The following is a 144,179-nucleotide window of genomic DNA, read 5'->3' as shown; positions in this document are numbered from 1 at the left end:
TCTCTTCGTGGGACCCGTGGCTTGGAGCAGGAGGCTCGGCCCAGGTTCCGGATAGCAACCGAGGGACACTTCACTAAAAGACTTTCACGGGCATCGGCGGTGACTGCTTACTACCCGAGATCAGCTGGAGCTCATCGTGGCAGAGATTGGTACTCTGGGGCAGCGCCTGAACTACCAGTGCTGGAACTGCAGCTGTACCGTCCCGCGGGCTCGGCTGCGACCGCCGAGCCGCTCGGATCCGTGCTCGTACTGCGGGTGGTAGCTTGAGCCTCTCACAGACCCGGGGGTCACGTCGCTCTGCAAGGGAGTTGGCGTTACATGCGGGGACTTGGGTGAGGAGTTCCACGGCCGGGGCCACGGTGGGTTAGTTTGGAATGTAAGTTCATGACACCACCCACGGGTTGTGGTGATTGTAGACACCACCGCTGCGGTGAAGGTGCGGGGATCCCGGGAGCGGTGTAATGGTGCAGCTAGATGTTGACCCCTCTGTGGCTAGAGGGTGTTGGTCCCGGGGCCAGGTAGGCGAGGGCCGGGGTGCAGGGTGAAGTGTTGCGGTGCGGTGCGGTGCCTGATGGCACTGGTGTGCTCACTCTGACACAAGACACTGGAGTCTCTGGTAAACCAATCGGAGTGATGAACGGGGCCCGCAGCCGGCTGCAGCTTCTCCCAGAATAGGTTGGTGGTTTCCGACCTTTCTCCTGCACCTCTGTGTGTAAATGTTTGACTCCTATGCCTAGACACCGGTAGTCTGCTCCCCGACTTGCATATGCCGTTAGGAGCCCGTTTGCCCGCAGACACTGGCCCTTTGGGTCTCTATGCCTTGGCGGTGGCTTTACCCTGTATGGTTGGGCTGTTGTCTTCTAACGGGGCTTGTGTGGGATAGGTCCTTAAGTCCAGTCCGCAATCAGTTGATTCGACTTGGCCCTGTCGATTCAGGGCTTTGTACTGGGTCTGAGTACCCCTCCTGGTGCTCCGGTTTCCAATCGGTTCCCTGGTTCGGTACAGGCGGGCCACCACCCAACCATGGTCCCTACGGTTCCACCGGCTGTAATCCCAGCTCCTGCTGGCGACCACCACCGTCTGCCTCCTTGCCAATGGTAACTGGGCTCCGACCCAGCCACCTGGTAGTCTCTTGGCAGGCCTGGGCACTTGTCTGCTACTCCCTCCTCCAGACTACTCTCCTCTAGAGCCTGAACTTAACTAGTTCTGTGTGTTTTTCCTGCCTCCAGGCCTGTGAACTCCTCGGTGGGCGGAGCCAACTGCCTGACTCCGCCCCCTGGTGTGGACATCAAACCTGGAGGGTGGTGACAAGGCTTTTAGTTTGACTGATGTCACCTAATCGGGAGGGGGTGTGGTGTTGTGTGTGACTACCTGGGACGACCTGACTAGTCCAGGGCATCACACAAGCCCCTGCCTCTCCTTTACCGGTGCCGTCGCCCAGCGCTGCGGCGCCAACGGGGACTACCACAACCCCCGTCCGACCTCCATCATCCTCCCCGGGGTAATCCCGTTCTGTCTGTGGGGAGCGACACTATCCCGGCTGTGACCTTCATCATCAACTCCAGAGATCCAGAGAGCAGCACCCACAGCGGCGGCCCATCCATTGCCGCGTACCACAGGTGGCGTCACGATCATAAAAGACTTTCCTAACCCCCAACTACCACCTACATCCTTCCTACCACCCTCCACCCTTCTTTCTGTATGCCTTGGGGAAACGGAACCGGGCCAGACCACCCCGTGACATCGCAGAGGATTGGCAACTCCGGCCTGGCAACGAGTAGGTTAAAACACCTACCCCGTGGGGCGCTACACAAACATTACAGAAATCTTGTCTAAACACCTTCCTAATAATAGTGTGTGATAAGATCTTGGCGGATTTTTAATTCTTTTGGTTTTTTCGGGCACAGTTTAAAAATCCAATATGATTCTCGGTTAAGGATTTTTTTCTGGAAGTCCCCTCCTATCTGATTTTATTACTTTCTCTATGGCTCTCAATTTCAGACCTGAAGTGTTACTTCCATGCACCTGGGAAAAATGTCTGGAGATTGCTGGACAACCGCATAGATTAGTTGTACCTGAATCTACAGTATGTGGGATGTATGGTGCGGCCACGGTTTTTCAGTGACCACACCGTACAGCCCACATATTGTACAGAACATATAATGCAACCTATCAGATAAATAACTCCTTCACTATTGCAATTAAGATGTCTATTGATCTGGTATTTAATACCTGTGACAAAGGACGTAAAACTCTCACCTTTAGCAAAATGTGAACAGGCCTTACAAGAGAAATGTCCACACCTAAAAAAAAACTTTATATAGAAGCCACCTTTTTCTACTTTCTTGTGGCTTCTCATGTGAAGACTGGGACATAAAATGTCTCCTGATGTAGGGGCGCGGCGTTTAGACACAAAGCGTGTGGGATTGTTTCTCAGTGATTCAGCTAATGTAGTCTTCTGATTCAAATAGGTAAATATTTATTTATCATCTGAACAATAGCCGTAAACTGTGGACTAAAGGTTCTCGAGAAGGTCATAGATGTATTATCCTCTTTATTCCTACAGTATTTTTTAAGATTTTTATCTTCCGTTACTGTGTTTCTATCTAATTTACTCACATGATTATTGGCCCTGTTTAAAGGGAACCTGTCACCAATTTTTTCCCTATTAAACCAAAAAAAAATCACCTTTTGCAGCTCCTGGGCGGCATTCTAGGAAGGTGCACCTTATTGCTGACCCCCCTTGCAGACCCCTAAAAGAACTTTATAAACACTTACCATTTCCTATGCAAATTAGTTTGGTTGGCCAGATGGGCAGGCTCTAATTCGTCTCCTGTCTCCACTTCCTGCCGCTATTCGCCGCCATCCCCTAGGCATGATTTAAATAAATGACACTGCCCCCGTCTTCGTGCAGCTGCTGGAGTCTTGCGCAGGCGCATTTCGCTGTGTTCCCTTGCGCGAGCATTGGTGATGTAGTTGCACAGGCGCAAGATTATGGGCGGGTATGAGGATGACGATAGTGAGATCATACACAGCGCCGCCATAATCTCGCGCCAGCCCAACTACATCACCGGCGATCGCGCGAGGGAATTTTTATGCTCAGCCCCGCTATAGGGGCACAGCGAAATGCACCTGCGCGAGACTCCAGCAGCGTGGACGATGACGGGGGTGGCGTCATCCATGTAAATCATGCCTGGGGGATGGTGAACAGCGGCAGGAGGGGAGACAGGAGACGAATTAGAGCCCGCCCATCTGGCCAACCAAACTCATTTGCATAGGAAACTGTAGGATTTTATAAAGTTCGTTTATGGGTCTGCAAGGGGGGCCAGCAACAAGGTGCACATTCCTACAATGCAGCCCAGGAGCTGCAGAAGGTGATATTTTTAGTTTAGTAGGGAAAAAACTGATGACAGGTTCCCTTTAAAGACCATCTAGGATAGCCTCTAGCTAACGGCCTCTCACAGGTTAAATCCCTCTCCTCAATATAATCCTCATCAGAGCTGCAGTCCCTCCTAACCCTTATTAGTCCTCCTACAGGCAAGTTTCTTATAACATGTGCTGATGACATGATTGTGCATGTAATATTGAGTTATTATCTGTCGGCTTCCTATATGATTTAACCTCTACTGTCTCTTTATCAATATTTCCCATGAGTTTAATATCCAAAAATTTGATGACATGCTCCTGCAAATAAGTAGTAAATTTTAAATTAAACGAATAGTTGTTTAAAGCGCACCAATCACCAGGATTTTCGTATATAAGTTACAGCCAGTGCTATACTGGCGCTATCAGGCATATTATATACATACCTTTAGTGGTCAGCTCGGATGTTTAGGCTTTCAAAGCCAAGAAAGTAAAGTTTATAAAATCAGCAGCTTCTTGATTGGCAGTTGCAACTGTACAGATAACATCTGGGTGGGTATTCATCTGGATTCCCGCCCCCCTGCCGCCTGTTGTTCCTCCTCTCTATTCGCTATGCAAATTTTACTATTCACTAAGATGGTGTCAAAGCTGGCGCCTGCGCATAGTACTTATCTCCGGCGCCATCTTTGTGAAAATGTGTTACCCCCTGCTATTCTATAACTGTGTATGAGAGGATGACGCATGTGTGGCGCCCCTGACCTGGTCAGGCACCACTGAGTGCTGCACCCATGCTGGGAACAGCACAATACAGGTAATCCAGATGGCTGACTGGGGTGTGGAACACAGGCGCATAGTGACCAGGTCTCACACATGTACCCATGAGAGGACCCCTGGGGATCCCAGGAGGGGGCAAGCCTTCACCTTCACTGGAATAGTGGAGGGGGTAGAGCCTCCATCTCCTCTCAAGGGGTGTGGTAAGAGAGTCTGGTTGCTAGGTGGCGTAGGCAAGAACAGGAGAGGAGGAGCAGTGAGCCAGTTCAGTGTAGAGTCCAGGGAGCTCAAGTGAGGAGCAGATCCCTGGAGCTGTGCAATCTGACAGCGTCCGCGCAGTGGCTACAGACGGGGGAGAACGGTCAACTAGGAGTGCTGCCTGAAAGCCAGCTTCAGCTAGCGAGTGCAACGGAGTGGGAAGTAAGGAGACTGCTAGAGAGCACCAGGCCCAACCGGGCGGCAGATCCCGAAGCGAAGATAGATCCAGCTTTCTTCTGCTAAACCTGCCGGTGTGGGGCTCTTAAAGCCCACACCACAACACTACAAAAGCCGCAGCCACGTAACCACAAGTTAGGGCCCATAGGTCATAGGAGGCAAGAGGCTGGAGTGGCCTGGTCCGGGGAACAAGCAAACGGCAAATGAAGGGGAGAGAGGCTTCAGCATCTTCCCTGGGTGACCCCCATAGGGACTAAAAGTCGGGGTCACCCCAAACCACCAAGGGCTAAGGAAGGCGAGTCAGTAGTCACCCTCATAAAGTCAGCCTGAAGGATACCTGGTTCCCATCTGGTTCATCCCAGCTACGCCCGGGCTACTCACCCTGCCATCAAATGTGAGTAAAGCCCTTGAAAGACATTCCTGCCTTTGTGGTTATTCTGCGACTTGTGGTACTACAAACCTACACAGGGCTCTGGGGCTTGCCTCACTCTCAGGAGGCTACTACATCCGACTGCACCCACCATCAGCCCCAGGCGTCCCCTAACCTGCAGTGGCGGTCCCCACTGACCGCAATACTGAGAGTGGCGTCACGATCAAACAAGAAGATTTCCTACCAGTGACGGAGATCCAGCAACGTGGAGTCCCTGAAGGTATGCACCGACACCGACACAGCACCGGCGGGGCTTCACATCTGGCGTCACGAACAGGATAAGGACTAGACCTGTTCAGACAGGTGACCATGTGCCTGGGCGGTCCGCTTGAAAAATTGGAAGCGCCGCCATATTGCCACCATGAAAAGCGCGCTGAAAAACAACAGCAGCCCGCGCTGGAAGAAGTTACCGCCCACGAAGAGGTGTGGCTACCCAGAGATCCCCCAGAGAGTTCTGACCTTGCCAGCTATGAGAGTGGAAGCGTCGAGAGACGGCGGGAAGGAAAGAGAGCCACCAGCCTGCTGCTGGGAGAGGAGCTGCTGAAAGAGGCAGAGCAGAAACTGGACAGCTTGTTACAGGAGGCAGCGAAGAGTCCACTGCTGGGAGATCGTGCAGAAGACGGCGCAGAAGAAATGGCGTCTGACCGCAGGAACCCAGAACCAGGCTCCGCTGCCTGGTGGTATCGGGAGCTGGCCCAGTTCTGTGACCGACTGGAGACCCGGGTCATGGAGCAGATCAGGGAAGAACGCACGGAGCTCCTGGAGATGGCTGCGGCGGTACGGACCTACGAGGGGGGAGCCGCGCGACGCCTGCCAGACCGAGCGGCGACGACGCAGACCCCGATGCTGCTACCGGTGGGTGAGTCCAGAGATGCCCCGGCCAGCGCAAGTGCCCCGACCCCTGCTGCCACGCCCGCGGTCCCAGAAGAGGCGCCCGGCGCGGCGACGCTGGACCAGGCCGCAGCCACGCTTGAAGCGGCCCGCCAAATCCAGGCTGCTGCAGCCATGCCCCGCCTGTCCCGCAGGGCTCCGACCACCACGGCAGTGCTCATCCGTGCTGCAGGTGTGACGCTGACCCAGGCTGCCACCCTGCTGAACCCGGTCCGCCAAGACCCCAACGCAGCAGCGACGCTAGTCCGCGCCGCAAGTGATATGCTGAACCAGGCCGCAGCCCCGCCGGGTGCGGCCCGCCAAGCTCCGATCGCTGCAGCGACGTCCAGCCCAGCCTGCACAGAGCCCCCTGCAACAGCGACACTGATCCAGGCCGCCGCCATGCCGGGCGCGGCCCGCCAAGACCAGGCCGCCGCCATGCCAGGCGCGGCCCGCCAAGACCAGGCCGCCGCCATGCCGGGCGCGGCCCGCCAAACCAGGCCGCCGCCATGCCAGGCGCGGCCCGCCAAGACCAGGCCGCCGCCATGCCGGGCGCGGCCCGCCAAGACCAGGCCGCCGCCATGCCGGGCGCGGCCCGCCAAGACCAGGCCGCCGCCATGCCAGGCGCGGCCCGCCAAGACCAGGCCGCCGCCATGCCAGGCGCGGCCCGCCAAGACCAGGCCGCCGCCATACAGGGCGCGGCCCGCCAAGAAGAGAAGACTACCTTATCATTTTCCCCGGCCTGCAAGGCCAGAGCAGACACCGCTCCCCGGTCCACAGAGGTCCCTGATAGGCAGCCCACGGTGGGTGAAGACCCTGCATATTGGCAGATGAAGGCTGACCTGGAGGCCAAATTTCCACAATGGTTGGTGAGCCAATACATACCCCCTCCGCATACCCCAAAGAGTCTCCTGCTAACTCCTGCAGCAGCTACACCAAGGAGTCCCTCACCTGGGCCGGCTGAAGAGCATCCATCCCCGGCACTGCCACAGCTGGAGTGCCAGGAAGAACTAAGGGGGAGAGGAGGCCAAGGAGCAGAAGGGTTGACTCCGACTCCAGTGCCACCCGCGGAAGATGTGTATTCGGAGCCAGAAATGCTGCCATACTCCCGCTGGGATGAGGAAGACCCGACACCGTCTGTTGACGAAGATCAGCCCCAAGACCTCACCTGGGAGTTTGTGAGCTGCCCTCTACAGAACCCAGCCCGCAAGACACGGCGCCACAGAACACAGCGTGCTCCAGCCCCACAGTCTCCAGAACAGGAGGAAGTCACCGCCAGAGACCTACAGGAGAAACGGTCCCTGAGAAGGGCCAAAAGCCAGGCTAGAGGACCCCTGTGTTATGGCGTAGTGGAAGACTTTAATCTGAGAAGCGGCTATGGATTTATTGTAGCACCTGGCATCAAAAAGGGAATATTTGTTAACAGGAGAGATGTCAGCGCACACCTGCCTAGAGGACACCCTGGCAGAAATCTGAAAATGGGAGATTCGGTACAGTATACCATGCACCAAGGTGAAAGGGGATTGTATGCCCTGGACGTAGCGTTATGTCCCAGCAAACCCTACAGCCATCCCATGCCACAAGAAAGACAAGAAAGACAAGAAAGACAAGAAAGACAAGAAAGACAAGAAAGACAAGAAAGACAAGACAGAGATAAAGAAACAGATACAGAAAAGGAATCAGATTCAGACCAAGAAAGGAAAGACACAGAACCTACAGATGAGGCAACCACAGATGAAGAAAGAGACAAAGAGCAAGAAAGTCACAGGTGCCAGTGCCCAACGTGCCCTCGCCCTAGTGAAAAAGAGGAGTAGAGTAGAGAGAAGTAAAGAAATACAGCAAGTTACCAGTTGAAGTTTTGACAAGTTTTGTTTGCAACGTTTAAGAAATGCGCCCACAAAAACTATTGTGAGAAATAAACTTTAAGGCTATGAACTTGCTATAGCCACAAACTCTCGCAGTGTAAATAGTTACACCAGTGGCACCACCACCAGGGCCAGCCTGTTTAGGGGCTTGGCTCGTCTGCAACCAGGGGGGGCCCGTCCGTAGAAAAGGGCCTTGGCTCACCTGCGACCAGAGAGCACGCCTGTTTATGGGGCCTTGGCTCACCACCACAAAGAGGGTACCTGGTCAGCACCAACTGTGGAGGCCGCCTCTGCATCCTGCCAGAAGAGGCTGACGGCGCGGATCCACCAGGCCAGGTATACCCTGAAACCACCAGCCCATGAAAGCCGCCTCTACATCCTGCCAGAAGTGGCTGAAGTCGCGGCCAACGGGAGAGGAAGATTGGAGGAAAGGTCTGGGGAAGTAGATGGCACAGATCTGGTTACCAAAAGGACCGGTGACCTGCCTCCTGAGAGGGTTTTGGGTGGGTTAACGGACTTGTGGGTGGAGGGTGGTGATGTCTGATACCTGGTGGTTTTAAAAAAATGTTTTACATGTTTTAATGTTTTATGCATTTTAAAATGTTGTCTTGCAGCCCGAGGACGTGCTGGTGATAACTAAGGGGGAATGTGGCGCCCCTGACCTGGTCAGGCACCACTGAGTGCTGCACCCATGCTGGGAACAGCACAATACAGGTAATCCAGATGGCTGACTGGGGTGTGGAACACAGGCGCATAGTGACCAGGTCTCACACATGTACCCATGAGAGGACCCCTGGGGATCCCAGGAGGGGGCAAGCCTTCACCTTCACTGGAATAGTGGAGGGGGTAGAGCCTCCATCTCCTCTCAAGGGGTGTGGTAAGAGAGTCTGGTTGCTAGGTGGCGTAGGCAAGAACAGGAGAGGAGGAGCAGTGAGCCAGTTCAGTGTAGAGTCCAGGGAGCTCAAGTGAGGAGCAGATCCCTGGAGCTGTGCAATCTGACAGCGTCCGCGCAGTGGCTACAGACGGGGGAGAACGGTCAACTAGGAGTGCTGCCTGAAAGCCAGCTTCAGCTAGCGAGTGCAACGGAGTGGGAAGTAAGGAGACTGCTAGAGAGCACCAGGCCCAACCGGGCGGCAGATCCCGAAGCGAAGATAGATCCAGCTTTCTTCTGCTAAACCTGCCGGTGTGGGGCTCTTAAAGCCCACACCACAACACTACAAAAGCCGCAGCCACGTAACCACAAGTTAGGGCCCATAGGTCATAGGAGGCAAGAGGCTGGAGTGGCCTGGTCCGGGGAACAAGCAAACGGCAAATGAAGGGGAGAGAGGCTTCAGCATCTTCCCTGGGTGACCCCCATAGGGACTAAAAGTCGGGGTCACCCCAAACCACCAAGGGCTAAGGAAGGCGAGTCAGTAGTCACCCTCATAAAGTCAGCCTGAAGGATACCTGGTTCCCATCTGGTTCATCCCAGCTACGCCCGGGCTACTCACCCTGCCATCAAATGTGAGTAAAGCCCTTGAAAGACATTCCTGCCTTTGTGGTTATTCTGCGACTTGTGGTACTACAAACCTACACAGGGCTCTGGGGCTTGCCTCACTCTCAGGAGGCTACTACATCCGACTGCACCCACCATCAGCCCCAGGCGTCCCCTAACCTGCAGTGGCGGTCCCCACTGACCGCAATACTGAGAGTGGCGTCACGATCAAACAAGAAGATTTCCTACCAGTGACGGAGATCCAGCAACGTGGAGTCCCTGAAGGTATGCACCGACACCGACACAACACCCGTGGGGCTTCACACATGCGCCCTCGCTTCTTCTGCTCTCGTGACCGCGGGAACGTGCACGGTTACAACGAGAAGTGGAGAGCAGCTGATCATAGCGATTAGCTGCAGGAGAGGACGCTGTGCCAGCACAGCAGGATTCATCTCACCGTCCCGCAGGTACGTTTCAATGCCTGTTTCAGGGGGCAGTCTCAACTTCTGTCCTGGCAGGCTGCGGTGCTGGCACGGTGTCCTCCGCTGCAGCTAATCGCTGTTCTCCACTTCTCGTTGTAACCGTGCGCACTCCCGCGGTCAAGAGAGCAGAAGAAGCAACATCCTCTCATCCGCAATAATAGAATAGCAGGGGTTAACACATCTTCACAAAGATGGCACCGGAGATAAGCACTAGGCGCAGGCGCCAACTTCGACGCCATCTTAGTGAATAGTAAAATTAGCATAGAGAATAGAGAGAGGGAGGAACAACAGGCGGCAGGGGGGCGGGAATCCATATAAATACCCACCCAGATATTATCTGCTTAGTTGCAACTGCCAATCAAGTAGCTGCTGATTTTATAAACTTTACTTTCTTGGATTTGAAAATCTAAACATCCGAGCTGATCACTACAGGTATGTAGATAAGCAGCTTGATGTGTATATGTGTATAGCACTGGCTTTAGGTTAGATACGAAAATCCTGATGATTGGTTTCCTTTAAATATTGAATAAAGGAATGAGGTGAGATCATCTCCCTCCCACACAAATATCATATCATCAGTATAATGACCGCAAAATAAAATATTAGCACAGAAGGGGTTAAACTAATTCACAGTATATTGTTCCTCCCAAACTGCTACGGTTATATTAAGTAACGAGGGGAACGTTTCCCCCCATACTCACTCCTTTCTCCCGCGAAAAAATGTTTTTATCACAAGTGAAATAATTGTGCACTAACAGAAACCGTTCTGAGAAAAGCAGAAAATCCTTAATGCAAACTGTGCGTGCCCTGTACTTATCCAAAAATAAATAAGACGATGGATGACGACGTTGTGTGGGAGGGGGATACGGACTCCATATCGCAGCTTAACCATTGATATCCCGGTTTCCAAACAAAATTCTGCATAGCCTTAATGATGGATTTTTTATCTCTGACATAACCAGGTAAAGAAACTACTAAAGGATGAAGGTAAAAGTCCAGCCATGATCCTAAACTCACATTAATGGAACCTAGTCCCCCAATAATAGGCCTAAATGGAGGGGAAATATCTCTTTATGCACTGTCGGCATAGCATGATGTATGGGGATAATAGGATAATCACTGAATAAATACTTTTATCTACATCAATAGCTCCCGTATACGCACCCTCATCCAATAATTCATTAACTTCCTCTTGGTACAAAGCGGTGGGATCAATTTCAATTTTTTATTGTAAACTAGCTGTAGTACCCGGCATTGCCCGGGATAGTAACTGTCTCTCTGTCTCTCTCCTAGTCTCTGTCTGTCTGTGTCTCTTTCTGTCTGTCTCTTTCTGTCTGTCTGTCTCTTTCTGTCTGTCTCTGTGTGTCTGTCTCTGTCTGTCTGTCTCTGTCGATCTCTCTCCCTGTCTGTGTCTGACTCTATCCATGTCTGTCTGTCTGTTTCTATCTCTCTGTCTCTCTGTGTCTATCTCTCTGTCTGTCTCTGTATTAGTCTGTCTCTATCTCTGTGTCTGTATTTCTGTCCCTCTCTGTGTCTGTCTTTCTGTCTCTCTCTATCTCTGTGTCTGTCTCTCTCTGTCTCTTTCCCTGTCTGTCTCTCTCTGTCTCTTTCCCTGTCTGTCTCTGTCTCTTTCCTTGTCTCTGTCTCTTTCTTTGTTTCTATCTCTTTATCTGTCTGTCTCTTTCCTTGTCTGTCTCTTTCCCCGTCTGTCTCTTTCCCCATCTGTCTCTTTCCCCATCTGTCTCTTTTTCTGTCTGTATTTTTTCCTGTCTATTTCTGTCTGTATGTCTCTTTCCCTGTCTGCTTCTTACTCTGTCTGTGACTATGTCTGTATTACCTCACACATAAGCTTCTTTTACTATGAATGTCCTTTGTTCCTACAGCAACCAATCACACCTGCTATTAACAACCTTTAGCTCGCAGCTCAATTCACTTTAATGGAGACAGGTTTTTTGGAGAGTAACTGTAAAGCGCGGGGTTAAATTTTCCAGTCAAAAGATAGTGTATGACGTTCCCTGAGTCACATGGGGCGGCTGTGCAAAATTTCGTGATTGTTAATGCGATGGTGCGGTTTCCTTTAGCGGGCATACACACACACATACACACATATATACACTCAGCTTTATATATTAGATATCGCTATTATTCAGCATATCATGATTGCACTTATAATATAGTGCCGTATCCAGAACTACAATCCCACCCTCCTTGTCCGCCGGCCTTAACATAAGGTCCTCATTATTTTTCAATGGATTTAATGCATATTTTTCTCCTTTACTGAAATTACTATATACATCACTGGATGTTTGACCCAGGGCCATTAGTAGTGATGAGCAGGTGTATTCGTTACTATTCACCATTCGCAGAATATTACGCTACTCGCTCATCTCTATTAGTTCTTTTTCTACTAGTTCTTGGAATTGATCTAATGCGCTAGGTGTGGATTTCATGGGATAATAATAAGGGTTAGATTTAGGAAAAAAATATTTAATTCTACATCTGATTGCAAACTTTCCAATTCCAACTGTCTCAATGTTACTGCCTGTATTAACCCCCTAAATTCGTAAGTATTATTACCAACTCCAACAATATACTCCTGAGAAACATCCGACATATTCACAGAACAATCATTGTCCTTATGACATTGGTCAAAGTGGCATCTATGGGTGAAGTTTCTCGCCAACTTATTAGCATCTAATAATGTATGAAATATATCAAATTTATTAGATGGCGAAAAACCCGAACCCCTAGACATTACCCAAAATCTGGTAGCGAGATGTATCAGCGCGCAGCAATAAGGATAACTTACCCACCCCCATTGGAAGTCACGTAATGTGATCACCTAACTTCTGGTGGTTCCCATGGTAGCACAGGGTCATATGATGACTCCTATAGCTATCATGAGTCACGTCCTATTACACCCGGCCGGCTGCCGTTTGTAATAGGAGAGCTTCTTTTCTGCAGATCTCAGCTGTATAGCTGTGATCTAGAGAAATGGAAGAGCGATCAGACAGCTGATCCTTATAGTTCCCTAAGGGACCTAGTAAAATAAAAAAAGTTAAAAAAAGTTATAAAAATTTAAAAAAAAAATAAAAAAAACCTTAAAGTTCAAATCACCCCCCTCATGTCCTCCATTGAAATTTAAAGGGTTAAAAAAATAAAAAATATACACACATTTGGTATCGCTGCGTTCAGAAACGCCAAATCTATCAAAATATAAAATCAATTAATCTGATCGGTAAACGACGTAGTGTCAAAAAGAATTCCAAACGCCAAAATTATGTTTTTTGTTCACTGCAAATTTTGCGCAAAATGCAATAATAGGCAATCAAAACGTAGCATCTGCACAAATGTGGTACCATTAAAAACGTCAGCTGAAATGCAAAAAATATGCCATCATCGAGACATAGATCCTGAAAAATGAGAATGCTATAGGTTTTGGAAAATGGAACAAAACATACGCCACTTTTTTTGGACAAATTTGTGATTTTTTTAACCCCTTATGTAAAAGTAAACCTATTCATGTTTGGTGATTATGAACTTGCACCGACCTCATACATCACACCCACACATCAGCTTTACCATATAGTGACACGGTGAATAAAATATCCCAAAAACTATTGTGTGATCGAACGTTTTTTGCTGTTTTCCAGTACACTATATGGTAAAACCTATGGTTTCAATTAAAAGTACAACTCGTCCCGCAAAAAAATAGTTTTCATATGGGAAGATTGACAGAAAAATAAAAAAGTTACGGCTCTCGGAAGAAGGAGAGGAAAAAAAACCCTCGAAAAAACGCCCGGTGGTGAAGGGGTTAAGATGTAGTGACTGTTTTATCGTCAAAACGCATTGGATCGTGGGGTTTTTCTTGTTCTTTGTGTGAGCCTGCACCGCTAGTGTTTTAATTATTTGCAAATAAAAGGGGTTTTTACATGATTGCCTGCCTATGGTCCTCTGGATTCAACATTTCCTCCTTTGTGTGTCTGGGAGTCCTGCAGCGGCCAAATGTGATGAACCCCAGACACAGAATGTGGTGAGATGGACTGTTTTTCTTATAAAAATCTCTCAGGACATGTGTGACATCTAGACTGAAGACCAGCACAATTTGGCTACAACCATGGCTAACACAGGAGTGCTGATATACGCTCATATACGCTGATATAGGCTGATATACGCTCATATACGCTGATATACGCTGATATACGCTGATATACGCTCATATACACTGATATACGCTCATATACGCTGATATACGCTGATATACGCTCATATACGCTGATATACGCTCATATACGCTGATATACGCTGATATACGCTCATATACACTGATATACGCTCATATACGCTGATATACGCTTATATATGCTCATATACACTGATATACGCTCATATACGCTGATTTACGCTGATATATGATCATATACGCTGATATAGGCTCAAATACGCTGATATACGCTTATATATGCTCATATACACTGATATACGCTGATATACGCTCATATACGCTGATATACGCTGATATATGCTCATATACACTGATATACACTGATATACGCTGATATACGCTCATATACGCTCATATACGCTGATATATGCTCATATACGCTCATATACGCTGATATACACTCATATACGCTGATATACGCTTATATATGCTCATATACACTGATATACGCTGATATACGCTCATATACGCTGATATACGCTGATATATGCTCATATACGCTGATATACGCTGATATACGCTCATATACGCTCATATACGCTGATATATGCTCATATACGCTCATATACACTGATATTCACTCATATACGCTGATATACGCTGATATACGCTCATATACGCTGATATACGCTCATTTACGCTGATATACGCTCATATACGCTGATATACGCTGATATATGCTCATATACGCTGATATACGCTGATATACGCTGATATACGCTGATATACGGTCATATACGCTGATATATGCTCATATACGCTCATATACGCTGATATCCACTCATATACGCTGATATACGCTGATATACGCTCATATACACTGATATACGCTCATATACGCTGATATACGCTGATATACGCTCATATACGCTGATATACGCTCATATACGCTCATATACGCTCATATACGCTGATATACGCTGATATACGCTCATATACGCTGATATACGCTCATATACGCTCATATACGCTCATATACGTTGATATACGCTCATATACGCTGATATACGCTCATATACGCTGATATACGCTTATATATGCTCATATACACTGATATACGCTGATATACGCTGATTTACGTTGATATATGCTCATATACGCTGATATACGCTCATATACGCTGATATACGCTTATATATGCTCATATACACTGATATACGCTCATATACGCTGATATATGCTCATATACACTGATATACACTGATATACGCTGATATACGCTGATATACGCTCATATACGCTCATATACGCTGATATATGCTCATATACGCTCATATACGCTGATATACACTCATATACGCTGATATACGCTTATATATGCTCATATACACTGATATACGCTGATATACGCTGATATACGCTCATATACGCTGATATACGCTGATATATGCTCATATACGCTGATATACGCTGATATACGCTCATATACGCTGATATATGCTGATATACGCTCATATACGCTGGTATACACTCATATACGCTGATATACGCTGATATACGCTCATATACGCTGATATACGCTGATATACGCTGATATATGCTCATATACGCTGATATACACTCATATACGCTGATATACGCTGATATACGCTCATATACACTGATATACGCTCATATACGCTGATATACGCTCATATACGCTGATATACGCTGATATACGCTGATATACGCTCATATACACTGATATACGCTGATATACGCTCATATACGCTGATATACGCTGATATACGCTGATATACGCTCATATACGCTCATATACGCTGATATACGCTCATATACGCTGATATACGCTGATATATGCTCATATACGCTGATATATGCTCATATACGCTGATATACGCTGATATACGCTGATATACGCTGATATACGCTCATATACGCTCATATACGCTGATATACGCTCATATACGCTGATATACGCTCATATACGCTGATATACGCTGATATACGCTCATATACGCTGATATACGCTCATATACGCTGATATACGCTGATATACGCTGATATATGCTCATATACGCTGATATACACTCATATACGCTGATATACGCTGATATACGCTCATATACACTGATATATGCTCATATACGCTCATATACGCTGATATACGCTGATATACGCTCATATACACTGATATACGCTCATATACGCTGATATACGCTCATATACGCTGATATACGCTGATATACGCTCATATACGCTGATATACGCTCATATACACTGATATACGCTCATATACGCTGATATACGCTCATATACGCTGATATACGCTGATATACGCTCATATACGCTGATATATGCTCATATACGCTGATATACGCTGATATACGCTGATGTCAATTGGTTCCCAGCAACTCTCCTAGAGCTTAGGCTTGAGTTTTGAGTATGAGATCAACCAAATTCTGAACTGTAGGTTGGAGCATGGGAATCATTGATACGTAACTGGCTGGACAGGACACGTCCCGCAGTATGGCAGCTTCCTAAATGGAATATTGATTGTCCATGTTGTTAGCCTCGCGATACCATCCTGGCTGCACCCGACATCTGCCCCGGTGAGTGACCTTGCAGCGTCGGCCCCCATCCGCGTACCACAGGTGGCGTCACGATCACCTTAACACACTTTCCTAACCGTGACTTCCACCCCCATGCTCCATCCTCCCTACCACCTTCCAATCCTCCTTCCTGTACGCCTCAGATCACCCCATTGCGACGCAGAGGATCTGCACCCCCAACCCGGGGACGAGTAGGTTTAAACACCTGCCCTGTGGGGCGTTACAATACCCCTTATATTACAGCACCAGCTCCTCATCTATTACTGCTGACAACAAGCCTATACCAAGTGTGAGAAGTTGTCAGCCCCGCCCACAGACGATGACATCACTGATACAATATGTGATCAGAAATGAGACCACGCCCCTTATATTACAGTAAATTGTTATAGATGTAGCAGAGTTGATTTTCTATTTATGTGGATGATGTGATGTGGTATCAGGACTGCATTCTGCTATCACATCTGGGATGTATTGCACTTTCAAGTCTGTTACATAGCCTTTAACACCTCAATGTACCCCTATATGTCCAACTATATGTACACCTGTAAGTACCCTTGTATATACCCCTATATGCACCCTTGTATATACCCCTATATGCACCCTTGTATATACCCCTATATGCACCCTTGTATATACCCCTATATGCACCCTTGTATATACCCCTATATGCACCCTTGTATATACCCCTATATGCACCCTTGTATATACCCCTGTATGCACTTCTGTTTGTACATCTGTATGTACATGATGGCTGGGCAGGCTCTTTGCCTATGTCGCAGGCTGTAGTTACATCACTGGGCACAGGTAGGACGCACCTTCCCCAGGAATGTATCACTGTGATTATACAGCATCCTGACAGCTGGAGACACTGCGGACTCCGACCATGGCACGGTGCAGGCACCTCGTCCTCATAGTGCTGCTGGTGCTGACCTGCTACAGCTTCTACCAGACCCTACAGCACCGGATACAGGCCGCACACCGGTAAGTCACCACTGATGGGGAGCAGGAGAAAATGTGTGTGAGAGATGGGGAGGAAGAAAGAAAGGAAGAAAGAAAGAAAGAAAGAAAGAAGGAAAGAAAGAAAAAAAGAAAGAAAGAAAGAGAGAGAAAGAAAGAAAGAAAGAAAGAGAAAGAAAGAAAGAAAGAAAGAAAGAAAGAAAGAAAAAAAGAAAGAAAGAAAAAGAGAGAAAGAGAGAAAGAAAGAAAGAAAGAAAGAAAAAAAGAAAGAAAGAAAGAGAAAGAAAGAAAGAAAGAAAGAAAGAAAGAAAGAAAAAGAGAGAAAGAAAGAAAAAAAGAAAGAAAGAAAAAAAGAAAGAAAGAGTGAAAGAAAGAAAGAAAGAAAAAGAGAGAAAGAAAGAAAGAAAGAAAGAAAGAAAGAAAGAAAAAAAAGGAAAGAAAGAAAGAAAGAGAAAGAAAGAAAGAGAAAGAAAGAAAGAAAGAAAAAAAAAGAAAGAAAGAAAAAAAGAGAAAGATAGAAAGAAACAAAGAAAGAAAAAAAGAAAGAAAGAAAAAGAGAGAAAGAGAAAGAAAGAAAGAAAGAAAGAGAAAGAAAGAAAGAAAAAGAGAGAAAGAAAAAAAAAAAAGAAAGAAAGAAAGAAAAAAAGAAAGAAAGAGTGAAAGAAAGAAAGAAAGAAAGAAAAAGAGAGAAAGAGAGAAAGAAAGAAAGAAAGAAAGAAAAAAAAAGAAAGAAAGAAAGAAAGAGAAAGAAAGAAAGAAAGAAAGAAAAAGAGAGAAAGAAAGAGAGAAAGAAAGAAAGAAAGAAAAAGAGAGAAAGAAAGAAAGAAAGAAAGAGAGAAAGAAAAAAAGAGAAAGAAAGAAAAAAAGAGAAAGAAAGAAAGAAAGAAAGAAAGAGAGAAAGAAAGAAAGAAAAAGAGAGAAAGAAAGAGAAAAAGAGAGAAAGAAAGAGAGAAAAAGAGAGAAAGAAAGAAAGAAAGAAAGAGAGAAAGAAAGAAAGAGAAAAAGAGAGAAAGAAAGAAAGAAAGAAAGAGAGAAAGAAAGAAAGAAAGAAAAAGAGAGAAAGAAAGAGAAAAAGAGAGAAAAAGAGAAAAAGAGAGAAAGAAAGAAAAAAAAGAAAGAAAGAGAGAAAGAAAGAAAAAAGAAAGAAAGAAAGAAAAAAAGAAAGAAAGAAAGAGAGAAAGAAAGAAAGAAAAAGAGAAAGAAAGAAAGAAAGAAAGAAAAAGAGAGAAAGAAAGAAAGAGAAAAAGAGAGAAAGAAAGAAAGAAAGAAAAAAAAGAAAGAAAGAGAGAAAGAAAGACAGAAAGAAAGAAGAAAAAGAGAGAAAGAAAGAAAGAAAGAGAGAGATAGAGAAAAAGAGAGAGAAAGAAAGATTCAATGAGAGTGAGAGATTGAGAGAAAGAGGTAAAAAGAAGAAATAGAGAAAAAAGATGGAGAAAAAGAAACAAAGAAGGATAAAATATACAGTGATAAAGAGAGAAAAGAGTGAGAAATAAAGTGTAATAGAGAGATAAAGATAGAAAGATAGGAACAGAGAAAAAGCAGAGAGAAAAACTAAAAGAGGACAAGAAAATAATGTGTGAGAACAGATAGAGAAAAAGAATGGCTATATGCCAAAAAGACAAAAAGCACAAAACAAGCGTTCTCAAGACGAGGCTTTTTGTTATCGGATATCTGCTCACCAATACGGAGATATTAGGAGATAATGTGATTCTCCCGATGTGCACACTGGACACATCAGGAGGTAGAACGCTTCTCCCAATGTGGGGATGTGCCGCCCCTGCAGCATTCGCACTGCTCGGATCAGGGGTTGCTGTGGCTCGAGGGTCTCCGGACCCGGGGGCTTGCAGCCACTTAAAATGTTAGGGGTATTTACAGGGGATGAATGTTCGTAACACCACCTGTGGATTGCGGTAAAGGGGAGTACCGCCGCTGTTGATGAGAGTACCGGGGCAGATGGTGTGGGGGCAGCCAGGTGTCAGTCCCTCCGCAGGTAGGGAAGGCCCCGAATAGTGGGGGTTTGGTGTATGGGTGGCTTGCTTGCCTTGGGAAGCAGGGTGCAGGGGCCAGGTTACTCACTGCGGTCATTGTGGTGCTGCATTTGGATGGATTAAGCAGACATTCACACAGATGGTAAACCAAAGTCTCTAGGCACCGCAGTGTCTATAGAGGGGAGCCCGTCCAGATCTCGCTCCCACCAGTGTCACTTAGTAAGTCTGGAGCCCTACCTCCATGCACAAATTGATTTTACCGGTGTGACCGCTCGGCTTGTAGCTTTCCGGACCCCACTATCCGTGTGTGTGGTAGCTATGCTCTTGGTGGCTGGCACTCGGGATTTTAGTGGGTTGTGTTTTTTGGAGAACCCTATCCCCCGCGTTGTGCTGATGCCTCCAATCTCTGAGCTCTTGGGGAAAGGTCATAAAGAGACTATCCTCCACAGGTTAATTACCAAGGCGCTTGAAGCTCTTCCCTGATCTAGGGTCCTGTACCCCCTCGTGCTCAGTACCGGTAAGGTAGCTGGGCTTTCTGGTGCCAACAGTCCTCCTAGACTGCGTCTGTTACACTCCTGTTCAGTATTCCTAATACCGGTCCCCGACTCCTGTTGCCCCGGACCACCGTCTGCGGCCCAATCTGTCGCCTCCCTGGGAGCTTCAACTCCCTAGCTCCTCACTTTCTGAGGGCTACTACTCTATTGACTCTGCTCTCCACTTCCTCCCTCCCACCAGTCTGCCTGATCCCTAGGTGGGCGGCCGTGCTCCGACTTGATTAACCCACTGGTGTGTCTTTCCAGTTCTGGTGTGAGGTGTGGTTGGGATTTGTAGTGCGGATGTTAGTGACACTGTTGATGGGAACCTGGAACCATGGGGGGTAGGCCCTGCACCCTGGGGTTACATGACGCAGTTCCCTGTAGCACCCTGATGTAGTCAGGGGCGCTACAGGTACTCAAAGCACATCAGGAGGCAATGGGTCTCTCCCAGTGTGGGTACACTGGGCAGATCATCAAGCAATGGGTCTCTCCCAGTGTGGGTACAGTGGGCAGATCAAGAAGCAATGGGTCTCTCCCAGTGTGGGTGCACTGGGCAGATCAGGAGGCAATGGGTCTCTCCCAGTGTGGGTGCACTGGGCAGATCAGGAGGCAATGGGTCTCTCCCAGTGTGGGTGCACTGGGCAGATCAGAAGGCAATGGGTCTCTCCCAGTGTGGGTGCACTGGGCAGATCAGGAGGCAATGGGTCTCTCCCAGTGTGGGTGCACTTGGCAGATCAGGAGGCAATGGGTCTCTCCCAGTGTGGGTGCACTGGGCAGATCAGGAGGCAATGGGTCTCTCCCAGTGTGGGTGCACTTGGCAGATCAGGAGGCAATGGGTCTCTCCCAGTGTGGGTGCACTGGGCAGATCAGGAGGCAATGGGTCTCTCCCAGTGTGGGTGCACTGGGCAGATCAGGAGGCAATGGGTCTCTCCCAGTGTGGGTGCACTGGGCAGATCAGGAGGCAATGGGTCTCTCCCAGTGTGGGTGCACTGGGCAGATCAGGAGGCAATGGGTCTCTCCCAGTGTGGGTGCACTTGGCAGATCAGGAGGCAATGGGTCTCTCCCAGTGTGGGTGCACTGGGCAGATCAGGAGGCAATGGGTCTCTCCCAGTGTGGGTGCACTGGGCAGATCAGGAGGCAATGGGTCTCTCCCAGTGTGGGTGCACTGGGCAGATCAGGAGGCAATGGGTCTCTCCCAGTGTGGGTGCACTGGGCAGATCAGGAGGCAATGGGTCTCTCCCAGTGTGGGTGCACTGGGCAGATCAGGAGGCAATGGGTCTCTCCCAGTGTGGGTGCACTGGGCAGATCAGGAGGCATTGGGTCTCTCCCAGTGTGGGTGCACTGGGCAGATCAAGAAGCAATGGGTCTCTCCCAGTGTGGGTGCACTGGGCAGATCAGGAGGCAATGGGTCTCTCCCAGTGTGGGTGCACTGGGCAGATCAGGAGGCAATGGGTCTCTCCCAGTGTGGGTGCACTGGGCAGATCAAGAAGCAATGGGTCTCTCCCAGTGTGGGTGCACTGGGCAGATCAGGAGGCAATGGGTCTCTCCCAGTGTGGGTGCACTGGGCAGATCAGGAGGCAATGGGTCTCTCCCAGTGTGGGTGCACTGGGCAGATCAGGAGGCAATGGGTCTCTCCCAGTGTGGGTGCACTGGGCAGATCAGGAGGCAATGGGTCTCTCCCAGTGTGGGTGCACTGGGCAGATCAGGAGGCAATGGGTCTCTCCCAGTGTGGGTGCACTGGGCAGATCAGGAGGCATTGGGTCTCTCCCAGTGTGGGTGCACTGGGCAGATCAAGAAGCAATGGGTCTCTCCCAGTGTGGGTGCACTGGACAGATCAGGAGGCAATGGGTCTCTCCCAGTGTGGGTGCACTGGGCAGATCAGAAGGCAATGTGTCTTCCCAGTGTGTGTATACTGGACACATCAGGAGTAGGGATGAGCGAATGTATTCGCCACTATTCGGTATCCGACGGATAATGGTGTATTTAAGGTATTTGGTATTCGACGGCTAATATGGTATTTGCTCCGGTACTTTCATTTTCATTTCTGGACTTCCTGGCACCTTTTTCCAGCCAATGAACACATCTGACGTTGCTTGCCCTCACAGTAACGCCGCAGTCATCTTTGTTGTGGTGTTACTGTGATTGGCTTGGCCGCACAGCAGCATAGGGGCTATATAAGGCTGCCGCCATTTTGGTCAGTCGGTTTCTCCCTCTCTGTTTCTTACTCACCAATCACGGGCGTGGCGCTGCACAACTGTCACACTGTGGCGGGTTCTACAGCTTTTGAAAATGCCGGCCGCACATTATTCCATTTTGTATTCCCTGCTTCCCCCGCCCACCAGCGCCTATGATTGGTTGCAGTCAGACACGCCCCCACACTGAGTGACAGCTGTCTTACTGGAACCAATCACAGCCGCCGGTGGGCCAGTCTATATCGTGTAGTAAAATTATTAAATAAATAATTTAAAACAACGACGTGCGGTCCCCCCCAAATGATACCCAGCCGAGGTAAGCACACAGCAACGGGCCGGTATTCTCAGGCTGGGGAGGGCGAGTGCCATGGTTACGGCCCCCCCTCTTGCAGCCAAGAATATCAGCCCGCTGCTACCCCGAGAATGTCGCATCCATTAGATACGACAGTCCCGGCGTGTTATCGGCCCTTCCCGATTGCCGTGATGCGGTGGCAATCGAGGTAATAAGGAGTGAATAGCAACCCATAGCTGCCACTAAGTCCAAGATTAGTAATGACAGCGTCTATGACACGCCATCACTAATCTGTAAGTAAAATAAATAAACACAACATCGAAAAATCCTTTATTTGAAATAAAACACCAAAAAGCCCCTCTGTCACCACTTTATTAACCCCCCAAATATCCAGGTCTGGCATAATCCACACTGATTCAGCGACGTCTGTGAGCGAGTGCTCAATGCAGCCTCATTCCGTGAACAATGCTGCAGGGGTAACTCCAGGTCATTTCTCACGGTCGATGATGTCAACACATTACCACTCACGAGAACTTCAGTGCTGCCGTAAAGCACAACTCAGAGTAACGTCACTGACCGGCAGTGACCCTGCGGGAACTCAGATCCAAGCTTCCGCAGGGTCACTGCTCCATCACACATACTGTTGGGGGTGGAAACACATACATCACAAATAAAAGCTGTAATATCATCTATCTATCTATCTATTATCTATCTATCCCTCCCTCTATCTATCTATCCATTATCTATCTATCCATCTATCTAATCCCTCCCTCTATCTATCTATCTATCTATCTATCCCTCCCTCTATCTATCTATCAGCCTGTAGACCACAGCTTGCAGATTTACCTTGGTTGGGGATCACATTTGGAGGGCCCCCAGGCTCTTTTTTATAATTATTTATAAATAAATAATAAAAAAAAAATGGGGTTCCCCCCAAATTGGTTCACCAGCCAAGGTAAAGCGGACAGCTGTGGTCTGGTATTCTTAGGGTGGGAAGATCCATAGTTATTGGCCCTTCCCAGCCTAAAAATAGCAGGCCGCAGCCGCCCCAGAAGTGGCGCATCCATTAGTTGCGCCAATCCTGGCGCTTCGCCCCAGCTCATCCCGTGCCCTGGTGCGGTGGCAAACGGGGTAATAAATGGGGTTGATACCAGATGTGTAATGTCACCTGACATCGAGCCCAGCAGTTGTTGGTGTCATGGTGCCTATTAGATACCCGACATCACCAACTGTCAGTAATAACAAAATAAAAAAAAGTAGAAGACAAAAAAAAAAAAAATTATTTGAAAAAACCCTCCCCAAAACATTCCCTCTTTTATCAACTTATTGTAAAGAAAACTAAATCCCCTGTAATCCATTTTGGAAGTCCCACGACGACTCTGGACCTTCTAGAATATGGGGGGGCATGCTCAGGGAACATATGCCCCATCTTCTAGGAGTGCAGACCCTCCATATGATGAGTGTGGGTGCAATGAATCTGCACCCACTCTCCCCGGGTCACAGCAGCAGTGTCTGTGCAGCCAGCACAGCTCCACAGCTCTCACTGAACACAGGAAGTTGAGCTTACAGCTGAGCTCTGCGCATGCTCATAGTGTTCATTGTGAAGGAGGAGGGATGCGGGTGATCAACGCTGCAAAAAGGTAAAAACACCAGGGGAACCCTGGGAAACACCGGAGGGGGGTGGGGGGTACTTAGCTGGATCCGGGGAGGAGTTTTCTGTCGCATGTGTCATCAGAGGAAGAGGGTGAATGCAGGCGGCGCGTTAGTGTGCGTCCTGTCATCTTGGATGAATCGGGAGGAGGCAGAAATGCAGTGAGGCACCTTCTGTAAGCTGCACCCATACTGTTTCTGCCTTTTCCCATCCATTTCAGCCTCTTCCTCAGTCACCACAGCTCACCGATGGGTCCAACATGAAATTATTCTGGTTTTCCAAACTTGCATTGGGGGTCGAATATTTGCGAATACTCGAATAGCTGCAAGAAAGTCCATAAAATCACATGGATTGCTAAATCAGACGGAGGACGCGTTTCCAACATCTAGTTCTTATTCAGTCTTTAACAATACTGAGGACTAAAGCCTGCTTTACATGTTATGATTTTGCATACGATATCGTATGCGATCGTACCCGCCCCCATCGTATGTGCGGCACGTTCAATTTTGTTGAATGTGCCGCACAAACGATTAACCCCCGTCACACGTACTTACCCGTCCATACGACCTTGATGTGGGCGGCGAACGTCCACTTCCTGGAGTGGGAGGGACATTCGGCGTTACAGCGACGTCACGCGGCAGTCGGCCAATAGAAGCGGAGGGGCGGAGATGAGTGGGAGGTAAACATCCCGCCCACCTCCTTCCTTCTGCATTGCTGGCCGGGATGTAGGCAAAATCTGTTCATCGTTCCCGGGGTGTCACACACAGCGATGTGCGCTACCCCGGGTACGATGAACAACCTGACGTTCAATTTTTTGGAATTGAACGATGCGCGTGCGATGAACGTTTTACCATTCAATCGCAATCGCACGTAGCTGTTACACACTACAATGTAACTTACGATGCCGGATGTGCGTCACTTACGTCGTGACCCCGTCGATATATTGTAGTGTGTAAAGCAGGCTTAAGGCACTTTAAAAACATGACTCCGATAAGACATTGGCTCAGAAAGGAAGGGGGAGGGGAACAGCTCATGTGTGGTAATAAATTAGATTCTGAACAAAAGTCACACCAATGCGCACATGGTTTACAAAGGAACAAAGAGTAGCTGAAAAGATACTATAAGGATAGAACAAAGAAAACCATATAAATGCATGTTATATTATATACAGTTAGGTCCAGAAATATTTGGACAGTGACACAAGTTTTGTTATTTTAGCTGTTTACAAAAACATGTTCAGAAATACAATTCTATATATAATATGGGCTGAAAGTGCACACTCCCAGCTGCAATATGAGAGTTTTCACATCCAAATCGGAGAAAGGGTTCAGGAATCATAGCTCTGTAATGCATAGCCTCCTCTTTTTCAAGGGACCAAAAGTAGTTGGACAAGGGACTCTAAGGGCTGCAATTAACTCTGAAGGCGTCTCCCTCGTTAACCTGTAATCAATGAAGTACTTAAAAGGTCTGGGGTTGATTACAGATGTGTGGTTTTGCATTTGGAAGCTGTTGCTGTGACCAGACAACATGCGGTCTAAGGAACTCTCAATTGATGTGAAGCAGAACATCCTGAGGCTGAAAAAAAATAATAAATCCATCAGAGAGATAGCAGACATGCTTGGAGTAGCAAAATCAACAGTCGGGTACATTCTGAGGAAAAAGGAATTGACTGGTGAGCTTGGGAACTCAAAAAGGCCTGGGCGTCCACGGATGACAACAGTGGTGGATGATCGCCGCATACTTTCTTTGGTGAAGAAGAACCCGTTCACAACATCAACTGAAGTCCAGAACACTCTCAGTGAAGTAGGTGTATCTGTCTCTAAGTCACCAGTAAAGAGAAGACTCCATGAAAGTAAATTCAAAGGGTTCACATCTAGATGCAAACCATTCATCAATTCCAAAAATAGACAGGCCAGAGTTACATTTGCTGAAAAACACCTCATGAAGCCAGCTCAGTTCTGGAAAAGTATTCTATGGACAGATGAGACCAAGATCAACCTGTACCAGAATGATGGGAAGAAAAAAGTGTGGAGAAGAAAGGGAACGGCACATGATCCAAGGCACACCACATCCTCTGTAAAACATGGTGGAGGCAACGTGATGGCATGGGCATGCATGGCTTTCAATGGCACTGGGTCACTTGTGTTTATTGATGACATAACAGCAGACATGAGTAGCCGGATGAATTCTGAAGTGTACCGGGATATACTTTCAGCCCAGATTCAGCCAAATGCCGCACAGTTAATCGGACGGCGCTTCATAGTACAGATGGACAATGACCCCAAGCATACAGCCAAAGCTACCCAGGAGTTCATGAGTGCAAAAAAGTGGAACATTCTGCAATGGCCAAGTCAATCACCAGATCTTAACCCAATTGAGCATGCATTTCACTTGCTCAAATCCAGACTTAAGACGGAAAAACCCACAAACAAGCAAGACCTGAAGGCTGCGGCTGTAAAGGCCTGGCAAAGCATTAAGAATGAGGAAACCCAGCGTTTGGTGATGTCCATGGGTTCTAGACTTAAGGCAGTGATTGCCTCCAAAGGATTCGCAACAAAATATTGAAAATAAAAATATTTTGTTTGGGTTTGGTTTATTTGTCCAATTACTTTTGACCTCCTAAAATGTGGAGTGTTTGTAAAGAAATGTGATAATTCCTACAATTTCTATCAGATATTTTTGTTCAAACCTTCAAATTAAACGTTACAATCTGCACTTGAATTCTGTTGTAGAGGTTTCATTTCAAATCCAATGTGGTGGCATGCAGAGCCCAACTCGCCAAAATTGTGTCACTGTCCAAAGATTTCTGGACCTAACTGTATACTGGCCTGGAACTTATTTTATAAGTGCACATAACTAAGTTCACAAGAAAGGTAAAATTCCAAATAAATGTGCCACAATAGATTCTAGAATATAAACTTCAATCTCCTGTTTCCAGAAAACAATTTTACTTTCTTACTGCGATAACGCACGCATGTTCCAGCCGAGGTCCGCGCATATATGGCGGTGTCCAATGATCGCAATGACGCCTCCGGATGGGTGCACAGATGGGGGACGCTCAGTTCTGGGCAGCAGCCGCCGCCCTCAGGCCACTGTCTCCTGACAGCATTCTCACTTCTCAGATGTAGTAACGCATATACGTTTTAATCAAAAGCATGAAAACTTATCAAAGGTGCTAATGATGAAAACAAAAAACACGTTAATTTATCATCAAGGAATTATCTCAAAATACAAAATAAAATTTGTTTATGTGTTACTTTTATCAAAAGAGCAGATAAGGCTCAGCTCAAAAATTGCATGTGAATGGGAGCTAAAAACCGAGTCCTCTTCTGAGCACAGGTTAATCTCAGTCATTGATTAATCATATTACCGCATGATATTCTCTATAACAACATATGGAAAAAACTCACTAGAAAATGAGACATAGTGGAAACGGTCATCCAGGGAAAAGGAGATCACAATGGAGAAGAAGAGAAGGGGAACACCCAAAAGAGAAAAATGGAGAAACAATTCATTTATATATATCATTAAATCTCTTCTATCCCCTCAAATGAATTCATTAGGAGGAAAGTGTCATCTGATCTCTCAAAAGTATCCAGGGGAAGTATCAGTTCTGTCACTCAAATTCACTAAAACAAAAGAAATAAACGGCAAAAAATGTTTTTCTTTTAATAGATGTATAACATATCACTCTTCAGATTCATTCCCGCAGGGAACCTCGTTCCCATTAGGAAGATCCACCTGGTTTCTCTCCTAAGTAGAATTTCCTTCAAATTACCGCCCCTGGTGGGCATTTTAACCTTTTCTATTGCGGTAACGCGCAAAGTATCTACCTTTCCCGCAAGTGCATTTAGGCTGAGACCACACTTTGCGTTTCAGCTGCTTTCTAGGTGCGTTTTGAGAAGCACCTTTTCATGCCAAAAGGCATGCGTTTTGATTTTCCAGCAAAGTCAATGGAAAATGGTGATTTTTCAGACCGCACTTTGCGTTTCTAAACGCTACGTTTAATTTGCATATTTTGTGGCAAAAACCATGCGTTCAAAGAAGCAGCATGTCAGTTGTTTTTGCCATTTTGCTGCGTTCTAAATCCATTGAAATCAATGTGTTGTAGAAAATCGCTGCCAAAATGTGAAGCCGTGCGCTTGCATTGCATTATTATTGCGATCAACATTTTTTTTTAACATAACTAAGGCAGGTCTTTCGGTCTCTCTCTCTGTCGGTCGGTCTCTCTCTCTCTATGTCTCTATCTCTCTCTCTGTCCATGTCGGTCTCTCCCTCCCACCCCCTCTCTCATACTCACCGATCCACGATCACTGGCACATCGCTGCACGGCGTTCACACTGTGGCAGCTTTTTCTCTTTTGAAAATGCCGGCCGCTCATTAATCCATCATGTATTCCCTGCTTTCCCCACCCACCGGCGCCTATGAATGGTTGCAGTCAGACACGCCCCCATGCTAAGAATTGCCTTGGTGCGGTGGCAAACAGGGTAATAAGCAGTTAATGGCAGCAGCCCACAGCTGCCACTAAGTCCTAGGTTAATCATGGCAGGCGTCTCCCCGAGATACCTTCCATAATGAACCTGTAAGTTTAAGTAAATAAACACACACATCCAAAAAATCATTTATTTGTAATGAAAGACAAAAAAACACCCTCTTTCACCACTTTATTAACCCCTCAAAAACACCTCCAGGTCCGATGTAATCCACGCAAGGTCCCCCGATGCTTCCAGCTCTGCTACATCGGAAGCTGACAGGAGCGGCAGTAGAACACCGCCGCTCCTGTAAGCTCCATGCAGCAACTAAAGTGAGTCACGCGATCAGCTGTGCTGTCACTGAGGTTACTCGCGGCCACCGCTCTCCGGTGGAGGAGGACTGCAGCTGTGGCCGCGAGTAACCTGAGTGAAAGCACAGCTGATCGCGCGGCTCACTGCAGTCACTCAGGGAATTTACGATCACAGGTGAGTCCTTCACGTGTGACCGCAAATCAAGCCGCTGCACATACACAGAGCCGCGCGATCACAATGAAGTCGGGTGAAGTTCATCCGAGTTCATTCTGATCACGCGGAACTGTCCCGCAGTCAGCCATGGCAGTGACAGTGCGATCCCACTTGGCTCTGCTTTAAGTCTATGGGGATGCTGCAGAGCCGAGTGGGTGCGTTCTGTGAAAAATGTGCAATCTGGATGCTTTTCCCACTCTGTCTATGGCAGAGAAAGCATCCAGAACGCATGAATTCTCACCAGGAATGTCCGCACTTTGCGTTCTGCCGAATGCGTCTCAGAACGCAGATCTTTCGACTGCGTTCTGAGACGCACACGCAGTGACTTACACGCTGCAGAATAGAACGAAGTGCGGTCTCAGCCTTAAAAAATGCTTGGAGGCGCCTAATAAGCTTCTGGTAGTAGTATTGCTGGCGTCGTAGATATGCTCTGATATTCTCTTTCTTAATGTATGTGATGCACTACCTACATATTGGGTTTTGGCATGTTATGCACGAAATCAAATATACATGATCAGAACTACAATTAATCATGGAATTTATGGTGACATGACTCTGGAATGTCTGACTGAAGGCCTTATCATTCACCCAACACCCCCTACCCACCAGGGTTCTTATCTAAAATAAACACAAAACACTGCGTGACATTGGATATAAAGGCCACAGCAGCCCCATTTATTAATAACAAAACATAAGCCATATAACATTACACATCTTCATTGAAGAACACGAAAAAGGAGGGGGGGGTAACTGAAGGTTGACCAAACTGTTCCTTGCAACATCGGCCCACCTCCTGACCCTCAGCCGCAACACACCGACTCGAGAGCCCTGGCCAGATGTTGCCCACACCATGTCCTGCTGAGACTCAACCCAGCAAGGACCCGCTTCACCAAACAATTGCACCGCTAGAGGTAACCCGCTCTGGCACTGGGTTCCGTCCTCTCCTCTGTGCAAACCCCCACCTTCAGACACCCCCCTCCTTTCCGCCGCTGCGACAAATTACGATCTTCCTCCTCTTCGTCGTCAATGTTGAATCCATCATCAGGGCGGGCGGGCGGGAACGATTCCAGTCACCGTCCAAGTAAAAATGCCCTCCCACCCTTTGACCTGACCTATATACAACCCCCAACAGCACCACCCCCTGACCAATCAAGCTGACCCCTAGTCCTAACTGCCCCTTAGTTCCACCCCCAGATTTCCCGCTCAAACTACTTTCTACATTAACCCCTTACTGACCCTATGGCCTGGCATCCCTCCTAGTCATGCTGCTCTCCCTTGAGCCCCTTTGGGGCAGCAGTCCGGGCTATTGCTTTCTGTTATTAGAATAAGAAAAAAAATCTTTAGAGTTAGTCATGTGCCTACAACATCCACAAGTTTTGTGTCCACATTTAAAGGAGCCCCTCATGGGCAGCCAGTTACCCGCGGTTTTATTAGAATTAATTTTTTCAAATCTTTTGGTGTGGTCATTGGGTGACAGAGACAGGGTGACATTTCTCCTGGATACGAATTTGACACCATTGTCAAGAATTTTTTGTAAAGTGTCATCTGACGATAAAACCGGAAGGAGAAACCTAGGAGAGAAACCAGGTGGATCTTCCTAATGGGAACGAGGTTCCCTGCAGGAATGAATCTGAAAAGTGATATGTTATACATCTATTAAAAGAAAAACATTTTTTGCCGTTTATTTCTTTTGTTTTAGTGAATTTGAGTGACAGAAGTGATACTTCCCCTGGAAAACTTTTGGGAGATCAGATGGACACTTTACTCCTAATGAATTCATTTGAGGCGGATAGAAGAGATTTAATGATATATATGAATTGTTTCTCCATTTTTCTCCTTTGGGTGTTCCCCTTCTCTTCTTCTCCATTGTGATCTGCTTTTCCCTGGATGACCGTTTCCATCATGTCCCAGTCTCCACTATGTCTCATTTTCTAGTGAGTTTTTTCCATACATTTTTATAGAGAATATCATGCGGTAATATGATTAATCAATGACTGAGATTAACCTGTGCTCAGAAGAGGACCCGGTTTTTAGCTCCCATTCACATGCAATTTTTGAGCTGAGCCTTATCTGTTTTTTTGATAAAAGTAACACATAAATAAATTTCATTTTGTATTTTGAGATAATTCCTTGATGATAAATTAACGTGTTTATTGTTTTCATCATTAGCACCTTTGATAAGTTTTCATGCTTTTGATTAAAACGTATATGCGTTACTACATCTGAGAAGTGAGAATGCTGTCAGGAGACAGTGGCCTGAGGGCGGCGGCTGCCCAGAACTGAGCGTCCCCCATCTGTGCACCCATCCGGAGGCGTCATTGCGATCATTGGACTCCGCCATATATGCGCGGACCTCGGCTGGAACATGCGTGCGTTATCGCAGTAAGAAAGTAAAATTGTTTTCTGGAAACAGGAGATTGAAGTTTATATTCCAGAATTTATTGTGGCACATTTATTTGGAATTTTACCTTTCTTGTGAACTTAGTTATGTGCACTTATAAAATAAGTTCCAAGTCAGTATATATAATATAACATGCATTTATATGTGTTTCTTTGTTCTATCTTTATAGTATCTTTTCAGCTACTCTTTGTTCCTTTGTAAACCATGTTCGCATTGGTGTGACTTATGTTCAGAATTCTAATTTATTATCACATGAGCTGTTCCCCTCCCCCTTCCTTTCTGAGCCAATGTCTTATCGGAGTCATGTTTTTAAACTGTCTTAGTCCTCAGTATTGTTAGAGACTGAATAAGAACTAGATGTTCGAAACGCGTCCTCCATCTGATTTACTACTCCATGTGACTTTATGGACTTTTTAATTATACTTCAATAAAAAATATAATTTTTTAAAAATTCTTGGATCAAGCTCCTGGATTTCCTCATGTTTCTCTGACCTGGTTTTGCCGACTTTTTCAATCCTTGCATGGTCCAAGGTTGGTGTCTCCTACACAGGTGAGCTGGAACACAACTTTTTTTGCTTCTCGAATAGCTGCGAGGTATTTGTCGGATATTCAGTGAAGCGAATAATAGGGTATTCGATCATCCCTAATCAGGAACCAACAGGTTCCTCACACTGGGCACATCAGGAGCTAACGGATTACTCACACTGGGCACATCAGGAGTTAACCGATTACTCACACTGGGCACATCAGGAGCTAACCGATTACTCACACTGGGCACATCAGGAGCTAACGGATTACTCACACTGGGCACATCAGGAGCTAACGGATTACTCACACTGGGCACATCAGGAGCTAACGGATTACTCACACTGGCACATCAGGAGCTAACGGATTACTCACACTGGGCACATCAGGAGCTAACGGATTACTCACACTGGGCACATCAGGAGCTAACGGATTACTCACACTGGCACATCAGGAGCTAACGGATTACTCACACTGGGCACATCAGGAGTTAACCGATTACTCACACTGGGCACATCAGGAGCTAACCGATTACTCACACTGGGCACATCAGGAGCTAACCGATTACTCACACTGGGCACATCAGGAGCTAACGGATTACTCACACTGGGCACATCAGGAGCTAACCGATTACTCACACTGGGCACATCAGGAGCTAACGGATTACTCACACTGGCACATCAGGTGACATATTAAAGCTGAGTATATGCTCCATTACTGGATTGATAAGGCTAAGTATAAAGTTGTATTAATATTAAAGGGCACCAATAATAGCTGTGCCAAATTTGCAGTATATGCATGTGTGACGCCCTGGCCAGCCAGGTAGTCACAGAAAGAGTTAAACCTCCTTGGTACCACCTGATTCCACACTGGTACAGTGAGGCAGCCGACCCCTCACTCCAGTGTAACAAAAAGAGCATGAGGGGAGGAGTTGAGTCAGTCGGTGGAAGGAGAAGGAGAGGAGAGCAGACAGGGGTTGTGGCTCCTCGGCTGCTGGGGAAGTGGAGAAAGGAGAAAGCCGAGTCTTGGAGCTGAAGTAGAGAGTAGGCTCAGGGGCACCTGTAGTGGACCGGGGCAGGGTAGTAGCCCGCCGGTAGTGTGCACGGGACCCCGGACTTTTGCAAAGAGAGGACTTCCCCCGTCCGAAACAGAGAAGGCGACTCTTAGCTGGAGTGCAGAGGAAAGAGGGCCTTGCTTCGTGTACCGGGTGTGGGATCCGAACACCCCCGTACCAAAGGCCTACGGACACCGGCAATTTCTGGTTAAGTACTGGACTCTGTGCTTCCTGACCCTACACATGAAAACAGCCTCATCCAACACCAGGACAACCGAATTGTCTCTGGGAGAGGGGTTTGTTTGTTGACGGAGGCGCATGGGCCGCCCCCATGGTGTCAATGTGGGTGAGGTACATTGATGATCTACTGATCATCTGGCAGGGTACCATCTCTCAACTCAGGCTTTTCATGGACCAGCTCAACACAAATAATTATAACATCAAATTGACATATAGTTTTAGCGACAGTGGAGTTGAGTTTTTGGATATTAAAATTACTGCAGATGAGTTTGGGGCTTTACAGACGGATGTGTATAGAAAACCAATAAATCGTATAGACCTGGCTCACTATATATATTCGGGTGCTCTGGGGAAACAGTCAACTGATCCAAATTCAAAATAATCCCCGGCACTCCAAGAGAAAGAAAAAACAATGTCTGGGTATCTTTGATGTTTTTTATTTCTTTGGATGATGTTCTATTCTTCTTCCTGGGTACATATATGCAATTACCCTATATGTTTGTACTTTTTGTACCCTGCAACTGTAATGTATATTATATGTTCTCTTTTGTACATTGTATATAAGCGACCGGAGCTGTGTCTCCTGGTAATTACCTCTTGTATTATGTATTAATTTTATTTTTATGTTCTTTTTCTATAGTCTGATATACTCTCTTGATAAAGGTCAAGGTGTGACCGAAACGTTGAGAAAAGACTATTACACAATAAAAAACATCAACGATACCCAGACATTGTTTTTTCTTTCTCTTGGAGTGCCGGGGATTATTTTGAATGTGTATAGAAAACCGACGTCTGTGAACTCCCTACTCCATGCCACCTCTGCCCACACCAACTCCACTGTACGCGCCATCCCAATTGGTCAATATCTCAGGGTGAGACGACTCTGCTCTCAGGACAACGTTTTTAAACAACAGGCAGATGATTTGAGGATGAGGTTTAAAAACAGAGGTTATGGGAATCGCACTTTGAAACAAGCTTATCAGAGAGCAAGGTCGGTGTCTAGGGACGATCTGCTTCACGGGAGGAGAGGTGAAATCAGGCCTGTGGATAACATAAGGTTTATCTCAACATTTAATGCCAAATGGCAGGAGATGAGAGAAATCCTAACCAAATTTTGGCCGATCCTTCAATCGGATCCCACCTTGAAGTCACGTCTACCCCCTGTACCCCTGATGACTGCTAGACGATGTAAAAACCTTAAGGACTACCTGGTCAAAAGCCACTATATACCACCTGTGACCAGTAGTCCTTTTGGCTCGTCTGGACCCATCAAAGGTTGCTTTCCCTGTGGTCGCTGTGTTTCCTGCCCGAATGTCTCTCGCTGCTCCTCTTTCCATACTAGTGATGGGAGGAAAAATTTCCCTATAAGAGAACATATCTCTTGTACTACCATCAACGTCATCTATTATGCAACATGTGATTGTAATAAGATCTATATAGGTATGACGTCAAGGGAACTAAGAGTAAGGGAACATGTGAGGGACATTCGGGCGGCAACCACAGCGACCAATGTGGCAGAATTAAAAACTATACCGCGCCACTTTAAGTTGGTCCATGGATGCAACCCTAGATCTTTTATGGTCAGGGGTATAGACGTGATTCACTGTGGGATTAGGGGGGGAAATGTTAAAAAACTTTTGGCCCAACGTGAACTAAAATGGATCACCATTTTGGACACAGCAACACCAAAGGGCCTTAATGAGGCTCTAAATTTTGCCCCGTCATGTACTGCACCATTCCTTTCCTTTTTAATTTAGGGTATTTTTTAATCATAATTTTTTATTTGGTTTCTTTTTGTCCCCATTTGTAATTTTCAGTGTTCCTAATTTAATTCTCTTGCCTTCATAGGACCTTGTCACAGTAATAATCCATTGTGGTTTGCATGTCGGACTTGGACCTGACATCGATTTTGGAAAATTGTTCGCATATGATTCCCCTATGATATGGACGTACTGTCACTTTAAGAAGATTACCTCATAATAATTCCCCTGTTCCTTTGTTTTTATGTATTATGACTGATGCCATTGTTATCTATGCTATTGCAGTCTTATCTATGGGATAGCATGGATACTTATTTATTGTCCACATTTTCCATTTCCAGCTATTAGCCTATCCCGCCCTCTGGTTGCTGTGCGCGCTCCCTTCGCGCGGTGATTTGTCCCCACTGCCTGCCCGGCGTCCTTCTGGGTGTGGGGGGGATGCTGTGGACCCCTGGGCCCGGGGGCCCGCCGCGTCCCCCCTCGCTGGACTGCCGGGGACTTGGTGTGGACTTTCGCCGCGCGTTTGGTGCGCGCCGTCATGGCAACCCGACTGGCTGTTTGACGGGCTCTAGCTGGGAGCTGTGTCCCGCTCTCTGATCTCCGTGCCCCATGCGCGCCGCTCGCCTGCCTTGCCCGCCCCTTGGCCGTCCTTGTTGGGTGGGGGTGGCCTTGGAGCACGTAGTTGCTGTGCTCCGGGCTCCCTCTCCCATTGGACGGCTGTGGGGCGTGTGATGTGGGGCGCGCGGTGCGCGTGTGCGTCAGCGGGGATCCGATTGGCTGGGACACATTTTCTAGGTCCTGGTCTGCCCAATGAAGTCATGTGACTTCCTATTTAAGGTCCTTGAACGGCAATTGCCGTACACCTTCCCTGATGAAGCCAGCAGACGTAATCCGTGCGAAACGCGCGTAGGAAGGCTCCTTTCACTGTTGTGGGACGCTCTGGTGATCACCCTCTTGACTATGTGTAAGTTATGGGTTTTTAGGGTCTTTTCCGTATGACTAGTCTGTTATTGGGTGGCCTCTTCCCTGTCTAATGGACCTATGCCGATTTGGCTATACATTTTCATGTGCCCTGTCAGGACAGAAACGCCATATCTGTTAGCTGGTCATTTTTTGATCTCTCTCCCATGATTAGTCTGATTTTTGGAACCTCTGCCCTGTCTAAAGGAACTTATACCGATTTGGCTATACATATTTATGTATCCTGTCAGGACAGAGGCACCATACTTATTAGCCAGCTACTTATGACTACTCATGACCCTTTGTCCCTGCTAGTAATTATCCTCTACTTGGGGTGTCTATCACCTTTGCTCCCCCACTTACATGTGGTAATTCACCTTGTCCTCTATTAGCACCATATATGTATATTTTCTATAATGATTGAAACCAATTTTTAAATTAAAGAAATTTATAATAAAGCTCTTTGATATTTTATACGAACAGCCTTTGTAAGCTCCAGTTCTTTTTTCCTTGTTCATGTGCCCTATGGAGTGGCGTTGATTCTGATGCGAGATGTGCCTTGGTTCAATGTTTTTGTTTCCTGCTCCCTGCAATCTCTTCCACCACCACAACTCCCACTGGGCCCCGGGACTACAACTCCCCTACCCGCGGAGCAGATCCCACCTTGCTGCCACACATCATCAGTCCCGGGCACGGTCCCCAGAGGCAGCGGCGGTGCCGCCATCTCATCACCAAAACCCACGGGTGGCGTCACAGACAATCTCCCCTGTACATATTCCCCTTTTTCTTTGTTGTGGAGCCTGGGATCACAGACCGGGTCACGCCACCATGACACCTCTAGAAGCGACCCCATTGGCCCGGCTCTGAGTATCCCCTATCCCTGGGTGACACAATTTGGCGTCACAACCGACATCCCACCACCAAACCTCCCCTGTTCACTCGTGGGTGAGGACGCGCTGCTCGAGCCCCCAGGTCCGGCCCCGTGCTCGAGCCACCGAGGAGCAGAAGCACCGGACCCGAGCATCAGCGATTCCCCAAGGCGAGCGGCGTTCCCAGAACCTTTCCGCCCGCGACACATGTAGCAGTTATCTCCAGCACATAGGACACTAGAATATAATGCCAGAGCCCTGGTGATGGATTATTAAAGTACATGAAAAAGCAGCAGTAATAGTTGCTAATAATTATACCCTTTTTTTTGATTATTAATAATATTTATTTAAGGAGCACCATTGATTCCATGGTGCTGTACATGACAAGGGGGTTACATACAGATTACAATAGACAGACTAGTACACAGGGAAGAGGACCCTGCCTTTGCGGCCTTACATTCTATAGGATTTTGGGGAGGAGACCGTAGGTGGGGTGTTGGTTGGGCTATAGTTCTGGCACGATGGTGAGGCGGCAGCTCCGGCAGTGGTGAGGCAGTGGGGTCATTGGATATTATAGGCATTTCTGAGTTTTCAAGTTCCGTTTGAAGCTTGCAAGTGTGGCAGATAATCTGATGTGTTAAGGCAGCAAATTCCAGGAGACTGGGGATGCTTGGGAGAAGTCTTGGCGGTTGCAGGAGGAGCGAATGAGAGAGGAGGAGAGAAGGAGATCTTGGGAGGACCGGAAATTATGTTTTGGAGAGTAGTGAGAGATTAGTTCAGAGATATATGGAGGAGACAGATTTGCACAGCTTTGTAAGTCAGTGTTAGTAATTTGAATTGGATACGATGGAAGATTGGGAGCCAGTGGAGGGACTTGCAGAGGGGAGAAGCGGGGTGGTAGTGAGGCGAGAGGTGGATAATTTGGGCAGCAGAATTAAGGATGGACTGGAGAGGGGCGAGCGTGTTAGCAGGGAGGCCACAGAGAAGGATGTTGCAGTAATTGAGGCAGGAGATTATGAGGGCATGCACTAGCATTTTTGTAGATTAAGGATTGAGGAAAGGACAGATTCTGGAAATATTTTTGAGTTGAAGACAGCAGAAGGCGGTGAGGGATTGGATGTGTGGTATGAAGGACAAGGCAGAGTCGAGGGTCACTTCGAGCCACTGAACTTTGGGTACTGGGGAGAGCGTGATGTTATTTATTGTAATAGATTGATCAGGTAGAGCGTGTAGGTGAGACGGAGGAAAGATGATCAGTTCAGTTTTGGCCACATTGACCTTTAGGAAGCGAGAGGAGAAGAAGGAGGATATGACTGATAGACACTCTGGGATTCTGGACAGCAGAGATATGACATCAGGGGAAGAGAGGAAGATCTGAGTGTCATCAGCATATAGGTGATACTGAAAGCCATGGGACTTTATGAGTTGTCCCAGGCCAAATGTATAGATGGAAAAGAGTAAGGGTCCCAGGACAGAGCCTTGATGCCAATAGAGAAATGAGGGGATGAAGAGGTTGTATGGGAGTGAGAGACACTAAAAGTGCGGCTGGAAAGGTATGAAGAGATCCAAGAGAGGGCAGCTTCTCTAACACCAAGGGAAGAGAGGATCTATAATAGGAGGGAGTGGTCAACAGTGTCTGAGGAAAGGCCTAGGAGGAGTATTGAGAATTGACTGTTAGCTTTGGCAGTAAGCCATTTGTGATTTTAGTCAGGGCAGTTTCGGTAGAACGATGTGGACGGAAGCCGGACTTTAGGTTGTCAAAGAGACAGTTAGAGGAGAGGTGGGAGGATAGTTCAGCATGGACGTGCTGCTCGAGGAGTTTTAAAGCGAACGGGAGTAGTGATATGGGGTGATAGCTGGTAGTAGAGGTTGGGTCGAGGGAGGTTTTTTTTAGGATGGGTGTGACTGTTTGCGTGTTTGAAAGCAGAATGGAAGGTACCAGAGGTTAAAGATTGGTTGAAAAGATGGGTTAAGGCTGGAATTAGGATAGTGGTGAGGTTGGGGAGGAGATGGGATGGGGTCAAGTGCACAGGTGGTGAGATGCGATTTTGAGATAAGATGTACAAACTCTCCTTCAGTGATGGTGGGGAGGAAGTTTATGGGGGAGGGGCAGTGGTCTGTTATATGAAGGGGTTGTGATGATTGAGCAGAGAAGACTTGCCTGGTTTGGTTGATCTTATCTTTGAAATATGTGTCAAAGTCTTTTGCAGAGATGAGGGAGGTTGGAGGGGGCAGTGGTGGGCAAAGGAGGGAGGTAAAAGTACTGAATAACTGTATGCGGTTGTGTGCTAAAGAGGATATGAAGTTTCTGAAGTAATCCTGTTTAGCGGAGGTGAGGGCCGAACGAAATGTATGAATTGCATTTTTGAATGTGGTGAAGTCTTCCTGGGAGTGCGTTTTCTTCCACCGCCGCTCTGCAGCCCTAGACACTTGCCAAAGCTTTTTAGTGAGGCTGTTGTGCCAGGGTTGTCTATTGATTCGTCTCGCTCTGCCAAGAGGAGCAACTGAATCAATAGCCGATGTGAGAGTGGTGTTGTAGAAAATGGTGGCACTGTTTGTGTCGTGGTGTGAAGATATGGAGGACAGTGGTAGGATAGAGTCAGAGAGGGTGTGTATGTTGATGTGTGCAAGGTTTCTGCAGGGGTGTGCTAGGTGCTGGACAGAGGAGGCAGGTGAGGAGGACAAGGCTGAAAAGGTCAGTATATGGTGGTCAGATAGGGGGAGAGGGTAGGTTGTGAGCAGTGGCGTAACTGTGACGCCCTGGGCAAGCCAGGGGTCACAGGTCACAACACCACTACACCCTACACCCCAGTTAGGAACACCAAGGCTAACCCAAAATCCTTGTTGCCTTCCTCCAGGGGCTGATGTTCACACCAGGGGGTGGGCCAGGCGGTTGGCTCCGCCCACCGAGGAGTTCACAGCCCTGGAGGCGGGAGGAACCAGGCAGTTAAGCAAGGGGAGTGAAGGAGTAAACAGTGAAGTGGTAGTGGAGCTTAGAGAAAAAGCTGAAGTAAAGTGGCAAGAAAGAGGAGTAAAGCCTGAAGTTAGTCCGGGTGTGTGCCCCGGACTGTGACAGCAAGGTCAGCAGACGGCGGTGATAGTCTGCAGGGGGACTGCTCGGAGGTTGCTGGAAGGACCGCGGACGGGTAGTGGCCCGGCGGTCTGGAGCAGTACACAAAGAACAGTCAGCACCAGGGCAGGGGCCTTTCGGATCCCGGCAAGGCTAGGAGTCGCCATAATTTACCAAATCCGTCAGTGAAGGGGACGTCTGTCTCCTAACAACCAAGTCCCGATTGAAGGCAACAGTCCGACCATTGAGGGGAGACACCGCCACCGCCAAGGCACCAGTTTCCCAGGGCCAGCGTCTGCGGGCAAAGTAGGGCTCCTCCGGCCCATATCCAAGCCGGGGAGCGGGTTACCGGTGGGAACCCATCGCAACCATCAACACTTTAGGTGCAGGAAAAAGGGACCGTCACCGTCACCTACTGGGGAAAGCAAGTGCAGCCGTCTGTGGGAACCGTCTTTCCAGCCGTGTGTTTTACCGAGAACTGTGTCATCGTCTCAGGCTGAGTGAGTACCACAGTGCCGCAAGGCACAGTGCTGCCCCCCAGCGTCCCTGCGCCCACCAAGCCCTGCATCACCCACCTCATCACTGGGCCCCGGGATCACCAACCCCTACCCACAGAGGGGCAACACAACAACTGGCTGCTCCATACCATCCTTCCCGGGATCCCCATACAGAGCAGCGGTGGTGTCAACAAATCACCACAACCGTGGGTGGCGTCACGGACAATAAACAATCCCCACACCCAAACAACCCCTTTCACTCACGGGCGAGGAGCGCCGCTCGAGTCCCCGGGATCCGGGCCATCGCTCGAGCCACCGAGCAGCGGCAGCAGGCCGCAGTGCCAGCCGGACCCGAGCAGTAGGGAGAGCGCGGCGTCCCCTCCTCCGTCCGCGACATAACTACCGCGGTCGGAGCGATCGCGACCGGGCCCGGGAGTTTAGGGGCCCGGAGGCCGCCAGGCAGATCAGCAGCCAGCTCCTGTCAGTGTGAGAGGAGCTGCGCTGATCTGTCACAGACCTTGCGGCCGCTATTTGACCCGCTGCCGCCGCCGGCACCGGGGCCCCCTGCCTGGTGTCAGCGGCTGCAGCATCTACCCCGTCACCGCGCACAGTAATGATGAAGCATAGCGCGGCCGGTGCTGCGCTATGCATCACCATTCTCCCCCTGTGCGATGACGTCACTCCTGAGCAACTGCTGTGCTGAGTGCACAGAGTGGAGGACGTCGACCGCAGCACCGGGTGAACGAGCAGCAGGGAAGACAGCAGCGGTGGAAGGAAGAGAGAAGGTGAGTACTTGTTTTTTTTTTTAATATAAGTGAGTAAACGGTGGCCAGAGGCTTGGGAAGGCAGTTCTGGGGAAGCTGCATTATTGTATATGGAAGCCAGGAGAGGCTGCTTTATACATGGAGGTCTGAGGAGGCTGCATTATATGTGGAGGTCTGGGGTAGCTGCATTATTATACATGGAGGCCTGGAGAGGCTGCTTTATACATGGAGGTCTGAGGAGGCTGCATTATATATGGAGGCCTGGAGAGGCTGCTTTATACATGGAGGTCTGAGGAGGCTGCATTATATATGGAGGCCTGGAGAGGCTGCTTTATACATGGAGGTCTGGGGAGGCTGCATTATATATGGAGCTCTGGGGTGGCTGCATTATTATACATGGAGGCCTGGAGAGGCTGCATTATATATGGAGGTCTAGGGTGGCTGCATTATTATACATGGAGGCCTGGAGAGGCTGCTTTATACATGGAGGCCTGTAGAGGCTGCTTTATACATGGAGGTCTGAGGAGGCTGCATTATATATGGAGGTCTGGGGTGGCTGCATTATTATACATGGAGGCCTGGAGAGGCTGCTTTATACATGGAGGTCTGGGGAAGCTGCATTATTATACATGGAGGCCTGGAGATACTGCATTATACATGGAGGCCTAGAGATACTGCATTATACATGGAGGCCTGAGGAGGCTGGGTGCATTGTTATACATGGAGGTGGTCTGGAGAGACTGGGTGCTATATTATACATGGAGGCCTGAGGAGGCTGGGTGCATTGTTATACATGGAGGTCTGGAGAGACTGGGTGCTATATTATACATGGAGGCCGAAGAAGGCTGGGTGCATTGTTATACATGGAGGCCTGGAGAAGCTGGCTGCTACATTATACATGGAGGCCTGAGGAGGCTGGCTGCATTATTATACATGGAGGCCTGGAGAGGCTGGCTGAATTATTATATATGGAGGTCTGGGGGGCTGCATAATACAAAATGAAGGACACCTTATACATGGAATATAGGGGTGCCTTATGCATGGAGGAGTATGGGGCTGCATAATGCAATATGAAGTTTTATGGGGTTGCGTTATAATACATATAGGACTATGGGGGCTACATTATAATATATGGAGGACTATGGAGGCTACCTTATACATGGACTATGGGGGTGCATTATAAAACATTGGGGACTATGTAGTGCAGTGTAATATATGGAGAACTATGGGGTGAATTATAATATATGGAGAACTATGAGAAATTCATTATAATAATTGGAGGGCTACTTTATACAAGGAGGACTATAGGGCTGCATTATAATACATGGAGGCCTATGTGGTGCAGTATAATACATGGAGAACTATGGGGTGAAATATAATACATAGAGAACTATGAGAAATTCAAGATAATAATTGAAGGGCTACTTTATACATGGAGGATTATGGGGGTGCATTATAATATATGGAGGACTATGTGGTGCAGTATTATATATTGAGTACTATGGGGTGAATTATAATGCATTGAGGACTATGGAAGTGTATTCTAATATATGAAGGGCTATGTGGGACCCTTTATACTATTTGGAAGGCTATGTGGGTGCCATTATTGTATTTGGAGAACTATATACAAGGGGGGACAAAGATACAAGCAGGGGATGGGAACGTTTTGTGCTGAGGGAAAAAGGCTCTTTTCCCTCAGCACCCAGCTTTCCCATGCTCTGCTATACATCTTCTCTCAGCACCCAGCTTTCCCATGCTCTGCTATACATCATGTCTCAGCACCCAGCTTTCCCATGCTCTGATATGGGAAAGCTGGGTGCTGAGGGAAAGATGTATAGCAGAGCATGGGGAAGCAGTGTGCCGAGGACAAGATGGATATCAGAAAATAGGAAATCTGGGTGCTGATAGAGGGATTTCAGATCATGGGAAATCTGGGTGCTGTGGGTAAGAGCCAAGTGTCAGCATCATTATCCTGTACCCCGAGTGTCAGTGTCATTATCCTGTACCCTAAATGTCGATGTACGTGGAGGGGGGCCCAGGTCTGAACTTTGCACCGGGGCCCATCAAACTCTAGTTACGCCCCTGGTTGTGAGGTTAGATAGAGAGCAGAGATGGGTGAAGATAAGGTCTAGTGTGTGTCCATCTTTATGGGTGGCAGAGCTGGACCACTGAGATAGACCAAAGGATGAAGTGAGGGACAGGAGTTTGGAGGCTGCCGACTGGCAGGTGTCAGTGGGGATGTTGAAGTCACCCATGATGATAGTGGGACAGTCAGCAGAGAGAAAGTGTAGAAGCCAGGCAGAGAACTGGTCGATGAAGGCAGTGGTAGCCCCGGGGGTCTGTATATGACGGCCACTTGGAGGTTGGAGGGAGAATAGATTCGGACAGAGTGTACTTCAAAGGAAGGCAGGACAAGGGAGGGTAGGGGTGGGATTGGGTTAAAGCTACAGTTGTTAAAAAGAAGAAGGCCCATTCCTCCACCCTGTCTATTGCCAGGGCGAGGAGTGTGGGTGAAGTGGAGGCCACCGTAGCACAGCGCAGCAGGGGAGGCAGTGTTAGAGGGTGTCAGCCATGTTTTAGTGAGGCTCATAAAGGATAGCTTGCTAGATGTAAAGAGATCGTGAATGATGTGCAGTTTATTACTGACAGAACGGGCATTCCAGAGCGCTCCAGAGAGAGTGGGCGGCGGAGTGGGTGAGAGGGGAATGGATTTTATATTGGAGAGGTTGCGGTAGTTTTTAGTAGGTGCGGAGTGATGATGGGGTGATAGAATGGTGGGTATCTTCTGTGGGGGTCCAGGATTGGGATATAGTCACCATGTTATGTCCCCACCAGAGTCCACTCCATCGACTTCTGCTTCGATCACCAGGCAACGCTGTGTTCCTGCCGTGGATAGTGCTTGTGGTGGGACTGGAGTCGATGCCGGCGGCGTCGGTGGGTGCAGGCTCTGCTCATCCACTCGGTTGGGTTTCCTTGGGATCTGCAGTACCACTGGCTGACTGTAGGTGGCGTGTGTCTTCCAGCTGAAGTTACCATCATTCAGCTATAACCAATGGGAAGACACCGCACCATTCTTATTCGCCTCCTGTCCGCTGACCACCGCTAGAGATAGTTCTGTACTCCTGGTTCCTGTTCTGTTTGTGTAACGCCCCGCGGGCTCGGCTATGACCGCCGAGCCGCTCGAATCTGTGCTCGTACTGCAGGTGGTGGCTCGAGCTTCTCACGGACCCGGGGGTCACGTCGCTCTGCAAGGGAGTTGGCGCTACATGCGGGGATTTGGGTGATTGATTTGGAATAACAGTTCGTGACGCCACCCACGGGTTGTGGTGATTGTGGACACCACCGCTGCGGTGAAGGTGCGGGGATCCCGGGAGCGGTGTAATGGCGCAGCTAGGTGTTGACCCCTCCGTGGGTAGGGGTTGTTGGTCCCGGGGCCCGGTAGGCAAGGGCCGGGGTGCAGGGTGAAGTGTTGCGGTGCAGTGCAGTGCGGTGCGGTGCCTGATGGCACTGGTGTACTCAGACACAAGACACTGGAGTCACTGGTAAACCAAACGGAGTGATGAACGGGGCCCGCAGCCGGCTGCAGCTTCTTCAAGATTAGGCTGATGGTCTCCACCTTTCTCCTGCACCTCTGTATAAATGTTTTGACTCCCGTGCCTAGACACCAGTAGTCCGCTCCCCTACTGGTATATGCCGGAGGAGCCTGTTTGCCCGCAGATGCTGACCCTTTGGGTCTCTATGTCTTGGCGGTGGCGTTACCCGGTATGGTTGGGCTGTTGTCTTCTAAAGGGACTTGTGTGGGGTAGGTCCTTAAGTCCAGCCCGCAATCAGTTGATTCGACTCGGCCCTGTTGATTCAGTGCTTTGTGCTAGGTCTGAGTACCCTGCCTGGTGCTCCGGTATCCAGTTGGATCCCCGGTTCGGTTCCGGCGGGCCACTACCCTGTCCCGATCCCTTACGGTTCCACCGGTCATATTCCCGGTCTCCTGCAGGCGGCTACCACCGTCTGCCTCCTTACCAATGGTGACTGGGGCTCCAACCCAGCCACCAGTAGTCTTTGGCAGGCCTCAGCGCAGGTCTGCCTGAGAACTCAACTTCCCTCCTTCAACTTGAACTTGACTCCTCCAGAGCCTGAACTTGACTACTTAGGTTCTGACCTCCAGGCTAGTGAACTCCTCTGTGGGTGGAACCAACCGCCTGGCTCCACCCCCCCTGGTGTGGACATCAAACCTGGAGGGTGGTGACAAGGGTTTTTGGGTTTGGCTGATGTTACCTAACCGGGAAGGGGGGTGTGGTGTTGTTGTGTGTCTACCTGGGACGGCCTGGATAGTCTAGGGCGTCATGTTTGTATAGTAATTCCTGTGCGCTGACTTCTTCTTGTTTCCTGACTACCCTCCTGCCTGTCGTTTTTGTATCTCGCTGCCTAATCCGGATTTGACCACTGCTTTGTTTCCTCATTACGCCCTTGCCTGCCAATTCTGTTCCTCTATTGCATCTCCTGGTTTTTGACCCTGCCTGACTTCCACGGACTACAGCCTACCACAGGTGGGGATCTCATGGCTCTGTGTAATTCCAGCTTTAACCATTGATGCAACTACCTTGAGAAAGGCTCTATGCCGAAACGCCGGTGATGTTGCTCTGGTTAAGGTTCACTTTTGACTTTTTTGTGTCAATAAATATACTTGTATCACACTAAAAAATTTTCTTGCCTTCATTTTTAGTGCTGGGGTTATATACTATTTATCTCTTTACAGCCAGTTTGAGTCTGTGGCTCCAGGCAGGCGTTACACTCCAGCAGTGAGGAGAAGTAGAGAAAGGGAGAGTAGGTAGGAGAAGGAGAGTGGATGGCATAATCTGCGTTTTAGCAGGAGAGATCTGAGGTTTAGCAGCAGGTCAGCAGATGAGGACAGGTGGGGAGGTAAGAGGGAAGGGGAAATGATATTTGTTTGGGGAGTGCTGGGGTTTGGGGATAGCGAAGGAGAGTAAGGATGAGTGGAGCAAAGACTGTAAGGCGACGCTGTGTTCCTGCCGTGGATAGTGCTTGTGGTGGGAGTGGAGTTGATGTCAGCGGCGTCGGTGGGTGCAAGCTCCGCTCATCCACTCAGTTGGGTTTCCTTGGGATCTGCAGTACCACTGGCTGACTGTAGGTGTTACCATCATTCAGCTACAACCAATGAGAAGACACCGCACCATTCTTATTCACTTCCTGTCCGCTGACCACCGCTAGAGATAGTTCTGTACTCCTGGTTCCTGTTCTGTTTGTGTAACGCCCCGCGGGCTCAGCTATGACCGCCGAGCCGCTCGAATCTGTGCTCGTACTGCGGGTGGTGGCTCGAGCTTCTCACGGACCCGGGGGTCACGTCGCTCTGCAAGGGAGTTGGCGCTACACGCGGGGATTTGGGTGATTGATTTGGAATAACAGTTCGTGACGCCACCCACGGGCGTGCCTAAGCACTAACAGACCAGTAGTTGCTGCCTACCTGCCTGTTGACGGTGCAGTTCTTCTCCGACGCAGAGCGATCACAGATAATTCCTACCGGCCATACAGTGGACTCATCAACAGAAAAGAAGTTTATTTCCCACTGTGCTCTGTACACAGGGTGGGACAGCCGATGTCATGCTGATTGGCAGCGATCTTCCCGTTGCCAAACTAGAGGAGCTGGCTGTCAATCAGTGCAACGACGGCTGTCCCGCTACATCTACAAAGCAGAGCAGATGACAAGCTGCTGCTCTAATTACATGACGTCAGTGGAAGCAGTTGAATCACCAGCAGAAGCAATCTGCAACCGCTCTGTGCTGGCAAATGATCGCACCGGGCATAAAAGGCATGTAGGTACCAAGTACCTGCCTGTTAGTGCTTAGAACTATTTTTTTTCTTTTTAAACATCCCAGATGTAGCCGTTAAAGGAGTAGTCTTCGGATCCACCTGTGAATGGATTGCCCACTCACTTGGGGCTCTGCAAAGCCACATTTCCCCACATTTCAGTGGTCAGACTTCACCATTTGGAAAGACATCTACTATTAAATGGAAAAGGCATACCTTCCTATCTTGTGGTAACACAATTAAACATAATGGCCATGATTCATTTTTGTATGTCTATAGGATGGCAAATATGGAAAACAATAAATCCACCAATACCGACCCTCCCCAAGTCCATTGCCATCTCTCCTTCAACAGGACAGGAAAAAGCTCAGCAAGGCCCTGTGCGCACTGGAAAACGGAATTTTCTTGAGAAAATTCCGCAGGGTCTGAAAGATTACAGCACCCGCGGTAAAAACCGCACCCGAAAACCGCATGTGGTTTGCTGCGGTTTTACCGCGGTATTGGTCGCAGTATTGCCGCGTGCGGGTTGGTACATGTGTTTTAATGCATTCAATGCAATAAAGCACATTGAAAGAAAAAAAAAAGTAATTTCCTTCTGAGATAGATAGTAGATAGATAAATAGATAAATAGAAAGATAGAAGAATAGATAGATAGGTAGATAGACAGAGGGATAGATAGATAGAGTCCCTGTGAGCACACGCTGCATTTCTCCCGAGTGGTAGTGTGTTCACATTACCGGCCGTGGGAAATGACCTGTGGTTACCTCTCTGCAGTCTCGCAAAGAGGCTGCATTTTGTACAGTGTCAGTCGCGGCTGGAGGCAAGCATCGCAGGACGTGGATTACGCCGGAGCTGTGTGTTTCGGGGGGTTAATAAAGGGGTGAAACAGGGTTTTTTTTTGTGTTTTATTTAAAATAAAGGATTTTTTGATGTGTGTGTTTTTTCACTTTACTTACGGGTTGGTCATGTTAGCTGTCTCATAGACGCTGCCATGATCAAGCCTGGACTTAGTGGCGGAGATCCGCCACCATTAACTCCTTATATTACCTTGATTGCCACCGCATCACAGCAACAGGAAGAGCCGGGGACACTCTGGAACTGCCGCATAATGGAAGCGACAGTCCCGGGGCAGCTGCGGGCTGATATTCTCGGCTGCGGGAGGGGGGTGGGCATTAACCCTGGCCCTCGCCCTCCCCAGCTTGAGAATACCGGGCCGCCACTGTGTGCTTTTCTCAGCTGGATGGTAAAAATACAGCAGACCCCACATATTTTTTTTTCTATATGTCCGTTTGATTTGTATGTGTGTTCTATATGTCTGTGTCTGTGTGTGTGTGTGTTCTATGTCTGTGTCTGTGTGTGTGTGTGTGTGATGTGTGTGTGTTTTCTATCTGCTCTGCTTCCTCTTCCTGTCATAATGACATCACTCCCCCTGCAAACCGCAGGCAGTGATGAACATTATGTCCCGAAAACGCGAAATACCGCAGGGAATAACGCAGGAAAATGCAATGAACCGCACAGAATTTGCTGCCTGCGTTTTTCCCTGCGGGATTTCACGATTACATTGCAGTCAATGGAGTAAAATGCCGCAGCGACGTGCGGAAAAGAAGTGACATGCAATTGTTTTTGCTGCGGGAATCCCACAGCAAAACATGCAGCTGTCAAAATCCGCCTAGTACACACAGCATTTTTTTTCCCATAGGTTTTGCTGGTGAATCACTGCAGAGATGTTATGAACATAATATGCAGCGAAACATGCAGCAAAACCGCAGGAAATCCGCGGCAAAAAAGGCAAGTGTGCACAGGGCCTAAAGGGTCGATATTGACTCTTAGGATTTCTACTTCCAATAGGTGGCCCTAGAGACCTAGTCCTCTGCCTTTTTTGAAGAGACAATTTGCATACCCAGTATACAGGTATTTCTAAAGCTTTATTTTAGAGTCATTGCATCATGCTTATGGTCAGCATTAGAGGATCATTTTTTTCCCATCCTCATAAAGTGCCCCATCGGTATGCCTCTTCTGAAGAGGACCAAATAGTAACTTCACCAGTTTAAAAGGCTGTTTATAGCCACAGTTTTAATGAAAATGGCGGAGGATAATTGACCCCTCTCATTAATTTAAATATATGCATCAAGAAAAGTAATACATTTTTCCCTAATTTCCAATGTAAATTTAAGGCCTATTTCAGTAATTAAATCCACAAATGTAAGGAAAGACTCTTTGGTTCTCATCTAAAGGATGAGGACATCATCTATAAACCGCAGCCAAAAGCAGACAGATGATGTCCACTAATTTATTATCGAATAAAAAAAACAACTTTTTCCCTCATCCATCTCAGAAGCATATTTGTTACCCTGGGGGCACAGGGAATCCCCATCACGGTGCCCCTGAGCTGATAGGTGAAACTCCCTTTGAAAAGGAAGAAAATGTGATTAAGAATAAACTTCAAGTGTCAGTAAAAATTCATTATGTCTCATGGGATGGTTAGATATACTACCAAGATAATGATCAATGGCCCTACACCCACTGGTATGTTTTATAGAGCTGTATATGGTCTCACCATCAGAGGTGGCCCATAAGGAACCCAGTGCAAGGCAAATATCTTCTCTTTCAGTTGGTCCATAATGTCCCTTACATGGGAAAGAAGGGACTTAAGGTCTTAAGTGGCCTCCTTTACACATCCGTGTCTCCGGTACTTGTGAGGTCCATTTTCACATGTACCGGAGACACAGACACACATAACCAATTAAAATTAATGGGTTTGCGCACACGTCCATGTTTTGAGGTGGACCATGTGTCTGTGTGGAGCCCACACGTGTCTGTATAATCTACATGGCAACATGACGGTTTTCTGCCAGCAGCATGGAAATCACATGGACCACACACTGATGTGATCCGTGTGACATCAGTGTAACACGTACCAGAGAAAACACAGGTCACTGAGAAATAAAAGTATTTTTATTCTTAACTGTCTCCAGCGCTGCTGTCACACTTGCTTATGGGCCCACTCATTATGCTCATGAATATTCACGGCACTGACTGTGGATCCAGAAGCAAGTGAGACATGAGCGCTGGAGACAGGTAAGTATAATAGTTCATGCTGTCTATGTGCTATCCAGATGTCACACAGCAAGCACACAGACAGCACACTAATAACACACACACTGACACACGGATGGCCCATGAAACTCCACAACGGACTGTGCAAAATGTTTGTTTTTTGCGCAGACGTGTAAAAGGGCCTATGGCAGAGAAAATGGAACAGTTATGGATCTTAGATAAACAATAAAATGTTGCTGTTTGAGGATATTTCTTGCATAAAAATGTCTACTCAGTTTTACAAATTAATTCATCCCTCAATTGCCTTCGTAGGATATCAGCTAACTAAATCAAAAAGACATTGGTGGGGTCATAGTTCAATGTCTTAAAACAGAGTTATCCAAAATATCTGTAAGGAAATGGACATGCTGCCCACATTCCCCTTTGAAGTCACAAGTACTGGTGTGATTTGTAATATGTACTGGAGACATGAATTATTAGTAATAGATTGTATTTTGCCTGACAGTAGGGAGAGTTAGGGTTATGTATTTTTTACTAGCCCAGAGTGGGAGGGGCTATAATGAAGGGACAGAGACAGTTTCCTCTCAGGAGATCAGATAGGGCCCAGAGTGAAGTAAAAGCAGACCTAAGGTCTGACTAGAGACCAGAGCCGCATTACCTGGTTGTCCCTATGACTGATTGCTGTCAGTGAGAGAAACAAAATTATAATTAGTTGTGATAGCTTTTAATGGCTAAGAAAAATAAAATAAAATGATGTTACACAGCAAGCTTTCGAGACATCTCAGGTCTCTTCATCAGGCATGGTATAACAAAGTATCTGAAGAAACACAAATACATACACAAACAGAGCAGGTGCCTGGCATAATAAAAGGACATTTAAATAAGCAAACATGTCCCGACATTCACTTATTCCTCTTCCAGCGTGCTGTACTTAATCCTGTGCACTATATGTCCTATTGGGGGCCTCTATGTTGGAGAAACAGGACAGAGACTGACAGCAAGGAAGAGATCTCACCGTCACACAATTACAGACGAAAAAAAACATTTACCTGTGGCCAAACATTTCTGTGCTTCAGGACACAACATAAACCACATGAAAGTTGTCATATTAAAAGGCAACTTCAGATGCCAGAAACAACGAAGGGTCTGGGAAAACAAACTCATTACAGTGTTTAACTCTGTGAACACAGGACTCAACCTGTCAGGAGGATTTGTCGCGGGCGGAGGAGGGGACGCTGCGCTCTCCCACTGCTCGGGTCCGGCTGCTGCTGCCGCTGCTGCTCGGTGGTGGCTCAAGCGGTGGGCCGGATCCCAGGGACTCGAGCGGCGCTCCTCGCCCGTGAGTGAAAAGGGTGGGTTTGATTGGATTGTGAGGATTTGGTTATTGTCCGTGACGCCACCCACGGTTGTGGTGAAGTTGGTGACACCACCGCTGCTCTGGACGGGGATCCCGGGAGCGGTGACAGGGAGCAGCTTTGATGTTAGTTCTCCCCTCCGTGGGTAGGGGGTTGGTTGTCCCGGGGCCCGGTGATGGGGTAGGGATGGATGGCAGGCGGGTTATGGGGCCTGGTGAGGTGCAGGGTCGCAAGGGCAGCGCTGTGCCGCACGGCACGGTGGTACTCACTCAGCCAATGATGAGGACACAGTTCTCGGTAAAACACACGGCTGGATGGACGGGTCCCACAGACGGCTGCGGTGTTGTTTCTCCCGGCAGGTTGATGGTGACTGCCTTTCCCTGCACCTATGTAGTGTAACGGTTCCAATGGGTTCCCACCGGTAACCCGCTCCCCAGCTTGGATAGTTGCCGAAGGAGCCCCTTTTGCCCGCAGGCTCTGGCCCTGGGAACTTTAGCCTTGGCGGTGACTGTGTTTCCCTCTCTCGGTTGGACGGTTGCCTTCTCACGGGACTTGGCTGCTGGGAAACCCAGGAGGTTCCCTTCGCTAACGGATCTGGAAAATTCACGGCGACTCCTAACCTTGCCGGGGTCCATAAGCCCCTGCCGGATGCTGCTGGCTTCTCTTTGCGTACCGGTCCGGTACCGCCGGGCCACCGCCCATCCACGGTCCTTACGGTTAGCTCCAATAGGCCACTCCTGCAGACGGTCACCACCGTCTGCCAACCTTGCTGATCTGTCCGGGCCACACACCCGGACCAACTTCAGTCTCCTCTACCACCACTTCCCTCCTTCCACTTTCACTTCCAACACTCTACTGACTCTTTTTCCTGCCTCCAGGACTGTGAACTCCTCGGTGGGCGGGGCCAACTGCCTGGCCCACCCCCTGGTGTGGACATCAGCCCCTGGAGGAAGGCAACAAGGGTTTGTGTCTGACTTTGGTGTGCCTGACCGGGAGTGTGTAGTGTGTCGGTGTTGTTCTCTGTGGCCCCTGGCTTGTCCAGGGTGCCACATTCCCCCTTAGTAAAATGCAGACCGTCCGCGGGCTGCCCGTCCATCACCGGTTTTATTTTCACAACTGAAAAGCTAAATGGTAAAACAGAGATTACAATTAAAATAACATCTTCCCACATCGGGAGGTACTCTTACTTTAACGTTGCAAACGGTAACGGCTTCCGCTCTCTCCCACCCAAGCAACCTGTCCCTAATGCTGCCCCTAAGCAAAAAGGCAGCACCCGTTGACCCCAGTCCAGCACAAGTTGCCTGAGCGGGTTCTGTCCTTTTCCGGGGACCCACGTCTATGGGGCACCCCTGAAACCCCCAGGGGATCGCCACCGGTTCCGGTGGTGGCTGGGCCCCAGCCTGCTCTACTGCGGGCCCTTCCTCCAATCTGCCTCTCCGGAGGCGGCAACGATGAAAGCCATGAAACATAATTATTTACAAGCCACAAGTTCGTGGTAGCCTTGCTAGTTCTCAGGCTTGTCCATAAGGAGTCCCTTATGTAAAACTTGTAGACAGTCCCCACGGGGACAACGGTGCCGGCAACGACCGGTCTCAATCAGGCTGACAATCAGGTGAACTTCACGGTAATCATTCTTTTTCATTCACAACTTTTAAACGGTACTGTCAACACTGATGGTCCCAACGGGGGACAATTGCAATGGGACTCTGCTGCCATCACTCTGATTCTTCGGCATCGGCCTCATCCTCCGCCACCAGCATATCAAACATGCAGTGACAGGCCTGCTGTAAAAGGGGTGCCCGGTATCCGTTTCCACCATTGCACGGGGTGTAATAAACCACCTTTTCTCCCACGTAGCGGAGACGCTCACTTGCCGCCTCACTTTCAGGGGTGAGCTCAGCACCAGAGCTGGAGTCAATGGAGTCACTATCACTTGTCTCTGCGTCAGGCGGGTCGCCGCCAGCTGCCGCAGCCTCCTGGCTTCCAGTATCCAGCACCTCAGATTCTTCTGCAGTAGTGTGGGGCAGTAGGTCAGGTGGGTTCACGCTGAGGCGCCCCATAAGTAATGGTAAGGGCGATGCGTGGGTCGAGACTGGGCCGGGCCCCTGAGCCGCAGTGGCCTGTCCTGGTAGGACATAGGGACATGGATCAAGTGTTGGCTCCGTCACATCTGTTCCCATCCCGTACATCGGGGCAGTCGCAATCAGCATCTCCACCTCATTGGTCCACTGCTCCATCATAAGGCATATCTGGTTCTGCTGGCGTTGGTTGAACTCTATTATTCTGGCCTTCATCCACTCCACGGTCCCGGGCTCGGGCACAGCGCCTGGTGCCATCCTGGCCGGGGCTTCTGATACGTCTTCACTAAGGGGCTGCGATCCTGGCGGTTCCCACAGGGGTGCTTCAGGCCGGCTCCGCGTGTCTGCAGCCAGTCGGTCCGCCGAGGCGGATTGGCAGGGTATCGCTACCGGTTGAACGGGTAGCGGGCCTAGTGGCGGGGCGGCAGCAGCTAATACGGGTAGTGGGGGAGGAGGCAGGGCGAGCGGGGATGGACCGGGTCCCTCGGCCGCGATGACCGACCCACTAGGGGTACAGGGGCGTGGGTCACTCACCCTCCCTTCCAAATCCTCTTCCACCTCGCGACTCCACATAGCAGCCACCACGTCCGCCATGTCGGTCTCCCACTCCTCCAGGAGGAGTTGCATGTGGGCTTGCAGACGGTTACTCAGCGGGGCGGTCCGGTCTCTCAGCCACATCGCCGTGCCGGGCGTGGAAGCATCATCGTTGGTAGTCGGACTGTGCATCTTGGCAATGAGGTCTTCCAGGAACCCAGTATCGCCGCAGAGTCATGGCGTCTCTACTTTTATAGCCGCGGGCTACATGCGGCCAGACGCCATCAGTCCCCCTTAGTCTCTTTCCGACTCCTCCTCTACAGGGGCGGGGTTTTGGCCTTCGCACCTCCACTACTCGAGGAGATGCTCGAGCGGGAATTCTTCACGCCCAAGATGGCGGCTTCTCAAATTTTCCGGCCGGACACCTCCGGCGGTAACAAGGCGCACCTCTACCAGACGGCAGAGCGGTAGGATCCTAATCGTGACGCCAAGTTGTCGCGGGCGGAGGAGGGAACGCTGCGCTCTCCCACTGCTCGGGTCCGACTGCTGCTGCCGCTGCTGCTCGGTGGTGGCTCGAGCGGTGGGCCGGATCCCGGGGACTCTAGCGGCGCTCCTCGCCCGTGAGTGAAAAGGGTGGGTTTGATTGGATTGTGGGGATTTGGTTATTGTCCGTGACGCCACCCACGGTTGTGGTGAAGTTGGTGACACCACCGCTGCTCTGGACGGGGATCCCGGGAGCGGTGACAGGGAACAGCTTTGATGTTAGTTCTCCCCTCTGTGGGTAGAGGGTTGGTTGTCCCGGGGCCCGGTGATGGGGTAGGGATGGATGGCAGGCGGGTTACGGGGCCTGGTGAGGTGCAGGGTCGTGGGGGCAGTGCTGTGCCGCACGACACGGTGGTACTCACTCAGCCAATGATGAGGACACAGTTCTCGGTAAAACGCACGGCTGGATGGACGGGTCCCACAGACGGCTGCGGTGTTGTTCTCCCGGCAGGTTGATGGTGACTGTCTTTCCCTGCACCTATGTAGTGTAACGGTTCCAATGGGTTCCCACCGGTAACCCGCTCCCCAGCTTGGATAGTTGCCGAAGGAGCCCTTTTTGCCCGCAGGCTCTGGCCCTGGGAACTTTAGCCTTGGCGGTGACTGTGTTTCCCTCTCTCGGTTGGACGGTTGCCTTCTCACGGGACTTGGCTGCTGGGAAACCCAGGAGGTTCCCTTCGCTAACGGATCTGGAAAATTCACGGCGACTCCTAGCCTTGCCGGGGTCCGTAAGCCCCTGCCGGATGCTGCTGGCTTCTCTTTGCGTACCGGTCCGGTACCGCCGGGCCACCGCCCGTCCACGGTCCTTACGGTTAGCTCCAATAGGCCACTCCTGCAGACGGTCACCACCGTCTGCCAACCTTGCTGATCTGTCCGGGCCACACACCCGGACCAACTTCAGTCTCCTCTACCACCACTTCCCTCCTTCCACTTTCACTTCCAACACTCTACTGACTCTTTTTCCCACCTCCAGGACTGTGAACTCCTCAGTGGGCGGGGCCAACCGCCTGGCCCACCCCCTGGTGTGGACATCAGCCCCTGGAGGAAAGCAACAAGGGTTTGTGTCTGACTTTGGTGTGCCTGACCGGGAGTGTGGGGTGTGCTGGTGTTGTTCTCTGTGGCCCCTGGCTTGTCTAGGGCGCCACAGATTTATGACCCACTACAAATTCTAAGAGGTCTGCTTCAGACACTGAGGGCACCAGACCGTGCACCAGAGGATCCTACATGGATATTGGGACAGTAAAACGTTCACACCACTAATCAAAGCTAATTAAGGATTCATTCTCTAAGCTCAGTGTTTGTTTATTTAAATGCCCTTTTATTATGCATCTCTCTGCACTATTTGTGTATATATGTGTTTCTTCAGATATTTTGTCATATCATGCCTGATGAAGAGACCTGAGAAGTCTGGAAAGCTTGCTTTATAACATCCTATTTTATTTTAGTTAGCCATTAAAAGGTATCACAACTACAAAATTATAATTTTGTTTCTCTCACTGAGAGCAATCAGTCATTTTTCAGCTGGCTAACACAGTGCCAAACCCTTTTCTCTTTTCACTGGTTGTCCCTGACATGAATGGAGACAAGATAGTTGATTGCGTGATCCTGAGTAAATAGAGAGGAAAACGTATGGAAGTACAAAGTGGTCAACCAAAGATGGGTCCATGGACAGAATGCCTAGCAGAGAGGTAATGGGCCTGGACGGAACAGAGAACATGAGATGGAGAAAGTGTCTCGGGCGGGAATTCCAATGCGTCAGATAGAGAAGATAAGCTCTGGCTATATTTTCTAAGATTGACGAAGATGCGGAATCGCATTGTGCCCATGGTAGAGAGCTTTATTAAAAACGATCTAACGTTCCCAAGAGCAAGAAAGGACTGTAGCGTGGTGTTACTTATTGTGACAGAGAGATCAAGTAGGGAAGATAGGTGAGATGAGGAAAGATGATCAGTCAGTGCTGCCCATATTGGATACATTTGTCTTCTCCCTTCCTAGTGCATCGCCTCCCAATGTTTCCAGTGTATACACAATGTGAGAAATGCGTTGCCTTCCATTGTGCCCAGTGTAGAGATACTGGAAGACATGCGCTGCCTGATTTGTTGCCTATTGTACAGATACTGGAAGAAATGTGCTGCCTCCAGATGTGCCCAGTATACACACTGGGAAAGGGTATTGCCTCCAGATGTGCCCAGTATACACACTGGGAAAAGGGTATTGCCTCGAGATGTGGCCAATGTACTCACACTGGGAAAAGGGTATTGCCTCCAGATGTGCTCAATGTACTCACACTGGGAAAAGGGTATTGCCTCCAGATGTGCCCAATGTACTCACACTGGGAAAAGGGTATTGCCTTCAGATGTGCCCAATGTACTCACACTGGGAAAAGGGTATTGCCTCCAGATGTGCCCAATGTACTCACACTGGGAAAAGGGTATTGCCTCCTGACGTGCCCAATGTACTCACACTGGGAAAAAGGTATTACCTCCAGATGTGCCCAATGTACTCACACTGGGAAAAGGGTATTGCCTCCTGACGTGCCCAATGTACTCACACTGGGAAAAAGGTATTACCTCCAGATGTGCCCAATGTACTCACACTGGGAAAAAGGTATTACCTCCAGATGTGCCCAATGTACTCACACTGGGAAAAGGGTATTGCCTCCAGATGTGCCCAATGTACTCACACTGGGAAAAGGGTATTGCCTCCAGATGTGCCCAGCATACATACTGGGAGAAAGGAATTGCCTCCAGATGTGCCAGTATACACACTAGGAAAAAGGTATTGCCTCCTGACGTGCCTAATATACCCACACTGGGAGACAGGCATCGCCTTCCATTGGGCCCATTGTTCACACTGAGAATGCGTTACCTCCTGATATAAGCACAATATAATGGTAGACACAATTGGATACAGAGTATTGAATGCAATAATGTAATAGTCTAATCCAAATTACAGGCCATATTATTTATTTAGTCTAATAGTTAACCATCATTTTTCATGTTCATAAAAAATCTTGTCAAGGAGCATCTCCCTTTTCTTCTGGAGATTACATCTTCACATTATTATTATTAATTCATTATTAGAGCACCATTGATTCCATGGTGCTGTACATGTCAAAGGACTACACACAAAATACAAATATAAATTTCAGTGAATAAACTAACAACGACAGAGTGGTAAAGAGGGGAGAGAACCCTGCTCTTGTGGGCTTACACTCGACAGGATGATGGGGAAGGATACAATAGGTTGGTGGTGGGTTCGGCAGCTCCGGTGGTCAGAAAGAGGCAGCGGGGTCATTGCAGGCTGTAGATTTCTTGAAGAGATGGGTTTTCAAGATGCATCTGAAAGTTCTGAGTGTGGTAGATAATTGGATGTGTTGGGGGCACAAAACTCCAGAGGACAGGGGATTCTCAGGAGAAGCCTTGTAGGTGATTGGGTGAGGAACGTAAAAGTGTGGAGGAGAGAAGGACATCTTGGGAGGACCAGAGATTACATGTTGGAAGATATCGGGAGATTAGTTTGGAGATATACGGAGGAGACAAATTATGGATGGCTTAAAAAGATTTACAGTGATGGAGTAGAAAGGAGAGTTGTGGATCAGTCGGGCAACAGAGTTAATGATGGACTGGAGAGGTGCGAGAGTGTTACCAGGGAGGCCACAAAGGAGGATGTTGCAGGAATTGAGACAGGAGATGATGAGGGCATGTACTAACATTTCAGTACATTCAGAGTTGAGGAAAGGATGGATTCTTGAAATATTTTTGAGCTGGAGGCGGCAGGAGGTGGTGAGAGATTGGGAGAATAGTATGAAGGATAAGGCAGAGTCGAGGGTCACTCTGAGGCAGCAGACTTCCGGTACAGTCGAGAGCATAATGTTATTTATTGTGATAGGCAAATCCAGTAGGGAGATTTGTAAGATGGAGGAAAGATGATGAGTTCAGTTTTGCCCACATTGGGTTTTAGGAAATGAGAGGAGAAGGAGGAGGATATGGCTGATAGACATTTTTTGGTTCTGAACAGCAGAAAGGTGACATCTGGGCCAGAAAGCCCAGAGAGTATCATCAGTGTATGGGTAGTACTGGAAGCCATGGGACTTTCTGAGTTTCCCCAGGCCAAAGGTATAGATGGAGAAGAGAAGGGGTCCAAAGAACAGAACCTTTAGGGACATCAACTGTGAGAGGAAAGGATGAAGAGGTAATGTGTGAGTGAGAGACTCTAAAAGTGCGGTTGGAAAGATATGAGGAGTAGAGATGAGTGTTGTTCGAATCGAACCGTTCGCCAATTTCAAATTCGAGTTGTTTTTGACAATGTTCGAGTCGTTCGACAAACTCGAACAATTTGCTTAACGTTCGAGAGTTTGAGGTTTTGTTCGATAATGGTTCGATCGCCAAAAGCGTAACTGTAGCTTTTTACAGCTACGTGTGCAGGAAGCCAGCGCTGGCAGCCTGAGAGCGGCGTACGCTGGTAACCAGGGTACATATCGGGTATCCAAGCAAAGCGCTTTGCTTAGTAACCCGATGTGTACCCTGGTTACAAAGCACAGCATCGTTGCACGAATCGCTGGTGGCTAGTCGCTATTGTGATCTGCCTCATTGACGGCTCACCAGCGACCATGTAGCGATGCACCAACGATCCCTGCCAGGTAGAATCGCTGGTCGGATCGTTGGTACGTCACTATGTGTGACGGGACCCTAAGTGTTTCTATGACTATAAGTACAGCTATAAACGCAATGTTTGGGTAGTACAATCACGTGTACAGGAAGAGGAATCCTTGTGTTGGTAAACACAAGGGCGTGAATCCTCTTGGTACCGCCACCGCTGCTTCCTCCTCCCGTCCGGCACCATGTCCGCTCCCGTGTGGCGCCATGGCCGAGAGCGGGAGGTGGAAGCAGCTGCGAAATCAAAAGTGAACAGTAGAAAAAAAAAATCTCATATTCACCTGTCTGCAGACTCCCAACATGTACGCTCTCAGCTCCTCTTCCCGGTACCACCACCCCTGCTCTGGCTGTGTGCATACTCCCTCCGATGGCTGCAGGACCTGGCGATGATCAGCTAATGCGGTCACCTGATGGAATCAGCTGACAGTATAAGTCCAGCAGTGAGGCAAGCTTTTTACCGCCCCGCCGGCTTAAACTATCAGCTGATGCCATCAGGAGATTTCATCAGATGATTACCGCTGGGTCCTCCAGCGATTGGACAGGAGTCTGCACAGAAGTGAGTAGGTTTTGTTTTGCACTGATGCATCAGCTGATTGTATAAAAGCCGTTTATACAATCAGCTGATGTGTGATGTGATTCAGGCCCTTGAACCTGACACATCATCTGATCGCTTTGCCTTCCTTCCAGCAAACCGATCACATGATATTGGATCCGGGTTGGACGGTGCAGGACCCTTTACCCAGGATTACTGCGGAGAGGGGTTCTTTATTTCAATAAAGATGGAGTCACTAATTGTGTTGTGTTTTATTTCTAATAAAAATATTTTTCTGTGTTGTGTTTTTTTATCTGTACTAGAAATTCATGGTGGCCATGTCTAATATTGATGTGACACCATGAATTTCAGGCTTAGGGTCAGCTGATAATACACAGGTAGCCCTAACCCCATTATTACCCAGCGAGTCACCCGTCACCAGGGCAGCTGGAAGAGTTGGATACAGTGCCAGAAGATAGTGCTTCTATGAAAGTGCCATTTTCTGGGGCAGCAGCGGACTTCAATTCACAGAGGGGATGCCCAGAAAGCTTGGGCACCCTGCGCTGCATATTCCAATCCCCAGCTGCCTAGTTGTACCTGGCTGGACACAAAAAATTGGGCGAAGCCCACGTCATTTTTTTTTTTAATTATCTCATGAAATTCGTGAAAAAAAAAAGGGGCTTCCCTATATTTTTGGTTCCCAGTCGGGTACAAATAGGCAGCTGGGGATTGGGGGCAGCCCGTACTTGCCTGCTGTACCCGGCTAGCATACAAAAATATGGCAAAGCTCACATCATTTTTTGGGGGAGGGGCAAAAAACTCCTGCATACAGTCCTGGATGGAGTATGCTGAGCCTTGTAGTTCTACAGCTGCTGTCTGCTCTCCTGCATACACTAGTGAATGGAGCATGCTGAGCCTTGCAGTTCTGCTCCCCCTGCCTCTCCCTCCAGCATACAGTCCTGAATGGAGGATGCTGAGCCTTGTAGTTCTGAAGCTGCTGTCTGGTGTCCTCCATACACTAGTGGATGAAGTATGCTGAGCCTTGTAGTTCTGCTCCCCCCGACTCTCCCTCCAGCATAGAGTCCTGGATGCAGCATGCTGAGCCTTGTCGTTCTTCAGCTGTCTGCTCTCCTGCATACACTAGTGGAGAATGAAGAACATATTGAAGAAGGAAATGACATCAGACCTTTTTATTTTTTTTCAACAATCTTTAAAAACGCATAAAATGCAGTGAGCAAAAACGCAGCAAAACGCAGCCAAAAACGCAAAAAAATGCATTTTTTGATACTTTTTTTAAGATGCTGCGTTTTTGTGTGTTTTTTGTGTGGGAAAAAACGCACAAAAATGCAGCGTAAAAAAACCCACAGTGTGTGAACTTATCCTAAGCGTTTCTATGACTATAAACGCAGCTATAAACGCAAGGGGTGGGTAGTACAATCACGTGTACAGGAAGAGGATTCCTTGTGTTGGTAAACACAGAAGAGTGGATCCTCCCGGTACCGCCACCGCTGCTTCCCCCTCCCGTCCGGCGCCATGTACAGACAGGAGGTGGAAGCAGCTGCAAAATCAAAAGTGAACAGTAGAAAAAAATATATCATATTCACCTGTTTGCAGACTCTCGGGACACGTCCAATAGCTGCAGGACCTGGCAGTGATCAGCTGATGCGGTAACCTGACGGCATCAGCTAATCGTATTAGTCCAAGGGTGAGGCCGGCTTTTTACCGGCCGGCTTAAACTATCAGCTGATGCTTTCAGGTGACCGCATCAGCTGATTACTGCTGGGTCCTGCAGCGATCGGATGGGAGTCTGCACAGAAGTGTGTAGTTTTTTTTTTTCTACTGATGCATCAGCTGATTGTATAAATGGCTTTTATTCAATCAGCTGATGTGTCGTGTGATTCAGGTCCTTGGACACGTGACACATCATCTGATCTCTTTGCCTTTCAGCAAACCGATCAGATGATATTGGATCCGGATTGGACATCGCAGGATCCTCGATCCAGGACTACAGCGGAGTGGGGGGGGGTTCTTTAGTTCAATAAAGATGGAGTCACTAATTGTGTTGTGTTTTATTTCTAATAACAATATTTTTCTGTGTGTTGTTTTTTTATCTTTACTAGAAATTCATGGTGTCCATGTCTAATATTGGTGTGACGCCATGAATTTCGGGCTTAGTACCATCTGAGAATACAAATCTGGTATTAACCCCTTTATTACGCAGCGAGCCACCGCCATCACGGCCGCTGGACGAGCCGGATAAAGTGCCTGGAAATGGCGCTAAGAAACAATGCGTCATTTCCAGGGGTGGCTGTGGGCTGTCAAGAATCCCATCCCCCAGCTGCCTGCCAGCTGCCTGGCTTTACTTGACTGGCGATCAAAATATGGTGGGAGCCCACGCATTTTTTTTTTAACTATTCTTTTAAATAAAAAAAATTAATGGGCTTCCCTGTATTTTGATTGCCAGCCAAGGTAACGCCAGGCAGATGGGGGTGACAACCCGTAGCTGTCTGTCTTATCTGCGCTGAGAATCAAAAATACCGTGGAGCACTACGTCATTTTTTTTAATGATTTATTTATACAGTACTGTGATGTCAGGCAATCAAAATACAGGGAAGCACAATTTTTTTAGTTATTTAAATATATAATTTAAAAAAAAAATACGTGGGCTCACGCTGCATTTTTTGTATTGTTAACTAAGGGTAATCCAAGCAGCTAATGGCTGCTAACCCCCACTGCTTGGTGTTACCTTCACTGGCAATGGAAAATCCAGGGAAGCATTTTTGATTTTTTTTGCCAAAAAACTAAAAAAAAAAAAACAAAAAAAAAACGTGGGCTTCGCCATATTTTTGAATGCTAGCCAGGTACAGCAGGCAGGTAAGGCTGCCCCCAACCCCTAGCTGCCTATTTGTACTCAGCTGGGAACTAAAAATATAGGGAAGCCCTTTTTTTAATTATTTCTTGAATTTCATGAAATAATTAAAAAAAAAAAAAAAAAATGACATGGGCTTCGCCCCATTTTTGTATCCAGCCAGTTACAACTAGGCAGCTGGGGATTGGAATCTGCAGCACAGGTTGGCCCAAGCTTTCTGGGCCCCTCTGCTGTGAATTGTAGTCCGCAGCCGCCCCAGAAAATGGCACTTTCATAGAAGCGCCATCTTCTGGCGCTGTGTCCAACTCTTGCAGCGGCCCTGATGCAGAGTGGCTCACTGGGTAATAAGGGGTTAATACTAGCTTTGCTTTACTAGCTAGTATTAAGCCAGAGATTCTAAATGTCAGGCAAGTTTTATCCGGCCATTTAGAATCTCCAATAAAGGGTTAAAAAAACACACCACACAGAGAAAAAATACTTTAATAGAAATAAGTACACAGACACACTTAGAGACTCCATGTTTATTACTCCCTCTCACCCCTCCATGATCCTGGTCTTCTGTCTTCTTTCCCCTTCAACCCATGCAGCTCTGCTACATCAGACAGCACTGCATGGGAGGAAGAACGCTGCTCCCCCGTGCAGTCTAATCACTCAGTGAGTGAGCAGAAGCTGCGGGTTTGTAAGCGGTGATGTCACTGCTGCCACCGTTGCCATAGTAACCTGACAGGCGGGTTACTATAGCTACGGGGATCTCCGATCACCTGATTCCTGGCGCTGCTATTCACCGGCTGTGGCAGCCAGTCCTTGCATGTGGGCTGACTCTGTAAAGAGCGCTGACATGCAGGAACGGGGAGCCAAGCATGTGCCCGAGTATCTCGCCGGTACTCGTCGAGTATACTGAGTACGGAGATTTTTGGGCGAGCACTGCATACTGGCGACATGCACTGACAAGACCTAGTATGACGTCATAGCCATGTGACCAGTCTGTAGCCAATGAGATAATACACATGTGACTGGTCCCATGCTATAACATCACGGAAAGGTCCTATCATCAGTGCCGGTTACCGGGAGTACACAGTGATGATTGGAAGGAGAAGCGGCGGTAGTCAGAGTGCAGGACGCGTCGTGGGACCTGTATGTATAATGGCAATGTTTATTATTAACTGTATGTGTATATGTATAATGTGTTTGTATGTGTTTTTGTTTGCCTGCCATTGTTTTCAATGGGGTTCGAAGGTGTTCGGCGAACGTTCGGCGAACACACCCGCCGTTCGACGAACCGAACTCGAACACTAGGGGGGTGGCTCATCTCTAATGAGGAGATCCAGGAGAAGTCTCTAACTCCGAGGGAAAAAAAGATCTTTATAGGAGGAAGAGGTCGTCAAAGACTGAGGACAGGTCTAGAAGGAGGAGAGTAGAGAATTGTCTTTTAGCTTTGGCAGTAAGTCATTAGTAATATCGGTCAGGGCAGTATTAGTGAAATGGTGAGGACAGGTTGTCCAAGAGAGAGGTAGATGAGAGGTGGGAGAAAGTTCAGCATGGATGTGCTGTGCAAGGAGTTTGGAGGTGAACGGGAGCAGCGATATGGGGTGATAGTTGGATGTAGAGGTCGGATCGAGGGACAGCTTTTTTCAGTAAAGGTGTGATTGTGACATGATGGAAAGTAGAAGGAAAGGTACCAGAGGTTAATGATGGGCTGAAGAGATGGGTTAGGGCGGTGACAAGCATGATCTTATTAGTATCTAAACCACCAGGTATTTTATCACTTCTTTTATTACCATAACCAGCTGTATTATTATCTTTAATCTTCTTATTACCCTAGTTCACCAGAGATGAAAAAATTATCTTTTTTTACTATCCTAGATCCACGGCTGTACTATCAATAACCTTTATTCCACCATACACCACCACAGATGTCATCATTACATTTTTTTAATATCCAATATCCTAAAGAGTTAAGGATGTTATCTTTAAACTTTTTATTACACTACACATCTCTACCCTTAGCCACGGGTGGTGAAATGTGGACTATTGTATTTATCGTCCAGGTCTGTGTGATTTAGGAAACCTGTTTTTACAATATGAGATTCTGCTATTTTGCCCCTTCTGCCCTTTGCTCTATTGGCTAGAGTTATGAAATTGATCCCAGCTACTATAGATGTAACCCATCTTCTGGTCTTGGTTACAGGCCAAGGAGAAAACACATGGAGCTGCCGGAAGTCGAATGTCTGCACCTGAAATCGCTGGTAATAAATTCTACCATGAAAAAGTGAGTAGAGACTTCTCTGGTGGGAATTCATGAGGTTTGATAGGACCTATCCCACTTGGAGGATCTTTATCTAATCCTTGTCTAATACCATGGGGTCAAATTGATTCCATGCAGGTTGGTATCACTTGCAATTTTTTTCATGGTACCAGAGTTAATTCACAGTTAAGGCCCCTTTACGCACTGAAACTTTCTAGCGATCCCACCAGCGATCCCAACCTGGCCGGGATCGCTACAAAGTCTCTGGTGAGTCTCTGGTGAGCTGTCAAACAGGCAAACCTGGCCAACGATGCAACAGCGATCCGGACCTGCAGAACGACCTAGCTAGTCATTGGGGACGTTGTAAAGCAGCTTTTTCAAAGGGAAGTCGCTAACGAAGTCGCTGTAAAGTCCCCTTTACACACTAAAACTTTGCTGCACAGCGGGAAACAAAGGACCAAAGAATGGTCCTGAACGATTTGTAGCGATCACAACTTCACAGCAGGGGCCAGGTCGCTGATGTGTTTCACACACTGCAATGTCGCTGGGGAGGTCGCTATTACATCACAAAACCGGTGACGTTACAGCGATGTCGTTTGCGATGTTGCAGTGTGTAAAGCCACCTTTACAGACTTGTTAAGGTTTACTATGGATTCACATGGCTTTACACATCTTTACTGAATATGATAAACCCGCGAAAACTATTCTCCAACGATCACACAACAAACCACCAAAATTTACGACTGCTAAGACATGAATAAAAGAGAATAATTAACCCGACTTGTGTGACGTCAGGTTTAGTGTTCATATGACTTGGACATGGAGAAGATCAGAGACTGTAGACTGAAGTGCCGGATGTGGTGACACAATGTAAACCTTCTGCGAGGGAGACAATGGAAATGTTTACACATAAATGTAAGGGATAATCCGACTATTTACCCAGGTGTAAAAGTATCAAGTGTAGCACTAAGTAAATTGTCAAATGCCCATCAACTGTGTGTAGAGACTCCGCACACATAATATAGAGTTATCTTCAGTGCGCTCGCTTAAAGGCCCCGTCACACTAAGCAACATCGCTAGCAACATCGCTGCTAACGAACAACTTTTGTGACATAGTAGCGATGTTGCTAGCGATGTTGTTGTGTGTGACATCCAGCAACAACCTGGCCCCTGCTGTGAGGTCGTTGGTTGTTGCTGAATGTCCTGGGCCATTTTTTAGTTGTTGCTGTCCCGCTGTGAAGCACAGATCGCTATGTGTGACGCCGCAGGAACGAGGAAGCTCTCCTTACCTGCCTCCCGGCCGCTATGAGGAAGGAAGGAGGTGGGTGGGATGTTCCGGCCACTCATCTCCGCCCCTCCGCTTCTATTGGGTGGCCGCTCAGTGACGTCGCTGTGACGCCGCACTGACCGCCCCCTTAGAAAGGAGGCGGTTCGCCGGTCACAGCGACGTCGCCGGGCAGGTAAGTATATGTGACGGGTCTGCGCGATGTTGTGCGGCACGAGCAGCGATTTGTCCGTGTCGCACAACAGATGGGGGCGGGTACCCACGCTAGCGATATCGGGACCGATATCGCAGCGTGTAAAGTAGCCTTTAGTCCAATCTCGAAAAATTTGATTCGGAAAGACTTTCTCATTTCAATAAATGAATCTGCAAGGAAACAATTCATTCTTTTCATGGTCATTAAAGATGTTTGAAACTTTTGAAATTCGAATTTGCAACGTATAGAAAAATGTTATTAAAATGTGATTTGGGCCGTAAATCTCCGGTTTTCCAAGTGCCTTGAAAATATGTCTCACCTTAACCCTCAACTGCTGAGGTGGGGTTTGCAACACCCCAGGGAAATATTTGTTCAGCTGGCATTCATTGGAACATGCTGTATGAATCAGCAATTTATTACATTTTCCGATACTTGTGGGTGTCAAAAAATTGGTATACTCATGTGTAATCAATCGCCAATAAGAAAACGATTAAAACAAACGTGATCTTTGCATTTTCTGTAAAAATTAGAGATTTCTAAACACTGGGGTATAGGAAAACGCACATCACCAGTTGCATGACAAAAATCCCACCTCACCAGTGGAGGGTTAAGGTTTCTTTGGATTGTATCTGACACCTTTTAATCTCTAACACAAAAACAATCTTAGTAGTGTCAAAATGTCTTCACCATAGAAATGGAAGGAAGCCTGACAATAACCAACAGCCCATTTAATAGCACAGTGCATTGACACATAGTTCATGTTTCAAATAAAAAACAGTCCAAAAATTGTTCCTCTTAGTGACGTGTGATCAGACAGACAAATGACCCAAACTGATGGTGTCACTGTAAGAGGTAACATCATCCTTTTATGACTGAGACGAGTGATGTGCCAGATCTTCCAAAATGCCGTCTGCTGCCTTCAAACCTGCACACTTTCCGGAGCCAGAACGGTCCAATTATGTCCAAGGTTTGCTACTACTGCTGCACAGATTACTACTTCCAGCAGTAGTACTAATGATGGAAAAGGAAGCCTGTAGCTGTATGATGGAGCGCTGACACTGGCATCAATTGCAGTTGTGGTGCCCCTGAGGCTTCAGTCGCTACAGGGTACTGCATCTCACCAGAGGTGCAGTATTCATCCCGGGTACAGAAGAAGTCATTGCCGGTAACCAACACAATGCACCACAACACACAGTTAGATGCCCTCTCACTGTAGTCCCAGGGTAGAGATTTGGAGGGTGGCCATCACTAATGTAGTGGAACCTCTGCTCACTAGTTCAGGAACCCGGGTGGGAGGAGCTTCACAAAGGGGATAAGGCGACAGACACACATTCAGACAGTGGGAGTTAGACGCTGACACTGAACAGTGACAGACCAGAAACCAAGTGAGATGTAGGAGAACACGGTCGCTGAGGGGAGAGCTGCAACATAGCTCCCTCATGACCGAGCGCATACCACAGGGTGTGGAGCCCTAGGCTGGTGGGAGCTTCACGTCCCGCCAGCAGAATCCACCGGGTGGAAGATTTCAAGTCTTCTGATGCACCTTAAGTGCCCAGGGCACAGCAGCATACAGAGCCAGGAGTCGTGACAACAGAGCGGCACCAATAACAGACTCACGCTGCCTGCTATACGGGACAGGAACAGGGTCCGTTCAAGGACCCGCGTCCCCACGTGGCTTCAGGTCAAAGGAACTCGCACAACACAGCACAAGAAGGAAGGACTCACGGAACAAACACTAGCTCTGACCTCCGAACTATCCGGGATTGGCTGGGGCCCATCACAGTGGAGACTGGCATCTCAAGGGCAGCGACATTTCAGTGAGTAAAGAACTTAAACTCCAACCGCTGTGTCGTCCAATCCTTCCCGCGTTCCTTCAATACAGTGGACTACCACCCCCAACATCCCTGGGGCCTGAGCTCTGCCTGTGGAGAGCTGCACCAGCCCAGCTGCACTACCATCTGCCTCAGAAGAAACCTCTTGCAGCGGCGGTTCCCACCTTAGTCGCACACCACAGGTGGCATCACGAAGACAAACTTTATTTTCTCCCCTGTAAATAACCTCTTCATCTTTATTGACACTGCTGGGGTCACGCAACCGGGCCTGGCCGCTGTGACATCCCCAACCCCATACATCGGCCCAGTGACGAGTCATTCCCCCAGACACCAGTGGGCGCGTCACAGTGACATCACTTTTGTGCTCCTGCTGCAGACAGTGCACAGACAGAATCTCTTCACTGAGGGAATGATGGTGAGGTATTTCTTTTGGTGAGGGCACTCTTGGAAAACATAGTGTGTGTGTGGGATTGTGGAGTACATCAAACTATTTGGGGGTCCATAAAGGCATAGTACTACATCGAGACTGTGGGACTCATCATACTGTATGGAGGGCTGTGGGTTTCATCATACATTGAGGGGTGCTATGGGAATCAGACTGCTTGGATGTCTGTGGATGCATCATAATGTTTGGGGTCACCCATGGAGACATAATATTGTATAGAAGCTGTGGACGTTTATACTACATGGTTGCATATACTGTATAAGACAACCCCCAACTTTTACAGTTAAAATATAGAGTTTGGAATATACCGTATATAATTGATAATAAGCCGATCCAAGAAATGAGCCCATTGTTTAGTAATGTCCCCTGCAGTAATGTACCCATTGTTTAGTAATGACCCCTTCAGTGATGTGCCCATTGTTTAGTAATGTACCCTGCAGTAATGTGCCCATTGTTTAGAAATGACCCCTTCAGTGATGTGCCCAATGTTTAGTAATGTACCCTGCAGTAATGTGCCCATTGTTTAGAAATGACCCCTTCAGTGATGTGCCCACTGTTTAGTAATGTGCCCATCCTTGTCCCCCCCTTGTAGTAATGAACCCATTGTTTAGTAATGCCCTCCTCCCCTTCTTGTCCCCTATTGTGACGTTGTTTACACATTATAAACATTATTCTTACCTCTCCTCCGTTCCCTCGGTGACCTCAGCTGCTTCTTGTAGACCGCAAGGCTCATAGACCCCTCCGTGATAGCATCCAATCCATTTGCAGTGCCTTAAAGCATTCAACTGCAGTAAAGCGATGACAGCAGCGGCCCCATGTATGGGATGCGATCATGGAGGAGTGCTTCTTGCAGGCCTATAGACCCCTCCATGATTGCATCCTACAGCACTTTACTGCAGTTGAATGCTTTACGGGAACTGCAGTAAAGCCATGATGGCAGCGGCGGCTGCCCTGTGTATGGGGAGCTATAGTGGAGGGGTCTATGGGCCTGCGGTCTGCCAGAAGGAGCTGAGGTCACTGCGAGAACAGAGGAGAGGTGAGAATAATGTTTATTGTGTGTAAGAAGGGGACTGGTAGGAGGGCAACACTAAACAATGGGCTCATGCAGCACCGTATAGTTTGATGGTGGACTGTGGGGACTTTATAGTTTGATGGGGGACTGTGAGGACTTTATAGTTTGATGGGGGACTGTGGGGACTTTATAGTTTGATGGGGGACTGTGAGGACTTTATAGTTTGATGGGGGACTGTGAGGACTTTATAGTTTGATGGGGGACTGTGGGGACTTTATAGTGTGATAAGGACTGTGAGGTCTTTATAGTGTGATGGGGGACTGTGGGGACTATATAGTGTGATGAGGACTGTGAGGTCTTTATAGTGTGATGAGGACTTTGAGGTCTTTATAGTGTGATGAGGACTTTGAGGTCTTTATAGTGTGTTGGGGGACTGTGGGGACTTTATAGTTCGATGGGGGACTGTGCGGACTATATAGTGTGATGAGGACTGTGAGGTCTTTATAGTGTGATGGGGGACTGTGGGGAATTTATAGTGTGATAAGAACTGTGAGGTCTTTATAGTGTGATGGGGGACTGTGGGGACTTTATAGTGTGATAAGAACTGTGAGGTCTTTATAGTGTGATGGGGGACTGTGGGGACTATATAGTGTGATGAGGACTGTGAGGTCTTTATAGTGTGATGAGGACTTTGAGGTCTTTATAGTGTGATGAGGACTTTGAGGTCTTTATAGTGTGTTGGGGGACTGTGGGGACTTTATAGTTCGATGGGGGACTGTGCGGACTATATAGTGTGATGAGGACTGTGAGGTCTTTATAGTGTGTTGGGGACTGTGGGGTCTTTATAGTGTGTTGGGGACTGTGAGGTTTTTATAGTGTGTTGGGGGACTGTGGGGACTTTATAGTGTGTTGGGGGACTGTGGGAACTATATAGTGTGATGAGGACTGTGAGGTCTTTATAGTGTGTTGGGGACTGTGGGGTCTTTATAGTGTGTTGGGGACTGTGGGGTCTTTATAGTGTGTTGGGGACTGTGGGGTCTTTATAGTGTGTTGGGGGACTGTGGGGTCTTTATAGTGTGTTGGGGGACTGTGGGGACTATATAGTGTGATGAGGACTGTGAGGTCTTTATAGTGTTTTGGGGACTGTGGGGTCTTTATAGTGTGTTGGGGGACTGTGAGGTCTTTAAAGACCCCACAGTCCCCAACACACTATAAAGACCTCACAGTCCCCCAACACACTATAAAGACCCCACAGTCCCCAAAACACTATAAAGACCTCACAGTCCTCATCACACTATATAGTCCCCACAGTCCCCCAACACACTATAAAGACCCCACAGTCCCCAACACACTATATAGTGTGTTGGGGGACTGTGGGGTCTTTATAGTGTGTTGGGGGACTGTGGGGACTATATAGTGTGATGAGGACTGTGAGGTCTTTATAGTGTTTTGGGGACTGTGAGGTCTTTATAGTGTGTTGGGGACTGTGGGGTCTTTATAGTGTGTTGGGGGACTGTGGGGACTTTATAGTTCGATGGGGGACTGTGGGCACAGGATACTGTGGAGACATCATAACGTGTTTTCATTATATTGTGCATTTGAATTCCCTGTGTAGTATCATGCCATGGGTGGAGTGCATTTTGGGGAGCAGCAGACTTTATGAGGGCTATGAAAGGGGTATTGAAGTTGAAAAAAAAACAAAGGATTTCAGCAGAGGCTCTAATTTTATGTTCATGTGGCTGGATTTAAATGTTTGGAGGTACGCCTTTCTGCAAATATACATACGAGCCATGAACCCTTCTACAGCTGATCCACCAAAATGTATATATCTATACATATATTTTGCGGCTTGCCATGACACAAAATCTTGCAGGGGTCCCCACAGTTTTCTATGTACACCCCTGCTATAACTGTTAAACATTGCAATCAAAGTTATGCATCCTTTGCCAAAAAGGACATGGGAAATGATAGGTCAATTAGGCAAATGTACAGAAAGCAAAATGTTCTAGCAGTCCGCAGTATCGGTGAGGTATAGATGGTTGTCTAATTGAAACGCAGACACTTTTTCATTTTTTTTTCCATTTAAATAAAAAAAAATAGCAAAATAAGAAATGATAGGTAGACATAAATTTAAAATGGCCGCACTTGCAGCAGGGTGATGAATTGCTGTGGTGTTCATAAAAAACATTTTTTCCCCTTCATAAAATCAATTACACAAAAAAATGCAAAACCGCAGTACAGTCTCATGTGACAAGTAAGTACACCGTCTCTAACTGACACTGACTTGTTTTATTTTCTCGGTAAATAATATTGTGCTTCCTTGCTGCTGCTTTCTGGTGCATTAAGAAAGAAAACAAAACAAGTTATGCAATTTTAATTCAAATGCTGCAGTGGAAAAATATCACTGATCAATCAGACTGAGCCTAGCCCCCTGCAGTTACATCCCCTATCTTTAGCTACCTCTACTAATTGAGCACCCAAGCATATATTCTAACCAAGTGCTCTCTGATGTTTTATTGGCTAGCCCTTTGACCAATGTTATTCTATGGGCCAGCGCCAGGGAGTATATTTTCTCATGCTCAATCAGCATGAGAAAAAATGTACCTGATGATGCGATTGGCAGCGTATGTCAGATGGCGTGCATCTGTGACACCCTTGCGCCGCCAGGTGGTTACAGAGAAACAATACACCCGACACAACACCAACCCACACCTGGTATCATCAACAGCAAAATCTTAGCCACCGCCCTCATGGTAAGAAGGACACACCAGTGGGCAGGACCAGGCGGATTGGGAGCGCCCACCTAGGGGTCTTGAGGATCCGGGAGTGGGAACCTGAGAAAAAGTGTCAGAAAGTGGTAGGGAGAGGAAGTCTGAGCCTAGTGAAGGGTAGCCAGGGTAGTGGCCCTGGTCTACTGGCTAGGTGGCAAGCAGTGGACTGTGTCCAAAGGCGACGGGAGTCCGGTCGCGGGAAATCCAAAGTGGACCGGGGAAAGGTTGGAGCCCGCCGATATCGACAGCGGAGATCCGGTCCGGAAACTGTGCACAGGCGTGGTACCTGGACCCTAGTTAGAAGACGGTTGCAAGCCCCTTCTTTAATTGACCAGGCCGGGGACAAGGTTCCAGACTTTGTTCCAAAGTGTCAGCCCAGATAGAGCGAAACGGCAGCCCACTGCGGGGGATAGGGTATCCGCAAACACCCACTGAGATCCCAAGGGTCAGTTTTCGCGGGCACGTCTCCCAACCAGAATATACCGGGAGCGGACTTCTCCATTCCATACGTGGTTGTCCAGAACAGAGGAAAATACAGAGTGTCGGAGGAAGGGACATTGGTACACCAGCCGGTTGTGGGACCCAAGTACACCCGAACGCGGCAACCGGCCACTGACACCTTGGTTTACCAGCAGACTCGTGTGCATTTATTCAATCGTGAGTACACTAACACCCTCCGAGCCCCATGACATCCACACCTACCCATGGAGGGGTTAAACAACCAGCTGCCATTCCATCGTCCCCGGGTGCCCTCCCACAGCAGCGGTGGTACTCTATCTTACCACACACCATGGGTGGCGTCACGAAGAAATCACAACAATCCCCTGCACAAGTCATGTCCCCTTTTTTATTTGAGTGTCTGCATGACCGCCAGGTCCAGAGACCCCTCGAGCCACTGTGGATCTGGATCCGAGCAGCTCGGCTGCTGATGTGGGGGCAGCACACACCCATTCACGTCTGAGTGCATGGAAAAAAATCGGACTGCGCTCAGATGTAATTTACAGCAACCTAGACAATGGAGAAGATGGAGAAATTATGTTCTCCATCTTGTCCTCACCTGTGCTCCGATTCTCACATCTTTAATGTTCTCACTGTAATAAAAATCATTCTAAATTGTCTCCTACATTCCCTGCCTAGGCTTTTATACAGGCTATGGTAGTTCCTTTTGATAGGTTGGCCAATACCATGAGATGTAACAGCTGTAAGGCATTGTGATGGAGCCTTAGCGGTCACATCTGAGGTCATGGGACTGATGCAATCTTCTGCAATGTGTAAAACGTGATGCACATTGTTTTTTGGGGGAATGTGTGTAAATTATATCACAAAGTTTGCTGCATTAGTAAGAACCTGCCACAATCATAAAATTCTACTTGGATTTGACTTTCTTCTAGTCTATATAATCATTTCTAGCAGTCTCCTGTCCTCAGAGCTCCTCGCACCTTTCCTTTTACTGTCGTTCCTCTGATACTACGCCCCTCTGATCCTCAAAATAAGAGCATATGACCATGAGCAATAAAATGATAACATTAACAGATGGTGCACGGGAACTTGCTGATTGCTGCTAGGACCCCAGCAATCCCAAGACTGGACATCTGCAGCTCCATCCTGATTGAAGCTGTGAGGAGCTGGCTGTAGACTAAAGACTATTGGACAACAGGACGTAGAGCAGAGTCCACGGCTCTAAGGGATGCAGACTTTTTCCAGCATGGAGCACTGGTTACATCAATCTCATTGTGTTTTATTAGATTTATTCTTAATCATCAGTTTAAGGTAGACAGAAGGCCAGGCATGAGATTGGTAATTAGCGTAAAGCAATCATTCTATTACTTTCATGAGTCTCATAGGGGCCTCAATTAAGCCATTTTTCTCCCAGCCACTAGTGCCATTATGTGGATGGAATTTGTAGATCTAGTAAAGCCGTCTCCACAGGGGGTCTCACATGTAGTCCCACGTGAAGAGAACGGCCTCAGGAAAATTATTTCACTAAGCACAGTTATCAATGGTGGGGGGTGTATCTTGAGAGCTCGAACCCGGGGAACCGCTTGGCATACTTAGGACACTGAAGAGGGGATGGTTGGTTGTTGTTCCTGGCTGGAGCTGGATACATATGCTACTGTGGTGGTATCCGTCATCTAGGAGTATAAGCTGTGACTGCAGGGTACGGTCACATTAGGAAGCATGACTGGTGACTGCGGCCATCAGAGACACATTGACTGAGTCACGGCTGTAAGCGGTGATGTCACGAGTTCACCTGACATCACAGTTGGAGATTCCATTGGTACCCCAGCTGTGATCTCATGTGAAGTCATTGACTTTAATGCTGGATTACCGGATTGGCTATGTGTGCACATTGTGAATTTGGTTGAAGACATTTCTGCACCAAGCCTGCATCTCCTAGCAAAATATTGCATCAATATCGCACCAATTTTAGATGCATTTTTTCCTCAGAAGATGCAGATTTGGTGCAGGAATTTGGTGTATAAAATCTTCTGGCAAAAAACTGCATCTAAATGTGATGCACTTTTTGCAAGGAGATGCAGATTTGGTGCAGAAATTTGGTGTATAAATTTCAGCACCAAATCTGCATCTCTTGACAAAAAAACCCCAAGGTTTTCTGCCAGGAGAAGCAGGTCTAATTGAACTCAGTTCACCTGTGGTGGTGTCAGTGAGTTTAATCAGTTCCCATGAGGTGAGATTACTTGCGGTGTTACGAATCGGCGGTGCCGTAGGAGCAAGTAGCCTGCTGCGGTTCCTGTTACGTGCAGGCGCCGGTTGCCGTTTTTGGCCGTGCCTCAGGTCGTCCAGCTGGCTGCTTTCTCCCCCACGTCTAAGTGTGGAGAGACGGCTAGTGCACATGCGTGTGGCGATTTACCCCAGCCACAGCCTAAGTCCAGTGTTTTGCCTAGTGAGCATGCTCAGCCTGACAGTGCCATTTATGAGGCTAAGTCCTCGGTTCAGGCTACGAGCATGCTCCCACACTTAGTGCGAATAGCCTCTTTACTAAGATACTTGGACTTCGTGCCGTGTCTAAGTCCTGTGTTGTGCCTACTGAGCATGCTCAGGCAGATAGTCTGTTTTCTGAGACTGTTGTTCAGGCTACTGAGCATACTCAGGCACTTAGTGCATCAGAGGCTAGGTCCGGGAAGGACCTCACTGGGCATGTCCGTGAGGTGGCAGGCCCTGATAGGCCAGCATACATCAGGTGTCCTGATGATGTGGTCACTCCGGACTGGCTCGCACTATGACACGGTACCCCACCATTGGTTGTCAGATGATGACTGGTGAGCTGTTTGGGGCGTGGCAGCCATGAGGTCATCAGTGACGTGGCTGTTCCGGATAGGCCACTGATGATGTCACTGATGACGTGGCACTCTGCTATTTGCTCCTAGAGGTGCCATTGTGGTCCACCCTGGGTCTGGGGCGGACCCTAGGTATTGAAAGGGGTTGGAGACAACATGGAGGTGTGCAGTCTTCTCACATGCTAGTGTCGCGGGCGGGGGACAGATCACAACCAGGGGCCGTTCGAGGCACTCGGATCCGGGCAGTGGCTGTGGCTCGAGTGGCAGCCGGATCTAGGGCTCACGCAGCCGTCCGTCGCCCACGAGTAAATTTTATTTACATGGGAAATTGTCTGTGACACCACCCGTGGGTTGCGGTGGGTGAGGGATGGTGACACCGCCGCAGTCTTTAGGACACAGGAAATAGGGAACTTACAGTTGGTAGTCGTGGTGCTGGATGAGGCTGTACTGATGTGGAGGGTCAGTAAACACAGAGTCCTTTTGCAAACCAAACTGCCGGTGACCGGGAGCCGTGGGCAAGTAGTGTTCGGGTACCGCACACGGTGCAATGAGCAGGGGCCCTCTGTGTTGCACTGCACCTAGTAGTCTGCTTAGCTCCTCTGGTTGGAACGGGGATTCCACTCCCCTGCACTAGTCCGGGTTCCCGTTCATGATGCCGGCAGGCCACTACCCTGCCCCGGTCCACTTCGGGTCCCCTCCTAATGCCTGACTTGTTCCCGCAGTCCAGGGGCTCCAACCCCTGACTGCTCTGCTCCTTTCTCTGTAGATTCTCTGCAGCTCACTCTTTTTCTTTCTCTCCAGCAGCCCAGGAGACACACTCTTCACTGCTCTGCCTCTCTCCTCCAACTGCACTCAACTCCTCCCCTACTGCTCTCTTCAGTTCCTACCCTGGGGGGAGGGGTGGCTGCTCATATGCACCATGTGGGTGACGTGTGTGTGTGTGTTTAATCCCAAGGAGGAGGCGATTCCTGTACCCTTGGTGGGGGTACAGTCATCTGTGACTACCTGGTTTTGCCAGGGTGTCACACTAGTTGAGAGCACACCTCCATGTGTAAAGCCCATTGCGGAACTCACCCAGTAGGATTGGAAGCAGTAGGACAGTTTAATCAGGGTTAGGCGTCAGTGCCGGGTACTCGTATCTGTGCACACCTGTACCACGGTACGGTAAGGGATGGACTCTGTCCTACCAGTCCTGCCTGTGTAGCCCAGTGGTGTTAACTGGACTGCTGCGCCACCTGCCCTCGGTGTGCCCCCTATGCACATGGGCAGCATACCCCAGGACCTCTGTGGGGTTAACAGGGTGTTTCTGGGCTAACAGGGTTCACATTCTCCTGATCTGAGTGGCGTTTAACTTGGGTCAGGCTCCTATTAGTTTCAGAGCCACCAAGATCTGTACCCTCTGCCTAACCTTTGGGTTGCCAGCAGCTCCTTTACCAACTTGGAGCACAGTGCACCCCGACTGGTGATTCGGAAATATACCACCTTATCGTAATCCGCCAGTCCCACCGTAACAGTGAGACTGAACCAGGGTCTGGCTGGCATGGCGGAGATACAGCAGCTACATCAGCTCATACAGCAGCTTGAGGCAAGAGTTAGGTCTCTGGAGCAGTCTGTTCTCGCTGCTGATATGGATGATGTGGTGGGTCAAGCGGCCGCAATGGTGTCTGCCACCAAGCCCACTCCACCCCTCCCTTCTCGCTACCCAACAAATTTTCAGGGGACAGCAAGGAATGTAGGGGATTCATGAACCAGTGCTCAGTCCATCTGCAGTTGCTGGCTGCACAGTTCCCTACAGATAGGTCGAAGGTGGGGTTTATCACCTCCCTACTCACAGATAGAGCACTGGAGTGGGCCACACCATTGTGGGAGGGGAACAACCCCGTAGTTCAGGACTCCGATGAGTTCTTGGAGTCCATGCAGCAAGTGTTTCTGGGGCCTCAGGTCACTCATGACTCGGCTCCTCAGCTACTGACTTGTAGCAGGGGCGTACCTCCTCGAGTCAGTATGCTGTGAGGTACAGGACACTTGCTGCAAAACTGGGGAGGCCAGAGAGGACCCTTATTCCACTTTTTTGGAAGGGGTTGGCCTCGCATGTGAAGGACGCGTTATCAACTACCCTGCAGGGCCTCATGACTCAGGCTACCTGCAAGGACCTGCAGACCTCCGAATGTCAGCTGGAGCACAGGTCAGAGGGTCGTTCAGCCACTGTAGTGGTCTCTCCCACTGCACCTCCCTTAGAGGACGTCCCTGTCCCTAAGGACATCTCTAAGGTTGGTGCTGCTAGGTCATCGAGTCGCAAAGGTACTTCCTGTTTCGCTTGTGGGCACTGCGGTCATTATGCCAGCCATTGCCCAAAGCGTCAGGTTAAGCGACTGCGATCGGTAACCATAGCTGGTGGCAGACTGGACCAGGCGTCATCCATTAGGAAGGCCGTCACTACCAACCTACCGGGAGAAGAACCACCGCAGCCGTCTGTGGGACCCATGCATCCAGCCGTTTGTTTTACCGGAGACTTTGCGTTCATCATTGGCTGAGTGAGTACCACCGTGCGGCACCGCGCTGCCCCCGCGACCCTGCACCTCACCAGGCCCCGTAACCCGCCTACCTTCCCTCCCTCACCGGGCCCCGGGTCAACCAACCCCCCTACCCACGGAGGGGAAGAACAACATCCAAGCTGCTCCCTGTCATCGCTCCCGGGATCCCTGTCCAGAGCATCGGTGGTGTCACAACCTCACCACAACCGTGGGTGGCGTCACGGACAATAAATCCCCAAAACCATTCCCCTTTTCACTCACGGGTGAGGAGCGCCGCTCGAGTCCCCAAGATCCGGCCCACCGCTCGAGCCACCACCGAGCAGCAAGCGAAGCAGCGGCAGCGCCGGACCCGAGTGTGGTGAGCGCAGCGTCCCCTCCTCCGCCCGCGACATATGCACATGGGCAGCGTACCCCAGGATCTCTGTGGGGTTAATAGGGTGTTGCTGGGCTGGATGTGTGGATCCTGTGATGCCAACAGGGTTCACAGTCTCTTGAGCCGAGTGGCATTTAACTCGGGTCAGGCTCATAATAGTTTCAGAGCCACCCAGTTTTGTACCCTCCGCCTAAGCTTCGGGTTGCCAGCAGCTGCTTTGTCAACTGGAACACAGTGGACCCTGACTGGAGATTGGGAAATATACCACCTTATCCTAATCTGCCAGTCCCACCGTAATATGCGGTCACAGGTGGGGTACTGTGTGAACCTCCAGCTGTGACTGTACACAAAGTCAGTGACATCACCACTCACAGCTGTGGCTCAGTCAACCTCTGCTTGAAGTCGCAGCGGGTGGTGAGGTTCTGTGCCCATGTGCTGCAACTTCAGGATGTAGCCGAGGCAGGATCGTTATGGGATGTTGTGTGGATTATGTCAAACCTGGGTGTTTTGGCGGTTAACAAGGTGTGAAAGGGTTTTTTTTTGTATTTTATTTCAAATAAAGGATTTTTAGGTGTTTGTGTTTATTTCTTTTCACTTACAGGATTAGTAATAGGGGTCTCCTAGACCCATACCCATTATTAATCTAGGGCTTAGTGGCAGCTGCGAGCTGTTATTAACCCCTTATAGTACCCCGATTGCCACTGCCCTAGGGCAATCAGGATGATCCAGGTAAAGCCTGGGATTGCATCTGAAAGATGCCCATCCCTTTCTAACCACTTGGCTTCATGCCAGCTATCATTTCACAGCTGACATCAACCCCAAAATAATTACCCTGATTGTCACCGTACCAGGGCAATCAGGAAGGGCCAAGGTGAAGTGCCAGATTTGGAGCAGCTAATGGATGGTACAATTCTGGGCAGCTCCTGGCTGCTATTTTTAGCTTTGGGAAGCCCAATAACCATGGGTTTCCCCAGCCTGAAAATACCAGCTGTCAGCTTTATAATGGCTGGGTTTTAAAATTTGGGGGGACCCCATACCATTTTTTAAAAATAAGTATTTAAATAATTAAAAGAAATGTGCATGGGGTCCCTCATATTTTGATACACAGCCAAGATAAGCACATGTCTGGGGGCTGCAGCCTGTAGCTGTTAGCTTTATCACTGTATAGGGGGACCCTAAGCCAATTTATTTATTTATTTTTACACCACTATAGGGATTCAGACAGCAAGTGTGATTCCAACCAATCACTGATACTGTCACACATGGTAGGGGTGCAGTCTTATTGCAACTAGAGACACTGGGACTGTCGGTGTTCAGGGGAAGCCGAGAATATGTATGAGGGTTAATGAGTGGACGCAGAAGCAATATGACAGCCATGGGAGGGTCAATAAGTATAACTGTTTTATTTCTTATTTTCTTTCTTTTGCAGCCCCCCCCCCTAGCTCTTACTAACACTAGCTCCTCCCACCCTTACTAACACAAGCCCCCTTAGCCCTTACTAACACATAAGATTTGTCTCCCATTGAATTCAATGGTGTTTGGATATGTTCATCAAACTGTTAGGTGAACACCAGGAAAGTCGACCAACCAAAACCGAACCTTGAAAGTTTTTCTCATCTACACTCCAGTCATCAACCCAGAATCTGTATTTATTAGATATCACTTTCCCACATACCTCTTCTTGGTGACATCAAATGGGGGCTGGTTAAAGGGATAGGGCTTGGTTCCCAAAAATGATGGAATCCCAGGTGGTAGATATTAATGCCATATTTCCAATCATGATTTTAGTATTTCATGGACAGGAAACATAGCATATACAACCCCATCCATCTTGCTGATATTAATTTGGGGGGACTTGGGTGTCTGTCACCTTTTCAGAAAAGAAACAGATAGTGTTACGGGGGCTGTCTGATTATAAAACCTAAAGGAATGTCAGACAGTCAGGGTCCACCGTGCAAAGACTCTGCTGCAGACTATGGCAGAGGATAAGGGGTATATAAGTGGGCCACTGTAAAAAATAATAGCACAAGTGCAGAGTGCAATACCTCTGTTAAACTCACAGAAGAATATAATTAGAAAATAAAGCAATTCCTCCCTTACTTGGAGGGTGTGTGGAATGGTCTCTGTTAAAGATCACAGAGACAAAAGCAGTGAGTGTGAAATGGCACCTGCCTAGGTCCGTTCCTCTAGTGGTGCCAAGAGACGGACAGCAGCGTAAGCCGCACAAAGCTCCTACCTGCGTTCGCTCCACTAGTGTGCGAGGACACGAACCACTAGATATGGCACCTGCCTAGGTCCGCTCTTCTAGTGGTGCAAAAGAGACTGACAGCAGCGTAAGCCGCACAAAGCTCCTACCTCTGTTCGCTCCCCTAGTGTGCGAGGATACGAACAACTGCCAGCCGCAGTATAAGGAACGTTACCCTAGTGGCAACGTCCACCTACGAGTAGAATCACAAGGCCCAGCCGGACCATGTGCCTCAGGCACCTGCCTATGTCTGCTCCACTAAGAGGTAAGGATACGGACTGCAGCCGAAGCTGTAAGGTATAAGAACGCTACCCTGCCGGTAGCGCTCACCTAACATAGACAGAGAGATGCCTAGAGGGACGTGCACAGAGCGTCTACTCTCATGCATGAACCAAGAGGACTGAGCGCCGGGCGGCGTGCGTCAGGGTCTTATATAGACTCTGTGCCTCATCCAAGATGGAGGACACCAGAGCCAATCCGCTGCCAGAATGACAGCAATGACGTCACGCTGGCCTATCACCGAGCAAAGAGTCACAAGCACATGACCAGCGACCAATCGGCATAGAAGGTGTCAGAGACATGTGACCACGTGTCACAAGCACATGACCAGTGGCCAATCAGCTTAGGAGGTGTCAGAGACATGTGACCTCGTGTCAGCGATGATGTCACCCGCACATGTGCAATGGCTCCAAGATAGGACTTAGTCTCCAGCGCTTGCACATGTGCAGTAGCAAGAAATCCGGACATAGTCTCCAGAGCCACAGCAACCGTTACAGTACCTCCCCCTCAAGGGCCCCCCTCCCGGCGACGCAGGTAATCGGCAACTAAGTCGGGAGCATGGACAGCCTCCTCAGGCTTCCAAGAGCGATGTTCCGGGCCGTAGCCCTCCCAATCTATCAAGAAGAACCTGCGCCCTCTAACCATCTTAGAACCAACTATGGCTCGTACCTCATAGCTAGAGCGAGAGGAATCAGAGGCAGGAGAGTGCACTTCACGAGCGTGAGGTAAAATAGCCGGCTTCAGCAGTGAAACATGGAATTTGTCATGGATCCTAAGATGGACGGGTAACTTCAATTGGTAGACTACAGGATTTACCTGTCGAAGAACCTCATAAGAACCCAGGAAGTGAGGAGCAAATTTGACAGAGCTCACTCTAAGTTTCACGTGTTTTGCAGAGAGCCACACAAAATCCCCTGGAGAAAAGACAGGAGCCGGGCGACGAAACCGATTGGACACCGTCTTCATACGGTCCTTAGCTGCTTGGATCGACTCTTGAGTCCGATCCCAAACCTCTCTGGCATTAGTTGCCCAGTCGGCCACAAGAGGCGAAGGTGCAGCAGCGGGAAACGGTACCGGTACCCTAGGGTGTTGCCCATTATTGAGTACAAATGGTGTCTGCCCAGTGGCCTCAGCCAGCGAATTGTTAAGGGCAAATTCTGCCCAGGGTAGGAGGGAGGACCAGTTATCGTGGTTCTCAGCAACAAAGTGTCGAAGGTATATAATCATGGATTGATTGGTACGCTCAACCAAACCATTGGTCTCCGGATGGTATGCCGAAGAGAGATTCAACTCAATTTGCAGAAGGCTACAAAGATCTCGCCAGAAACGGGAAGCAAATTGCGGGCCTCTATCACAAATGATACGATCTGGCATCCCGTGAAGCCTAAAGACATGCTTGAGGAATAGTTTGGCTAGTACCCTGGAAGACGGAATTCTCGATAATGGTATGAGATGAACCATCCGGGAGAAATGGTCCGTAATGACCCACACAAATCTATGTCCCTGTGAACACGGAAGATCACCCACAAAGTCCATGCCTACCACCTCCCATGGTCTATCTGGCACTGGTAAAGGATGCAAGAGCCCAGCCGGTCTCTGCTGTAATGGACGGTTGCGAGCACACGAGTAGCAGGAACCGACATATCTCTTGACGTGGCTGGCTAAGTGTGGCCACCAATACCACCTCTCCAGTAACTCTCGTGTCCGCCTAATACCAAAATGCCCACCCACCTTTGAGGTGTGGGCCCACGACAGTATATCATTCTGTCGATCAGGCGGCACAAAGGTCTTGCCCGGTGGGATTTGGTCTAACGTCACAGGGGAGAGCGTATGAAAAACCCTGGAGGGAAGGATAAGACGAGATTCGTTAATCTCTTCCTGGGTAGAAACCATAGAGCGAGACAGAGCGTCTGCCTTGTTATTCTTACTTCCAGACAGATAGTTGATGGAGAAGTGAAAGCGGGAGAAAAACAAGGACCAGCGGGCTTGGCGAGGATTCAGACGCTGAGCGGTTTGTAAGTACGTCAGATTCTTATGGTCTGTATAGACCTGGAAAGGATGTTTCGCTCCTTCCAGCAAGTGACGCCACTCCTCCAAGGCTAATCTCAGGGCGAGCAGTTCCCTATCCCCAATGGTATAGTTTCTCTCTGCCGATGAAAAGGTTTTAGCAAAGAAGAAACATGGCCTTTTTCTACCTGCACCGTTCTTTTGATACAAGACCGCACCAGCACCCACTGAAGAGGCATCAACCTCTAAGAGGAAGAGCTTACTCTCATCGGGTCTTTGAAGAACGGGAGCAGTTGAAAAGTGTCTTTTTACTGCCTCAAAAGCCTGGGATGTCTCAGTAGACCAGACTTTTGGATTAGCACCTTTCTTAGTCAAGGCCACCAAAGGGGCCACCAAAGTAGAGAAATGGGGTATGAACTGCCTGTAATAATTTATGAATCCTAAGAAGCGTTGCACCACCTTCAAGGAATGAGGTTCGGACCATTCCAGGACAGCAGAGAGCTTCGCAGGATCCATAGCTAGACCCTCTTGTGAGATAATGTAGCCCAAAAAAGGCAAGGATGACTGCTCGAATACACATTTTTCGAGTTTAGCAAACAAAGAGTGCTCCCTTAAACGGGAAAGGACACGAACGACATCCTGACGATGAGTCTCCAGATCAGGAGAAAAAATCAGGATGTCGTCCAGATACACCACGACGGAGGATAACAGTAAATCCCTGAACACATCGTTTACAAAGTCCTGAAATACTGCGGGTGCATTACATAAACCAAAAGGCATGACGAGGTATTCATAGTGACCGTCTCGGGTGTTAAAAGCGGTCTTCCATTCGTCACCCTCTCGAATTCGTACCAAGTTATACGCACCCCGCAGATCCAACTTCGTAAAAACCTGAGCTCCCCTCAGTCTGTCAAAGAGCTCCGAAATTAAAGGTAACGGATATTTGTTCTTTATTGTGATTGCGTTGAGACCCCTGTAATCTATGTAGGGATGCAAATCACCCTCTTTCTTCCGAACAAAGAAAAACCCAGCTCCCGTGGGAGAGACAGACTTACGAATGAACCCCTTCTCTAAACTCTCTATTATATAGGTCGACATGGCCTCCGACTCAGGTATCGACAGGGGGTAAACCCTGCCCTTAGGTGGAACTGAACCTGGGATAAGGTCTATGGCACAGTCATATGGCCTATGGGGTGGAAGAACCTCAGCACCCTGTTTGGAGAACACGTCAGCGAAATCCAAATAGGGTGTAGGTATGGGGGAGAGATCAGTTGATGCAACCGCAACGACCTTAGGTGGTAAGGGAAGACATCGGGACTGACATTTCGAACCCCAACTAATAATGCTGTCGGACTCCCAGTCAATGTGAGGAGCATGAGTCCGAAGCCATGGGAGACCCAGAAGGACGTCGTCTATACCCTCAGGCAAAACCAATAAAGAAATCTCCTCTATGTGACCCTGAGGCAGGGAAAGGCGCAAGGGAACTGTCCTCAATGTAATGGAGTCAGACAACACGGACAGGAATAGGCGCCTCTAACATGATAGAGGGAATATTGTGTCCCTTTACAAATCCTGAGGACACAAAAGTCCCGTCAGCTCCGGAATCCACAAAAGCCATAATAGGCCATGTATTCTCAGAGAATGAGAGCTGACCTGGGATACTACACTTAGAGGGTGCAGAAGACGTCTCTAGTAACCCCCCTCTAATGGTTACTAGGCCTGGGAGTTTCCCTGATGGCTAGGACACTTGTTGGCATAGTGCCCAGCCTGACGACATACGTAACATATAGGAGGACCAGACTTGCGTAGCCTGGAGGACGTATGACCTAACTCCATAGGAGTGGGAGATGTTTCAGATGCTGAGGAAGATGGTAGTGGACCCTCAACAACTGGAATAGCCCGATGCTTAGGGTGTGAGGAAGAGACCTCGAGTCTACGTTCCCTCTGGCGTACGTCGATTCTCGTTGCTACTGTGATCAAGTCCTCCAGAGAAGCAGGGACCTCACGAGTAGCAAGGGCATCCTTGACATAGCCTGCCAACCCTCTCCAGAAGATAGGAATCAACACCTTCTCTGGCCAATCTAGTTCTGCCACCAGAGTTCTAAAAGCAATGGCATAAGAACTAGTGGATAACGAACCCTGAGATAGATCTAAGAGTCCCAGGGCCGCATCATGGGTAACCTGCGGACCCATGAATACCGCTTTAAGAGCATCAAGAAAGTCTTGATGTCTCAGAGTAACCACATCAGAGCGCTCCCATAAGGGAGTCGCCCATTCTAAGGCTTTGTCCTGAAGTAAGGAGATGATAAAGCCTACTCTGGACCTCTCCGTAGAGAAGCGAGAAGAGTTGACCTCTAGGTGTATCTGACACTGACTAATGAAACCACGACATGATCTGGCATCGCCAGAATATCTGTTTGGCAGAGCAAGTCGAGGATCATGTGCAGATGTCACCATGGTCTGAGGTTTATCCTCTATACTCTTCAGCCGCGACTCAAGTACTTGTATGTAATGGTGTAACTGCTTATATTCTGCCATAACTGCCAGACCCTTGGCTCAGTCCTAATGTTACGGGGGGCTGTCTGATAATAAAACCTAAAGGAATGTCAGACAGTCAGGGTCCACCGTGCAAAGACTCTGCTGCAGACTATGGCAGAGGATAAGGGGTATATAAGTGTGCCACTGTAAAAAATAATAGCACAAGTGCATAGTGCAATACCTCTGTTAAACTCAGAGAGGAATATAATTAGAAAATAAAGCAATTCCTCCCTTACTTGGCGGGTGTGTGGAATTTTTCTGTTAAAGATCACAGAGACAAAAGCAGTGAGTGTGAAATGGCACCTGCCTAGGTCCGCTCTTCTAGTGGTGCAAAAGAGACGGACAGCAGCGTAAGCCGCACAAAGCTCCTACCTCTGTTCGCTCCCCTAGTGTGCGAGGACACGAACAACTGCCAGACGCAGTATAAGGAACGTTACCCTAGCGGCAACGTCCACCTACGAGTAGAATCACAAGGCCCAGCCGGACCATGTGCCTCAGGCACCTGCCTATGTCCGCTCCACTAAGAGGTAAGGATACGGACCGCAGCCAAAGCTGTAAGGTACAAGAACGCTACCCTGCCGGTAGCGCTCACCTAACATAGACAGAGAGATGCCTAGAGGGACATGCACAGGGCGTCTACCCTCATGCATGAACCAAGAGGACTGAGCGCCGGGCGGTGTGCGTCAGGGTCTTATATAGACTCTGTGCCTCATCCAAGATGGAGGACACCAGAGCCAATCCGCTGCCAGAATGACAGCAATGACGTCACGCTGGCCTATCACCGAGCAAAGCGTCACAAGCACATGACCAGCGACCAATCGGCATAGAAGGTGTCAGAGACATGTGACCACGTGTCACAAGCACATGACCAGTGGCCAATCAGCTTAGGAGGTGTCAGAGACATGTGACCTCGTGTCAGCGATGATGTCACCCGCACATGTGCAATGGCTCCAAGATAGGACTTAGTCTCCAGCGCTTGCACATGTGCAGTAGCAAGAAATCCGGATATAGTCTCTAGTGCCACAGCAACCGTAACAGGGAGAGTAGCATCAAACTGATGAGCATGGCACACAAATCTCTGACTCACCAAGACAATTATAAGTAACCAGAGGAATTGACTTTGTGTACATATATGCTGTGTTTTACATTGGTCATCTCTGTCGCTGTGAAACAAAATAACTGATCAGCAGTTGCAGTTTTGATAAAAATATTTTAAAATTGATCTCATGGTAATATTTTTTTCTTCTAGATTGGACAGAACTAAGCTTTATGCTTTGATTAATGGTCTACAAGGATGTCCTTGGATAGTGAACCAAACAGTGCGTGACCTGAGACGGTAAGTGCAGAAATTATGAAGGTATAAAGTATGAGACAGTATATCATATGGATGTAAAGGAGGAATATGCTCTTGTTTCCCCAAAAAAAGACAGTGTCTTATATTATTCTTTGCTGCAGAAGATGCACTAGGGCTTATATTTTGTAATAGTGTCAATGATTGGGTAAACAGATAATAAAAAATGAATTCTCACCGCTTCCTTCCGACCCCTCTACCGGCATCAGTGATTGGAACTTGTGTTAATGAAAATGTTTACATTCAACCCGGCACAGAGGGGAGGGCGGGGAAGGGGGTGAATATTCATTATTTTATTAACACAAGACGCAATCACTGACACTGGCAGAGGGGAGGGCGGGGAAGGGGGTGAATATTCATTATTTTATTAACACAAGACGCAATCACTGACACTGGCAGAGGGGTGCGCGGGGAAGGGGGTGAATATTCATTATTTCATTAACACAAGTTGCAATTGTGTCGCCCAGGGCTATGGGGTATTTGGTCCCGAGCGGTGTATAACTGGGGAATGTCACTTGGTGGCCGTTGCCCGGTTCCGTGCCCTGGGTGCTTTTTAAAAGGGGTATATTTCCAAGGGAATTAAATAAGAGTTTATCACGTGACGCCACTTGCGGGTTGCGGCTATATGGATGGAGCCGCCGCTGCACAGTTTTCACTATTGGGGCTGGTGTTGGTGGCAGCCTGGATTTTAGGCCATCTGCCATCAGGGCCAGACCCCAGAGGATGTGTGATGCAGATGGGTGTTGAAAGAAGGTAGGCCACACAAGGGGTTGCAGTAACTGGTTCCTTTACTCACACTAAGCTGGAAACTGGTCACCCGCAGGTCCCCTTAGTCCCAGTGCCAGTTTAGTGACCTGGTGGCTTCCTTCCCCTGCACCTGTCTTTGGTTGGTGGGTCCCCTCCTGGTTGTTTTCTTCAGCAGTCCGTATGACGGTAGCGTGAACCCTGTCGGGTTGGAGTCTCTGGTCCTGTCCCCGACTCTCCCGTTGCTACTGTGTCCCAAACTTCAAGGTCAGTGAGGTCCTTGATGGTTCCCTCATTGTGCAGATTTTATCAGGTCTGCCTGGAGCCTTTGCCTGACCTAGGATTTTGTACCCCATTGGTGCGTGGTTCTGGGAGCACTCCATCGTACTCCACCGGCAACCAACCGCCTGGGCCCTCAGGACACTGTCGCACTCCTGTCAGTGATTCCTCTCTCTCTCACAGACTCACTGCCCACTGCGCACTTCCCACTGTCCACCCCTCCCACTTGGTCGTCTAGTGGACTGTATTGGCTCCACCTCAAGGCGGCCATCCATTGGTCCTACAGTAGCCTGGTACCAGTCTATGGGGGAATTTGGGGAAGAACAGGGTTTTTCCGGATTGTCTGGTTATTACCAGCACTGGTCTTCTGGGTCACTAGGGGGTAGGCCCTGCATCCTGGTGGGCATGCAGTACCTTGTAGCTTCCTGATGGCTTCAGGGACGCTACACAATCACTGACACTGGCAGAGGGGTGGGCATGGAAGGGGAGTTGAATATTCTTTATTTCATAAACACAAGCTCCAATCACTGACACTGGCAGAGGGGTGGGAGGGAAGGGGGGTGAATATTCATTATTTTATTAGCACAAGCTCAAATCATTGACTCTCGCAGAGGGGTGGGCGGCATTATGGAGGAAAGAAGGGTAAATATTCATTCCATTTACTAGCCGGGACTCACGAGAACACAATAAGGCATCATACACCTGTTACATATCTTGAAGGGGGTACCCAAGCCCCATTTCATAATACCATTAGTAACTAAGGCCTAGTTTTTGAATAGGGTCTATATTTTAAGCATACTCGAAAAAGATAGATATTATAATGCTGCTCCTATGTACAAGTATAGATTAGTTATAATACAGTTCTGTAAAATTATCCTCTAATTTTTTGCTGTCAAATTTTGGACTAAATATTTCCACACAATAGTACTGGGCTTACGCTTGTGATGTGCCATCCTAGGAGGAACAGGAGAAGTACAGGACAATGCTCGGTGCTGAGACGTCCGGTCCTTCTTACCTCTTGTCCTCTGCTCTCTATCCCTCACAGGTCGCAGTTTCGGGTGTGCTGTAACGCTCCCCATACACTGATGATGACCCAGGAGAACAGTCCGGTTGGACACATTATTCAGTACGATGCAGAAAAGACAAGTAAGAACATCACCGAGAGCCTGCACAGCCTGTTTCCGGAGGTAAACAATCACACACGGCTGTATATTCTGCTCACTTTGTGTATGAGCGGCGATGTTCTGATAAGCGGTTGGCGCAGGGTTGGCACCGGGCAGTGCTCGCAGGAACCTAATAGTGATCTCACATTTCTCACCATATTGACTGTGTTGTTCCAAATTCTAACAAAAATAGAAAAATTTGAAGACATTTGTGACACGGTAACGTGGAATGGGGGCGCCTGGATTGCCCTCAGGCTAGGGACCCTAAGCTGTCCCTAAAGGCCCTGTCACACACAGAGATAAATCTGCGGCAGATCTGTGGTTGCAGTGAAATTGTGGACAATCAGTGCCAGGTTTGTGGCTGTGCACAAATGGAACAATATGTCTATGATTTCACTGCAACCACAGATCTGCCAAAAATTTATCTCTGTGTGTGACGGGGCCTTTATTCCAGAGGTACTTTTGGTGGTGAAGAGGACTGGACCACCAGCAAAGCCCTGGCTCCTGGTCAGCCCTGGTCTAATACCTCCTCTCCATCACCCCCAGGAGGGACGGGACAGGAGTGATGAATCCTACAAAAACAGACCGACAGGGGAAAACTAAAGCACAAACTCACTGCAAGCAGACACAGGGTGAAATAAAGTACAGGGAGGAAATGTATACGCAACGAGGATATTTCCACAGAGCACCAAATAGCACTCAGCAGTTCACCAAAAGCTGGATCACAACGCACAATGACCGGTATCACCTAGAGCTATAGTGGGCATAGAAGAACAGGTTCCACCATCTTTTAAAGATCGGAGGTGGCTGTGATAGGTCTTCAGTAACCTGTGACTATAGCAGCAATTCACAGGCCAGCAGGAATTAACTCCTGCCAGACCGATCACCAGTGAGCACAAAACTGGTCAACGTCCGGCTCTGACTGAGCAACTCAAAAGCACCTGGTTTCAGACTCTGAAGTGTTGACAGGGTCAGAAGTCTCCATGACACCTGGTGAGTATAGCGTAGAACAATGCATGACATCCACACAGCAGATTGTGGATACAGGGGATGTACAGGATCTAGAGGGGCAGTTATCTGCAGCAGGGGCATGTAGTGCACCTCCAGGAATACACCTGAGCGGGCGGGAGGCGCAGTAGAGTGTCCTGAACCTCCAACACTGAAAATATCAGGAGAGCCAGCACAGTAAAATGTTATTGGGAGCCCGGCCAAACCAAACAGCAAGGGCTCATTCAGCAAACATCTGTGTACACAGTATATAGACACACGCATCCACAAAGTATACAGATAAACACACATGCCGTAGATACCATCTCTGACACACACAGACATTACAGCAAATATGTACCTAACATAATCACGGATCCTTACATACTGGTGCGACGCCCTGACAAAATCAGGTTGTCACAGAAGGCTGCAGCCATCTTCCAGATGCAGAATTCCCTCCTCTGTGGTCCTCCAACACAATCCCCACACAGGTACACAACACCAGCCATCAAACCCTAGGCACCCCCCATGACAATAGGGACACACCAGAGGGCGGGGCCAAGCGGATGGTGACACCGACCTAGGGGTTCTGAGGTGTTCTGGGAGGGTAACAGACAGAGAGGAGTTAGGAGTTGAAGTGAGAGGAGAGTAGAAGTGTGTGTAGTGGGGTTGGAGCTCCCGGACTACTGGACTACTCGAGTTTACTAGGTAGCAGTCGGTAGACAGGGCCACAGGCCACGGAGATCCGGTCACGGGAGACCTTACGTGGACCGGGGCAGGGTTGTAGCCCACCAGTACCGACAGCGGGAATCCGGTCCAGAGGCCGTGCACAGACTGGGTACCTGGACCCTAGGGTGAGAAACATCTTCAAGCACCTTTCCAATTAACCAGTAGGGGACAAGATTTCAGGTTTTCAGCCCAGATAGAGCGAGATGGAAGCCCAACGAGGGGGATAGGGCATCTGCAAGTGCCTGCTAAGATCCCACGGGTCAGTTCTCGCGGGCCACAGCTCCCACAGACAAACATACCGGGAGTGAACTTCCCCCGTTTCATGCAGGATAGTCAAAACCAAGGACACAAACCTAAAGTGCAGGAGGAAGGGCCCCTGTTCTGCTTTACCTGTGTGTGAGACCCGAGCACACCCCTCCGGAGGCTACCGGTTGCCGGCAGTTTGGTTTACTATCTGGACTCTGTGTGACTTTATTCAGAACTGTGAGTACACCGGCACCATCCGTTCCAACCCTGCAGACTGCCCTCCGCCACACCATCATCCCACCTGTACCGGGGTCCCAGGACAACACCTCCCCTACCCGTGGAGGGGATAACACCCAGCTGCCCCACTCCATCAGCACCGGGTACCACCTCCAGCATCAGCGGCGGTGCCACCAAAATCACTGCATACCATGGTTGGCATCACTGACAAAACCTTCCCTATATAATAACCCCCCTTTTTACTTGCAGGCGATGGACGGGTGCTCAGGCCCGGGTCCGGCTTCCCCTCGAGCCACCGCCACGACCCCGGATCCGAGCGTCTCGAGCAGCCCCTTGCCGTGGTCTGTCCCCTGCCCGCAACACTGATACATACTCTCATGAATACTCATACACATTTATACTATTACTGGGTGTGATGGGATAACCGGGCACTGGGGCTCCTAAACTCAGCCTCAGGCTAGGGGGGCCCTAGCTGTCCCTAATCCCAAAGATACATCTAATGGTGGCAATGTCTGGGCCGCCTTCCTTGCCCTGCTCCTGTACAGTCCTGATCTAAAACCCCTCACCCCAGGGTAGGGCCAGAATAGGAGTGGTAGAACCCAGAGATAAGGACAAATAGAGGAAACCAAAATTCGATCACACAGCACGCACACACTGAGGTATTAGACAACAAGTGATAGGGAGGAAAATAAGAGTAAGGAGGAAACAACAAGATGATGAGAACTCCACAACAACAATACCCACAAAGCACTACAATGACCAGCAGAACAGGGATCCAGCAGCACACGGACCGGTGTAGCTAAAGCTATAGTCAATATGGGAGGACAAGCTCCTCCATCTTATAAAGGTGGGGAGTGATTTGATAGATCTCCCACAACATGTGATGCAAGAGGTAACCAGCAGGCTAGCAGAAATTAACTCCTGCAAGCCTGAACACTAATGAGGACACAGTTGGTAAACACACGAGCCTGTCTGTGTAGCTCAGAAGCACCAGAGAAGGCATAGTGCGGAGTGTCAGACTCTGCGGTGTGAACAGCGTCAGATGCTGCCATGACACTCGGCGAATTTAGAGCCAAACATCATGTGACACATACATATTAATACATAAACGCTTGAATTCTCACACACTTTCATACATATTAATACATACACTCATATACAGTGTGTCCACCCATATCCTGTATACACCGCACCTATATACAGTGTGTCCACCCATATCCTGTATACACCGCACCTATATACAGTGTGTCCACCCATATCCTGTATACACCACACCTATATACAGCGTGTCCACCCATATCCTGTATACACCACACCTATATACAGCATGTCCACCCATATCCTGTATACACCACACCTATATACAGTGTGTCCACCCATAGCCTGTATACACCGCACCTATATACAGCATGTCCACCCATATCCTGTATACACCACACCTATATACAGTGTGTCCACCCATATCCTGTATACACCACACCTATATACAGCATGTCCACCCATATCCTGTATACACCACACCTATATACAGTGTGTCCACCCATATCCTGTATACACCACACCTATATACAGCATGTCCACCCATATCCTGTATACACCACACCTATATACAGTGTGTCCACCCAAATCCTGTATACACCGCACCTATATACAGTGTGTCCACCCAAATCCTGTATACACCGCACCTATATACAGTGTGTCCACCCATATCCTGTATACACCGCACCTATATACAGTGTGTCCACCCAAATCCTGTATACACCGCACCTATATACAGTGTGTCCACCCATATCCTGTATACACCGCACCTATATACAGTGTGTCCACCCAAATCCTGTATACACCGCACCTATATACAGTGTGTCCACCCCATATCCTGTATACACCGCACCTATATACAGTGTGTCCACCCATATCCTGTATACACCGCACCTATATACAGTGTGTCCACCCCTATCCTGTATACACCGCACCTATATACAGTGTGTCCACCCATATCCTGTATACACCGCACCTATATACAGTGTGTCCACCCCTATCCTGTATACACCGCACCTATATACAGTGTGTCCACCCATATCCTGTATACACCGCACCTATATACAGTGTGTCCACCCATACCCTGTATACACCGCACCTATATACAGTGTGTCCACCCATATCCTGTATACACTGCACCTATATACAGCGTGTTCACCCATATCCTGTATACACCGCACCTATATACAGCGTGTCCACCCATATCCTGTATACAACGCACCTATATACAGTGTGTCCACCCATATCCTGAATACACCGCACCTATATACAGTGTGTCCACCCATATCCTGTATACACCACATCTATATACAGTGTGTCCACCCATATCCTGAATACACCGCACCTATATACAGCGTGTCCACCCATATCCTGTATACAACGCACCTATATACAGTGTGTCCACCCATATCCTGAATACACCGCACCTATATACAGTGTGTCCACCCATATCCTGTATACACCGCACCTCTATACAGTGTGTCCACCCATATCCTGTATACTCCGCACCTATATACAGTGTGTCCACCCATATCCTGTATACACCGCACCTATATACAGCGTGTCCACCCATATCCTGTATACACCGCACCTATATACAGCGTGTCCACCCATATCCTGTATACACCGCACCTATATACAGTGTGTCCACCCATATCCTGTATACACCGCACCTATATACAGTGTGTCCACCCGTATCCTGTATACACCGCACCTATATACAGTGTGTCCACCCATATCCTGTATACACCACACCTATATACAGTGTGTCCACCCATATCCTGTATACACCGCACCTTTATACAGTGTGTCCACCCATATCCTTTATACACTGCACCTATATACAGTGTGTCCACCCATATCCTGTATACACCGCACCTATATACAGTGTGTCCACCCATATCCTGTATACACCGCACCTCTATACAGTGTGTCCACCCATATCCTGTATACACCGCACCTATATACAGTGTGTCCACCCATATCCTGTATACACCGCACCTATATACAGTGTGTCCACCCATATCCTTTATACACTGCACCTATATACAGTGTGTCCACCCATATCCTGTATACACCGCACCTATATACAGTGTGTCCACCCATATCCTGTATACACCGCACCTATATACAGTGTGTCCACCCATATCCTGTATACACCGCACCTATATACAGTGTGTCCACCCATATCCTGTATACACCGCACCTATACACAGTGTGTCCACCCATACCCTGTATACTCCACACCTATATACAGTGTGTCCACCCATATCCTGTATACACCGCACCTATATACAGTGTGTCCACCCATATCCTTTATACACTGCACCTATATACAGTGTGTCCACCCATATCCTGTATACACCGCACCTATATACAGTGTGTCCACCCATATCCTGTATACACCGCACCTATATACAGTGTGTCCACCCATATCCTTTATACACTGCACCTATATACAGCGTGTCCACCCATATCCTGTATACACCGCACCTATATACAGTGTGTCCACCCATATCCTGTATACACCGCACCTATATACAGTGTGTCCACCCATATCCTGTATACACCGCACCTATATACAGTGTGTCCACCCATATTCCCAGTGCCTTCTGGGATAAGTGAAGAGTCACCGCGAGCTCGAGGAGAACCGGGTTTTGGCCGTTACAGCCGGAAGGAAGACTTCTGAATTTTAGCCTGTCTTCTTCATTGTGAGCGTGAGTGAGCAAAGTGTGAGCAAAAGTAAGTGTGAGTAGAATTGTTTGTATTTAGTTGTTTAATTACTTAACATTTGTTTAGTGCTATCCCCATTAGAAAATGTGCTCCACTATTGCTAATGTGATCCAGTGTACATCTTGTCTCATGTATGCAGTCCTTGAAAAGCCGTTGGAGGGTGCATACTGTTGTTCGAGGGTGCATACTGTTGTTGGAGGGTGCATACTGTTGTTCGAGATGTGAGCAAGTTGCACATTTGGAAGCCCAGATACTGGATGTAAATGAGCAGCTGGCAACTCTGAGATGCATTAGCAATATGGAAAGGAGTGTGCTGCTCACTGAGCAGCAGCTTGCTGGGTCAGATGTGGGGGAGGATCGTAGTAGGGAGCGGCAGGACGGTGAGGTAGGTAGCTGGGTGACAGTTAGAAAGGAGGGTAAAGGGAAAAGTGCTAGGAAGGCTAGTCCTGAACTGACACACCCCAATAGGTTTGCAAACTTGGCAGATGAGGGGGATGTCATTACAGGGGTAGCATTGCTGCAGCAAGGCATGGCCTCTGAATGCCAGAGGAGTGTCTGCTCCAGTAAGGGGGGGAATAGGAGTGCAGGGCAGGCAAGACAGGTACTGGTAGTGGGGGACTCAATTATTAGGGGGACAGATAGGGCAATCTGTCACAAAGACAGGGATCGCCGAACAGTGTGTTGTCTTCCTGGCGCTCGAGTTCGGCACATCGCTGATCGGGTTGACAGATTACTGGGAGGGGCTGGGGAGGACCCAGCAGTCATTGTACACATTGGCACAAATGACAAAGTTAGAGGTAGGTGGAAGGTCCTTAAAGATGATTTCAGGGAATTAGGTTGTAAGCTTAAAGCATGGACCTCAAAGGTGGTATTTTCGGAAATACTACCTGTGCCACGAGCCACACCAGAGAGGCAAAGAGAGATCAGGGAGGTTAACAGGTGGCTCAGGAATTGGTGTAGGAAAGAGGGTTTTGGGTTCCTGGAGAATTGGGCCGACTTTTCAGTTGGCTACAGATTCTATGCTAGGGATGGGCTGCATCTTAATGGGGAGGGTGCAGCTCTGCTGGGGCAGAAAATGGCTAGAAGGTTGGAGGAGTGTTTAAACTAGGAATGGGGGGCGAGGGTATTCACTTTATAGAAGCGGAATGTAGTGCAGATAGTGACCAGGGCACAAGTAATGAAATTGGGGGTGGTACGGGGGGAAGGGTTAGGACAGTTAATACAGTAAGCAGGAATACAGGTACAGAGTCATACGTAACGTGCATGTACACTAATGCCCGAAGCCTCACAAATAAGGTGGAGGAATTAGAATTAATATTGTTGGAAGAAAATGATGATATAGTGGGGATATCAGAGACATGGCTGGATGAGAGCTATGACTGGGCTGTTAATTTACAGGGTTATAGCCTCTTCAGGAATGACCGTACAAATAAGCAAGGGGGAGGTGTGTGTCTATATGTAAAATCATCCTTAAAACCCATCCTGCGTGACAACATATGTGAGGGTACTGAGAATGTAGAGTCCCTATGGGTGGAGATAAGGGGGGGAGAATGAATAATAAAATACTGATAGGGGTGTGTTATAAGACGCCGAATATTATGGAAGAGGTAGAGAATCTCCTCATAAAGCAAATTGATAAAGCAGCGAGTCTCGGAGAGGTAATTATTATGGGGGACTTTAACTATCCTGATATAAATTGGGGAACAGAAACTTGCAGTTCCAGGAAATAGATTTTTGATAACAATGAAAGATAATTACCTTTCACAAATGGTACAGGACCCCACAAGAGGGGGAGCACTACTAGACCTTGTACTAACCAATAGGCCAGACCGCATATCAAATATACAAGTTGGGGGTTACTTGGGGAATAGTGATCACAAAATAATAAGTTTTCATGTATTCTTTAGTAAGATGTTTAGTAGAGGGGCTACAAGGACACTAAACTTCAGGAAAGCAAATTTTAAACGGTTGAGACATGATCTTAGTGCAATAAACTGGGATGATGTACTAAGTAATAAAAGTACACAAAGCAAATGGGAGACTTTTATGAGCATCCTGAATAGGGCTTGTGCAGAAAATATACCCTATGGGAACAAACATGCTAGAAATAGGAGGAAACCCCTATGGCTAAATAGAGCTGTAAGGGAAGCAATAAAAGAAAAACAGAAAGCCTTAAAAGAATTAAAGAGGGTAGGTAGTGATGAGGCATTATATAATTATAGAAAATGAAATAAAATATGTAAAAAGCAAATTAAGTTAGCTAAGTTTGAGACAGAGAGACTCATTGCGAGAGAAAGTAAAAATAATCCTAAAATATTCTTTAACTACATAAACAGTAAAAAACTGAAAAGTGATAGTGTTGGCCCCCTTAAAAATAGTCTTGGTGAAATGGTGGAGGGGGATGAGGGTAAAGCAACCTGCTGAATGACTTTTTTTCTACGGTTTTATACAAGAAAATGCCATGGCAGATGACATGACCAGTGATACCATAAATTCACCCTTGAATATTACCTGCTTAACCCAGCAGGAAGTACGCCGCCGCCTCGAAATCACTAAGGGTGACAAATCTCCGGGCCCGGATGGCTACACCCCAGAGTACTACAGGAATTGAGTTCTGTCATAGATAGACCATTATTTTTAATCTTCTCAGATTTCTTAATAACAGGGTCGGTACCGCAGGACTGGCGCATAGCAAATGTGGTGCCAATATTCAAAAAGGGGACAAAAACTGAGCCGGGAAATTATAGGCCGGTAAGTTTAACCTCTACGGTTGGTAAAATCCTTGAGGGTTTCTTGAGAGATGCTATACTGGAGTATCTCAAGAAAAATAACCTTATGACAGAGATCAACATGGGTTTATGAGGGATCGATCCTGTCAAACTAATTTGATCAGCTTCTATGAAGAGGTAAGTTCAAGCCTGGAGCAGGGAAATGCAGTGGATGTTGTGTATATGGACTTTTCAAAAGCTTTTGATACGGTGCCACACAAAAGGTTGGTACATAAAATGAGAATAATGGGGATAGGGGAAAATATGTGTAACTGGGTTAAAAACTGGCTCAGTGATAGGAAACAAAGGGTGGTTATTAATGGTACGTACTCGGACTGGGTCTCAGTTCATAGTGGGGTACCACAGGGGTCAGTATTGGGCCCGCTTCTTTTCAACATATTTATAAATGACCTTGTTGGGGGCATGCGGAGTAGAATTTCAATATTTGCAGATGATACTAAACTCTGCAGGGTAATCAATACAGAGGAGGATAATTTTATATTACAGGGAGATTTATGTAAATTGGAGGATTGGGCTGAGAAGTGGCAATTGAAGTTTAATGTAGATAAATGTAAGGTCAAGAATGGCCGGAGCACTGACCCCCCCCCTCCCCCCGGGCATGTGTGGAGGCCAGCATGACACTGATTGGAGTGGAGGTCATGATGTCACGGGTAGGGGAGGGGGAGTAAGTCAGGGTATAGTAAAAAGGTGAAGCTGGGGGAGGAGCGGCACTTTTCCCGCTCTGGGACACCAGTGAGAGTCCCCATCCCTGTACCTGCTATGGACGCCGGGGATCAGCTCCTGGAGCGGCTGAGAGCTGCTGCTGGGACCATCCCCCCAGGTGGCTGCAGAGCCTGATAGCAAGGATCTTCGGTGGGAGTCCGGGGGGGGGGCAGGGACGGCACCCCTGCGACAGCGGCGCCCCCGGAGGTCTGGACTGGCAGAGAGGCGGTCACCTGACCTGACTCCCAGGGCCCAGCGTCGCCACAGAAGCCCCCTCCGGGGACCCTCCAGGCCGGACGCCGCGAGCTGCGAGGTCCGGCAGGCCCCGGCCTGGGAGGAATTCAGACGGGCGGCTGGGCCCGGCGGCAGTCGGCAGGCCTACGCTGGAGTTGGGGGCGGGGCCTGCTGCTGCTTTGTCGGCGAGTGACGTCGGCGGTGCGGCGGGGCGCTCTGGTGATGTACCGGCCGAGCGCCCTGAGCCTCTCCTCCCTGCAGCGATAGTATCCCGGATGGATCCCTGTGAGGTGGGCGGAGCCAGGCGGCTGCGGTCGGAACTACATCGGGCCTGGCATTCAGGGCCTGCGGCTACAGAGGCCCTGTCTGGGAGAGGGGCCACATGGAGCGGAGCAGGGGGGGCCGTGCTTGGAGAGCCCTGAGGATAATATGCAGCTCCCCCTGTTGGTCGGCGCTACTGATCGTCATGTCCAGGATATGCGGCCGGCGGGGCCTCGGGCCGCGCGGCTAAAACAGCAATGGAGCAGAGTCGGATGGGAGGAGCCAAGTCATGCTAGATCGGCAGGAGGGACGTCAGGATACAGGTGGTCCGGCTGGCGAGGTTATACCTTTGTGCAGCCTGGTGAGTATGATTACATGTTTTGTTTGTCTTCACATGCTGTTTAGGTACACAGTAAAGGGGGGGTGACGGGTCAGCTGGGGTTCGGTTTGGGGGTGCCAGCGGGTGTTAGGGGGAATGCGTTGAGTGGGGAGTTGTCAGAATTGAAGTTGCGCTCGCCAGTTGCGGGCCCGGATTAGGGGCCAGGAAAACCCCGGCGCCAGTGGCGGCTTGGGTTAATTTGTCCGTCATTGCGGCTAGTGAGTCCAGTTGGGAGTGTCTCTTCCCCAGTATTAGTGGCAGTTCAGACTGAAAGGAGTAAGGAGGTGGCAAAAATTTATTTTGACAAAGGGGGAAAAGACGATAGCAAGAAGGAAGATGGGGAGAAGTGGCGATGGCACTTGATTCCTCAGACTTATGCTAATAGGTTTAAGGTGTTGCAGTTTGGGCAAGAGTAATTGGCGACAGGCGCCAGAGAATAGTTTTCAGTGGTTTTGCTATATGGGCTCGATTGGGGAGGCCTATAGGATTTATGGGGGGTAGACCTGGATCCGTTATGAGGAGCAGTGTCATCAGAGGATGGCGACCGTCCATCCATAAGATGGGATCAGAAGGATATAGGCTTGTGGTTGCGGGTGATGGCGGCAGCCAGATATGGGCAGTCATTTCAGGGCGGGGCAGGGTTCCCCGGCCGGTCAGGAAGTTGGGGTGCCGGTGGTCAGTACGGACAGACAGGGTCCTAGAAGTCAAGTTCGTGTTGGTAAGTTAATGAGGGGGAAGGCAAGTCAGTGACACTTGTCGTTGTTTGGACATCTCCGCACCTATTGTAACGGAGCATCCCATGGGATGTCCAAGGGTCAGACACCGGTGAGCTTAGTTGCGATGCTGCCGTACTTAAATAGGGATCCTGTTAGGGCCAAAGCTGAGGTTTGAGGTTGGGTTTTGGGGAGGGTTTCAGGATTCCTTCCCCTGTTTTTGAAGTTCCAGGGACAACCAGGAATCTCCCTCGGTGTATCAGCATTTGGCGTTGGTAGGTGGAAAGTTAGGAAAGGAGGTGGCGTTGGGGAGAATGGGGGGCACAGTTAGTCACCCCCCTACCTTTTCTTATTTTGTGGTTTCGTCATTCGGGGGGGGGGCCCAAGGAGGAGCCAGGTAAAGTTCGGCTAATCCACCATTTGTCTCATCCCAGGGGTAGGTCAGCAAATGATGGTATACTGGCTGAGCTTCGTTAGGTGTTGTATACGTCGTTTGATGAGGCTACAAAGTAGGTAAAGAGTTGTGGGAGGGGTATGTTGATGGCAATAGATGATATTGAGGCAGCTGTCCGGCTCTTACCAGTTCATCCAAAATTGTGTTCGTTATTAGTTTGTTTTTGGAAGGGAAATTGTTTTGGAGACCCCTGCTTGCCAATGGGTAGTGCAGTATCGTGCACATTTGTTGAAACCTTTTGTTCTTTTTTAGAATGGGGGGGGCGTGATGTTTCTGGTTTGGCATCACTGGTACCTTACCGGGATGAATTGTCGGTGTGTGGGATTGGCTGTTTCGGCACAGGCACAAGAATTCTAGCAGCAATGGAATGGATAGCGAGAGGCTTTGGGGTGCCTTTGGCACCTGGGGAAGGACTGTTCGGCCAAATACCTGTATTTATTTTATGGCCATTGTAATTGACTCAGTGATTTGGGAGGTTCGGCTTCCTGACGACAGGTTGCCACGCTTAAGGTTGAGGTAGCAAGGGCATGCCGGGTGAGGAAGTTACAATTAAAGGAGGTTTAATCGCTATTGGGGGAAACTTAATTTTGCGTGTCGGGTAAGGTCAATGGGCCGAGTTTTCACGTCGGCTAGCTTGCGCGACAGCTGGAGTGCTTGCTCTTCACCCCTACATAAGTTTGTCGGAGGAACATTGAGCGGCCTTGTTGGTTTGGGGAGAATTTTTTGGGGAGCAGGACAATGGTGGTTCGTTGCTTAAGGATGAGGTAGTGGTTAATTTCAAATTGGAATTGTTTACGGATGCTGCGGGTGACTCAGGTTTCGGGGCCTTTTTTCAGGGTCAGTGATGTGCGGATTGGTGACCAGAAAGTTGGATGGCGGAGGGGTTGACAAGGAATGTGTCGCTATTGGAAATTTTTTCCGATGATGGTCGCACTCCATTTGGGGAGTGACCAGTTGTGGAATAAGTAGATCCGGTTCAACTGGGACAATATGGGGGTGGTGCTAGTGATTAATAACGGCTCGGCATATTTTACCCAAGTTGTTCGGGTGTTGCGGCGGTTGGTTTTTATTTGTTGGGAAATTAATACGGGTCACAGCAGCTCAGGTACCAGGTATAGAGGACCTAATAGCGGATTTCCTTTCCTGTTTCAGTGAGATTGTTTCCGGGATTTTGCGGTAGTGGCGGACAGCAGCAGCTTGTAGTCCCCTGCTCAGCTTGGAGCGTGGTCTTCAAGCAGCAAGACCACGGATTCAGGCAGTTTGACTGGTACCACGTGGGCGGCGTATTAGGCCACATGGGTTCCTGGGAGTGGTGGTTGGGTGGTGGCATGATGAATGAGGATTCCCAGTTAGGACTGTTCCTGGGAAATCGGGGGAGTGGCGATAACAGGTTGGTCTTCCACGAAGTTGAGTCATTTGATTACAGGGTTGGCATTTGGTTTCTGGTTGCGAGGTGTACAGGATTGGGAACAAATTTTTGGGTTGTTCAGGCGTTGAAGGGTGTGCATAGGGGCCATAGGTAGACGGCCTGTGCGATTTAGCTTATTGGAATGTTTGGGTAGGGAATTAAGGTATCATTGTTGCGGTTGGCTTTTCGTTGGCGGTTTTTCGGGGCTTGGTGTATTGGCGAATTGGTATTTCCCAGGGTGACGTGCCCCGGGGGCTTGGGTAATAGTGACGTCCTATTTTTGGAGCATGGGGATCGAATTTTGGATCCAGAAATCAAAAATGGATAAAGTGGGGGCAGGCGGGTTCGTTTAGGGAAGGTTATGGCATCAGGTATGTGCCATTGGCAGTGCGTTTTGAGCTTTGCAAAGGTCCACCCGAGTCAGGATGGCCCATTGTTATGTCTCGAGGACGGGTTTTTTTGTCCAGATATTAGTTCATTAGTGTTTTGTGGGCATGTTTGAAATCATTGGGTCTGGTTGGCGAGGTTTGCGTTGCATTCTTTTCGTCTTGGGACGGCAGTGGAAACCTCTGGGTGTGGTCTCCCTGCTAAGACAGTTAAACAGATTGGTCGATGGAAGTCTCAGCGTTGTAAGTCGTGGGTTCGCAATGTTTCAGGGGCAATTGATCGGAAGACTGGTTCTGATGGAGGGGGGGGTGGGGGGGTGTCATTCTTTGGGGTGGTATTGGAGCTACTTGGTAATTTTGTTAGTGCTTTGTTTTTCAGACACCCCCCCCCCCCCCCCGTTTTTCCAGCCTGGTCTGGATCTTGGGCCATTCTAATGTGTGCTGGGGGACACAGAGAGCAGATACGAGAAGGAACAGGAGACAGCTAAATTTTGTCGGAGGGATAGGGCTCCTGTCGGATGGGTTGGAATCAGGGGTATGGGGTGGAATACAGTGTTGCAGGGGGTGCATAACTATGCTCATTTGGGCAGGCCCCCTGACATTTTGGTTTTACGCGTCGAGGGACCTATTTGGGTGAGCGGCTTTCTCGGACTTTGATAAAGATACTAAGCATGACTTGTTGCGGTTATGGGTGTCTTTTCCAGGCGTGATAATTGTGTGGTGGGACATTGTTCCAAGAAGGGTTTGGGCGGAAAGCATGGTCTGTGGAGAAGCTGAATAAGGTGCGGGTGAAAGTTAATAGGGTTATCTCAAAAAATTTGGGGGCTGCAACGTGGGAGTCGCAGCTCGGCTTTTTGAGCTGGAGCGAGAGGAGGACGAATTTTGGTAGGCGGATGGGGTGCATTTGAATGCAGTACGGATTGATTGTGGGCACTTGGATTGCAGGGAGGTATTGAGCGAGCTTTGCTATTGAGGGGGGGTCTCAGGCACTTGAAGGTTATCAAGGTGCCCTCGTTGTGGCAGGTTTTTGGTGGGTCCTTGAAGTTGGTTCTAAATTGGTTCGGGGAACCCATCCGGGTATGGATCCCCTCATTGGCAGAATGGTTGGTCACCTGGTGATTTTTGGGGGATCCCGACGGGGTATGTCGGGGCCCCCGTGGGTGTTTTTGGTGGTTAATGAAGGAATAACCCTTACACTTTGGTGCTCCTGAGCCAGTGTGGGTAACGGCTGGGAGCAATTTGGTTATATGGCTTGGTTATGGGAATCACCAGGGTTTTAGCTTCAAGGACCTTACCACAATGCAAAATTTTACATGTTATGTATTTGTTTAATAAATGGCTGCTATGGCCAAAATTATCCAAAGATAAATTGGTGTCTGAGTGGTTATTAGCAGATAAGGGGGAATTGGAAAAGGGGTGTGTGTGCCTAATTATTATTGGCCGGAATCTACAATTCCAGGGTCATGCACTTGGGTAGAGGAAATAACATTTATGATTATGTACTTAATTGTAGAACACTGGGTAAAACAGACACAGAAAAAGACTTGGGTGTATGGGTGGATGGTAAACTTCACTTTAGTGGCCAGTGTCAGGCAGCTGCTGCCAGGGCTAATAAAATAATGGGATGTATTAAAAGAGGTAGAAGTGTTCATGAAAAAAATATAGTTCTACCTCTGTACAAGTCACTAGTGCGACCGCACTTAGAATACTGTGTACAATTCTGGTCACCGATATATAAGAAGGACATAGCTGAACTGGAGAGGGTGCAGAGAAGAGCGACCAAGATTATTAGAGGAATGGGTGGGCTGCAATACCAAGACAGGAAAAACGAAGGCTTAGGGGGGATCTAATCACAATGTATAAATATATGAGGGGACAGTACAGAGACCTTTCCAAAGATCTGTTTACACCTAGGCCTGCGACTGGAACACGGGGGCATCCGCTACGTCTTGAGGAAAGAAGGTTTAATCATAATCACAGACGAGGATTCTTTACTGTACGAGCAGTGAGACTATGGAACTCTCTGCCGCATGATGTTGTAATGAGTGATTCACTACTAACATTTAAGCAGAGCCTGGACGCCTTTCCTGAAAAATATAATATTACCAGTTATGTATATTAGATTTTATGACAGGGTATTGATCCAGGGAACTAGTCTGATTGCCGGATGTGGACGAAGGAAGGAAATTTTTTCCCCATTGGAACTTGTTTGCCACATTGGGGTTTTTTTGCCTTCCTCTGGATCAACATGTTAGGCTACGGGTTGAACTAGATGGACTTAGAGTCTCCCTTCAACCTTAAAAACTATGATACTATGATACTATGATACTATGATATCCTGTATACACCGCACCTATATACAGTGTGTCCACCCGTATCCTGTCCACCGCCATTAGCTTGAGAACGGCGGCAGCTATAGGCATAGCAGTGGTGTCTAGGTATAGTAAAGTAGCCATGTGCTATGCAATGAAACCATCTATAGCGCCACCTGGTGGAAAACAACGGGGTGAGCATTGTTATCTTGAAAATGAACGAGATAGAGAAAAAAAGTGAATTACAAAGTTTTGGGCATCATCAATTCAATACGAGTCCACACCTTGCACAGAAATGCTGTGATTAGAACATTAAAACTCACAAGGCTGCGGATGTGAAGCGATACCTCATGGAGACCTTCCTACAAGTCATTGGGTATGGTGGCTGTGTGGCCTCCGCTCACCTGACCTGACCCCACTGGACTTCTTTCTGTGAGGTCACATCAAACAGCAGGTGTATGCGACCCCTCCACCAACATTGCAGGACCTACGACCACGTATCACAGATGCTTGTGCAAACGTGTCACCTGCCATATTGCACAGCGTGCAGCAAAATACAGTATGATACAGTATGCTGTCCAGATGTGCATTGCAGCCAGATACAGTATGCTGTGCAGAGGCCAGATGTGCATTGCAGCCAGATACAGTATGCTGTGCAGAGGCCAGATGTGCATTGCAGCAAGATACAGTATGCTGTGCAGAGTGCAGATGTGCATTGCAGCTGACGGGGGCCACTAATGAGCGCCATATCCTTGACCAGCATTCAATGTTTTGGGGGGTCATGTTTTTTTTTATCATAGCATTTCTGTATGCAAGGTGTCGATTCGTATTGAATTGATGATGCCCTGCAACTTTGTAATTCGCTTTTTTTCTCTATCTCGTTCCATTTTCGAGATACAAATGCTAACTCCGTTGTTTTCTACCAGGTGGCGCTATAGGAGGTTTCATTGCATAGCGCATGGCTGCTTTACTATACCTAGACACCACTTTTATGCCTATAGCTGCCGCCGTTCTCAAGTTAATGGTGGTGTATACAGGATATGGGTTGACACACTGTATACTCATATATATTAATACATACATATACATATACTCATACATACTCTCAAATACTCACACACATTCATACCTACAGTCAGTACTAGTAATGTATATACAGTACATGCTCATGCATACAGTACATGAACATCCTTAGATTCAGTCATAATTATAGTACATGCATGTATACATACAGTACATGCATACCAAAGCATACATGCTCACTTATGGTACATGAATACTTATATTTACATATTGTACATGTGCACACATCTACAATGACGAGCAAAATGGTAACAATGTTTTGTACTTGTGACTTTCAGGCTCTATATCTCACCATCCTCCACAGCTTTGAGCGTGAGACGACCTTCATTCTATAGACAATCATCTTGGCTTCTCACACATAAATGTGACTTGAAGCTATTTACTAGTTATGCAGATTCTTGTCATGTCGCGGCATTGTTACTGTTTTGCTCCTTTTTCTTCCTGTGTACTACAAATTACAACCGGTTGTCACATTCCCTAATAACTCAGTGTGTTATTAGGAGGATTCCCAACCAATGGTCACTAGTTCGAATAGAGGAGCAGCCATGAAGAAAATTTCCCAACAAAAGAGACACAGCATCTTCCAGCTGATAGTGATCTCTCTGTATAGAATATTGCGAAACTACATCATGTGCGGCCATGACAGGTGGAAAGATAAGAAATGACGTCTGTCCATCTATTCAAAAGCCAAGAGGTGACGTCCAGGTAAAATATCGGAGTCTAAAATTCCCTTCACGGCAAGGTCTATCAGTTTTGGTGACTCCCGGCAGTGGAGGCAGCTCATCTGCTTCATAATAGTGAGATCACTGACGTCCATACAAGCACCGAGTGACGCGCGTTACACAAGTCTGGAATGGTGGCCCAAAAAATTGTAAAGAAGCTTCATCAATATCATCATAAGAAGCGTCAGCTCGAATTTGCAAAGAAGTCCAAAAAAAGGGGAAGATTGGAAATGGGTGAGTTGGAGCAATGAGACGAAAGTCAATAGACAACTTTGATTGGAGCAAATGGGTCTGGAAGAAACAAGGGAAAAAGGGGTTAACGGATATTATTATTATTATTATTTATTTTTATAGTGCCATTTATTCCATGGCGCTTTACAGTGAGGGAGGGTATACGTACAACAATCATTAACAGTACATAACAGACTGGTACAGGAGGAGAGAGGACCCTGCCCACGAGGGCTCACAGTCTACAGGAGGAGAGAGGACCCTGCCCGCGAGGGCTCACAGTCTACAGGAGGAGAGAGGACCCTGCCCGCGAGGTCTCCCAGTCTACAGGAGGAGAGAGGACCCTGCCCACGAGGGCTCACAGTCTACAGGAGGAGAGAGGACCCTGCCCGCGAGGGCTCACAGTCTACAGGAGGAGAGAGGACCCTGCCCGCGAGGTCTCACAGTCTACAGGAGGAGAGAGGACCCTGCCCGCTAGGGCTCACAGTCTATAGGGAATGGGTGATGGTACAATAGGTAAGGACAGAGCTGGTTGCATAGTGGTGTACTGGACTGAAGGTTATTGTAGGTTGTAGGCTTGTTGGAAGAGGTGGGTCTTGAGGTTCCTCTTGGATAGAGAAATTGAAGGAACTGTCAAGTTCAGTGCAGGAAACCTGATGATATGTGGTTGTTTCTAGAAATGAGTGAAACTCTTCGGTTTGCGTTCTCCTATTTCCAATTCGGTGCGAGCCTTTGCCGGTCCATTCGAGCTTGGCTTACCGAACACTTTACTCAAATGTCGGAAATGTTGAGTAAGTGTCCATTTGCAGAAAACCCAGTCCCTGCCCCACCATAGCCATGGAAAGTATTGGCATGGCTTTGATTGGCCAGGGAAATCACTTTAAAAAAAAAAGGAGGCAAAAGGGTTAAAGTACGACATACTTATTGAGTCTCCCAGGGGCTGTAATTGCTCCCGCGGCTGTACTTCCGGGGCCGCAGATTATCCCTCATACATATTCACTGCTTTCACCTCCCACGAACATCTCTGATTGGCTTTAGTTAGACCCCGCCCCAAGACAGTGTCTGTGATTGATTGGAATTGCAGGCGTGGTCTGGGGGTCTATTATATCATGACATAAAATAAATAATAAAGCTATTGGCATAGGGTCCCCCATCTATTGAAACCAGTACAGATAAAGCCCACAGCTAAAGGCTGCAGTCCCCAGCAGTGCGCTTATCTTGGCTGCTAGGTTTTCACTAGCCAATTTAATGCAGTGTTTTTTTTAATAAAGTTAACAATAAAAATTTTGCATTTTTATATACAAAGTAATCAACAAAAAAAGTTTTTGTCCACCTGGATTTGCTGGAACTTCTGCAACTGGTTCCCATTTGGCTCTTACAAAGGTAGTCACCCTGCTCTGTGCAGCATCTTAGGACATAGATGCTACATGAGTGATTGCTACTAATGGTAAGCTGGCCTTTTTTTCTTTTTCTCTATATTTTGGCTGTGTATCAAAGTAGGATGAAATGCATGCAGTTTCTTTAATTATTGAAATAAATAATTTTAAAATCTGGCATGCGATCCCCCTTATTTTGATACTAAGATAAAGCCCGACAACTGGGGGCTGGTACTCTCAGGCTGGGGATACCTATGTTTATTGGGCTCCCGAATCTAAAAATAGCAACCTGCAGCCACCCTGGATTGATGTGACAATCCTGGTTCTTTACCTGACTCATCTTGATTGTCCTGTGTGGTGGTAATTAGGGTAGTAAGTGGTTCATCGCAGCTGACAGATGCCACTAAGCCCTAGATTAGTAAAGGGAGGCATCTATGAGACCCCCCCATTACTAATCTGTAAGTGAAAGTAAAAAACACAAACACTGAAAAAATCTTTATTTGAAATAAAATACAAAAACCCACTCTTTCACCGCTTTATTAATCCCCAAAAGACCTAGGTCTAACGTAGTCCACACAAGATTCCATGACTATTCCAGCTCTGCTACATCTAAACTGACAAGGAGCAGCCATAGAACATGTCTGCATGCTACAACTTCAGGCAGAGACTGGGCCACAGCGATGAGCGGTTACGTAAATCAAAATATTTGTGGTCACAGCTTCCCACGGTCCTCCACCTGTGTCCGCAGGTAACCTGACCTCAGGGGACCTCAATGAACTCAGTGACTTCACCTCAAGTGAGCTCACTGAGTTCCCAGACCTGCATCTTCTAGCAGAAAACTGTGGGTTTTTTTTGCCAAGAGATACAGATTTGGTGGTTAAATTTCTACAGCATATTCCTACACCCAATCTACACATCCTGGCAAAAAAACACATCAAAACCACATCATAACACATGGTATGTTGATGCACTTTTTGCCGGGAGGTGTAGATTGGGTGCAGGAATATGGTATAAAAATGTCATCAACAAATCTGCATCTCTCAGTAAAAAAATGCACAAAAACGTTTTTGATGCCGTTTCAGTGCAGTTTTCTTCCAGTAGGTGCATTAAAATGTCTGCACCAGATTTCAGTACAAAATTTGCACCTACTGGCAGAAAACTACACTGAAACAGCTTGAAAACTGTTTTTGTGCATTTTTTGCCAATAGATGCAGATTTGGTTCTGAAATGTCTACAGCATATTCTTGCACCCAATCTACACCTCCTGGCAAAAAAAAAAAAATCCACATCAAAACCACATCATAATGCATGGTGTTTTGATATTTTTTTTTTGGCCAGGAGGTGTAGATTGGGTACAGGAATATGATGTAGAAATTTCAGCACCAAATCTGCATCTCTTGGGAAAAGATATGCAGTTTTCTGCCAGGAGATGCAGGTCTGTGAACTCAGTGACCTCAACTGAAGTGATGTCACTGAGTACATTGAGGTCCCCTGAGTCAGGTTATCTGCGGACACTGGGGGTGTACCATTGGAATCTCCAGCTGTGGTCGCAACCACCCTGAGTTATGTCAGTGCTGATTGCTGGGGCTCAGTCTCTGCCTGAAAGTACAGTGGGCGGTCATGTTCTATGGCCGCTAGCTGTCAGTTCAGATGTAACAGAGCTGGAACCGTCGTGGGACCATGTGTGGATTATGTTGAACCTGGTTCTTTTGGGTGTTAATAAAGTGGTGAAAGAGGGTGATTTGTTTTATTTTATTTCAAATAAAGGATTTTTTTGGTGTTTGTGTTTATTTACTTTTCCTTGCCAATTAGTTACGGGGTCTCATAGACCCTCTCCATTACTATTCTAGGGCTCAATGACAGCTATGAACTGCAAATGAATCCCTTATTACCCCATTTACCACTGCTACACGGCAATTGCGAAGATCCTCGTAAAGTCCCGGGGCTGTCACATCTAATAGATACTGCAATCCTGGGTGGCTGCTGGCTGCTATTTTTAGGCTGGGGGCTCAATAAGCATGGCCCTCAGCCTGATTATACCAGGCCCCAGCTGTCGGGCTTTATCTTGGCTGGGTATCAAAACTGGACATACCACACGCTGGTTTTCTTTTTTTAATTATTTAAATAATTAAAAAAGCCACATACAGTTCCTCATATATTGACACACAGACAAGATATGCACACGGATGGGGACTGCAGCCTTTAGCCATGGGCATTATCTGTGCTTGTATCATCAGGTGGGGGGACCCTATGCCATTTTTAAAATATTTTATAATAAAGACCCGTAGACAGGGTCTGTGTTTCCAACCAATCACAGATGCTGTCTGGGGGCGAAGTCTGACTGCAGCCAGAGATGCTGGTTGGTGAAAAAAGCAGTGGATATGTATGAGGGACAATCTGCGGCCCCGGAAGTACAGCCATGGCAGCAGTTACAGCCCCAGGAACAGTTACAGCCGCGTAACTCTGTAAGTATCGCCTGCATTATTTTCTTTCTTTTACAGCCTCCCTACACCATTTTACAACAGATAAGTTTGGAGCCTATTGAATTAAATGAATTTGGTATGTTCGCCCAACTGTTTGGGAAACACAGGGAAACTTGGTAAAGATCGTTAAATCGAACTTTGAAAGGTTTGCTCATGTCTAGTTGTTTCACAGCCATAGGCGATGGTTACTTGACCGGGATGGATGGTGGTCTCACTGCTGAGCTATATGTGAGGGTCCTACAAAATGAGCTACTTCATACACTCAAGTACTGTGGGCATGAAGAAGATGACATAGTGTTCCAGCAGGAGAACGACTAGAAGTATACAGCGAGATTGGAGGATAAATGGTTCAATGGTAATGAAGTAGAGGTGCTGAATTGTCCCCACAGCCTCCAGACCTCAACCCAATCCAACACTTGTCATTGGAGATGAAGAAAAAGCTATATACATTGGCAAGTGAGCCGACCAGTGTACACCAACACTGGGAATGTGGAGAAGAGACCTGACCAGTATACACCAACACTGGGAACGTGGAGAAGAGACCTGACCAGTATACACCAACACTGGGAACATGGAGAAGAGACCTGACCAGTATACACCAACACTGGGAACATGGAGAAGAGACCTGACCAGTATACACCAACACTGGGAACGTGGAGAAGGGACCTGACCAGTATACACCAACACTGGGAACGTGTAGAAGAGACCTGACCAGTATACACCAACACTGGGAACGTGTAGAAGAGACCTGACCAGTATACACCGACCAGTATACACCAACACTGGGAACGTGTAGAAGAGACCTGACCAGTATACACCAACACTGGGAACATGGAGAAGAGACCTGACCAGTATACACCAACACTGGGAACATGGAGAAGAGACCTGACCAGTATACACCAACACTGGGAACGTGGAGAAGAGATCTGACCAGTATACACCAACACTGGGAACGTGGAGAAGGGACCTGACCAGTATACACCTACACTGGGAACGTGTAGAAGAGACCTGACCAGTATACACCAACACTGGGAACGTGTAGAAGAGACCTGACCAGTATACACCGACCAGTATACACCAACACTGGGAACGTGTAGAAGAGACCTGACCAGTATACACCAACACTGGGAACATGGAGAAGAGACCTGACCAGTATACACCAACACTGGGAACATGGAGAAGAGACCTGACCAGTATACACCAACACTGGGAACGTGGAGAAGAGACCTGACCAGTATACACCAACACTGGGAACATGGAGAAGAGACCTGACCAGTATACACCAACACTGGGAACGTGGAGAAGAGACCTGACCAGTATACACCAACACTGGGAACATGGAGAAGAGAACTGACCAGTATACACCAACACTGGGAACGTGGAGAAGAGACCTGACCAGTATACACCAACACTGGGAACGTGGAGAAGAGACCTGACCAGTATACACCAACACTGGGAACGTGGAGAAGAGACCTGTCCAGTATACACCAACACTGGGAACGTGGAGAAGAGATCTGACCAGTATACACCAACACTGGGAACATGGAGAAGAGACCTGACCAGTATACACCAACACTGGGAACGTGGAGAAGAGACCTGACCAGTATACACCAACACTGGGAACGTGGAGAAGGGACCTGACCAGTATACACCAACACTGGGAACGTGTAGAAGAGACCTGACCAGTATACACCAACACTGGGAACGTGTAGAAGAGACCTGACCAGTATACACCGACCAGTATACACCAACACTGGGAACGTGTAGAAGAGACCTGACCAGTATACACCAACACTGGGAACATGGAGAAGAGACCTGACCAGTATACACCAACACTGGGAACATGGAGAAGAGACCTGACCAGTATACACCAACACTGGGAACGTGGAGAAGATACCTGACCAGTATACACCAACACTGGGAACATGGAGAAGAAGCCTGCCCAGTATACACCAACACTGGGAAAATGGAGAAGAGACCTGACCAGTATACACCAACACTGGGAACGTGGAGAAGAGACCTGTCCAGTATACACCAACACTGGGAACGTGGAGAAGAGACCTGACCAGTATACACCAACGGATACAAAGGAGGAAGAAGTCATTCATTTTGCCAAGGTGCCTACATGCCTCGAAGCCAAAAGCAAAAAGTAATCAAATGCACAAGTGTGCAGGTAAAAATACTTTTAATGAACAACAATGGTACAATACAAAGGCATGGATGTAAGTATAAATAAATTACAAAGACATAGGGGGTGATAAGAATCCCCACATGTGGATGCATGCAAAATCGTATCAATTAAGTTACTTGTAGCTCACTGGTATGGTCAGTGCTGAAGGCATATAACAACATAGTGCAGACAAAGAAAGTACCAGCCGAAGAAATCAACAAGCCGGCTACACATTGTAAGTTAACAATACAGCAAAAGACCAGAGGCCAGTATGGAGCTTACCAGCCGTACTTATGCTGGATTGGTATTGGCAGGTATATTAGACTCTCGCCTTGTCCTGTTATCCACAGTCCCCTGAAGCAGTCGCCACACGAAACACGTGTCGGGACTTTCCCTGTGTGTGCCTGCACGCTTTTTCCTTCTGTTACCCTGGTAAGCTCCATACTGGCCTCTGGTCTTTTGCTGTATTGTTAACTTACAATGTGTAGCCGGCTTGTTGATTTCTTCGGCTGGTACTTTCTTTGTCTGCACTATGTTGTTATATGCCTTCAGCACTGACCATACCAGTGAGCTACAAGTAACTTAATTGATACGATTTTGCATGCATCCACATGTGGGGATTCTTATCACCCCCTATGTCTTTGTAACTTATTTATACTTACATCCATGCCTTTGTATTGTACCATTGTTGTTCATTAAAAGTATTTTTACCTGCACACTTGTGCATTTGATTACTTTTTGCTTTTGGCTTCGAGGCATGTAGGCACCTTGGCAAAATGAATGACTTCTTCCTCCTTTGTATCCATTTATGCTTCCAGAAGTCTTTGCCTTTTACGACTGTTAAGATCCAGCTACACTGTTCTACGTTTTTCAGTATACACCAACACTGGGAACGTGGAGAAGAGACCTGACCAGTATACACCAACACTGGGAACGTGGAGAAGAGACCTGACCAGTATACACCAACACTGGGAACGTGGAGAAGAGACCTGACCAGTATACACCAACACTGGGAACGTGGAGAAGAGACCTGACCAGTATACACCAACACTGGGAACGTGGAGAAGAGACCTGACCAGTATACACCAACACTGGGAACATGGAGAAGAGACCTGACCAGTATACACCAACACTGGGAACGCGAAGAAGAGACCTGACCAGTATACACCAACACTGGGAACGTGGAGAAGAGACCTGACCAGTATACACCAACACTGGGAACGTGGAGAAGAGACCTGACCAGTATACACCAACACTGGGAACGTGGAGAAGAGACCTGACCAGTATACACCAACACTGGGAACGTGGAGAAGAGACCTGACCAGTATACACCAACACTGGGAACGTGGAGAAGAGACCTGACCAGTATACACCAACACTGGGAACGTGGAGAAGAGACCTGACCAGTATACACCAACACTGGGAACGTGGAGAAGAGACCTGAGCAGTATATACCAACACTGGGAACGTGGAGAAGAGACCTAACCAGTATACATCAACACTGGGAACATGGAGAAGAAGCCTGACCAGTATACACCAACACTGGGAACGTGGAGAAGAGACCTGACCAGTATACACCAACACTGGGAACGTGGAGAAGAGACCTAACCAGTATACATCAACACTGGGAACATGGAGAAGAAGCCTGACCAGTATACACCAACACTGGGAACGTGGAGAAGAGACCTGACCAGTATACACCAACACTGGGAACGTGTAGAAGAGACCTGACCAGTATACATCAACACTGGGAACATGGAGAAGAAGCCTGACCAGTATACACCAACACTGGGAACGTGGAGAAGAGACCTGACCAGTATACACCAACACTGGGAACGTGTAGAAGATACCTGACCAGCATACACCAACACTGGGAACATGGAGAAGAGACCTGACCAGTATACACCAACACTGGGAACATGAAGGAGAGACTTGACCAGTATACACCTACACTGGGAACGTGGAGAAGAGACCTGACCAGTATACACCAACACTGGGAACGTGGAGAAGAGACCTGACCAGTATACACCAACACTGGGAACATGAAGGAGAGACCTGACCAGTATACACCTACACTGGGAACATGAAGGAGAGACCTGACCAGTATACACCAACACTGGGAACGTGGAGAAGAGACCTGACCAGTATACACCAACACTGGGAATGTGTAGAAGAAACCTGGGATCAGATTCCAGTGGAGACGTGCTTGAATCTGATTGAGAAGGATTCAGGCACTGATGAAAGCCAAAGGAAATTTTCAAAATAATAATAAAAATAATAAAAATTGAAATATAGATTTTTAGGAGCAAAACAGTAACAATGGAGTGACATGATGAGAATGTTAGTTACAAGTCAAATTTATGTATGGGAAACTGAGATGATTGTCTATAAAATGAGGTCATCTCACACTCAAAGCTGTAGTGGATGGTAAGATATGGAGCCTGAGAGTCAAAAGTTCAAAACATTGTTACCCTTTTGCTTGTCAGTGTACACCCTTACATACACTGAATTTGCACAGATACCTACACACATATACTGCACATACCATGTTTCCCCGAAAGTAAGACAGTGTCTTTTCAATGTCGCTCACTTTCTTCCCTCATTCACTCTTTTTTTTTTTTTTCCTCTGTATGATTTGCATCTTTCTCCTTTTCCTTCTTTCATTTGTTTTCTTTTTTTCTTTCTTTCTTACTCACCTTTTTATCCTGCACTCTCCCTTTTCTCTTTTTTTATTTTTGTCTCTTTTTCGCTCTCACCCCCTTATACTTTTCTCTCTATCCCTTCTCACTTCTTTTTCTATCTCTTCTTTTTTTGTACATTTCCTTTTCTTTTTTTATAGACATCTCCATTTACTAAACCCATCAGAAGTTGTGCGGTGGTCGGTAACGGCGGCATCTTAAAAAACAGCTCATGTGGTGCTGACATTGACCAAGCGGATTTTGTGTTTCGGTAAGAATGAAACGTTCCATGACATCCAATGACTTTAAGCTGAACAGTACCGGGTCCTCCACAGGTGACTGCATATTCCATCCACAAGTTCTTATTTTATCTTAATTAGTCAGACAGGAAATTCTAAGACTCATAGAATACATCATCTACTAATTTCTTTTGCCACATGGGCAGTAACGACACCTTTGCATAGGCAGAAGAACAGGGCTGACCTTTTTGGCATTTACTTTACCAATTGTATCGACTGAAGAGTGGACGACCATTGACCATTACTCCAATGAACTTTAGCATTCGGATCTTCCATGCTGATTCAGGAGTTTTGGTCTCTTCTACATTTATTTTTCAGGTTGAATTTACCTCCATTGAACTGGACTGAGGACGTCGGGACCAAGACGAACCTCGTCACTGCAAACCCAAGCATCATGATTAATAAGTAGGTTTCTGGAATGAGTGGTCAAAGCCAAGATGACATCCACAGAAGTGTCTCTTAAGAGGGACATTTCAGTCTTGTAAAGTGCAGTAAAATTGCTAGGATATTCTACACTGGAATGATCATTGGTTTCCAAAATCTGGACCCCAACAGATCCTGGTTATGACGGTTGTAGCTGAGTCTTCTTTATTTTCTTTTCCATAAAAAGCAGTACTCCCATCTCTAGTCTTTTGGAGAAATGCATTGCAGCGCTGGCCTCGGCTGCTGGCGTGGTAGTACCACTGTGCAGAAAAACTTGTGGGGCCCCTTCATGCTCAGGATTTGGAGATCCTAGAAGTCTAACCTAAACTAATTGTAAAGCAATTGAATTGAAATACCCATTCAAGTCAAAAGTTGTAAAGTTCCTGACTAAGGGACCATCAAAGAGGACCTCCTAGGACACTGCTGGGAATGTTTTGTATGCTTGTCCTTTACAGATGCTGTAGTACCTTATATACAGTCATAGCCAAAAGTTTTGAGAATGACACCAAAATTATAATTTCACATGATCTGTTGCCCTCTGGATTTTAATTGTTTGTCTGATGTTTACATCACATACAGAAATATAATTGCAATCATATTATGAGACCAGAAGGTTCTATTGACAGCTAGAATGAGTTAATGCAGCAAGTGAATATTTGCAGTGTTGACCCTTCTTCTTCAGGACCTCTGCAATTCTCCCGGGCATGCTCTTAATCATCTTCTGGAGCAAATCCTGACTAATCGCTGTCCATTCTTGCATAAGCAATGCTTGCATTTTGCCAGAATTTGTTGGTTTTTGTTTGTCCACCCGTCTCTTGATGATTGGCCACAAGTTCTCAATGGGATTAAGATATGGGGAGTTTCCAGGCCATGGACCCAAAATATCTGTTTTGTTCCATGAGCCATTTAGTGATCACCTTTGCTTTATGGCAAGGTGCTCCATAATGCTGGAAAAGCCATTGTTGGGCGCCAAACTGCTCTTGGACAGTTGGGAGAAGTTGCTCTTGGAGGACATTCTGGTACCATTCTTTATTCATGGCTGTGTTTTTAGGCAAGACTGTGAGTGGTGCGATTCCCTTGGCTGAGAAGCAGCCCCACACATGAATGGATTCAGGATGCTTAACAATTGGCATGAGACAAGACTGGTGGTAGCGCTCACCTCTTCTTCTCCTAATAAGCTGTTTTCCATATGTCCCAAACAATCGAGAAGTGGCTTCATCTGAGAAAATGACTTTACCCCAGTCCTCAGCAGTCACTCCCTGTACCTTTTGCAGAATATCAGTCAGTCCCTGATGTTTTTTTCTGGAGAGAAGTGGCTTCTTTGCTGCCCTCCTTGAAACCAAGCCTTGCTCCAGCAGTCTCCGCCTCACAGTGCGTGCAGAAGCACTCACACCAGCCTGCTGCCATTGCTGAGCTAGCTCGGCACTGCTGGTAGTCCCATCCCGCAGCTGAAACAGTTTTAAGATACGGTCCTGGCGTTTGCTGGTCCTTCTTGGGCGCCCTGGAGCCTTTTTGGTAACAATGAAAGCTCTCTCCTTGAAGTTCTTGATGATGCGATAGATTGTTGACTGAGGTGCAATCTTTGTAGCTGCGATACTCTTCCCTGTTAGGCCATTTTTGTTCAGAGCAATGATGGCTGCACATGTTTCTTTAGAGATAACCATGGTTAACTGAAGAGAAACAATGATACCAAGCACCAGCCTCCTTTTAAAGTGTCCAGTGGTGTCATTCTTACTTAATCATGACTGATTGATCGCCAGCCCTGTCCTCATCAACACCCACACCTGAGTTAATGGAACAATCACTAAAACAATGTTAGCTGCTCCTTTTAAGGCAGGAATGTAATGATGTTGAAATGTGTTTTGGGGGTTAAAGTTCATTTTCTTACCAATATTGACTTTGCAAGTAATTGCTGTTAAGCTGATCACTCTTTATGACATTCTGGAGTATATGCAAATTGCCATTAGAAAAACTTAAGCAGTAGACTTTGTAAAAATTAATATTTGTAGCATTCTCAAAACTTTTGGCCATGACTGTAGTAACAGCAACCTCTGGTACAGTCATATGAAAAAGTTTGGGCGCCCCTATTAATGTTAACCTTTTTTCTTTATAACAATTTGGGTTTTTGCTATTTCAGTTTCATCTATCTAATAACTGATGGACTCAGTAATATTTCTGGATTGAAATGAGGTTTATTGTACTTTCAGAAAATGTGCAATCCGCATTTAAAAAAAAATTTGAACGGTGCAAAAGTATGGGCACCTCAACATAAAAGTGATATTAAGATTTTGTAGATACTCCTTTTGGAAAAATCACAGCCTCTAGTCGCTCCCTGTAGCTTTTAATGAGTTCCTGGATCCTGGATGAAGGTATATTTGACCATTCCTGTTTACAAAACAATTCCAGTTCAGTTAAGTTTGATGGTCGCCGAGCATGGACAGCCGCTTCAAATCATCCCACAGATGTTCAATGATATTCAGGTCTGGGGAATGGGATGGCCATTCCAGAACATTGTAATTGTTCCTCTGCATGAATGCCTGAGTAGATTTGGAGCGGTGTTTTGGATCATTGTCTTGCTGAAATATCCATCCCCTGCATAACTTCAACTTCGTCACTGATTCTTGCCCATTATTGTGAAGAATCTGCTGATACTGAGTTGAATCCATGCGACCATCAACTTTAACAAGATTCCCGGTGGCAGAAGCCCCAGAAAAGAGTGAGGATGGATGAAAATGATGTTGTATGCTGTGGAGAAGTAAACAAGGGACTGAAAGGAGCTGCGCAGAGGACCATACGAGGAGTTATAATGGCAGAGTAGTGAACTATTATTATTTTTTTGTTTCTACAATAGATGTATTATGCTCTGGGATCTGAAGAAATCCAAGAGCGTAATAAGGCATATTGGACTCGCATTGAATACATTTGATGCAAATAAAATTTTGGTGATGAATTCGAGCAAACTGATGAATTTTTGTTTATCTTCAGTAAACTATCATAGTATGCATCAATGAGTAATTCTAATAAAATGTCTCCTTGAACAGGTATGGAAGCCTCAGGGAGCAGAGGAAACCCTTCATCAACATGGTAAAGGCTTACGGCTCCGCGTTTGTTCTCCTGCCGGCTTTCTCCTTCTCGATGAATACTGACGTCTCTCTCCGCACGCTCTACTCTTTGGAAGACTTTGACATGAGTAACAAGGTGGTGTTCTTTAATCCCCGGTATCTCGAAAACCTTACATCTTACTGGAAAAGCACTGGGCTTCAGTTCTACCGTATGTCCTCAGGTCTCATGTTGGCCAGCGCAGCCTTCGAGGTTTGTGAGAAGGTAACACTCTATGGTTTCTGGCCATTTTCTGAAGATCTTGAAGGGACCCCGATTCCTCACCACTACTACGATAATGTGCCTCCTAAACCTGGCTTCCACTCTATGTCTGATGAGTTTTATCAGTACTTACGGATGCACAGTCAAGGAGCTCTACAACTGCAACTAGGGCAATGCTAAGGAGCACCGCGAGAATTGTAAATGGCGCACGTAATGTTTAGGACGTTTTATGGAACTGCGGACATTTACATACTTTAAAAATTTAAAAAAATTATTCAAAAAGAAAAAAGTGCTTCCCATTAAACGTACCCCGTAAGACAATAATTGAGCCCAGCACATAGTTTGAGAAGAATCCGGACAGGTCAGATTCTCCAGAAAAAGAGAAGCCTTTGTGAATTTGTCCTATTTTTGACCAATCAATTGACTATTAATGAAATAATGTTGAGAATTCAACTCATGGATTATTAGTAACATTTATTTTAACAATATTTGTTGGTTTTTTTTTTACTTTTTGGCTCTGATTCTACCCATAATTCGCACTTCTATTCATTTGTTCTGTAATAAAAACAATATGGTAAATCGTTTCATCACTGGGAAATATTGCAGTGAGTCCACATTTATATTGTCTTTGCAGTTTTCTATCACAGCTACTGAGGATATAAATATTGGGGTGATTCCTTGAGGTGCTTACATCAGACATCTGGAGTAAAAACACCTAAATATGTTGCAATAATTTTGCACAAACCGGCAGTTCCACAAAAATATTTTGACTCTTGGCATGTACATGCCAATAAAAGCACAGCATAGGCAGAACATGGGGGACATGGGTGTGGTGATGCCCACATGTCAAATTCATCATAAATTACACCACTAACTCCAGAAATGGCATACATTTTTGGACGTGGCCCATGCTGTGTATCAGACACACCTGATTAATTACGCGAAGCACTCTACTTAATAAATCAGGTTAGTGTACTCCTTTATGACTTGTGTGTGCTGTATAAGAGTCGCCAACACCATCGTAGCTGCATTTTATCTGGAGCTAGCATAGGGAGTGCTGCTCTTGGAGAAGGGACAGTGTTAAGGTACTGTCACACTTAAACGACGCTCCAGCGATCCCACCAGCGATCTGACCTGGCAGGGATCGCTGGGGCATCCCTACATGGTCGCTGGTGAGCTGTCAATCAGGCAGATCTCCACAGCGATCAGAGATCAGCCACCAGCGACCCGTGTAACGACGCTGTGCGTGGTAACCATGCTACACATCGGGTTACTAAGCAAAGCGCTTTGCTTATAGTTACCCGATGTGTACCTTGGCTACGTGTGCAGGGAGCCGGCTTCTAGAAGCTGCGGACGCTGGTAACCAAGGTAAATATGGGGTAACCAAACAAAGCCTTTGCTTGGTTACCCGATGTGTACCTTGGTTACCAGCGTCCACAGAAGCCGGCTCCCTGCACCCTGCACATTCAGATCGTTGATCTCTCGCAGTCAAACACAGCGATGTGTGCTTCACAGCGGGAGAGCAACGAGCAAAAAATGAACCAGAGCTGTGTGTAACGATCAGTTGATTTCACAGCAGGGGCCAGGTTGCTGCTCAGTGTCACACACAGCGAGATCGCTGATGAGGTCAATGGTACGTCACAAAATCTGTGACTCAGCAGTGATCTCACTATGTGAGAAGTACCCCTTACTGCGTTGCAGGACAGTCTGGAAGATTAAACAAACAGCTCTTTTCAGGGCTAAATCACAAGACCTCTGTAAGCTGAGCATAGTGCAGGGCAGGATATCGGAGTAGGGTACAGTATATTTAAAAGGCATTTAGGCATGGTTGATAGCATTACATTACCTACTGCTGCAACAAGGAAAGTGCCATTTGAAAGAATTATTCTAAAATCGCTGCTATCTGAGCTTGTAAGTGCAGGGAGAGATTCCGGAATAGAGTACAGTGAATTTAAAAAGGTATTTAGGCAGGATTGATAGCGTTAAATGACCTACTGCTGCAACAAAGAAAACGCCAGTTAGAAGGGAGAATTGTAAAACCACTGCAATCTTTCATTGTGTTTAATAGAGTAAAGGCTACAGAGTGTTTCAAAAAAGCCATTTAGGCAGGGATGATTGTGTTCAATTAGCTATTGCTGCACCATACAAACCACCATTTTAAAAGGAGAATTCTAATATCTCTATCTGTGCAATTAGCGATTTCAGAGTTTAATGGAGTAAAGGCTACAGAGTGTTTCAAAAAAAGCCATTTAGGCAGGGTTGATTGTATTCAATTAGCTGCTCAAACAAAACACCAGTTTAAAGGGAGAATTCTAAAACCGCTACTATCGTTCCTTCTTAGTGCTTTTAGAGTTTAATGGAGTAAGGGCTACAGAGTGTTTTAAAAAGGCCATTTAGGCAGGGTTAATTGCATTTATTCAGCTACTGCTGCACCAAACAAACTGCCATCTTAAAGGCAGATTTCGAAAACCACTACTCTCGTTCATTGTTAGTGCTTTCAGAGTGTTCAAAAAGTTCATTTAGGCAGGGTTGATTGCCCTAATTAACTTACTGCTTCACCAAACAAAACACCATTTTACATAGAGAATTCGAAAACCTTTATTTGTCCTAGTTAATGCTTCCAGAGTTTTATGAAGTAAGCTTTAAAGAGTGTTAAAAACAAACCATAAAGGCAGAGTTGATTGTTTCAAATAATTATATGGGTGAAAAGAGCTTACTGATGTTTTTAACTGAAAAGATTGTGATGCCCTGGAGAATCCAGGTAGTCACAGATAGGCCCCTGCATAACATCACTCCCACATTTAGGAACACCAGCCAACCATTTAAACCCTAGTCACCCCCTTAGGGAAAGATAGACACACTAGTGGATGTGGCCAGGTGGTTGGTGCACACCCACCCAGGGGTTTAGACAGCCAAGGGCGTGAAAGTAGAACAGTTTAGTTTGAAGTTCAAGTTGAGAGGAGCTGGGGCTAGATGTAGTCCCAGCAGGAGGAGAGAGAACTCCTCCTGCTGGGTACCAGGGTGCCAGGGTAGGAGCCCTTGTGCCTTGGCTAGGAGGCAAATGGTGATCTCCGTCAGCAGGAGACAGGTAGATGGCTCGGTGGAACTGAGACGTGCTGGGCCAGGGTTGTAGCCCGCCGGTACCTTCACGGGGAACCGACCCGGAAACTGTAGCACAAAGGGGGGTACTCGGACCCTGAAGCCGGAAACCAGAACTGACTGGACCGGTTAATTAACCGATTGAGGCCAAGACTAGAGGTTCTGTCACACCCAAAATCCCTCATAGAAGACAACAGCCCACCGATAGGGGATAAGTGGTCACTGCCAAGGCCCAGAGATCCCACGGGCCAGCATCTGCGGGCATGGCTCCTTAGGCCACATTCAGCCGGGAGCGGACTCCTACGTTACATACGGGGAAGTCATATACACAGAAACAGTGCAGGAGAAGGATAGTGACCACCAGCCGGGTGTGGGACCCGAGTACATCCGGCTGTGGCACCCTCCACCACCACCTTGGTTTACCAGAGACTTGTGTGTTATTTGCCAAAAGTGAGTACACTGACATCCCCTGCAGCCGTCACTCTCCCTGCATCTGCACCATCGGGTCCCGAGGCCACCATCCCTGCCCATGGAGGGGTTAACAGCTTTCTGCACAACATCTCCCCCGGGTGTCCCGCAACAGCAGCGGTGGTGTCCCACTTCACCACACACCGTGGGTGGCATCACGAACTCATAACGTACATATACGTCCCCGATGATCCACAACCCTTTTTAGTTGAAGTGTCCGCAGCACTCCCGGGTCCGGAGATCCTCGAGCCACTGACAGAAGGTCCGGATCCGAGCAGTGCCGGCTGCTGGCACAGGGGCGGCACAAGATCGCTATTCATCCTTGGGAGTGCTCGAATGACGTCTGCTAGTCAGACATAGGATTCAGTGATGAAGCTGTCGGTAAATCCTCATAATGTAGGAATAACATTTCAGGTTTCTTTGATTGATTGTTCTCAGTGAGAGAATCAAAATGTTGTAGTTGTGAGACCTTTTAATGGCGACTAAATAAAATTCACAACTACAAAATTTTTATTTTGTTTCTCTCATTGAGAGCAATCAATCATTTTTCAACTGGCTAACATGGCACCAAAACAGTTTTCTTTATTTAACAAATAGTTAAAAATTGGCCCCAGAATACAGACCAGGTATGGCCCTGACGCATCAGTTTAAGAGAGGTAAGTATTGGAGTCAGTGAAAACACACTACAAATACGAAAAAAAGAGGAAACTGGACCCTATTTACAACCAGATGTACACCCCCTGATTTCCGTTGTGAGCCCCAGTGGGGACAGTATTGCTGATGTATGTAAAGCGCTGTGGAATTAATAGCGCTATATAAATGAATAAATATTATATCCTACCCCAGGTCAGGCCACACTGTGGACAAGCACTATGGTGGGGTCTGTGAGTTGGACTTCCCCAAACACCTTACAATCTATCTCCTTCCAGTCAATGACCTCAGTCTGGTTACTCATTGTATTCAACTCAGAGAAGGGTGATGGAGACTGGGGATTTGGGTTATCCTTGGGAGAGGTGGCAGAGGGATACGCATCGAGGTGCTGATTGGCTTGTTTGTGGGTGATGGCTGTGACAAACTAACTGGATAATTCTTGTCCTTGGCTGTTCCCCAAAATAAAAGGTGTGGGAAGGCCATCCATGAGCTCCACTTCAACCTCTCCCTTATCGGTCCCCAACTGCACAAGTGTCAGAGGAATGTCTGAGCGCTGGCAGACAGCCATTGAGGTAATCAATTGGTGGTTTGGTAAAGGGCATTCTAGGGGAGCAATATCTGGGCTGATCAGGGTGATGGAAGAGCCAGTCTGTCAAAGACCCATGCCACTAGAGCAGCGTAAGGGGTGCACCGTGCCACTAGAACAGGGTAAGGGGTGCACCGTGCCACTAGAACAGGGTAAGGGGTGCACCATGCCAATAGAACAAGGTAAGGAGCGCACCATGCCAATAAAACAGGGTAAGGTGCGCACCGTGCCACTAGAGCAGGGTAAGGGGCGCACCGTGCCACTAGAGCAGGGTAAGGGGCCACCATGCCACTAGAGCAGGGTAATGGACGCACCGTGCCACTAGAGCAGGGTAATGGACGCACCATGCCACTAGAGCAGGGTAATGGACGCACCATGCCACTAGAGCAGGGTAAGGGGCCACCATACCACTAGAGCAGGGTAATGGACGCACCGTGCCACTAGAGCAGGGTAATGGACGCACCATGCCACTAGAGCAGGGTAAGGGGCGCACCGTGCCACTAGAGCAGGGTAAGGGGTGCACCATGCCACTAGAACAGGGTAAGGGGTGCCCCATGCCAATAGAACAGGGTAAGGGGTGCACCGTGCCACTAGAGCAGGGTAAGGGGCGCACCGTGACACTAGAGCAGGGTAAGGGGCGCACCGTGCCACTAGAGCAGGGTAAGGGGCGCACCGTGACACTAGAGCAGGGTAAGGGGCGCACAGAGACACTAGAGCAAGGTTTTACAAAAGATCCAAAGTTTATCAACATAAAACCTTTATTTTGACCAAAACGTGATTCTGATAATTAGAGAGCAGCAATGACTGTAGGACAGAGAGACACGATCAGTAAATGTTCTGCAGGTAACAACAGTCACGATCAGTAGGACGTGCACCGGCCGTCGCTATGAATGACTTCAGCAGATCTGTGGCCACAGGACATCACTAGTCTCTCACACTGCTCTGCTGAGATTTTGGCCCACTCTTTTTCCAGTTTCTGTGACTGTTGTGGGTTTCTTGGCTATAACTTTATCACCAAGGATTTTCCGGAGGTTTGGTATTGGGTTTAGGTCAGGACTCTGGGCTGTGGCCATTTTATTGTTTCCAGGATCTGCTTTCCCCGTTTTTCTGTGTGATAGGGGGCATTGTCCTGCATGAAAATTGCTGCTGATTGAGTGATGGACACAAGTAAGGACCCACGTATTGTGAAGAAGGTTCTGATCCACACTTGCCTTCACCTTGCCTTCACTCTGTCATGTAGCTGTATGAGAGGTACAACTCCTGTTGCAGAAAACATTCCCCAAACCATGACACTTCCTTTACTACCTTCCTTCACTGACTTCTTAACACACTTTGGGTTCAGTCTTTCCCCAGTTTGTTGATGAACATAATGTTTCCCCTGAGTCCAAAATAAGTTAAACTTGCTTTCATCAGTAAAACGAAATGTGGACACTTCTCCTCTGTCCACACAACATGCTCCTCACCAAAGGTGAATCTAGCCATGTGATTCTTTCTGCTAATGAGAGGTTTGGTCACTGCAGATTCGGCTTTCAGCCCAAATGCTCTCACATGTCATGACACTGAAAGATGATTAAAGAGACCCTTACCCTGTTCAGTGCTGAACTGGAGAGCAATTCCAGCTGCAGTGTGGAAACGATCATCCATGGAGACTCTCCACATTATCCTGTCCTCTCTTCCATTTGGTTTTTAAGAGTGACCAGCCTTCTTAGGGGACTTGAAAGAGTTTGTGATGTTGTAAAGATGCAATATACTCAAAATCACAGACTTGGAATGACCAAGTTCTTTTGCTATGGCTGATAGGGTCACTCCTTTGGCCTTCATCTTGACAACCTGCTGCCGGAGGGTTTCAGTTACTTTAGAATGGCACATCATTTTTACAAAGTCAGTGCAAACTGTAAAGTTAGGCTGCCTTCAAACAAGACACAATTTGGAGACCCAACTAGAAATCTCCATATTTCCAAAAATTAGGAACAGACACAAGGACACTTTTACCAATTGTGTCTTTCCACAGCAGTCAGTCATGGGCCACGCACCGCACAGGGTGTGGCCCAGCATTTATATTTTTCAAATCAAGAAATAGGTGAATGAGTGACAGATGTAGGCATCTTGCTCTGAGACCTCTGCCATCACAGACAAGACACGACTTGGATACCCAACTAGGAGGTTTTTTTTTTTCCAAAAATTATGGGCAGACACTAGGACAGTATCATGATTTGTCCTGAAGTACTTATAGTGTTTTTCCACAGCAGTCTGGCATGGGCCATGTACCACACAGGGTGTGGCCCAGCATTTACATTTTTCAAATCAAGAGGTAGGCGAATGAATGACAGGTGTAGGTATCTTGCTTTGAGACCTCTGCCATCACAAACAAGACACAATTTGGAGAGCCAACTAGAAGTCTCCATATTTCCAATAATTAGGAACAGACAAAAGGACAGTTTATCAATTGTGTCTTTCCATAGCAGTCTGGCATAGGCCATGCACCACACAGGGTGTGTTCCAGCATTTACATTTTTCAAATCAAGAGGTAGGTGGATGAGTGACAGGAGTAGGCATCTTTCTCTGAGACTCTGCCACTACAGGCAACATACAATAAGGAGACCCGGTTAAGAGTCTCCATTTAAAAAAAAAATAATAAAAAAATTGGCTGTCATGACTCAGAAGGAAGCAAAAGGAGGGGGAATATTAGGTGCTTCATACATAACAAAAAGCCAATGTGTAAAAGTAACAGCAGTGGACACACCATTTGATTGTTGCACCACCAAGGCACTTGTTAGTAACAACATGACCCTGGAATTGTTGACTCCGGTCTTTCCATACTCCACCCCTCCTTTCCCAATTCGTATCTAAAATGACTGCACAGACACCAATTTTTCTTTGGATAATTTTGGCCATAGCAGCCATTTATTAAACAGAAATATATAACAAATAAAAACATTGCAATATGGTAGGGTCCTTGAAGCTACAAACCCTGGTGATTCCTACCAACCGAACCATAAACACCAACTTGCCCCCAGTCATTACCCACACTGGCTCAGGAGCACCAAACGGTAAGGGTTATGTGAAGCCCCACAGGTGTTGTGTCGGTGCATTACCTTCAGGGACTCCACGTAGCTGGATCTCCGTCACTGGTAGGAAATCTTCTGTTTGATCGTGACGCCACTCTCAGTATTGCGGTCAGTGGGGACCGCCACTGCAGGTTAGGGGTGCCTGGGGCTGATGATATGTGCAGTCAGATGTAGTAGCCTCCTGAGAGTGAGGCATGCCCCAGGGTCCAGTGTAGATGCGTAGTACTACAAGTCGCAGAATGACTCACACAGGCAGAACTGTCTTTCAAGGGCTTTACTCACATTTGATGGCAGGGTGAGTAGCCCGGGCGTAGCTGAGATGAACCAGGTTGGAACCAGGTATCCTTCAGGCTGACTTTATGAGGGTGACTACCAACTCGCCTTCCTTAGCCCTTGGTGGTTTGGGGTGACCCCGACTTTGAGTCCCTATGGGGGTCACCCAGGGAAGTTGCTGCAGCCTCTCTCCCCTTCGTTTGCCGTGTGCTTGTTGCCTGGGCCAGGCCACTCCAGCTGCTTGCCTCCTGTGACCTATGGGCCCTAACTGTGGCTACGTGGCTGCGGCTTTTGTAGTGTTGTGGCGTGGGCTTTGAGAGCCCCACACCGGCAGGTTTAGCAAAAGAAAGCTGGATCTATCTCCGCTTCGGGATCTGCCGCCCGTTTGGGCCTGGTACTCTCTAGCAGTCTCCTTACTTCCCACTCCGTGCTCTCTCTTTAGCTGAAGATGGATTTCGGGTAGCACTCCTAGTTGACCGTTCTCCCCCGTCAGTAGCCACTGCGCGGGCGCTGTTAGACAGCAACAGCCCCACAGGTCTGCTCCTCACTGAGCCCTATGGAGTTCTGCTCTAACTGACTCACTGCCCCTCCTCTCCTGTTCTTGCCTACGCCACCTAGCAACCAGACTCTCTTACCACACCCCTTGAGAGGAGATGGAGGCCATGCTCATGCTTCACCCCCTCCTGGGATCCCCAGGGGTCCTCTCATGGGTACATGTGTGAGAGCTGATTACTATGCGCCTGTGTACCACACCCCTGTCAGCCTTTTGGATTACCTGTATTGTACTGTCCCCAGCATGGGTGCAGTACTCAGTGGTGCCTGACCAGGTCAGGGGCGCCACAGTTAATCCTCTGTTAACCCCAACCACCCACAGGGACCCCGACATACCCCGTCGGGAATCCCCACAAAATCACCAGGTGACCAGCCATTCTGCCAATGAGGGGATCCATACCCAGATGGATTCCCCGAACCAATTTTTTAAACAACTTCAAGGACCCACCAATAAAAACCGCCACCCAGCCACTACGACACGTAAACAACCCCGCACCCCACCCCCTGAACATACCAAACATACCCCAAAATATGAGGGAGGGCGGGTGGGACTGTCACTACTGTCCCCAAGAGCGGGAAATGTGCCGCTCCTCCCCCATGGTCATTGTTTTATTTTAAAAACGGGCTCGCTCTCCCCCTCCCCTCATGACACCTTGACCTCCCCACCAATCAAGTGTCATGAGGGCCTCCGCAAATGCCCCGGGGGGAGGGGGGGCAATGCTCCGTCCCTTCTGGAGCAGTTGCTGCAGCAGCCACAACAAAGGTGTCCTATACTGCAATAATACAATATCAATGCCGCACACTGAAAATTACAACATTGCCTAGTCTGCACAGTCTGCAACTGGAATGGAAAGTCATTGGAGGCATATGACTTGTTCTTCTTGATGAAAGCTAGGAGGGCCATGCTTTCAGGGGAAAGCTGGATGCGCTTATCAATCAGGACACCACCAGCAGCACTGAAGACATGGTCTGAGAGAACGATGGTTGCCGGGCATGACAAAGTCTCCAAGGCATGAATGGCAAGATAAGGCCACTCTTTCATTTTTGAAGCCCAGAATGCAAAAGGGTCCGACTCACCCCTGATGGCATCAATATTGAGCTCAAGATACTCCTCCACCATGTTCTCCAGTTGGTCATTGTATGTCAGAGCCCAACAGACCTCTGTAGGGATGCAAGTCAATTAGCCGCAGGGTGCAAAGGTCAGAATTGAGCATAGAGTTACTTGTGCTTGTGGAGCAGCTCTTCCAGGTCAAGATAGTGGCCTCGAGATTTCAGTACAACCAGGTTGAGGACCTGTGCCATGCAAGGCAGATATGTGAGGCTGCCCCAGCATAGGGCCACAACCAGGCTTGCACTCTTATCGCACAATGCCTTCCCTGGCTCCAGGTTCAGTGGAGACAGCCATTGATCAAACTCGGCCCGGATAGCTGTTCACAGCTCTGCAGCTGTGTGACTGCTTTCTCCCATGGATTTTAATTTCAGCACTGCCTGATTGTGTTGAGCCCTGGAAGAGCTGTACAAAGTTGGGGAGGATCCTTCTGCACTGTTGGAACACGTGTTACATTAAGGGAGAGGTTGAGGATGCAGGTGGAGGCTCTAGAGGAGGTGGAGAAGACAGAAGCAGTGGAGAAAGGGAAGAGGAGGAAGGTGACTTTCAGTGCAAGGAGTGGGATAATGTCACGCTCCCCGGGTCCCCTGCCCTGCTCCCTGGCTCACCTGCCACGCTCCTCGGCTCCCCTGCCTCGCTCCCCGGTTCTTCGGTCCGGTCTCCGCCGCTCCCCGCTCTCCAGCCTCCATTGCCTGCGCTTCCCAGGCGTCCTGGTCCCCGCTCCCGGCGCCCGTCGGCTTCTCAGCCCCAGCCCGGCTCTGCTGCTTCCTCCTCACAGCTTCCTGCTCTGGCTTCTGGCACCCGGGCCGCGCGCATGCGCATTAGGGCGCGCGCGCGGTCATTGACCCTTTCTTAAAGGGCCAGCGTCCACTGACAGGAAATGATGCACTCAGGTACAGGGTATAAAGGGGTTTAGTGTCCAAGTGGGCGGGGCCTGTTCTTCGTGTTTCCCAAGCTAGGAGTCAGGTCTCCTTGTGTTCCTGTGAGATACTCACCTCTCTCTCTTCTAGAGCCGATCCTGCCTTGCCATCCGGTCCTGCCGAATCCCGCACCCCGAACGCTGCCTATCTGCCATCCTGACAGTCCGTACCATCTCTGATCCCTGTGGTGACCCGTCATCTCGCTCCAACGGTTCCGGACTCCGCCTGACTTCATCTCGGCTTCCGAACCTGAGCTCCGTCACCCGGACTACCATCAGTGACTCCGTGGTCCCAGGGACTTCTCCATTATACTCTTGTGCACGGACTGTCCTGCTACCTGTAGTGCTCCAGCTACCGGACCCCTTACCATCATCAAGGAGTTCGGCCCAGTGGATCCACCTCCTGGGTCTGCCCGTCCACCTGGCCCTAACAGTAAGAACAGGCCTTCTCTCCGGACCTCCAGACCCACAGAGAGAACGTGCAGCTGGTTCTACAAAGACTGAGAGAGAATCGTCTGTACGCCAAGCACGAGAAGTGTGTCTTTGAGCAGTCTTCTCTCCCCTTCCTGGGTTACATCATCTCCGATACCGGACTGCAGATGGATCCAAAGAAGGTCTCCTCCATTCTCAACTGGCCTCCTCCTTCTGGACTGAAGGCAATCCAACGCTTTCTGGGATTCGCCAACTACTACCGCCAGTTCATCCCTCACTTCTCTGCTCTGACTGCTCCTCTCTCCGCCTTGACCAAGAAGGGGGCTAATCCAAAGGACTGGTCACCTGCGGCCGACGCCGCGTTTGGCTCTCTGAAGCGGGCATTTGCCTCCTCTCCTGTACTCCACCGTCCGGAGTTAAACCGCCAGTTCACCTTGGAGGTGGATGCCTCCTCCTCGGGAGCCGGAGCAGTGCTCATGCAGAAGTCCTCCTCCGGGAAGATGGTGACTTGCGTTTTTTTCTCCAAGAGCTTCTCAGCGCCTGAACGCAACTACACCATCGGTGACCGAGAACTATTGGCAGTCAAACTGGCTCTGGAGGAATGGCGCTACCTTCTGGAAGGAGCAGTGTACCCCGTTATTATTTACACGGACCACAAGAACCTGGAATACCTGCGGTCTGCTCAGCGACTGAACCCACGGCAAGCCAGGTGGTCCTTGTTCTTTGCCAGATTCGATTTCCAGCTCCATTTCCGACCCGCGGACAAGAATGTACGCGCTGATGCCTTGTCCAGGTCTTTCATGCCCATGGAGCAGGAGGAGGAGACATCTCAACCCATCATCTGTCCTAGTAAAATCATTCCGGTGGCTCCTGTCACCCTGGCCCAGATACCGCCCGGGAAGACCTATGTCTCTGAGACTGACAGGCAAAAAGTGTTACACTGGGGCCATGCCTCGAAAACAGCCGGTCATGCTGGTCAGAAGAGAACATGGAGTGCGATTGTACGTCATTACTGGTGGCCATCCCTTCGCACGGACGTCGCTTCTTTTGTCTCTGCCTGCTCCTCTTGTGCCAGGAACAAGACGCCCAAACACCTGCCATATGGCCGTCTTCTGCCTCTGCCTATACCCTCAGTTCCGTGGCAACACATTGCGATGGACTTTATTATGGACTTGCCATTGTCCTCCGGACACACAGTCATATGGGTCGTGGTGGATCGATTCTCTAAAATGGCTCATTTCGTCCCTATGACTGGACTGCCCTCTGCCCAAGAACTCGCGGACGCCTATATACTTCACATCTTCCGCTTGCATGGCTTTCCATCACACATTGTGTCCGACAGAGGAACTCAGTTCACCTCCCGCTTCTGGAGGGCTCTCTGCAAACATCTGGGAGTGACTCTGGACTTTTCGTCAGCTTACCATCCTCAGTCGAACGGCCAAGTGGAACGGGTCAATCAGATCTTGACCTCCTTCTTACGTCACTACGTCAACGCCCATCATGACGACTGGTCCACGCTTCTTCCTTGGGCTGAATTCTCCCATAACCACCACGTCAGTGAGTCCTCCTCCAGCTCTCCCTTCCATGTCGTTTACGGACTTCAGCCTTCCGTCCCTTTACCTGTATCCTCTTCCTCGGATGTTCCTGCTGCTGATGCTGTAGTCCATGACTTTTCTACGATTTGGGACTCTGTCAAGACGTCCCTTGAACGTGCTTCCCTGCGGATGAAGAGACACGCGGACAAGAGACGTCTGGACCCTCCGTGTTTCTCTCCTGGAGGTCTCGTCTGGCTTGCCTCCAAGTACGTCCGATTGAAGCTACCATCCTACAAGCTGGGTCCTCGCTACATCGGGCCGTTTAAAGTCCTCAGCAAGATCAATGAGGTCTCCTACAAGCTACAGCTCCCGGCCACGATGAGGATACCCAACTCCTTCCACGTCTCCCTGCTCAAGCCGGTTGTCCTTGGTCCCTTCTCCGCTGCTGCCAGTTCGGTTCCTCCTCCTATTGCCGATGACGACATCTATGCGGTAAGGGATATCGTGGCCATGAAGACCGTACGGGGTCGACAGTTCTTCCTGGTGGACTGGGCAGGGTATGGTCCTGAGGATAGGTCCTGGGAGCCTCGGGAGAATGTGGGCACTCCTCTGATCCGTGCCTTCCTGTCCCGGTTGCGGGGAGGGGGGCGTGGGGGGGTACTGTCATGCTCCCCGGGTCCCCTGCCCTGCTCCCCGGCTCACCTGCCACGCTCCTCGGCTCCCCTGCCTCGCTCCCCGGTTCTTCGGTCCGGTCTCCGCCGCTACCCGCTCTCCAGCCTCCATTGCCTGCGCTTCCCAGGCGTCCTGGTCCCCGCTCCCGGCGCCCGTCGGCTTCTCAGCCCCAGCCCGGCTCTGCTGCTTCCTCCTCACAGCTTCCTGCTCTGGCTTCTGGCACCCGGGCCGCGCGCATGCGCATTAGGGCGCGCGCGCGGTCATTGACCCTTTCTTAAAGGGCCAGCGTCCACTGACAGGAAATGATGCACTCAGGTACAGGGTATAAAGGGGTTTAGTGTCCAAGTGGGCGGGGCCTGTTCTTCGTGTTTCCCAAGCTAGGAGTCAGGTCTCCTTGTGTTCCTGTGAGATACTCACCTCTCTCTCTTCTAGAGCCGATCCTGCCTTGCCATCCGGTCCTGCCGAATCCCGCACCCCGAACGCTGCCTATCTGCCATCCTGACAGTCCGTACCATCTCTGATCCCTGTGGTGACCCGTCATCTCGCTCCAACGGTTCCGGACTCCGCCTGACTTCATCTCGGCTTCCGAACCTGAGCTCCGTCACCCGGACTACCATCAGTGACTCCGTGGTCCCAGGGACTTCTCCATTATACTCTTGTGCACGGACTGTCCTGCTACCTGTAGTGCTCCAGCTACCGGACCCCTTACCATCATCAAGGAGTTCGGCCCAGTGGATCCACCTCCTGGGTCTGCCCGTCCACCTGGCCCTAACAGTAAGAACAGGCCTTCTCTCCGGACCTCCAGACCCACAGAGAGAACGTGCAGCTGGTTCTACAAAGACTGAGAGAGAATCGTCTGTACGCCAAGCACGAGAAGTGTGTCTTTGAGCAGTCTTCTCTCCCCTTCCTGGGTTACATCATCTCCGATACCGGACTGCAGATGGATCCAAAGAAGGTCTCCTCCATTCTCAACTGGCCTCCTCCTTCTGGACTGAAGGCAATCCAACGCTTTCTGGGATTCGCCAACTACTACCGCCAGTTCATCCCTCACTTCTCTGCTCTGACTGCTCCTCTCTCCGCCTTGACCAAGAAGGGGGCTAATCCAAAGGACTGGTCACCTGCGGCCGACGCCGCGTTTGGCTCTCTGAAGCGGGCATTTGCCTCCTCTCCTGTACTCCACCGTCCGGAGTTAAACCGCCAGTTCACCTTGGAGGTGGATGCCTCCTCCTCGGGAGCCGGAGCAGTGCTCATGCAGAAGTCCTCCTCCGGGAAGATGGTGACTTGCGTTTTTTTCTCCAAGAGCTTCTCAGCGCCTGAACGCAACTACACCATCGGTGACCGAGAACTATTGGCAGTCAAACTGGCTCTGGAGGAATGGCGCTACCTTCTGGAAGGAGCAGTGTACCCCGTTATTATTTACACGGACCACAAGAACCTGGAATACCTGCGGTCTGCTCAGCGACTGAACCCACGGCAAGCCAGGTGGTCCTTGTTCTTTGCCAGATTCGATTTCCAGCTCCATTTCCGACCCGCGGACAAGAATGTACGCGCTGATGCCTTGTCCAGGTCTTTCATGCCCATGGAGCAGGAGGAGGAGACATCTCAACCCATCATCTGTCCTAGTAAAATCATTCCGGTGGCTCCTGTCACCCTGGCCCAGATACCGCCCGGGAAGACCTATGTCTCTGAGACTGACAGGCAAAAAGTGTTACACTGGGGCCATGCCTCGAAAACAGCCGGTCATGCTGGTCAGAAGAGAACATGGAGTGCGATTGTACGTCATTACTGGTGGCCATCCCTTCGCACGGACGTCGCTTCTTTTGTCTCTGCCTGCTCCTCTTGTGCCAGGAACAAGACGCCCAAACACCTGCCATATGGCCGTCTTCTGCCTCTGCCTATACCCTCAGTTCCGTGGCAACACATTGCGATGGACTTTATTATGGACTTGCCATTGTCCTCCGGACACACAGTCATATGGGTCGTGGTGGATCGATTCTCTAAAATGGCTCATTTCGTCCCTATGACTGGACTGCCCTCTGCCCAAGAACTCGCGGACGCCTATATACTTCACATCTTCCGCTTGCATGGCTTTCCATCACACATTGTGTCCGACAGAGGAACTCAGTTCACCTCCCGCTTCTGGAGGGCTCTCTGCAAACATCTGGGAGTGACTCTGGACTTTTCGTCAGCTTACCATCCTCAGTCGAACGGCCAAGTGGAACGGGTCAATCAGATCTTGACCTCCTTCTTACGTCACTACGTCAACGCCCATCATGACGACTGGTCCACGCTTCTTCCTTGGGCTGAATTCTCCCATAACCACCACGTCAGTGAGTCCTCCTCCAGCTCTCCCTTCCATGTCGTTTACGGACTTCAGCCTTCCGTCCCTTTACCTGTATCCTCTTCCTCGGATGTTCCTGCTGCTGATGCTGTAGTCCATGACTTTTCTACGATTTGGGACTCTGTCAAGACGTCCCTTGAACGTGCTTCCCTGCGGATGAAGAGACACGCGGACAAGAGACGTCTGGACCCTCCGTGTTTCTCTCCTGGAGGTCTCGTCTGGCTTGCCTCCAAGTACGTCCGATTGAAGCTACCATCCTACAAGCTGGGTCCTCGCTACATCGGGCCGTTTAAAGTCCTCAGCAAGATCAATGAGGTCTCCTACAAGCTACAGCTCCCGGCCACGATGAGGATACCCAACTCCTTCCACGTCTCCCTGCTCAAGCCGGTTGTCCTTGGTCCCTTCTCCGCTGCTGCCAGTTCGGTTCCTCCTCCTATTGCCGATGACGACATCTATGCGGTAAGGGATATCGTGGCCATGAAGACCGTACGGGGTCGACAGTTCTTCCTGGTGGACTGGGCAGGGTATGGTCCTGAGGATAGGTCCTGGGAGCCTCGGGAGAATGTGGGCACTCCTCTGATCCGTGCCTTCCTGTCCCGGTTGCGGGGAGGGGGGCGTGGGGGGGGTACTGTCATGCTCCCCGGGTCCCCTGCCCTGCTCCCCGGCTCACCTGCCACGCTCCTCGGCTCCCCTGCCTCGCTCCCCGGTTCTTCGGTCCGGTCTCCGCCGCTACCCGCTCTCCAGCCTCCATTGCCTGCGCTTCCCAGGCGTCCTGGTCCCCGCTCCCGGCGCCCGTCGGCTTCTCAGCCCCAGCCCGGCTCTGCTGCTTCCTCCTCACAGCTTCCTGCTCTGGCTTCTGGCACCCGGGCCGCGCGCATGCGCATTAGGGCGCGCGCGCGGTCATTGACCCTTTCTTAAAGGGCCAGCGTCCACTGACAGGAAATGATGCACTCAGGTACAGGGTATAAAGGGGTTTAGTGTCCAAGTGGGCGGGGCCTGTTCTTCGTGTTTCCCAAGCTAGGAGTCAGGTCTCCTTGTGTTCCTGTGAGATACTCACCTCTCTCTCTTCTAGAGCCGATCCTGCCTTGCCATCCGGTCCTGCCGAATCCCGCACCCCGAACGCTGCCTATCTGCCATCCTGACAGTCCGTACCATCTCTGATCCCTGTGGTGACCCGTCATCTCGCTCCAACGGTTCCGGACTCCGCCTGACTTCATCTCGGCTTCCGAACCTGAGCTCCGTCACCCGGACTACCATCAGTGACTCCGTGGTCCCAGGGACTTCTCCATTATACTCTTGTGCACGGACTGTCCTGCTACCTGTAGTGCTCCAGCTACCGGACCCCTTACCATCATCAAGGAGTTCGGCCCAGTGGATCCACCTCCTGGGTCTGCCCGTCCACCTGGCCCTAACAGATAACAGGGAGGATGATGATGAGGATCTAGATCCTACTTAGTGTGAACCCAGAGGCACACAGTTGAGTAGCTCAGGAAGACGAGGAGTTTATATTTAGGCTTTCTGCACAGATACGAACTGATGCAACCACGACAAGCACTCCGTCCTCAGCTACAACTTTGGCTATGGCCAGCAGGGGTTGCAAGCAATTGCAATAGTGATATCGAGCGTGTAAGCACCCGCCCCCGTCGTGTGTGCGATATCGTGTGATCGCTGCTGCAGCGAACATTATCGCTACGGCAGCGTCACATGCACTTACCTGGTCGGCGGCGGCGCTGTGACTGCCGAACAATCCCTCCTTCAAGGGGGAGGGACATTTGGCATCACAGCGACGTCACCGCGACGTCACTAAGCAGCCAGCCAATCAAAGCGGAGGGGCGGAGATGAGCGGGACGTAACATCCCGCCCACCCCCTCCCTTCCGCATTGCAGCTGGCGGCAGGTAAGGAGACGTTCCTCACTCCTGCGGTGTCACACACAGCGATGTGTGCTGCGGCTGCCGCAGGAACGAGGAAGAACATCGATAATCAACCATTACCGATTTTTGGTTTTGGGACGACCTCTCCATGGGGAACGATTTTCACCATTTTTGAGGTCGCTTAAGGTCGCTGGTAAGTGTCACACGCTGCGATATCGTTAATGACGCCGGATGTGCAGCACTAACAAGGTGACCCCAACGATAATTCATTAACGATATTGTAGCGTGTAAAGCCCCCTTAAGAGTATACTACTCCCAAAATTCGTTTATCTTTTCCAGATGCTTCCCATCCCAATCCATGATACCTTTCTTTCTAAGGCTAACTCACTTATTTAGAAATATATCTGGAACAACAACAGACAACATATTAACTTGCACACTCTATCCCTTTCCAAAAATAGAGAGGGAATGGTTGTACCAAACCTATGCACTTATCCAGAATACCCCCAAGAAAAGAGCCTTCGTAACCAGCTGGGAGAGAGATTTGGGCTCCGCATTCTCAGAGCATCAAACCAATCACATTTAGAATTTCTCACACGGCCCCTCGTATTGCATCAAAGTGCAGGAGAATTCATATAAAGTGGTCACGTGTTGGTACACCACTCAAATTCAATCCCACTGGTGGTTTCCGAACGCCTCAACCCAGTGTTGGAGATGTGGAACAGAAGAGGGGACTTTCTTCCACATTTGATGGACCTGTCTCATATCTTGTCACTCATATCAAAACTCATCCACCCCCAAATATCTCTAATATCGGAAAAAGCCTTACTTATCGTAACTTCCCTGTCTGGCCAGCTAACAAACCAATATCCAAACTTGCTGCATTTATGATATCAGTGGGCAAACTGTTGATTCCTCCCCTATGGTTCTCATCCATCATACCCCCTAAAAAACAAATTTTACTAAAAATAGGCCACCTTTACCATATCGAGGAACTGGCCTCTCTTGCACAACCCATCCTCTTTCTGAGATATTTGGAAACCTTGGGTGGCATACAGATCATCTTATCATGATTATATTTCTCTTATCTCATAAGTAAGAGTAAGGGAAGGATGCCTCCGAACCTTAGTAACCCCATCACCCCCAGGGAAAGTCTTTTAATGTACTTCCTCTAAGTGAAAATGGTCAATAGCCTTCCGAGTTGTACCCCCTTGACCAGCTGAGGGAGGATTCTCCGGTCGTGATGTCTGTGTAACCAAACCCCCTTATCCTCTAAGAATAAACACACGGACTGCATGTGACTTGGTTCAAATGGCCACAGCAGCCTTTTATTGCCTATTGTTTTACAAACTAGCACCTTAGGGACGCCGTCCAACGGGCGACCCAAAACAACCACATAACAGTAACAATAGACAATAACATTTACAATACCCCCCGGGGTAGGCCCAGTCCACTAACTACTACTCCCCCTGTCCCCGGCCGCAACACACCAACCCAGAGACGAGGTGCCAATCACCCACGGATTGACCCCCACACTTTGGCAGAACCCCGTGCCTGCCACATCCCGGAAACCGAGAGCCACCATACCAAGACAATGACTCCCGGTCCAGCCACCAATCACTTCCAAACCTCTGGACCAGACCTACCCCCACCGCTGCTGTGACAAAGAGTATCCCAACTACCCAAAAACATCCCCCATATAACAACACAAAGGGAGGGTGGGCGGGGATTGTTCGGCGTCCGGAAACAGAAGAGGAGGTAACTCTTTCCTCTCCCAGACTAACCCTTTCCCTGCTCCTCCTCTTCCTCCCAGGCTAAGACCATCCCCCAATGCCATATTAGGCATACACACAACTGTCCCTATTAACCCCATCACTCCCTACCTCCCCCTTGGTCATGTCGCCCCTCCCCCCCAAGTGGGTCCTTGGCTTTCTTGACCAGCTGAGGGAGGATTCTCCGGTCGTGATGTCTGTGTAACCAAATCCCCTTATCCTCTAAGAATAAACACACGGACTGCATGCGACTTGGTTCAAATGGCCACAGCAGCCTTTTATTGCCTATTGTTTTACAAACTAGCACCTTAGGGACGCCGTCCAACGGGCGACCCAAAACAACCACATAACAGTAACAATAGACAATAACATTTACAATACCCCCCGGGGTAGGCCCAGTCCACTAACTACTACTCCCCCTGTCCCCGGCCGCAACACACCGACCCAGAGACGAGGTGCCAATCACCCACGGATTGACCCCCACACTTTGGCAGAACCCCGTGCCTGCCACATCCCGGAAACCGAGAGCCACCATACCAAGACAATGACTCCCGGTCCAGCCACCAATCACTTCCAAACCTCTGGACCAGACCTACCCCCACCGCCACAGGACAGGCCACGTGACACCTTACGTGGCCTGGACCCGCCACACACCAAAAGCACGCTCCACACCATCCTGCAGACCCAACGCCCATAAATCCAGACCAACCTCGTTGAGGTGCACACCATCACCCCTCCGAAATCGCCAATCTGCCGGCTCCAAATCCCTGTGCCTTACCACAATCCCACCATTCCTGGTCACAAACCTAGCCACCACCCTATTCACCTGGGCCCTGGCCTTATTAACCTTCTCCACCGACCGAGCCCCTCTCCATGCCAACCTGGTCACTATGTCGGACCATACGACCAGCAAACCAGGATACTGCTTCCACAACTGCAGTAAGTCAATCTTTATATCTTGGATCAAATCCCGCGACGCCCTGGCACCAAGATCATTACCCCCCACATGTAATACCAGCACATCCGGGGGCCGCTCAACTTTACAATGGAAACGAAATTCCGGGACCACCCTGCCCCACTCCATGCCCCGAACTCCGATCCATCGAACAGTCGCCTGCGCCCGATCCAAACCCAGCTGTCGACCATTCGGGCGGACCTCTGCCCGACGGGCACCCCAAAATACGAAGGAGTGCCCAAGATCCAGATCAGGCACTTCCCTATAACAGAATGAAACAAAACGAAAATATCAAAACCAATAACAGCACAACCACCAACACAGCTAGAAACACCCCTTTCCTCAAACCTTCCGCACGTAACCAAAGTACCATAATGCTACAACAACTGCGGTCTCACATACCGCCGAAAACAAGAAGATTCCCATCTACCAATACGCTTCACCACCTCATCTCCAAGCCCCCAACGAGCTGCCTCCGTCGCTGCACCAATTCGGAATGAATGCGACCCGAATTCCTCCGGGCGCTCCCCCGCGTTACGTAGACTTAGCCGCAGCACCGCCACAAACTGGAACCTTGACAAAAACGACCCATTCAAATGCCGCAACAACGGGCCAGGTAAGCCTCCCCTCACGGCCATAAATCTCTCGACTAAACGCACAGGGCACAATTCCTCTCCTGGAACCGCATATAACACCACCAATCTACCCCGGCCCAGCTGATCCATTTTTGACCGGCGAATCCGGCACTCCACCTGATTACCGCTCACTCGCACATCCTCAAGCATCAAACCACCACCCGTCACCCTGGACGGGCTCACCAGCTTGCCTATCCGGAAAGCCCCATAAAAAGCGAGACCGAAAGCCGTTGTGAACAGAACCGTCTCGTACACAGACTCACAAATGCCGCTCAGGCCCCCCACCATCCGTCTCAACAAACCGAACGATACAGGACGCCTCTTGTCCCTCTCCCGTACGCCGCGACGAAAACCCCGCAAAGCCTGACGAACCCGAAAATCCTGTGAGACATCACGCTCCCCTCTCATTTTTAACCAAAACGCCACTGCCGACACCCGATGTGCCACAGCCGATGCCGATCGCCCGGCTGAAAAATCCGTACTCACCAACGACAACAAAGCCACCAAGTAATCCACGCTCTCCCCACCAAACATCAGACACAACAACTCCTCCCATTCAGCCCACACCTTAGCATACCGGCACCAAGTCACCTCGGTCACCGAGTTCCGAATCAAGTCTGAGATCACCGCCTCACCAGATGCCACAAATCCTCGGGACACTCCACTCCAACTTCGTCCGCCCACGGCAACAGCGCCCGAAACCTGCTGAACTGAAAACGAGACAAAGCATCAGCCACCTCGTTGTCAACACCCGGAACGTGCCTTGCCACTACCTGCACATTCAGCTGCAGACATCTCAACACTAAATGCCGCAAATACACCACCACCGGCTCCGACTTAGCAGACAAGTTGTTAATCGCGTGCACCACCGCCTGGTTATCACAATGAAAACACACTTTCCTTCCGGCAAAGTGCGACCCCCAGAGCTCCACTGCCACTACAATGGGGAATAGCTCTAACAGAGCCAAATTCCTAACCAAGCCGCACTCCCGCCACGCCTGTGGCCACTGCCCGACACACCAATGACCTCTGAAGACAGCCCCAAACCCGGCCGACCCCGCCGCATCCGTAAACAGCTGCAACGCCCCGTTAGACGCCACCCTCTCCATCACCAGCGTCCGGCCGTTAAAATGCTGCACAAATTGATCCCATACTTCCAAATCGTCCCTGATCGCCTTTGTGATCTGCACAAAATGCGCCGGCGACCTTGCCCCGGCCGTCGCCGTCGCCAAACGCCTCACAAACACTCTCCCCATCGGCACAATTCTGCAAGCAAAATTCAATTTTCCAAGCAAGGACTGCACCGCCTTAAGCCGCACCTTCTTCGCCGCTTTCACCCCCGTCACTGCGGTTCTCAAATCACGGACCTTCTCCGCCGGCAACCTACATTCCATAGCAATGGAGTCAATTTCAATTCCCAGAAAACACATCACTGGCGCCGGGCCTTCCGTCTTATCCGGCGCCAAAGGAATCCCGAAGCTGGCCGCAACTTTTTGCAACGCAAATAGCAAACCCGCACAAACCATCGAACCCGCCGGCCCGACACACAGGAAATCGTCCAAGTAATGAATGATGGACGTAAGCCCGGACACGTCCCGAACCACCCACTCAACAAACGAACTAAATGCCTCAAAGTACGAACACGAAATGGAACAGCCCATTGGCAAACAACGATCAACATAATAACTGCCATCCCACCAGCAACCCAACAAATGCTGGCTATCTGGATGAACCGGTAACAACCGAAACGCCGCTTCCACATCCGCCTTTGCCATCAATGCACCCCGCCCCGCCGCCCTAACCAGGTCCAACGCCTTATCGAACGACACATAATATACCGCCGACAACTCCGGTGCAATGCCATCATTTACCGAGAACCCTTCCGGGTAAGACAAATGATGAATCAGCCGAAATTTATTCCGCTCTTTCTTTGGTACCACCCCCAACGGCGAAACCACCAAATTCCCGCACGGCGGGGCGACATAAGGACCGCCCATCCTGCCCAAAGCCACCTCCTTTTCCAGCTTCTCATCCACCACCTCCGGATGATCCCGGGCGGAACGCAAATTACGATACGGCGGGCCCGACGCATTAACAACCGACGGGATATGAAAACCATCGGAAAAACCAGAACATAACAACGCCGCAGCCTCCTCGTCCAGATACCTATTTAAAAACGGAACCATCACTTCTACCTTCACCGGCGTCGTCCTTCTTACCAGCCCCATCACCAGCCTTTCCTTTTCCTTTTTTAAAACATTTGGACAAGCTATGTCCCCCCCCACATCCGGAGCATTCATGCTTAAAACGGCACGCCGCTCCAAACCTACACTGCCCTTCATTGTACTGCCAACACAAACCTTTTTTGAAACTTGCCGGGGACCCGGCCCCCGAACCCCCGGCGCCCCCCCGAAAGGGCTAAGCCGGTGCCGACATCAGTCGCATCCATAAGGAAATATCCTTATGGTCCCAACGCATATCTGGCCGCAATGCCTTCCGCTGCCTAAATTGCTCGTCGTAACGCAGCCACGCCAGCCCGCCATAAACTCGATAAGCCTCCCCTATCGCATCCATGTACCCGAACAAAGCCGAACAATGCTCCGACTCCTTCTCCCCGACCACGCTCGCCAAAATCGCAAATGCCTGTAGCCAGTTGGCAAAAGTCCGAGGAATAAGCCTATAACGGCGCTTTTCCTCCTCGTCCTTCTCCTTTTTGGAGTCACTCGGCTTAACCCTATCCAGATTAAATTTCTCCAGGGGAAGCAGAGAAAATATCTCTACATATTCCCCTTTCCAAATTTTTTCCCGCACCTCCTTCTTTAAATGGGTCCCCAGCGGGCCTTCAAAACAAACATAAACTTCGCTTTTAGCCCTATCATCTAAGCGCACCACCTCATCCTCCTTCTCCTTTTCCTTCTCCATTTCCTTCTCCTTTTCTCCCCCCGTCTCACTCCCCCCTTCGCCCCCCCCCTTTACTCGCACCCGCTCCGTCACCCCCCGTCACCGACGAGGCCCCTAAACCGGCTGCACCCACCCACGCCGCCACCGGCGCCTGGCCCCCCTCCCCCACCGCTCCCGAAGCCGCCGCCAGCCCCTGCAACAGCCCCAACAATTGACTCCACACAGCTAAACCAGCGGGCGCTGCCGTAGCCGCAGCCGCCCCCCCACCCCCCGAAGCCCCCCGCCAGCGCAGCCCCTGCCGCCTCCACGGCCGTCTCACCCGACCGCCGCTCGGCGTCCCCCGAGACCGCCGCCTCGCCGTCCTCCGTCTGTCGTCCATCTGACTCCTCCGAAACGAAAGCCTCTTCCTCCTCCTCGCCGCTGGCCTCATCTTCCATCCGACATCCGGGGGGCGCCGCCGCAGCACCACCCCCACCACGGCTACCAGACAGGGCCGCCGCGTGGGCAGAGTCATCCCCACTCCATCTCTTGCCCCGGGGTGACAACCCAGGAGACCGTCCTGTCCCCCGCGCCGGCACCCCGGGCCTCGATCTCTTGCGCCCGCCCCCCTGCCGACTGCAAGGGGCCTCTGGGCGCGGGCGAACAGATGCCCGGCTCCGGGTCTCAGCCGTCGTCGCCTCAGGCCCTC

The 144,179-nt window shown here is 48.7% G+C and overlaps 1 protein-coding gene across 1 annotated transcript; it reads left to right on the top strand.

Moving 5' to 3' along the window:
• Window positions 1–64,204: 64,204 nt before the first annotated feature.
• On the top strand, window positions 64,205–119,840 carry LOC142303038 (alpha-N-acetylneuraminide alpha-2,8-sialyltransferase-like). Its single transcript, XM_075344137.1, has 7 exons — window positions 64,205–64,306; window positions 64,796–64,935; window positions 86,974–87,060; window positions 89,144–89,285; window positions 115,771–115,880; window positions 116,227–116,313; window positions 119,373–119,840. The coding sequence occupies exons 1-7, from the start codon at window positions 64,205–64,207 to the stop codon at window positions 119,830–119,832; spliced, it is 1,128 nt and encodes a 375-aa protein (XP_075200252.1). The 3' UTR covers window positions 119,833–119,840.
• Window positions 119,841–144,179: the final 24,339 nt, after the last annotated feature.

The sequence above is a fragment of the Anomaloglossus baeobatrachus genome, chromosome 4 (assembly GCF_048569485.1).
Source record: "Anomaloglossus baeobatrachus isolate aAnoBae1 chromosome 4, aAnoBae1.hap1, whole genome shotgun sequence".
NCBI lineage: Eukaryota > Metazoa > Chordata > Amphibia > Anura > Aromobatidae > Anomaloglossus > Anomaloglossus baeobatrachus.
The sequence above is the reverse complement of the archived record's forward strand: the minus strand, read 5'-3'. Positions and strand labels throughout refer to the sequence as shown.

What these genes read in the sequence shown, in the direction of transcription:
- LOC142303038 (XM_075344137.1), top strand. Translation starts at nt 64,205, where the DNA reads ATGGATGTGCTGTGCAAGGAGTTTGGAGGTGAACGGGAGCAGCGATAT. An exon ending in GACAGCTTTTTTCAGTAAAG is followed by an intron (nt 64,307 to 64,795) that starts GTGTGATTGTGA and finishes TCTATTGGCTAG; the next exon opens with AGTTATGAAATTGATCCCAG. An exon ending in TGCACAGCCTGTTTCCGGAG is followed by an intron (nt 89,286 to 115,770) that starts GTAAACAATCAC and finishes CTTTTTTTATAG; the next exon opens with ACATCTCCATTTACTAAACC.